Genomic DNA, 144,179 nt, shown 5'->3' on the forward strand with positions numbered 1-144,179 from the left:
TTTCAGGATTGTAAGGATATAATCCGTTCACTAAGGAGTACTCAGAAAGCTAAAGAACAACTTGACTTTTCCCCACGAGGCATCCTGAGATATGTATATTCAATGGGGCTTGAAATTTACTCAAGATTGGCAACCGCTCTTCGAATTTTGATAACTCTCCCGTATTTGTCGCATCGTCTGAAAGCTGATGAAAATGAAGCTGATAAAATCACACTTGAGTTCCACAATGAGTCAAGAAAGATCCTCGAATCTGGCCATTCTTTCTATCGAAAATGAAATAGCATCCACTTTGGATTTTGATAATATAGTTCAGACTTTCGCAGCTACCAAAGCAAGGTAGGTATCATTCTGAATGTTGGTGGAACACAGGCTAATATGGTAAAGGAAGTACTGTTGAAAGTACGAGGGGGAGTCAAATGAAAACCATAATTATTTTTTTTAAATATTATTTATTGGTCACACAGGGTACAGAAGTAAATCACTTTTCAACATAGTCCCCTCCTCCTTCAATGCAAGTCCGCCAGCGCTTCGGAAGAGCCTGAATACCTGCAGAAAAAAAGTCTTTTGGGCGACGGCGCAACCACTCGTGCACCGCGTTGCGTACCTCTTCATCGGAGTGGAACTTCCTGCCGCCCACTCCTTGCTCGTTCGCTTTGTTTCAGGCTGATGGTAATGCACCCATGTTTCGCCACCAGTGACGATTCGTGACAGGAAGGCATTACCGTGACGTTCAGCACGCCACAAAAGGTCTTCGCACGCATCAACACGTCGCTGTTTCAGTTCAGGCGTCAGTTGTCGGGGCACCCATCTTGCAGACACCTTATGAAACTGGAGAATATCATTCACAATATGATGTGCCGATCCATGACTCATGTGTACACATGCTGAAATTTCGTCTATTGTCACACGGCGGTTTTCCAAAACGATGGCTTCAACGGCTGCAATGGTCTTTGGAGTCACTACGCGCCGAGCCTGGCCGGGGCGTGGAGCATCGGCCACAGACGTAACACCATTTGCAAATTTCCGGCACCATTCATAGATTTGTGGCTGTGACGCATCTCCATATCTACTGAACCTTCATTCGCCTAAAAATGTCAATCGGTTTCACACCTTCACTTCGCAAAAACCGAATCACAGAACGCTGCTCCTCGCTGGTGCATGTGGCTAGTGGGGCTGTCATTTAGGAACTGTTGTTACGCCGGTGTTTGTGCATCTGCCGGCTGCTGCTACCTAGGAGACATCCGGCATACTATCGTAAACAGGCATGCCAACTTACAGCTCACTGGCGTCATATGCGGATTTTTATTTCTACTTTTATGGTTTTCAGTTGACACCCTCGTAGTTTCATGTTTCAAGTAAAGGCAATAAAAATACAAAAGTACCAAAAGAGTAATAAAAAGCCAAGATTTGTCAATTGATTGGTGATAGGTGGTAATGAAAAGTAGGATGGTATGACCCGTAGTAGAATTCTGTGCTCACATATTCAATCTATTATATATCCCCAATTATTCAATATATTCAGGATTTTTTGTTATAATATATTCTGACACTAGGTATGTTAGTAAGTGGTAATGGAAATAGTCCTAAGTGACAGAATATAAGCATGACTGAACTATTAAATACAAAATAATATAATCATAAAACAAGTATAAAATCTGGAAACAATAGCAAAAAGGACAAGCAAAAGAGAACTATTCTAGTACTTAACTATTCATTGATACTTCGGCAAAAGCAGTGGGACTAAATTGACCGTACATTATTGGAGAGAAACCTAGTAAAAGATGAATGAAGAAGACGCGCAGGGGAGAAATCTATTTTAACCATTATTTACTGATAGTTCGGTAAAGAAAAAAAAGTATTTAAGTATTGTGTATGATCACTGGAGAGAAACCGAATGTTAAAGTGAATGGGGCTAATTGTAGAAGAAAAATCTAATCAAATAAAACTCATCTGGCGTAAATTCAGACAGAGAGATACTATGAATAAACAACCATATGAGAAATTGCGCAGGAGAAACACCAAAGGCGAGACCCGAACAAAAATATTCTAGAAAACATAGAACTTACATTTAGAAATTGCATCGGTTATATTATTATTTGCAATCTTTGCAATATCAGCTCATTGTTACGTTTCGTACGTAAATTTGTCTCCAAATGTATTGTTAGGAACATTACTTCCACTATTCCATCTAATTATAGTACGCGTTGATACTAGGCTAGTATAGGTGTAGGATTATTGATTGTTACATTTTGTTTGTTCTTAAGATTATGCTGTTTTTCTTTCGTGGGTTGTAGTTTCCGTTACACTTGTATCCCTAATCCTTTTTCTATTGTGTCCTTTGTTTGAAAAGGAATAAAAAAGAAAAAAATATGCAATGATAGCCTGGTCCAGTTTTATTTTAAATACCAGCCTGAAGGCGGTTCTAAGCATTTAAAAAATAGACAGGGATTCTGAATGTCACCCCCATTTGTTTAATATATCCCAGATTAAAATGATCTAAACATACACACCAACGGGAAAGGGGGAGGAGTATACAGAAAGAATGGTATGAATGCCAAACGTACCAGTGTATAAATCACGATTGTTCGAAAAGGGGCCCCGATCTACTTCACTGGCCCCGGGCCCCAGTTTGCCTTACGCCGCCACTGCATCAGCTACACTCTCGGAGGCAGAAAAAATTATTCTCAGTTTGAAAGGGAAGCTTTAGCCATAATTTTTGGGGTGCGGAAATTCCACAAATTTCTTTTCGGAAGGTATTTTAAAATTTTAGCTGATTCACAGCCTGTAAATGGATTTTCGGGTTGAAAACTGCACCTGATGGTGCTTCTCCGAGAATACAAAGATGGTTTCTGTTATTAACAAATTATGATTTTGACATTGTATATAGTAAATCGGTGAAATTAGCAGATTATTTTTCAAGATTCCCTCTAAGAGTGCCGACAGAGGAGGAAAAGGTAGCACCTGAATTTATTAGCGAAATCTCGTCCACTATTTTGGAGAAAGAGGAGATAATGGAAGAATCTAGGAAGGATCCCACGATTTTGAAAGTTAAAGAATGGATGATGAGAGGTTGGCCAAAGAAATTGCCTTCTTGTTTCGGTTTCAAGGAATATCAAGACATGTTTAAAAATAAGTTTTCAGTTAGAGTGGCAGGAAGATTGTGTTTTTTGGAGAGGAAGGGTGTTAATACCTAGAAGGTTAAGAGACCAATACACGAGGAAATTACACCAAGATCATATGGGTGAATATGCTATGCTAAAATTAGCATCTGAAGAAGTTTGGTGGCCTGATATGATGAATGATTTGCGTTGTTTCTTAAGGAATTGAGATTTGTGCGGCATTGGCTAATAATGTTCCTAAGACTAACTACTCTTCTTGGCCTGCATCTAGTAAACCTTTTGCTCGAATGCATATAGATCATTGCCAATTATTGGGTTTTCTATTTCTAGTTATTGTCGACACTTTTCACATTGGATTAAGGTGTGGAGAGTAGATTCTACAAATACAGAAACTACCTTAGAATGTTTGGAGGAACTGTTTGCATTAGTTGGGTTTTCTGAATCTATAGTAACAGATAACGGACCACTTTTCAATGGTCAGAAATTCCAAGAATATTGTAGAAAGCGAAATATTAAGTTATTAAATACACCACCTTATTCCTCGGAGAGCAATGATACTGCTGAAAGAGCAGTGCAGACATTTAAAAGGTTACTAAGGAAACGGTATATTCAAAATGGATACAAAGTTAGCAAACAAGCTGTGGTTCAGTGGTTAAAGGAAATTAACTATGCTTTGTTACTCCTTTGAAAACTATACAATCATCACCTGCTTTGCTGATATTTGCTTTTAAACCAGCTACTTGGTATAATGTTGGCGTAACAGTTCCGAACGAAGTAAAAGCCTGGAGTGTAAGTAAAGATAAAGCCGAACGTATTGCTATGGAAGGTAAAATTATTTGGGTAAGAAACTACAAGACAAACTTTCCTAAATTTATTAAAGGAAATTTCGTTAAATACACTGGTTCTAATACAATGGACGTTCTTGTTAATGGTTCAGTTCGGAGATGTCATATTCATCAAGTTAGAATGACGGACCCATTTTTCAAGCAAAATGAGAGAATGACAAAAGTAAACTTTACAACGCCATTTTTCAGAAGGAGTTACAGTAAGGATAGTCTAGGTCCTTCTGGCGTAGATAGGAGAATTGATAATGCTTTTCTTCAAAAGAACTTGTCAGAGGAAAGGACATTAGAAGATAAAGATAAAACACTGAGTAGAAGACCACAACGATTACGTAGACCTCCGGACAGATGGGGGTATGAATAAATATTTTTTTGAGGGGAGAAGGATGTTAGGGGCACATAAATCAAAGGGCAGAATATGTTATGAAATTATGCACATACCGTTGAAACAAAAAAGAAGAAAAAGAGGAATTAAAAACAGAAGATTCTAGATTGAATAGAAACAACATGTATATAAGTTACTCCTGAAATGTTTTGTAATGATAGTATTTCAGGTATTATAGATTTAAAGGTAATACTTAATAAAAAGTGGGCACTGTGTTTAAACGATATTTTATGTTTTATTATAAGCATTTAAAGAGGATAACAGTCTCCCGACTCACGAAGGACTCCTGATAAAAATACATTGTACTGATCTTTACATACTTGTTAATATAATTGTCAAGAGCCGTTTCACAAGGACAAAAGAAAAAAAAAAGTTGCACAAGTGAAACCATTATACAGAATTACATATGGACAATTTCAAAATACTACAGAGTACAGAACTAATTTAGTCCAAGTTAGTTTACTACAACTTTTTTTAGTCCAAGATTAAGAAATACAACGACTTAATTTGCATATCAGTAAGAAAAGTGAATAAAGATAGGAATTATTTGAATCCACTTTGGTTCTGACCCATTTATATATAAATAGATACCAAAGATACTTCTGATTTAAATAAATGCCTCTGGTGGGGTTTTGTATGACCCCCTTCTTCCCCAAAAGTACGGCACTTCGATGTATTTTACCAACAGTAAACATTATTAAAACGAAACAGTATTTAGAATTTTTCTTTGATCGCAATTGCATAACAATAATAATAAACTATTAAAAAAATCACAAAAGAAACATTCATAAAGTTATAAAAAGAACAAAAGTTGCTTTTGTAACATAATCTCTCTGAGTACTGAAAGGGGAATTTAGGTCAATATAATACGAATAACATATGGGAGTGAAACGTGATAACCCACAAATGTGTGTTCATCAAGATTTTACGAACACTTACACTTTTACGAACATTTTTTTGTTTTTTGGTTTAAACCAGCCAACCCTGATAATAATATAAACAGTGGTGAATAAACCATTTACCTCTTCTTGCATTTGAGTTGGAGTGAAAATCTCGCAAAACGTAGATTCGATTAGAATTAGGTTTGATTAGTCTTAACTAAAGTTCACATGGTAAATATTTTTGCATAAGAACATAGTCCACACATTTTCTAATGCTTGAGCCAAAGTACAGGGAGTGGGGGAAAGTACTCATTCATTTTTTTCTTTGTAGGTAAGTATGGAGCTGCAATACACATAACAATATCGTTTGCGTTATCCATAAAAACTCAACTTCTGCACTACAGCACATAGATTTGATTTTCAATTTAACATCCCTTTCAACAGCGAGGCTATATGAGACGTATGCGTACAGCACGTACGGGAAATCCGAACCACATGAGGTCCGTTGGGAATCAAACTCGGGTCTCCTACGCTGAAGGCATTGCAGCACATAGAAAGCAATGTCCAGGCAGATAATGGATGTTCAACTGAGTGATGCCATTATTTCTGGTTTTCTTGACCATGGTCCTTTACCTTTTAATAGAGGTAACTTCTCAATTGTATCTAGTGGTCAACACCAACAAATTCTCTGAGCTGCCACCGGGAATCAAACCCAGGAACATATGCATCATAAGCGCGCATGCTAACCACGTACCTATGAAAAATACAATTAATTAAGCAGTCTGAAATATTGTATGTGCTTCCCCTCTTCTAGTGGAAAAAATCGCACTTCAATTAGTGATTGAGCCGCGGTGGCTTAGAGATAGGGCTGATCTTTTTTGTGTGGGTCCCTGGTGCGATCCCAGCTCCTGCCAAGTGGGCTTTGTGGTGGTCCGTGTTGAAGAAGTTTTTCGGATTCTCCCGTTTTCTCCCACTTTGTGCAGTTTTATTCAAAGTCATAATCACAGTCTCCCTTAGTATCGAGGCACAATGAGATTTCTGGTTTAACGTCCTACATTAATGTGCCGAGACTTAGGAGACGATGATTATAATAATGAATGGAATGGTTGAATAAAGAAAGTGAAAGGCCCGCACACGGTATTTGTCCACCACAAAGTTCACTCGGCCCGAGCTCGGAGAATAATCGTAAGATGTTAAACTAACATGTTTAGTCACCAGACCATCGTACTGATGTATGTCAATCATATGAATAATACATCATCCAGACGCCGAAGTTGTATATTTCAGTCGCTACAGATCCCATCAATTGAATTAAAAATTGTTTTAAAAAAATAGGAAGGAATTGTTGAAGCAATGTGCATAACTATAGTTTGTTGTTTCCTTTTTCTTTCCGTTAACATAAGAGCATAATCGTAGGTCATTCAACTAAAAGTCCATTTCTTTTTACGTGTTTTCACCTAGAATCGAACCAAAGTACTTCGCACCAAAACAAGAACCCTATTAATTTACATATAAAGCAGGACATTTGTTTCCACTTGCAATCAAAAATATCTCCAACCTCACTGGAACAGGAAGTGAAGACTTACAGGAGCTCATGAGCTGAAATGTGGGATCATGATTGCTTTTTCCCCTTTACAAATCAGAAACAATCTTGATAGGCCTATGTGTTTAGTATTTAGTAATTGGGTATTATTTAGTTTTTCTTCCAAATAACTTGGCAGTGACTCTCGTTCACACTAGTAGTGATTATGGTTCGTCATTTGTAATCGTGGTAAATATAAGTAGTGTGCATGTATAGCATAAAACTACAGTGCATAAAACACGAACCAACTTGTACTAGGTGGCCACTAAAACGCACGAATACTATCTAACCTAGTCAGGGCAGAAGCGCAGCAGGAAATATGAGCGGTAGTGAGGGGTGTATCCGCAGTTAGCAGGCGCGTCAGTGATGGTGGTCATACGCATAAACGATGTTTACAGTACTCACTGTAAGTCACCACCGGCTTCGGAACCGTCGATGGATTTGGGGGAGGTACTAAATGTCATCCACGAAATGTTTCAATTAGAATATCTTCTTCTGCGGCGTTTTCCTACATCAAGCTTATCGCATTGCATGGCGTTTTTTTAATCGCACAATTATGCTCCGAGGTTAAGGGAGACAGTAGCGATTACGAATGGGTTACGAGGTAGATCCACGCACGAAGTGTTTGCGTGGCTTGCATACCACGAAGCTTACTTGCCTAGACCTGGGAAGAAGCAGATACTCCACGCACTACAGATGAGCGCCTTACCACTTGGCTATTGCAAACCAACTATCTACCGTTCTAATGTAAAAGTGTGGAAGCAAATAGCATTGTTTATTGTCAGAAGCTGACAACCGTATATTACATCTTCACCAGTCAGGAAATATGTTTTTAATTAATATTAGAGAGTTTCAGAATGATTCTGTGAAAGACAAGAAAGAAGAAGAAAAAAACAAGAGTACTGACAACATCGAGATATTTGTTACTAGAAGAAACTTTTTTGTTTTATACTTTTTTACCACAGCGATCGATGGCTGGACAGGCTGAGGGATGAAAACTTGAAATACGTAATAATTAGCACATATTTCATATTTTCTTCGCTTGTAGCGCTTTTTTTTATTTTCTCGATGTGTTCTTCAAAAGTGACCACTGTACACAATATTCTATGAGCTGCCTAGTAAATTACATGCTTACAGGAGATTTGTATACAAAAGTTAGTACATATATAAGTTTTATTTCCTTAGATTGTAGCGTCAATATTTAATTTTCTACCGACGTAACTGCCCTGAAGAGCAGCTACTTTAATTATCCTTGCTGATAGTATGCTAAACAATCATCCCATAGTATTATGTCTGTATTTGGGAGTAGTAATGCCTATAGTGATGTTAATGAGAGATTAAAATGCAAAACAAAGTGATAATATAGTACATGGAATATCGCTACAAGCTAAAGGAAGGAAACTTTCAATGTTTACAGTGAAACATTTAACATTTCCATTTATAATTTAGCTAAGATAGCACAGAACCTACAAACTGAGAAGAACTTAACATACAGTCATATTTAAAAAAATCTGTCTACTTTTATTCCAAAATCATATATCATAGCTATCGATGAAGTTGAACATGTGAAATATGTGTCCAACTGAGGTAAATCTTCACATAGAATTATTAAAATTTCCGACAATAAATCGTTTAAAAGAAAGTAAGTGGCCATGTGACTTTTCGAACGGTAAGGAAAAAATGTTTAAAATATAACTGAAGAAAAACAAAAGGTTTGAACAGAAAATATACATTTATTTAGAATTTTACACAGATATACATTTTTTAACGAGCCTCGGTTTTGTTCCGAGGCTGAGAGAGACGCGCAAACTGCTTTTACTTCCTGAAGAAAGAAGAAAAAAAAAAAGGAAAGGAAAAAAGCAACAGCGTAGTACAGCATAATCACTAGCAGTGATCATTAAAATAATAATTTAAAAAATTATACATGTGAAATATATTGCTATTTCTAGATCAATTGGAGCAGTTATGAATGGATTTACCAAACAAGAATAATCTGAATGTTTTATGATATTTTTACTTCTGTGTTTATACTGTGGAAAATCTCAAGTTCTCCTGACTAAGTGGATAGTGTACACGCCTTCAACATGAATTATATTCCTGCTGAAAGTTCTTGTAGTTCCGGTCTCATGCTAAACCGTAGTTCTCCGCCTCATATAGCGTCGGGGATTCAAAAGGAACGTTAAGTCTCAATAACCAACTTAAAAAATGTACAGTTGGAGCCTTATGTATCTAGGTTCTGTAATATTTAAGTGTACGTAATTGTTAATTTTATAAGAATTTGCATTTCGATCTTGGTGGTCGCTTAATATGCTGTAACAGTTTAGAGGAAAACTAAGTTAATATTTTTCGAGTTATTTGTAAGATGACTTATGATTTTTTAAAAAAGTACCTTCATTTAAAATTCGTAAAGTTTTCTAAAGAATATATACACAAATGAATGTTTATAATTTTGAACGTTAAGGTTTTTGTAATTGAAAGCAGAATGGAAATATTGTATTTAGTATATTACGTGATACATCCCTTCGTATTAACTTTTTTCTGAAGTTTAATGTACCACGATTATGCTCCGAGGCTAAGGGAAACGATGATGATGATGATAAACGGATGAGGGCCCACGCATACAATGTTTATTCACCACAAAGCCTTCTTGGCCTGAGCTGAGATTGAACAGGAACCTCACGCATCAGATGCGAGCGCTTCACCGCTGAACCACATTAACCACTCCGTTACATAACTCATTAGTGAACCGGATCTCTCACGTCGATTCTCAGTTCCCGGTGGAAACTCACTTTCTTCGGATCCTACGTTTAGCTTAAGATCCACATCTCGTGTAGTATCAGTGCTGACAGGGATGCTAAACACCTATCCAACAAAAATAATTACTGTGTAAGAATATATACTACCAACACAAAGAAAAACGACTAATTAGTGGTAGAAAGTTTACCTCTAATGCATGGGGTTCGACCCAAGCCCCCGTAAGTTGAAATTTGTGTTGGAGTGATGTCATATGAGTTTTTTCCACTTCCTCGAACTTTATTCATTACGTCGTCTCGTTCATTATCTATCTTAATTTCGGAGCATAATCATAAAACGTCAAATTCAAAAAAGTCTAATCGTTCACAATCGAAGATAAATATAGTATGAAGATTTATAAAATTATTTTCTGCTAGTGTTTAGTAACAAGCAGTATTTAGTGATTAAAACTATAACGTACCTATTACATAAATACCGGTAAACCTTGTGGTCTGTTGTTACAAACTGAGACATTTTGATGGTCAACCTGTGTTTGTTTCTTTTTTTTTCTTTCTTAAAATAGGAAATCTATTTTTAACTTAAAATTTCTTCGTTTTATACTAAAGCATTATATTTGCGCTGTCTGTGCAAATTTCATAAATTTGAGTTATGAAATTGCATTAACTGCTAATTTATTACAACGCCCGTGAAATTGAGTACTTTACGAATGATCTGTTTCTACGCCCAGCAATGTATGATATATATATATATATATATATATATATATATATATATATATATATATATATATATATATATATATATATATATATATATAGATAGATAGATAGATAGATAGATAGATAAAAGTATATACTTACGAAATTCTAGGCGGAAAATTTTCGAACCAAGGTTAGGTTTTAACTAAGGCAGCAACATCTATTCTTCTGAAATTCTTGAAGCTCCCAATCATGTGAGCCATCCGTTGCTGTAGAATATCCCAGTGAGCTCTCGTAAAACTTAATCCACTATCTGTAAATTAAATAGTTGATTAAAAAATTTATTCCACGATTAGAGTTACCGATAATAGTTGCCTAGTTATCATAATACGTAGTAATAAATAGTGAAAAGGAATTTTAAAAGAATAAAAATGAGAAACATGTTAGTGTAACTAGTACTGCTGTTCTAAAGGACAGCGACATGTTAATTGACAGTTTGATTCATTAACAAAACATTTCTGAAAGATGTAAATATTGTTATATGCAAATTAATATTTCATTGCACAAGTGTGGCTAAAAGTTCACTGAAGTTCAGTGAAGAAAAGTTCACGGTCATAGAGGACTGGTAGTTTATTACTCCGCATAGAAAATTGCTCAGAGCAAGTAACTTGACCTTGCTTAATCAGAGCACGAAAAATCCTTCTGGCAGCGTCAATATATCGTCACGTTTAAGCCAAGCTCGAAGGCAGGTAGGTCAAGTAAAGTGAACTGATATATTTGTTGATGGCATATGAAAAACAGCCCCTGCCATCCAGGGTCAATCTCAGGAGACACGGGGCCCAATTGGAAACAATTTGGGTCAGTCCTAGGTTTTTTATCAACTTGCAACATTTCTCCCTCCCCAGCCCCATCTCCAACCGTCAAAGCACGCCAGTCAACAATAACGAATATAAATAAGCTGTCCAGCAGAAAAAAAATATTTGAGAAAATTGATTCATCTTTGTTAGTACAGCCATATATGTTGATATACGATCATATTTAACCTGATGTTTTATAAACGTTGCTATTTATTGTACTGCTGTATACAATAATATTTTAAAATCAGTTTCATATTTAAGCTATAGGGTTTAAACGAGAAGAAGTCAAAAAGTAAAGGGACTTTTGCAATTTCTCGCACTAGGGCTTAGTAACACTATTAGTATCCAGCTCTGAATTAGTGTCGTCTGCAACACTTCTATGCAACGTGTTAGTCTTATTCCCGCGTTAGTCGCTGGAGTGTATCAGATCGTTAAACATGGCAGCACCATTGTCGATCTGCACCAAGGAGGAAATAAGGGCAGTGATTAGCTTTTTGTGCGGAAGGTATTAAACCTGCGGAAATTATTCGTCGAATGCGAGCACAGTATGCTGACAATTGTTTATCGCGAAACAAGATCTACGAATGAATAGATCGTTTTAAACAGGGAAGAACTACTTCATGTGTCGAGGAAGGATCGGGCAGGCCATTGACGTCAACGACTGACGACGACACGACAGGTTAAATTTTCGGAAAGTGTGTGCAATGTGGGTTCCGAAAGAATTGTCAGCGCAGTATAAGGCACAAAGGTTGGACATCTCAAACATTTGGCCCGTTCTCGTCCCGAAGGAGATGGATTTTTACAGCATATCGTTACTATAGATGAAGTTTGGGTACATCATCATGAACCGGAAAGTAAGGGTGCGAGTATGGTTTGGAAACACCCATCATCACCATAAGTTAAGAAATTTAAACGTCAGCCATCAGCTAGTCATTGATGGAGGTACAAAGTTAGTTACAAGTGAAACCGAAAAACTTTTTTTTTTCGACGGAATCATAAAACTTGTGAAACACTGGGAAAAGCGCGTTGAAATATATATAAAATGTATATTTCAATTTTCTGTCATTGGAATAAATGTAACTTTTCTCAAAAGTCCCTTTATTTTTTGACTTCCCCTTGTATCTTGGTCACTATAACTTAGTTCATTTATGGAACCGTGACACAAAATGAATCAACTACTGTAGTTGTAATATCGCTGAACTATACAAGATACAGTCAACTGTGTTTACACTGGGCGAAAAGGAAACTTACAAATACGGCAAGGGATAGAAACAAACATAAGTTTGACAAGAGTACAATTTAGTATTACCTCACATATTTTAGATTACATTATCACCCTCTTTCGATAATTTCTGTTTAGTAACGTTGATATGAAGGACAAAATCTATTTCAAATTAATATAAACCTACTGACATCCTAAGTAGAAACCACGAGAGGTTAAATTTTAATTTATATTTACCTACAGTTTTAATACTAAATTTTATAGCATCAATAATTCTTGTTCGCTTAAGAAACAGTTAGAACCGTTCCTGCAAAATTTGCTTCCTTAAAAAGCATATGGATTTTCTCTACACGATGACGTGAATATTTTTGGTGAGAGGCTTAAGAATCACTATTGCTTCAGCTTACTAAATGCTGAAATTCGAGGTTCACATTGTAATGCCCTCTTGATTTTTTTTTTTTTTTGTTTCCCGGGATCTTTCTATTTGGAAAGCAACTTTCACAGAAACGGTCACTTTAGAAAATAACTTAAAAACATAGTTGTCTAATATTCTAAAAGCACAATAATTTGCATTGTTTATTAATCACTGCTGAAGTTGCAATGTGCTGTTGCTTATACTTGGCAAGTCGAGAGTGAAATGGACTCTAGTGACGTTCAATTGGCAGTAATCTTGTAGCTGGTCTTAGGCGATCGGTCCAACTTGTTATAAGCTATGCATGCGGTGGAACAAACTGTCATGTTTACAGTACTTTCCAAACAATTTTTAATATCTAATGACATATTTACTAATGGATGCTGTGGAATACATATTTATACATTACAATTACTGATTTTGCATCAGTGACGAACCAATTTATTTGTTAGATGATTTCGATTCAGATTCCTTTGTCAGAATTTTGTGAATCATCTCTTTCGTCGTACTTAATTCATCCACTATCCATACCACAGTCGAACTCGAATTGTGGACGATCATTTCACACACTTGTTCTACCAACTCATCGTGATTTTTGTTTCTCGGTCTGCCTGGCTTTGAGTCATCTTCCAAGGACTCACAACCGTCCCGGAATACCACTCGAACACGAGTGTACGAGATAAGCACTCGTCACAATACACTTGTTTCATCATTTCCAATGTTTGCGTAAATGTTTTACCTAGCTTAAAACAAAATTTGCTCTTTGTTTCGTCGTGTTTTTGTGTCGAGTTGACACCAGATATTCTCTCTTTTGCTATAACTTGACACTTTGTTAATCAGTTCTTATGATTGTGGTATCATTTTGTTAAGCAGGTATTTAGCTTTCCAATGATATGTTGCTTCAATAGCTGGAGCTAGTGGTTATCTGTAAAGACAAAAAAAAGATCCGTTACTTTTCCGATATACTGCGTATATTTGTCTGTTCTGTTTTCATATAGAAGATTTTCCCATCAGCCCTCGTGCACGTTAACTCCCTTCTTGTATTTGACTAATATCGCTCTCCGTGGTAGTGGGTATACCACGTCGCAACGATCGCACAACATTGTTTAGATCCTACTTTAGACTGTAGATATCTTATCTTATGCAGTCCCGTTACTGATAAAGAACGTAAATATAAATCAGTTAATGAACTTTAACGCAATACAGTTGAGTGTATATCACATCAATTTCTCGATTTGCATTGTGAAGAGAATAAACACAGTCTATTATCTGTTATTTATCGAAGTTAAATTAGATCTTTAGTTAAGATTCTAGGGATAAGTCAAATGAGAAAACTACAGTCACGTTCTGGTTCACCACAAACTTTTAGAATCATATAAGATCGAACGATGAAGCTACGCATCAAAAGACATTACTCTAATACAAGAGACATATTGCACTTTTTAAATATAAGTTACCTAGTGCAATATACAGGGAGTCATGGAAGAAAGGGAGTGGAGTCAAGTATCATCTCTTTAACTTTGGGTAGTTTCAAATGTAACATACTGACTAGGCAGAAAATGCGCAAATATTATTTTTATTGAGCTGTAGGATTATAGAATAAACAAAGTTGTCACAGATCATATAATAATTGCTTAATATTTATTGTACAATTTAGTGGTCCATGAAAGAAGGCGCAATCATTGAAAAATGGCTGCAGATTACTTCTCTCAAGACAGATTTAAATATGATACTTCAGAGGATCTGATGGCGTATGCGAAACAAGAGCTGAACGAGGATCCAGAGAAAGTGAAAGAGCAACTACAGGAGCTGAGAAGTGCAGTGTTAGGTAAGATTTTGGATCTTTTTAATTCAGTAACTAAGATACACAAAAAAGTTTTCCTTATGTACTGTACCTCGTTTACCGATATGCAGTTCCTATTTTCTTTCTTTCTTTCTTTTTTTTTCTTTCTTTAATACGGTTTATTTCATTCTTAGAAGTGAAGTTATCGTATTTAACAACTCAGATATTTAATTGTTTTCCTTCGTTGCCAGTTGGGTATCATGCGTAGATCCGCGTTCCATTCCCAGTGGGAATCTTTTTCTTGGATACAAACCCAAGTAGTAGCACGGACCTCTCTTTAAACAATGTGCCTATTCTCTTTATGACTTGATGCTTAGAATAAACGTTGACTTTAGTCAATGAACTAATCAAATAGGTATTTCAGTATGTCATTCACGTTGCGGCGAAAATGGAACCTAAGTTGATTCCAAATCTGAAAATGGATGTATTAAGTCTCTAAGATAATAGTGATAATATAATTATAAAAATAAACTGAGTGATACAATAAATACGAATAGATACATAACAATATTTCTTTGTATGTTGAAAGAAAAGATATGTTTAATTGGTGTTAACTCGATCTATAAATAGTCCTTTCTGCACTCCTGTAGCTTATTTCTAAATAATAGAAGAACTACTCGTAATAGGGGTAGATTGCTGTGTATTCAAAATATTAATATGCAAAATTACATTGTGAATATCATTCCGTTAATTTCCCACTTAAGGGGATGTCTACCCATCATCACAGGCTTCAGAATCCCCATTACGTAACATGTAAAATTTAATTCATAAATATCTTACAAAATACTGCACCTAGAAACTTCCAATTTTCTATACGAATGCCAAAGAGCAATACAAAGGAGATGGTTATCTCAATTTTAAACTTAATGACTTAGAATAATTGTAATAATTACTTCCGTAATGACGGAATCACTACTCTTCAGGTAAAGGACAAAAGATCACTTTCATACTTCAAAAATTAATACGGGGGACATTCTTTGAAGAACACATGCTGGGAGGAATGCATTGTGGAAATTTGAGGAGTGAAACTCATGTCTACCACCTCCATTTTCACAATTATTTACACCTGAGCATCCTTCCTTCCCACCCCTACCCCCCACTTCCCTACTGAGTTCCTACAACTTTACGACGGCAACTATAGAACAAAGATAATGATCTTTGAAACCTCAGTATCGAACATATGTTTCCGATTGCTTTTCTACATCTTCTGTTGCTTCAAGTGGACGGATTCTCCGAACGGCTTTTACCTCTGCCACTAACAACTATAGTACTATACAACCAAAGAAAGTCTAAATGTTTCTTATTTGCCTATTTGTTTTGTTGTCTGGATGGGTAGCTTTCTTTTCGTTTTATATTAATCACAGAAAACCACAGTATGATGTTTCTGCGGTTAGAATGAATTAATTGTATGCAGGGGTGTCAAAAAACAAGTTTTCCTTCTTTTTTAAAATAACTAGTTTGGTTTAGCAAAACTTCTTTATATATTTACCACACCCGTGTATGAAAAACAACCTAAAGATCCACTTCCTGGATCATCATCAAATTTGGTCCAAATATAGAGTCAAGAGTCAGGAATTGAGTTTGTTATTAAAACCATGTACTCAAACCGAAAGTGGTTTAAATAAACCATTTCTGGTTTGATCATTGATCACCATAAATCGAAAACGGTAATATGTAGTGAGATCCGGTTTTGTGCTTCGTAAAAACACATTTAATCTCTATTATTAACTCTCTACTAAAACCGAAAATGATTCAAATTAACTATAATTTCTGGTTTCAATAAATATTGATCTCCGTAGAGCAAAAACGGTTAAAAAAAAAAATGAACGGGGTTTCCTGCAATCGAAGTAGCTCTCAATCGTCGCAAGTCTACCTTTCATCTCCTCTTTTGATCTTCAATTGAAACCTGAAGTCGTAGAAATTAATCACTTCCAGTTTCAGTAGTGATCTCTATAGAACAGGAGTGGTGAAAGCGAGAAGCGGTTTTTTACTTCCTATTCAGCAAAATAAAATAACTACTATCTTCAGTCTTAAGCCTCTGTTCAAATCAAAAGAGATGGAAATACACCTCTTCCGGTTTTAACGGTGAAAGCTATAGAATAAAAACTGTAATAGACAACAAAAGGGTTTTCTGCAGTCAATTAGGCGTCAAAAGAATCTATTTCGTCTCTAGTCTAGTCTCTCTACTAAAATCGGAAGTGATAGAAATCTACTACAATTTCCAGTTTCAATATTAATTGTGAAAATATCGTACCACAGAAACTAAACTCCTTTGCGTGGTGTACATGTGGCACTGCTACTTGTTTTTGAACCATTTTCTTTACGTTATGGATAATCATGGCCTCTATTTTTTAAACCATAAAATAAGTCAAACTCGATGTTATACATAAACTAGTTGCCAGTAGAGCACAAATTATTTACTAGTCTGCCCATTCAGCACTGTTCAAGATTGACTGTCAAACCGAGTAGCGCGTCTGAGCAAGGGATTGTGAGTTATGGAAACTAATATATAAAATTATTTGCATGAAGTTAAATCTAATTTAGATTTGTAATAAGGGATAAGAAATTGTAAACATCTGAGAGATTATTTGGTTCATACAGTTACAGTTAAGAAATAGATAAGAGCCTAGGATAGATTGGGTTAGAGCTAAGTTAGGATAAAGCTGGTAGTATAAAACCTCTCATTATATTCTATGACAACCAATTAGGTTACATAATCTTCAATAAAATTATGTAAGCGCTTACACATTTTTGTAATGAAAGTCTTGATTCTGAGCGAAAATAGCTACTTGATCTTTGACCTCGAGTTGGACCGGTTTGCAGTTATTAATAAAATATTTATTTAACAGAGTTGTCTGGGTCATGATTTTTAGAAAATCGAAACTTATTTCCAAGAAGAAACTACTCCGTGGATTCTTTGTAGGACAAATTAGTTACACTGTCAGGTTACAAACAGAATGGCCTGGATCTTTTTTTTCTTTTTTTTTTATTTGTCAGAAAAGAACTCAATCCAAGACTAAAATACGTTTTTTTTTCTAAAAACTTATAACACAGTATAGGGTTGTAAATACAATATTGATGTATGAAACATAAACAAAATCCGTTGGAGACGTTTCCGAGAAAATCTTTTTTCCCCCTTCAGGAAACTACTCTTATTTTTAGAGATACAAGAAAATGCAACCCTTTTCCTGGAGAATCCTGTAAAACTAACACACTTCCTATTATCCACTATAATCTAGGCTGAAAATAATCATTTATCCAACATTTCGCTCTCTAGTTATTTCTTTTTTGTACCATTACAACCAACTTTCTGCGGACTATATCTCTGAAATAACGCATTTGTTCACCAAGATTGGTCTGTAGGCTTTTTCACGTTTACGTGTGAGGATTCACTTCCCAAAGTTATTTCCTAACACCATGTGTATATATTACTTACTTTCGAGTAACAAGAACTAGAAATATTCGAAGCCCTAGTTCTACTTATATTTATGACTAGAGTCCGGATGTTTAGGCATTAAAAACCTGTAAAATAGGCAGGCAAATAGGCACTTAAAATTTAAAAAATAGGCAGTAAAATAGGCACATAAATTTAAACAATGAAGATAAATACTCAATACAATTAAAAAAAATAAATTCAAGTCATAGATTACGTTCAAAGAATACAGAAATATACCTGTTTGTTATCTTCTTTTACTGTACAAATAAAAACTAAGCTTGACATGCATTCGTTGTATATTTGGTAAATATGTTCTATACAACACTTTATCATTACACATAACAATTCAAATTTTATACGCTTTATCACTACACATAACAATCCAAATTTTATACACTTTATCAGTACATATAGCTGTCCAAAGTTGCACAACACTTTATCAGTATTCATAGCAGTCCAATGTTTTACGGAATTTTATCACTACAAACAGCAGTTCGTAATTTACATTTTGTTTGCACACACAGGAGTTCATATCATAACACGCAACAGTCAAAAGATGAAATATTGGCAGATTTTAAATAAAAAGATGAACTGTTCCGCGTATTTTAATTCAATACATTCTTATAGTTTGTCGACATGAGGAATTATTCATTCCGATTGCACATGACAACCAGGTATTTTTTGAGGTTTTCAGCTGATAAATTATGTCTTCGATCGGATAACGCATGTTTCAAAATCGAGAACGATCGCTCTACTTCCACGGATGTAACCGGGGCATATTTGAAGCAAGCAAGAACATGTGGATCAAATTCATTGGGCACATTTTCGCCTTTCAACACTTGTGCAATTGTTTTTAGTTTATTCAAGTCGTTATTGGCTGCAATAACTCTCTCACATTTCTCACGAACTAACTGGCCCTTGGCACCTGGCACACAGCAAATTTTGTCCACTACAGATTGAAAATGTTCCAGGGAGTTGATCAAGGTTTTATTTCTCTCTTCCAGAAACGTTATCGCGCCTGGCGAAATTGAATAGTGGGTAACAATGAAAGCTAAATCGTTTCGCACATCATTGTTTAACAGCTGTTGTGTTATGCAAATTGATGAGGCATCCTCCTCAGACAGACAGCTTACTACTTCTTCTACGGTATGAAAGTTGGTTGCGTAATATAGAGCTGCAGAAATCCAAGTACCCCACCTTGTTATTACTGGGTTTGGAGGTAAAGCAACTTTGGGGGCGGTTTCTTTAAATAGCTGAATTCGAGATGGAGCTTTGAGGAATATTTTCTTGGTATTGGAGATTAAAGCATCTACTTCGGGGAATAAACCACGGATTTCCTCAGCGATTCGATGCAGAGCATGTGCAAGACATGTTATGTGAAGCATAGCTGGGAAAAGAACTGTAAGGGCCATTGCAGCTTTTTTCATGTACGGTGCTGCGTCCGTAATAAACAGAAGAATATCTTGATGTTTTACACCATCCGGCCAAAGTAAATTCAGTGAGGAAGTGAACAACTGAGCAATTGCTGTACTATTTGTTTTTGGCAGTTCCTCACATGCTAGAAGAAATATTTTGGGCTGTTGATCATGTTCCATTGTACCAATTTCAACATTAGCAAAGAACCGTCCCGTGGCATCGGTCGTTTCGTCAATCGAAACCCAAATTATTTTCCCACTAACTTCTTTCCTAATTCTTTCAATAACACCCGTATAACAACCGTCTACGTAATTTTTGCGCAGTGTTGACTCACTCGGTACCTGTTCACTTGTGTACTTCGACAAGAAACGCTTCAAGGAGTCATTAAGTAATTTTCACAGAGGTATAGCTGCTTCTAAGAAAGCCTTACACAAATCTGCAGAAAACTGAGACTGCCGACTAGTGGTAGCGTACGTAGTAATCAGTGAAGGTTTTGCTAATTTTTGCTTTGCATTTGAAGCAGATTTATGTTTGGCATTTTTTTAAATGTTGTGTAACGTGATATTTTTTTCGCACAATTCACTGTCTTTTCACACACTTTACAATAAAGGATGGTTCCGTCAGTTGAAAACACATCACAACCGAAAATCTTCACAAAATTATTCAATTTACTCTTCAAAGATGTGGCTTCCTTAGGCATCTTAAGAATAACTTCTTTTGCTCACAAAACCACGCACACACGATATTAGAAACCACACGGCCGGTCACAAGGCGAACACTATGCTGAAATGAGAACTTAAAGAACGTTAATTCTTTTGTGCATTTGTGGAATGCAACGCTGTTGCAAACAGGAGGAAGTGGGAGGGGAAAATATGGATCATACTGTATCATAGATTTCGGCGACATTCTTTTATTGTAGCGGGGTGAAGTTTGACCTTGACCTGCCCATAAGTTAGTTTCTCTTAATCTTATATTTCTCGGAAGAGACAGAATCCTTTCTTGAAATACGACATTATATATTTTTCCCAATGAAGTCTTATTTTGAAGAAAATGCATAGAATAGGCAAAATTAGGCATTAATGCAATTATTTAGGCAGTAAGGGGCGAAATAGGCAAAATAGGCAAAATAAAGTTGGCTTAAATTGAAACTATTACCCACCATATAAACTTTAAAACGTTATTTTTGTTCATATCTTTAATATTAAAGAATAGGCATTTTGCCTAACATCCGGTCTCTATTTATGACCATAGTCTGAAACATTATAAAATCGCCCACGTAGTCTAAATTATGGTGACATTACTGCGTCCGTCCTACTGTGGCTAGTCGAGAAAGCGTTTTCAATGCGTTACCCCCACAGCAAACGTGACGTAGGTGGCTACTCGGAAATTTTACTTTCACCAGAGTTGTAAATCATACTATGAGCCAGTCAGGGTTTTCAGGTCTTTTCTTTTTATGTCCCGCTCCAGAAGTGTAGAATGAGAATGACCTGCTTCAGTTGGTTTCTTGTGAGAAGACATGAAGGTTATCGAAGAAGTATTGGTCTTAGCTGCAGTTTCTTCTTACATAAAGAAGAAAAGACGCAGAGGCAAACGTCGATTTAAAGTGCACCCAATTAATAGTTACAAAATCGCATTTTATATCGAGGTCTGGAGGGGCCACGAAAAGTTTAGGAGCTGATATATCCGCAATAAAATTGTGACAAACTACACCAAAATCGAGTTGTAGCAAACGACCCGCCATCGTTTGAGTAGCTTTCGAAAATAGACTTTAATGAAAGGAAGCGTGTGTGTGTTTTCTTGGATGTTGAATTTCCACCTTTTTTTTTCTAGCCCATTGATTTATATGAGGAAGTATTTTTCTTTTAAATTGACAGGATTTTGATTGTATGATTTTACTAATTTCTACTTCTGGCCTACTTAAGTGTCACTTGCTTTAAAAATGTTCATATATAATTATAATTCTTATATTAATACTCTAACATTAATGTAATTTTGCGTTAGTTTTTATTCATAAATATTAAAATTACATAATACAGTAGTTAAATTTTGCATAGAATACATTTAAAGATCTCAAAAGAATAAATCAGTACCATAAAATAAACTTGTTAAAATTCTCGTTTATTTCAAAGAATAAATAGAATGTTTCCTCACATAAATTAAAGGGCTGAGAAACCATGATGGTGTCGATATTGAACACTCTCAAGTTCTAATCTTTTTGGGATTTATCAAACCTACAATTAAAATAATACATATTTCGCTCGACTTTTCTATGAACGCACAGTTTCATTAGTTGTTTGTATATAAATTTCCTACCTCGGAAGGACAAGAAGTTTCCTTACTCTATGATCTTAATCTTAAAAAAATAAAAAAAAGACATGGCATTGCTAAAACAACAAAAATAAATGTCAGCCTCAAACACCACTCAAAAAAGAATAATAAAAAAAATATATATATATATTTCCAAAGATGTTTGAACAATGAAATCACAGCATCAAATATCAGACATTCAAGTGGATAAATATAACATTACAAATATTACAGGATACACTTCTTCATCTTCGTTTTGCAAAGCGGTTTGAGTTACGTTGACCCAATTTAGCACGATCATAGTGATCATTATGCGTGTGGTTTCGAAATTAGCTGGATACAAGGCCCATTGTGTGTCAATTTGACACCGAACAATTTGCACCAAATTTACTTAAAGCGGACAATTTGCCACCTCCATTCTGGGCAATTTGCCAAACTTAGGTAATATTGTCACAGTAATTTCTCACTGCTAATTTTGTCACGAAAATATTAGCATGTAGGTAATTTCGTTACCGGAAATTTTTACACAGTAATTTCGTCATCGGTAAATTTATCAGCATAGTATTAACATATAGGAAACTTTGTCATAGTTATTTTTTCCCCCTTTGTTGAACTAAGTACAGACAAAGTAAACGAAAAATAGCTTACTTTATCTTAATCAAACTTGGAAAACAATTCAGTTTGTGTTAGACTGTTGCTTTTTCAGTTTATTCCTACATCCACATTAATCTATGTATCTGTATAAAAAGGATGTGTATGTATGTTAGGAATGGTATAGAGACGAGATGAAACTCAATACACTCTCGATCTCGTCTCGAGTCGAAAAACATCGTATCAGTCTCGGTCTCGTTTCGATCAATATATGGAGCTTTTGCATGACTAAGCGGTAAGCGTACGTGCCTTTGGCGTGGTAGACCTGGATTCAATTCACGTCTGATGTAGCCTCGCTAATATAGTCGAAAGAGACGGAGCAAGAGGCATTTTGTTTAAGATATCCTCTGTATCGAAAACAAATATTAGATCTCAATCAATAAATTCCAACACTTACATTACTTTATACTTTACTAGTTATGCACGTGCCTTTGGAGCATGGGATTCCGGATTCGAATCCTGGTGGGAGATCATTGAAAAGTTTCAACGCATAAAAATAGTTTAGATTCCACCATGAACTGTAGGTTCACATCTTGTGTAGCTTCGGTCTTGAAAGGGCCGCTAAATTCCAAGCCACCAAGTACATCTTGATATTTTAAACCAATTCTCTGGCTTAATCTGATAGTTTTCCTCTTCCCATGATCTTGCCTTATTCTGAAATTCCTACTCTCTTCCAATTTTAGCATCTTATTCTCAGTTTCAGAACAAAGTTGATATAACACAAGAAATTGTAGTTAAAAAATAAATAAATAAACATATCTTTCCCAGGAATATTTCTAAGCTAGATGAAAAGAAATGTCTGGAAACTGAAACATTGTGTTTGTTTTACAAAACTAAGTTTCGAAATCATTTGGCAACGTAGTTTTTCGGTCATTTCAAAGGCTGGAAAGAGAATAAGATATATTGAATCCCAATTCAAAATTATGGTCTTTGCTGTTTAAAACATTTTCGATATACCTAAGTATCAAACTATTAGAGGTGTCATTTTCCGCCTTTCTCCTGTGCACACATCTATGACTAGACCATCTAAGGGCAATTGTTCCACCATCTAACATATCCACCCCCATAAAATGTCGCATAGCCGACCCTGGCCTTTACGGGATGTTGCGCCGTAAGGTTTGGTATATATTAGGTATATTGGAAGTTGGCACATCTTTAACAAAATATTATTATTATTATTATTATTCATGGTGAACATACAATTTGGCTCGACGTAGCTCTACTTAACAGTATTAAATGAAATCATAAAATAAGAATATTCTTTCTTCATTCTGAGAATTCCGTTCCATTCGCTCCCAGTCTGGAACAAATATCTCAGCCACTTCTCTCCACATTTTTATTTTTAAATCACGATTCATGTAGTTCGGATCTCTTAAATCATACAGGCATGGTATATTTTGTATTTCGATTATAAACTCCTCTGTGTTTAACACACTAACCATGATTGGAGATGTACACTTTTTCCAACACAACTGAAAATTTCTCTTTGTGATTACACTTGTGGTTATCTGCTTCGGGGTGGAGTACGAGCTTCAGAGGTAGGAGCCCAAATTCAAGTTATTTCGTTGTTTCATCTTTTGCCTAAAGCCAAATATTTTGCTTATAGATTACCATGGCAACAGTTAACCGTCAATCAAGTGTGTTACGAGAAATAACCCTATAGTGTTACATAGATTTTTCTGTGAGTAGCTAATTTTTTTGTATTTTTGTTATTTAATGGCGTTATGAATAATACAGCTATCTAGCATAGGTTCAAATCCTGTTCACCCCAAACTTATTTTTTTTTTACAAAGTGATTGTGAAGAATCGACTTATACTGTACAAGCAATACGTAAGAATGTGGAAGCAAACACCTGTATCATGATAGCAACGATTTACGAATGTTGGTTGGGAAAGGGCAAAGGAATTACCAGGTCATTTCAGAGATCATTGATCTGCAATATACACTTTTCGTGTTATCGTTCTCAGAAAGAAACACTACACCATTTGTTAAAGTTTGGCTAAACCAATCGGTGGTGTAGTGGTAGCGTGCTAGACTTCCAAATGGGAAATCTTGGTTCGATTTTGCATCAGGTAGTATGATTTTTTTTTGGCAAAAAATAATGGCTGCAAACAGAGATTTATCTTCTGATTGAGAACTTACAAAGCATCACTGGCGATAATTTGAGTAAACAGTGTGTGCGTTCTACATCATATACTGCAATGATAAGTATGTTTCATATTTATATTCGTCCCCTCTCTCTCTTTCTTGACGTTTTCCTATTCTATCTTTGCATCTTTTTCTCCCCCTCTCTCTCCCACGCACACACGCACTTCATATTCCAAAGTTAAAACGAAGCAAAGAGCTCGATATACCTGGTCTGGAGAATCTAATTAACTGGGAATTTCGGCATCGTGTTTTTCGTGCTCTGGGGATAACATCTCCATTCCTGGTCAACTCTGACAGAAATACTGTTTAAACGCAAAGAAATAAGTAAAATCTCTTTTTTATCCTCTGGATTACCGAGTCTCAGTCGAATTACCGGGTCACTACGGATTTGAATACTCGACCCAGCGGTGGTCTACATTATCCGACTGACAAGATGATCCGTTTGAGCTCTTAACGTGTTCATTATATCTGTGCAAATTACGTTATATCCGGAAGAGATTAAATCAATGCTGGATGTTCGGAACAGACAAATCTTTGGAAAAGACTAGAAAATGGAAACCTCTTTGGTTATTTGAAAACAGAATTTTATTTATACTAGTTCGACACAAAATTTGTTTCCATCCTATAATTCAATCCGTTTTATTCACGTTGAAATTTGAAACATACTACATCTAACAGGAACATAAACTTTTGCTTTTAAACATTTGTAACTTTTCATTACGATAAAGTTTGGACTTTTAATATAGGGTATTTCTGATAGAAATTTTGCAGTAAAATAGCATTCTTCAATTTTCTTTCTTCATTTCTTTCTTTCTTCCGTTCTTTCTTTTTCTTTTCGTTTTTTTTTATATTTTTTTTTGTTCAGTTTGCATTAGTAGTCTGAAATGGAGGATATGACCAACTCTCTTTACTGGTCATATTAGAATGTGGTTTTGGATCAGTACGCCCAATGAACACTACCGAATTTGCAATCCAACCACGCAGAAGCAAAGCATGTGTGTTAAACTTTTGACATTATCCTAGATGTGTCTCGGAGTTATACAGCTCCGCTGGAAATTGAGAATACCATCCGTTATGAAAGTGGCATAATGAATGTTTGAATCATCCTCTATATATTCGAATAGTTCTGAAAAATATGAGAACAAACGTTATTTATATATTACTGTTTGATTTCTGGAAACGGAACCTTATAATGTTAGGTTCTTTTCTTACTACATTTGAATTCCACAGTTTTATCTCTTCTTCTTTCCTTTTTCTTCTTTTTATCTCTCTCTGCTTCATTTTTGAATCTCTGTGTAATATATATCCATTGGTTTCAACTTTTCATTGTGTGTGTTTCAGTTTCTCCCTAATCAACTGATGAATCTTGTTTCATCTCGGTTTTGTTATTTCATTTTATCGAAGCTAATAAATGTATAGTTTGAAATTAGAAGTGCGCTCATGTTGTTAGTTCATTTTAGTATGGGAAAGAAGGAAGGAGGAGAGAGAGGGGGTCTCTTTACCTCACACGATTATGGGATAAGAATGTGTATATTGGGTGGCCTAACTGCACGGCGTTAGCTGTCGCAATTTTTTTTTATGCGGAGTATACAATGCGTAGCACTACTACCGTTCCTTAAATATATAAAACTCATTTAGCGTTAAACTGATTAAAGCGGACGATCTGTTTGAAGAGTAGGCTCAGAAGGCAAAGTGCACAGAAATATATTGATTGTTGCATCTGATGGAGCAGATCCTTAATGTGGGGAAAACAATAGGGCTGAGAGGGAGCTTCATTTATCATTCATTTGATTACCCTTCACCTGCATATTCTTTACCTGCCCTTTCAATTGCAAATACCGCTGTCAGGCTCACAAGTGGTTAGTGAGAATCATGGAAGAGACTACGATCAGTATCCGTCTTCTGCCTGAGGCGAACGTACACCGTCCTAACCTGCCTCTATGAATCCAAGTTTTATCTATTTTTGCGCATAAAAAAAAAAGAAACTTCCAAACAAAAAGTAAATTGAAAACAAAATATAATCTCTCTGTATAAAAGAAGTAGTTCTGAATAACTCTGATTAACGCCCAAACCAAATCGCCTAAGCTAGAAATGCTAGAAACTTGAAATTTGAACAATATATAGGATTTGTGACGTATGGTACTACTAAGAAAGAATTTTTGGAAATACGACGAGAAAGAGGGATAATACGCAGAAAATTATTATACTAAAATGTCCACATCTCTGAATGAATCTTAGATACATGAAATATGGTATATGGATTTCTCATTTAAAATGAGTAGACACGTGTTTCAACGTTTTTTAAAATTTTATCTGAAAGCAGTGGAGGTTATAATTACTATAATAAAGTGTCCATATCGCAGAATCTTTTAATGTGTGTGTATCTAAAAATCATAAAGGAAGCCAAAGTACGTCGAGAAGTGTAAAGGCGAGTTAAGAGATATAAAATATTGCCAGTAATGGTGTGTACTTCTTCAGATTTTCATTTAGAGACACGAAATTTTGTATATGAACTTCATTTAAAGTATTTAGATACGTGTTAAAGCGTTTCTTACACTACATAAATATTTGTTGATAAGCTTACTAACTCTGATCTTCACGAAAACAGAAGTATGCTGGTTCATAAAGGGTTCCTTATGCAACTTACTACGATATGTTTCATATACCTCTTACATAGATGTAAGGTTGCTTGATATCTGAACCTCATATTCTTACGACATACTGACTTTTATGAACACCATTACTTCTTTCTGGGCGGAAAGAAGTCTAACTTTACCCACCTCCTTTGGGATTTAGATTTTTCATTTATAATTAAACCATGTTTCCTGTATCTGTGTACAAAACGGTGAAACGCAAATTGGCTCAAATAAACGTGAATATGTCACGAGCTAATCACGCATATCCTTCTCGGTCTTGAATTTTTCAAATTGTCTGTAACTCAAAAATACTAACAAGACCTTTTGGATACATTAACTACAAATGAGTCTTTCCTTCTCGATGACCTTCGATGCTGGCTATTCGTTATGCATGTGTTAAATTTTATCTGTAACTCGAGGCACGAACCAAAATTACAAGTGTTTATAACAATACACTATGTATACAAGGAAAGAAAGATGTAAGAACAGAAAAATGTGGGTTTGCTGTTAAAATGCTTCAGTTTCATTTGTTTTGAGTATAGAGTCTCTACCAGACAATGTACAGCTTAACGTGGGATCCGAACCACATGAGCTCCCACGAGAATTGAAACCGGATCTCTTGTATCAAGTGCGCTACGCTAACCATATAGCCAAGAGCGAGCTCTCTTGAAATGCAAAGTACACTTATGCCTATGTAGGATATTATATACAGGGTGTTTCCGTGACCTGAGGCGAAACTAGGAAGTGATGATGAGCGATAACAAAAGGAGCAATTTGATAATAGGAGCAAGTGCCTGGAAGTAAGTCGTTTCACAGATAGAAGCTACCGAAAATGTGTAGCAACGGGGTAAAAATGGCCATAATCGAGAACGAAATATCGGAATATGGTTCGGTGAAAGGCAATATGAATTACATGGGTTGATTCAGTCATGAGTCGAATTCAATGTATATTTGTACCGCGCATACTCAGTCCATCGCCGTGAGATTGGCACATGGCAAGCAACAGTATTTTGTTTGTCACGTAGTAGAGCAGTGTTGTCGAGCTTAATCTGATGGCGCCGAAACTAAACAGATTCTGAAAATTGAAGGGTTCATTGTGACCCTTTCTGACACTAAGTTTCCGGTTTCACGTATCGTAGTAATGTATAACGTGTAGATGTGCTACTGTGAATCATATTATACGGAAATATTCGTGCACCTAGTCCTGAGCATAGCACACCGACGCGAGAAGTTAGAAAGCGGCATCCCGTGAAGAGGACTCTGTCACTATTGCGATTGTTCGGTGTATCCTCTGAAAATCCTTTCATACAGTGTGCGATGGTCAGCAAATGTCACACATTGCATGCGACAATCAACAGCATTATTCGCAAGGATTTACGTGTCATGATCATTCGCAAGAGCAGTGTGCACCCTGTGAGAACGTGTCACGTGGCTAAACAAAAAAGGAACTGCAGAAAACTGTTTGAATGTCAAATTGCGGGCGATCGATGGAAATTTACGTTACCTTTCATTAGGTGTGGACTTACCTCACAGATTGGTAAAGTTTGTGCCATTGCATACAGACTTTGTTGACCTCAAGGACCAAATCATATTCTTCCGCCTGGTAGTGGCTGGCTTCTCGTAAAAGGTCAGTCTGCGTCTCTGAAAGGTGAAGCAAAATGTCGAAATCAATGCTGCGTGCTACCAAACTCATGTCCCGACTGAAATGTACCAGTACGAAGTCCCAACATTGTACGACAAGACGTGAATCAGGTTAAACTGCACCAATACACGGCATCCAGCCACATGGCGTAAACATCGCTAGAATTCTGTCGTTGTATGGAACAGAAAACTGGAACTGCGGCAATTCCCTTCTCTGACATCCCTGTCAAGAGTCCAGATGCCAGCCTAATGCCCTATGGTGTTTTCAGACTCTTCAGGCGGCGCTTGTTTCATCATCGAGTCTACACCGTTTCCGGCCTGTACAAAGTCTGTAAAGAGGAGAGGAATGCAATATCCATGATCCAACTGCAGCGTAGTCTCCTTCGATGGAAACTTTGATGCCAGGCAATTGTCAGTAGAGATGGCCTGCAGATCAAATACAACTGGTGGTAGTAACAGTGCATTTACTAGGTAAGACGCTCCAAACTCGGCTAAACCTTTGTATCCGTATTGAGATTTCATTATTGTAGGAATGAATTACAAGAAGGGGCGACGCAAGGGTAGCCTCAAAACTGTAAGATTTTTCGTACATCTGGAAAAATATGTGACGAGAAATAATCACTGGTACGCAGTAAAATTGATTTGAGTAGAAATATGTCCAATACCTGAATCAAATGAGGAAAAACCATGGGTCTGAGAAAACATGAGCTGCGTATTGGATGCTGTGGCGGTGGGGAACATTAATAGGAATGATGGAAAATTGAGGTTAGGCGCTACGACCTTGAGATGCGATAGTAAAGCAATTACCGATATGAATGTTTACGAGAGCAGTAACTGGTAGTTGCAGGACGGTGATACATATATCTCGCAAAAGAACAAAAATGGTTATGAAAAGCTGATTCCGTGCAGAAAGACGCACGTGAGATGAGAAAGAAAACTGGTCAATAAAAGCTAGCTGCGTAATTCAGTGGATATCGTAGACAAAGAAGACGAAAATATCTTCGGAAGGCAAAACAGAAGTAGCCGTACATTTGATGAAACGACGACGAATAAACTCTTAACATATGAAACAGTTAGTACATTGAAGTGGTAGGGAATGTACATACAGCATCGTAATAGATGTTCCCTGGAATCGAAGCAAGCATAAGGGCGTCGTAGGAAGCTTTGTCGCCATAGGGCCAAAAATCCCTGATAGCGCTCTGAAATGTCACTGGCGACGAGGATTTGTGCAAGGAGTTCCTCTTCGCTTTCTACGAGCGTTTCCTAGACGGTTTTTTAAGGTAACCTCACAAGAAGAATTTAGGTGGAGCAAGATCCGATGAACGAGCTGTCCAGGGAACAGGGTTCTCTTGTCTGATCCACCTATCTGAGAAAGTTTGAACGAGATATGCACGGAAACATAAATAGAGTGGGCTAAATAGAGAAAGAAGATAGGGACCTATTAACACTAGAACGGCGGCTGGGTCATTTTTGACCCATTTCAAACTTTACGTTTTTACAACTTTTGTATTTTCTTACGAATCGGAGCGAACTTTTGTGACTTTTACTCGTTCCCTTGAAGAAATATTTGTACTAAGTATCACTCTTATCCACACTTTGCCTTTTGAAATAACAAACAATTATACTAGAACGGCGGCGTGGGTCAATTTTGACCCAGCTCTTTTCTTAGTGATATTTCGTTGCATTATAGCAACACTGCTGGCTATTTTGCTACCGTTCTTTCTCCTAATACTCTCCCATTCCACCTCGTGTTCAAGACCAGCTCCTCAGAAATTTTGTCAGTTTAGTTGGAGTTAGTAATACTTTAGAAAGTCTGTTGATTAGGAGAATCTCATTATTTTCGGACTGATGTGCTATTTCAAACACTCATTATGAGCAAGAAACTGATGACACTGGATGAAAAACTTCCAAATTTCAATGACATAAGTGAGGCCGAGTCTGACGTTGAATACCTTGATATATCTTCAGATGAAGAGTACCTGCCGAATAACAACGAATATGATGATTCGGATGAAGTATTGAAAGAGGAAGAGATAAGCACAGAAAACCATACTTCTGCAAGTAAGCGTTGTAAAATAGGTGAGACTATTATTATTATTATTATTATTATTATTATTATTATTATTATTATTATTATTATTATTATTATTATTATTATTATTATTATTATTATTAAACACAAATTATATGTCTTACATCGTAACAAAATATTCATAATTATTTCAATCATTTTAACAAAAAAATTTGCAAACAATTTGCATGCTATTGTGAAAATGTATACCTAGTGTGTTTTTGTGTTGGTATCACTATGTTGAAATGTTTCATGAGAAGACGTTTATAGCATAAATAAATAATAATAAATAAACCACAGCCATATTCGATCCACTATTGGATGAGGCCTCTCCCCGGAGGGAGGACTTGGTCTACTGCTCCCACGCTGACCAGACGGGTTGGGACAAGATTCCTATATACCAGACGGATTCGGAGAAGAAATCCGAAGCTCTCACTGTGATCGCCACTATATGACCGCCCCGCTGGTCTAGTGGTGAACGTGGATGAGTAAGGATTGAGGGATCCCGAGTTCAATTTCCGGCGCTGCCAAGAATTCTTTGACTACTAGCCTGTGGCATAACCAGAAATTTCAAAGCTACTGAAATCAAAAAGTTTAGAGGTCTAAATGGGAGACAACTTACTTTCTCTTATGTTTGTATAAATTATATTTCAACCAAAGAAGTAGAATCTCTAAAGGAGTTATTCGAAACAACAGGTAGTTTACCATTCTTTTCATGTCAGAGCTTTCATGATTAGAACCTAGCAAATCTTATTTATAAAACAATCACTCTATACTGACTTTTTCTGGTTTGAACTACAGCAAGTTTACGACTGTGTATACTATTTTAGGTTATGTCAGGTTATGTGTTTCTACAAATTCTAAATAGGGAGAGGAAAGTTATAGAAATGCATAGATGCGTATTACAATCATATTAGCAAAATACTTTTTGTGTTATACGTCACGTTTTTATTTGTGAACAATGTTTTTGTATTACCTTTCTCCTTGTAGAGGAGTGAATGAACTTTGTTCTGTGTAAGACTGCAAGTTTAGATGTGTGTAGATTAGGTTAGTTTAGTTCAAATAGGTCATGCGCTTGAACAAACTATCTAGAATAATAACTATCTAGGAATTAGAATGATATATAACATTACTATATAATAAACTGAGATTGTACATAATACATTGAATAATATCATTGTAATAATATTATATTCATAAAAAATAGCGTTTCTTAAATTTGTATTATTGGCAAAAAACATATTTATCAATAAATATTAAGCTAGAATTCAAAGAAGTCTTTTGTTTTATTGAATGAAAGTCACGTTTGATTATGCAAAAAAATCATTAGTGGTTTAGAATACAAATATTTAATAAAAATGGAATGGGTCATTTTTGACCCACTCCCGCCGTTCTAGAGAGTATCGAAAACACCGCCGTTCTAGTGTTAAGTTGTCGCCAACGATGCCTGTCTGCCTGTATTACTACAAATGTCTGTTGATGTTTCTTGATAATTGTCGCTGAAGAATGATCATCGGCCCACACGTTACTACCCTGAGTATTAAAAACATTGTTTCTAGTAAAATAGGCTTCATCGGTGAACAGTGCATCGGCACGGAATAGAATCGGTCAAGCAGCACTGTACTAGTTTGAGTTTTGGGTTTCGACGAAAATGTAGTGCAGTACACATTCTTTTAAATCTTGGTACTCTATTTAATCTATGGAAATTAATCTATTTAATCTCTATAACACAAGAATTCCAACTGTCTCTACCACAACACAATTTTTTGGAAGCACATCACAACCCCTAACGACATCACAATTGTAAGATTTTTTGTACAATTTATACGAACTGAAAATTGTTATCAGATGAAAGTGATACGTAGGGATCACATGATAAACACATGTGCAGTGAGAGCAGTCGATTACGCATTATGAAATACATAATATGCTCTTGCAGTGTTGTTAACTGATTGCATGGGGTAAACTCAAAATTAAGTGCAAAAATCATAATTTCAGGTTAAGGCCGTAACTCGGAAACTAGAGCTAATCTTCAAATTTGAATGTCATTTTCAAATTCATCTGTCGCAAATTACTGAAGTCGAGCTAGACCTAGTCTTATTTCGGTAATATTTTTGTGTTGAACAGTGATAATTCAGCAACTAAGATGTTCTGTCACTAAATTTGCCTTTAAAACTTTCATTTAAAATAATTCAGCTGTTAAGAGCCTGTTGTGAGACCAAGTTAATTTTCAAAAGTGCTTGTTTTGCATAGTTCAGTCATGAAAATACTGTTCTAGAAACAAAAGTTGTCATAATTCAAACATGAAAAATTCTGTTGTGAAACTAAATTCAGCTTCCACGATAAGGAAAGTAGGAAAAATATCTTTCATATTGAACATTGAATTCCAGCGATAATTAGATTAAAGTAATTTTGAAACTTCACCATTTTAATAAATCAGGCAGGAAGAATCGTTCTGCGACTAATTTAAATTCATTGACAGGGCAACACCAAAGGTGTTATTCTTCATTAATTGCATTCATATATTTTACTGATATTGATAAGGACAGCGACAAAAACGTTGCTCTTCCTTATTTATTTATTTCACGTATATCTTTATCTTTAAATATGATATATTGCATAAACTTTATCTTCCCCGTGCAAAGAACGGGTATTTCAGCTATTAATATACAGGGTGAGTCAAAATAAGTGTTACAAGCCAATATCTCGCGAACTATACATCATATAAGAAAAATATTAAGAGATAATGTACAATACAGAGGGGTCTAAGAAATAAGTCAAACATTAGGTTTTTCCCGCCCCCCATTTTGGTGGGAGGGGGGTGAACGTGAAATTTTCAAATGGGAACATAGGTCGAGTGATACCTCGTTCGAAAGAGCTTGAAAAATTGAACAATTTTTGTAGGAAACAATTTTTGATATGGAGCACCGTTTTCAAGATAGACCCCAAAATTGGTCCTGTATCAGATAAAATTTCCAGTACTTATAAATCGTAAACGTATGAGTAGGAAACGATTAAACAAAAAATGAAAAACTAAAACTTCATAGGCAATGTGGAATGATGTTGTTGTGGTGTCCCCAGGGCCCTAATCATGGGGCCCCGGGACCAATTTGAAAATTTTAAATGGGAATATATTTTGAGTGATACCTTGTTTGATAGATCGTGGAAAGCCAAACAGCTTCGTACAACATTTGTTTTCATTTTGGGCAAGCCTGTTTCAAAATGGCCACCAAAAATGGTTCCACATTCAGATAAAAAGTGCAGTGTTGAAATTGAGTATTTCACGCCAATATCAAGCGAACTATGCATCAAATAAGAAAAATGTTAAGAGTCAATGTACAATACAGAAAGCCTGAAATTTGTGTTAAAGAAGTTCCCTCGCCCCGCTTTTGTATGGAGGGGTGTACATGGAATTTTCAAATCGCAACATAGGGCGATTGATACCTCTTTGATAGATCGTGAAATACCAAACAGCTTACTACAAAAGTTGTTTTGATTCCAGGCAAGCCTGTCACAACAGCATTACCACAACCTAATATCCTGTAAAGTAGTAGAATAACGTTTAGTAATTCTACGGGTATGTGCGATGTTAAAAATTGTAATTTCTATCACTGTAAAGCAAATAATTTCAACACTTACCATGTTACAAATGATGCTCGATATGTCCTCCATCCTGCTCAACACACCTCCGTAAGCGGCGGCATAGGGATGTTCGTACATTATGTAACATCTCTGGGGTGATAGATGCACACACACCTTGGATACGCGCCTTCATATCATCAGTAGTTGTTGGTACGTTGGACATTACCCGATCCTTAACATAACCCCAGAGGAAAAAATCAAGTGGGGTTAGGTCAGGAGATCGTGGAGGCCAGTGAATAGGACCTCGACGCCCAATCCATTTATTCGTCATACGGTGGTCCAATAAGGCTCTGACCTGGCGTGCGTTGTGTGCTGGAGCACCATCATGTTGATATCACATTCTTATACGTTCAGCGAAAGGAATATTCTCTAACAACTCCGGGTATAGTACATCACTGATAAATGCGGCATAGGTATCACTAGTAAGACGTACATCAAAAAAATATGGCCCAATGATATGGTTACCAAGGATGCCACACCATACATTAAGATACTACCGATGCTGATGAGCAACTTGTCTCTGCCATAGTGGATTTTCCCTAGCCCAATAATGCATATTATGTCGGTTTACGTGTCCTGTGTTTGTAAATGTAGCTTCATCACTAAACAAGATGGTGGATATGAAGTTACGCTGTCTGTTTTCCATACCTTCCAACTATAGACAAAATTGCAATCTGGCATGAAAATCATTGCCAGATAGTTCCTGATGTAAGATGATATGATACGGATGAAACATGTACTCGTGCAAAATACGTACTACAGATCTTTGGCTAACTCTACCGGCCTGAGCGAGGTGTCTCGTGGTAACATGTGGGTCTACATGCACTGCTGCCAATATTCCTGTTGCACGTTCTTCATTGGTTGCAGAGCGGTAACGACACATACCTCGTCCCCGGACAAGACTACCATGTTGCCGCAAACGTCTCTCCAATCGCAGAAATGCCATGTAAGATGTTTGTTGGCGTTGGGGATAGCGCATTGCATACATTCGTGCTGCGTTACGATAGTTTCTTCTACATTCGCCCAACACCAGCAACATATCTACACAATGATTAAACACCGCCATTGCTCTATTCAAACGCTACCCAAACTAATAATATGAATGCGATAGTGTTCGTTTCCTTGTACGGAAAACTTATCACCAAAGTTGATAACCCGTTCTTTCTACACTTTTGAACCGTTCAACACACAACTGCAACCCCTACCTACAATATCCACACTACCACTTCCGTTTAAGTCATTAACATTCTCACTAACAGCTAGGCAATGTAACATCAACGATGGTTTTACGTTGAACATTACTACTCAACAAGAAAAAAATAATACCATACTGTTCACACTGCATGAACAAACACACAGGTACATTCAAATGTTCTCAGTAGAACAATGAAAATCACATTCCCCGTCCCCTGTGTGAATGCAATATACAACGTTATCGTTGTACTATGTTCCGAAGGCTATCGGTTCCATTCCCCAGGCAATGACGTTGACGGGCTTTCCTTACTCTAACTGGGCACATGTTGAGATGTTGCCTACAAGTAGGGCCTAATAGGTACCTTCCTATCCCTTTCTCATAGGATTGTAGTGATTGAGGAACGACGTCTCTTTGCGCATACGTATTAGTATTATTCATTGTCTTATTATGTTCATTCATATTATATTATTCATATTGTATTATTCATTGTCTTCTTCTTCTTCTTATTATTATTATTATTAGGTTAACCCTTATTGGTTGATTTTGCCCCCGAACATTTTACTTCTTATTCACTTACAGTATGATGATGGAACCTCGTGTTCGACATATTTTTAGGCCTGTCTGTATTGTCATTATGGGGCCCTGGGGCACCACAACACCATTCCACGTTGCCTAGGGCGTTTACCTTTTTCATTTTTTCTTTCATGTTTTTCTACTTAGCCGTTTCCGATTTATAAGTACTGGAAATTTTATCTGCTACAGGACCAATTTTGGGGTCTATCTTGAAAACGGTGCCCCATATCAAAAATTGTTCCCTACAAAAATTGTTCAATTTTTCAAGCTCTTTCGAACGAGGTATCACTCGACCTATGTTCTCATTTGAAAATTTCACGTTCACCCCTCTCCCCCCAAAATGGGGGGCGGGGAAACCTAATGTTTGCCTCATTTCTTAGGCCCTTCTGTTTGTACATTATCTCTTAATATTTTTCTTATATGATGTATAGTTCGCGAGATTTTGGCTTGTAACACTTATTTTGACTCACCTTGGATATATATGTATATATATACACAATACACCTTCCAGAAGCATCGCAGAACTAATGCTTTAAGAGTCCACGTTTGGACAAGGATCTGAACGCCTATTCTCTCAATTCCATATGAGGAAACAAGAGAACAAAAAGTTTTTTTTTTTTTTATTTCTGATTTTTAGACGGTAGCTTGTAGGTAGAGCAATGTAATTTTTAAATTTCATAAAACGTAAAATTTAAGTATTGGGCTATACATATCATCAACCTGCAAAGTTCATTCTAATTAAGCGTTAATTATTTACCGAATTTCATTCCTATTAACATAATTCATTGTGACCGTTCCTATTTCAGTTATGTCGTTGCAAAATTGTCAATGCTGACCCCTTGCGCTTTGCTTTGTGTTCTGGAGTCAGTTGCTTCGACACCCACCTGTCACACAACTTCTTGAACAGCGGGCGCTCCGTGACAATGGTGTGCAATAAGAAGCAGGAAATCTGCGGGAATTGCTCGCTCATGACGTTAAGCACATAGGCCTGGCACAACTGACGATGGATTTCAATGAGCACTATGCCCTATGCATTTAAAACTTTATTACTGCTCGCACTTCACACGCGGCTGGAGCTGGAGTAGGGAAAGTCCATCTTAGACTACTGCTACGATGCTACTAAGAGCAGTTCCACAGGGAAGTTCCACTGGCGCATGCGCCATACAAGGACCTTACTGTCTCACTGCACGCAGTCGCTTCTCGAAACATACGGTTTCCTAGCTGTGGACGCGTGGGAAAGTTACTTTCTGGATGCGCATTGTATATTAATACATCACTATAGAGTCCGATTACATTCCTACTTTTATGTCCACAATCGGGCGTTATAATTTGTTGTACACTGCTCACGAAAATATGAAGCCGATAATAATCTACCTAATATTAAAGTCCTTATTTATTAGTTTTAGTTGGTTTGAGTAATAATTTCACTTTTTCTTTTCTTTTTTTTTTTTTTTTTTTTATTTATTTGCTCTATTTTCGTATGGAAGCAAATGAGGGAAAGACAACATAACCATGATATGGTCTGTCGCTTAAATTAGCGAGTTGAGAGAATGAATGCTCGTTTGTATGTTTTGGAAAATATAGTCTTTTACTCGCTCTGGTTTCCAATGCAACAGAACTGGGTTCGGAACATTTGGAAACAGCCATTCTTTCTTAGGATATACCAGAAGACATCGACATTATTTGCATAACAGACTTTTGTTATATAGTGATGGTAACTCGATTCGGTACTTGCTAACAAATCGGAGGAGATTGTATAAATATAACTAATTAAGTGGAAAAACTATCTCACTAGAAATTCAGGACTAAACGTTATGAATTAGTAAAATTTTTGCGCCGATTTCTTTTGGCTAAATCGTATAACCATTTCGAATTGAATATTTATTATCCATAGGTGCTTTCCATTTCAACTCAGGCAAAAAAAAAAAAAAAAAATCACCATCTCAGATATTGTTGAAACTTTTTTTTTATAGCAACCAGACATGTTTTTAATAGACCCATATTTTTTTGTTTTGTCTAAAAAAAATTCCCCGCCAAGTAATGGGCCATCAAAAACGGGGAGTACAATTTATGAATTGTAAAAGACATGGAAAATGGTCAACTTCGGAGCCCCACCATTCAGCTATGGAGACAGGTAGTTATAATTCTTGTTGTGGTATGTACATAGGGATATAAATAAACTATATTTTATTGTAGTTCGGTTTGCGCATGCGTACCTTTTTGTACATAAATTAACAAATGAACGTCAATTTGTCTGAAAATTCGAAGTTTGCGATTTTTTTCGAGCACTTCCGGTTTGAATTTTAAAATTCTGTTTTCACGGTTGGTAAGACCTAGTTACCCGCTTTCCGAAAAAAAAAAAAATTGTATCGCTTCTGTGTGCAACAGTTTTGTCGCAAAAAATTCGAGAAATTGTAAAATTCTCAAAAATCGCCTCTTTGGGCGCCATTTTCTCGAAAACACCATCTTTTAAAATTCTGAAATTTTGTCAGATGGTTTAACTTTACATGAATAATAAACACACCAAATACCATTCTCGACCAATGCTTCATGAATTAACTACAGCCTTTTGAAGTTAACGAAGTTTCGTTAACTTTGATATCACAGTTAGCAACACTGGAAACAATAAAAATGCAATGATTTGATTATGTTTGTGGTTGACATTAATTAAATTAAATTAATTAAATGATGTGGTTCACAAAGTAAGAAATTTTTTCGATTTTTTAAAAAAAACTTTTTGTCCTTTTTCGATCACTGTAATGACATCGCACTTAATTGAGATTTTGTCTGGATCATTCCAAGTCATCACTGAGGTAATAGTTCAGGCTTTTTATATATCATCAGAATTTATTGGATGGCCATTTTAAGTAAACTTAAAATTTGTGTTTCGTAATCGTAATTTCCATTTCAGATTACTTCGGTTTAAGAAAACGGACGAGTAAGGGGAAGGTTCATTTTACTATTCCAGAGAGCTTTTGTGATCAAAATAATAATAAACCAGTCAGGAAAACCTTTTATTCTTCATTTAATTAATGTGAACCACAAACCTCATCAAATCATTGCATTTTTGTTGTTTCCAGTGTTGCTAACTGTGAGATCAAAGTTAACAAAACTTCGCTAACTTCAAAAGGCTGTAGTTAATTCATGAAGCATTGGTCGAGAATGCTATTTGGTGTGTTTATTATTCATGTACAGCTAAACCATCTGACAAAATTTCAGAATTTTAAAAGATGGTGTTTTCGAGAAAACGGCGCCCAAAAATGGCGATTTTTGAGAATTTTACAATTTCTCGAATTTTTTGCGACAAAACTGTTGCACACAGAGGCGATACAATTTTTTTTTTTTCAGAAAGCGGGTGACCAGGTCTTACCAACCGTGAAAACAGAATTTTAAAATTCGAACCGGAAGTGCTTGAAAAAAATTCGCAAACTTCGACTTTTCAGATAAATTAACGTTCATTTGTTAATGTATGTACAAAAAGATACGCATACGCAAACCAAACTATAATAAAATAAAGTTTATTTATATCCCTATGTACATACCACAACAAGAATTATAACTCTACCTGTCTCCATAGCTGAATGGTGGGGCTCCGAAGTTGACCATTTTCCATGTCTTTTACAATTCATAAATTGTACTCCCCGTCTTTGATGGCCCTTTACTTGGCGGGAATTTTTTTTTTCGACAAAACAAAAAGATATAGGTCTCTTAAAATCATGTCTAGTTACTATTTAAAAAAAAGTTTCAACAATATCTGAGATGATGGTACATGCTCTGCCTGAATTGAGATGGAAGGCACCCATAGTTAGGTACTGACTAACTTAAAAATAATGATAATAAAGAAAATAGAATGGCAATAAGGTATATAACAAGTGGTATTTATCACAACCAATAAAATATAACCAGATGAGAAGGGAATCGATGATCGGAAGAGAGTAATATGGTTCAATAAATCATCTATCTCCTTGTTCAACAACAGGTTTGTTTATGTATGACACACGCTTAACTCCTTCAGTGTGGGTGGCGAGTTAACTCGTGTCTTCAAAACACACCTGCTGTGCGGATGGCGTATATATACGCTTTCATTTTGCTTTGGCTATTTTGTATTGCGTATGGGGAATATACTTGCCCATAGTATGAGTAATGTTATCTCGACAATATTTAGCGAGTTTGCGCTCAGCTGGTTTCAATTATTGCTTAATTAAAAGAAGAGGAAGAAGAAAGAAATTAAAATAGAGTTTGTGCTTCGTCAAATACAGTTTTCATTCTTTGTTTTGTTTGAGAGCAGACAGCACAGTAATGGCTTCAAAATGATATTTCAACGATGCTGACATCGAGGAAGAGTTATTAATTAGTGATTCTGATGTAAGTGATTTTGAAACAGATTTAGAATCAACATCCAAAGTTGTCTCTCTCTCTCTCTCTCTCCTCTCTCTCTCTCTCTCTCTCTCTCTCTCTCTCTCTCTATATATATATATATATATATATATATATATATATATATATATATATATATATATTTATTTATTTATTTATTTACAGAAAACCTTTTTACAGCGGTTCGCATCTGAAAATTACGCACTGAAGGAATTAAAGAAGCATATACTGCCTGTTTAAATATTATTTTGCATTCAGTGTTTGAAAACAGTTCTAGAATCTTTATGGCTGATTCACACATAAGATGCCGTGCTCAAACCGTGGGTAGTCAAACCGTGGATGCCGTGGCCCACGAAGTTTCTTTTCAGATTGGAACTTTAAAAATTGTTTGTCTTTTCACATGACGCGCCCGTTCCGTTCCCCTGCCATGCGTCGGTAGTGTGCCTTGAAAACAAACTACCTTAGTCACGGCTCGATGGCAGCGATCTTTCGGGTTTTCTTGGAGTAGTCGAGGTTACACGAACTTGACCAAAACCACTGGACCAATAACAACGTGTTACTCTCTGCAATCAGTCTCTGAAAATGGTTTAGAAAGTAGTTGCGCCACGGCATGGAGACGTTTTGTGTGAATGGTAGCGGCCATGGTACGGATGGAGCACGGCAGGGGAACGACATGGGCATGGTACTCTATGTGTGCATTCGTGTCTTTCTGTTTAGCCTATTCCGTAAGCTACAAAATTATCACACACATTTGATATTGACCATGTTCGGTGAATCAAATTCCTGTTTGTCCAAATACGCTTTCTCTGACTAGTTGAAGGGATTATACTCAGAGATTTTTCTCAGCTAAGTTATGACCTGTTTTGTAGTTCGATTTTTAGTATTACCAATTTTCACAAAGGGTTGTACTAATTATGTAATAAGACACTTCGCTTCACTGTTAAGTAAGGATTTTTTTCTTTTCAAGATATTTCTAAAACATAGACACCGACTTCTAAGTATATCATTATATTAATTTTTGAATTTTATTAACTTTTAAGTATATCATTATATTTTTAACATTTGCATAATTTTCCCATTCAAAAGTACTTGTTTGAGTAATATCGTAATGGGTGATATCAATAAAACGGAGAAGTTACTCATTATTCCCAATTTTGTAGTAGTTACTCGCTTTGGTATCAATAAAAAGAGAACTGAGCAATACTTGTCTCGGCTGACCTCGGAAAAGCCCCGCCCTTTCGAAGTAACCACACCTCTGTTCTCGAGCTGAGTAACTTCTTCGCGTTTGATATCAATAAAAATCAAAGATTCCTCTGCAATGCAAGTAACTTCTCCAAATTTGTGGAGCAAGCTAAATAGGTGACTCCGTGCGAAATATGGCAGAGTATGATTGTTTTACTACGTAGAAAAACTTGTAAACTGCATAGAAATGTTGCAAATGGTGGTAACAAAAAACATTATAAGTTCATGAAAGAAAATGTAGAGTGGTTACCACTTTTTTTTAAAGGAGAATGAACCGAAATTTATGGTGGTGCACTATGTAATGACTAAAAGATGCGGGTTTTCTTGCGTTACGTGATTCGTGATTTCAGGTTGGAATGTCAGGGGACTCTGGTGTGGCTCAAAGTACTGTGTCTATGACTACTACAAGTGTAATGGATGCGATTATTGCGAAATCTGAAAATTAATTGTTTCCGGAAGTGTGCGTAATATGCAAACAGCAAAGGCAGAGTGGCAAGAACAATATACATTTCCGGGTGCTATCAGAGCACTTGACTATACACACGTGGCAATAAAGAAACGTGGAGACGAACATGCTAATAGGAGACGAACATGCTAATAGGAGACGAACATGCTAATAGGAAGATCTCCTTCGTGGCTAAGCGGTTAGCGTACATGCCTTTGGCATGAGAGACCCGCGTTCGATTCCCGGTGGGAGCTCATGTGGTTCGCATTCCACGTTAATCAGTGGGTTCCGTCTCATATAGCCTCGCTACTGAAAAGGACGCTAAACAAAATCAACCCAACTCAACGTTGATAGGAAGGGTATATACATGAGAATGTATTTTTTTTTTAATGCCAAGGCGAAAGGAAACACGTATGGGTGGAAAACGCAATCAGATGGACGTGCTTTATGACATGACTGGCTGGACTTTTTTTAAAAAAAGGAAACAAAGGGGCCAAGTGTCTGATTTCATTCTTAAAGCCAAACAATCTACAAAGACCTTGGACAACACGTGATATGCGCTTGTGTTAATCTTGATATTGTTGGATTCGAATCAACATCCATCAGCTCCAATAAGTTCCTTCTCATGGTTTCCCTTTTCTTGTTTCCCTTTTTTCTTTTTGTTTTATTCTCGCTCGAATATTAAAGATTCTCTTTTGGATTTGTCTCAGTCGTAGATGTATTTAATATTTCCTTGCATTCCACTGTAATTGCCTTCAAAGCTTCGGCTTTCCTTTGTTTACTTTCTGGTAACTGTGACTTTGAAAGTACCACTGGAAACTTTTATAATATCCACAAATGCACTTTGATTGAAACTGTCGTTGCTACTTGCCCGTGGTACTTGCCGAAATGACCGCGCGACGGATGGGAGAAATGAGTAATCACTTCTTTTATTGATAAAAGACTCACTGCTACGCGCAGAGGAAACGCGAGTGAACGTTCATAAATCTGGAGCAGTCTAGACCTGAGTAGTGGCTTGTTTTATTGATACGAAATTTATGGAGGAGATTACTCCAGGTGTAGTTACTCCGATTCTCAAGCAGGACTTCTCAGGAATAGTTACTTATTTTTATTGATATCACCCAATGTTTGAAAGATAAAACTGAGAAACAAAGGTGAAAGGCCTTCATATATAAATTTGCAAGGTGCCACATATGTTTTATGTTTTCTTATATAAGAAGAAAACGATAGCGCCCTTATTATTCGATATAATTCTAACATTATCTTACTAAGATATAAGGATTGTGTGGTAAAGAATTCTTATGATTGCCAGTCACCTCTATTGCCTGTGAAATGAGGCGAAACAGAATTTTCGTGACGAGGTAGTAGTCTCCCAATAGAAACACACACACGTTTCGAAACAAGGTAGCGCTTTCACGACAAGTTTGAGACGAAACATCCTCAAATTTCGTGTCGTAGGCAATATCATCTGCCATGACCTTTGAGCATTCAAGTTTTCGAATAATCCAGTACGCCACACAGGTCAATCTTTATAAGATAACTTGTTAATTCAATCTAATAACTGAGCTTCCTCATGACTATATCGTTACTTGAGTTGATTGTGAGTTTAACGTCCAGTTCGGCAGTTGGGCTATATGAGAAAGGACTTACTGATTAACATGGAATCCGAACCACATGAGCTCCCTCCGGGAATCGAATCTGGGTCTCCTACGCCAAAGACGCGTACGCTAACCGCTTAGCCACGAAGGAGCTCAACTATATCGTTAGCTTACGCGTCTTTCGTGCCGGAGACCCGGGTTCAATTCAAGGCAAGAGTTCATGTGGTTCGATTCCCACATCAAGTTGTTGGTCCACGTCTCATACAGCCTCGTGGCTGAAAGGGACACTACATTCTAGTTAATCAACTAATACATAATAACATAGCACACAATCTCCAAAGCCTCCTCTTTGGATACTCATAAACACAGAGGTTAGGGAAATAAAATCAGTTAGTGGCACGTTCTGAAAAGGAGCCTGGATTATTACACCAGTCGGAAGAGAACGGATTGCTGTCTATGAACATATTATAAGAATGTGTTACGTAATATTTAAATTAGTAAACAAAATCAAATTCAGAGTACGAGAATTGTAATGGGACCGTTGACTCTATTCTCCGTAAAAGGTGTGTGTCAACACAATTTAAAATTTGTGCTTTAGTTGGTGATAATGGGTAATAGCTATAATTAATTTTTGCACGTTCTGCGTTGCGCTAAGCTTAATTTTTGCGAAGGTTGGTACGGAATGACGACCCATGTCAACTAAACGTAAATAAATAAACAAAACTGTGACTACACTATACAGGCATTCGTAACTAACAGTGACTTTTAACTTAAAAAACAAAATGAAACTTACGACATAAAAATGTGCATATATACAGACTAACCTGACAAAAGTAAAATAGACTGTTGACAATCACAGCAAGTCATTCTTCAAGCATATCCAATGTGAAACAAAAAATTAACGTAGTGTCAAGCCAAGTTGACACTAAGAAGCCAATTTTCATGGAACGCTGTTCTGAGTGGCATGTCAAGACAGGCTGCCGACGTTGACTAGCAATCTGTCAGGACTACCGGGCACGGTGCATGAGCCCCATTCTTCCTCACAGTGGTGAAAAGACTGTCATGAACATAAAAACTGAGAGCACATTATATGTAACTAAAAATGATTTTTGAATTATCAAACTTAAAAACGACTAGGTGCGGTGCAGTTTGCAAAAATAAGCGTTGCCCATAACAATAATTGAAAGGCTGAACTTTAAAAATAAAGTTCTATAACTATGAGCACGTTATACAGTATGTAATTATGATTTTAACAAATAAAATAAATTTTTGAGGTGCAAATATGCACGCTAAGTTGAAAAAGGTAAAATGATCTGCGATCACAGTAAATAATTGCTTCATTAATAGGTAGTTTTGTTAATTAATTCGGACACCAGCGTATACCTATACTATCTGGCGATAAATTTGCGGAATTTCATTCCTGCAACTCTCTATTTAGGGAAAACTAAAGTTGTAATTGCATAGAGTTCTAATACAAAATTGTCATTCTTTTTACTACATTTTCAAGCTTGAAGTTAACAGGAACATGACCCACTTCTGAAATGTGTAGAACAAAGTTTCAGCTGGGGAATTTTTAGTCCTTAAAGGTCTCTCTATAACTGTATTGAAGTTCAGCTACTTTTTCCTTTATTGTTGGGAAAAAAAGGAAAGAAAAAAGAAGTCTGTTGATGAAATTTTCAGGGGAAACGAAATCTCTCATAAACACAATGTCATTATAACATTAGTATCACTTCTGAAACTCATCAGAGGGGAAATGTATCTGAAGAACCATATCAGTGACAAATAACAACTTCCTTGTTTCACTAATTCTTTCATTTGGAAGGTTTGAATCAGAAATATGTCCTATTTCCTGGACTTACTAATAAATCCTATAACCAATTCCATACTCACAATTAAACCGTCTGAAGGGAAGTAAAAACATGTAAGGTTGGGCTTCTCATCTCAGCTTCATTTGATTCTCAAATGCATATTTTTAATCACAGAAATTCCCTCAGGATAGGAAGTCAGGGAAATAAAAGTAACCATCTTTTAATTTAATAAAACAACTGTATTCGAAAGTTCGTACTTAAAATACCTGAGTAGGGTTTTATTTATTTATTTGCTCGCCGACAGTAAGGATCCTTCCATGAAAATTGGCAACGCGTCACAAATCAACCGTCAGAAAATGGAGGTTTAGATGAGAACAATCCCTTTCTGAACACAAACTCCCTCTTAACTAGTTTTTCGAACAAACAGGAATTCCTGTTTCGCCGAACATGGTTGAGTGCCTAAGCATGCGATAATATCGTAGCTTAAAGCATTCGGTGAAATGGAAATCGGCGAAACAAGTAGGGACTGTTTCAATTGGCCTTAAGCGTATTTCATTTATTTACATGTGCATAATGTATCTTACAAATATATTCATATAATCTAGAAATTAGTGATATTTGTCTAAATTTTGCAATTAATTGACACTAGTTTTTTAGCACATACTTTCTTCACATTTGTAAAGTAAAATAATTTTACATTATTCGTACGGAATTCGAAATAATACTTTATAACAAATAATGACCATTTTCTCCATGTAAACTGGAAATTCAAAATATTGTATATATCAGTGGAAAAATAGCCAAGAACAAAATGAAAGAAAATTAATCGGAAACCTTGTTCGAGTCCTCTTTACTTGCCTTAGAAGTTGAATTTCGCCAAACATCATCAAAACCACAGCATAAAGTTTGAATTAAATATTTGTGTAAAAGAGAGAGAGAGAGAGAGAGAGAGAGAAAATCAAAATTGTATGCAAAGTGCAACAGTTCCGTGACCGTCGAAACAATTTTTCAAGTTCATAGTTTTCTCTCTTAGAGGTCGATTTTTACTAAAATCTGTCTTATCTGTAACCAAGAGCTTCCAGAAAAGATTTGTACGAAAATTTTAAGTTATTATAATGAACTCTTTCAGCGATCAGATGAGTTAATTAGTGAATTTACCGTTTTATAGTTACAGATAGCTATCTAAATAATGCGAACATCTGTAATTTGCAACACATAATGAGAGAGCCAGTAACACTGAAAATACATGTGTAATGTTTAGCGTAGTTAGTGAAGTGTTCGGTACGTCATTCGAGGTAGAGCTGAAGCATATTTCCTGGTATTTTGTTCCAGTATTATGCTCTCAGGACCCATTGTTGCCAGTAATAATGTGGATATTTTTCGTGTACACATGGAACTTACACGGGAATGAAGCAACTGGAAGGTGGAAATCTAGGACATACTGCGAGGAAAAAGGCAAAAGTGTCTACGGGTGAAAAAAGTATACGAAAGTTGTGTACTGGCTGTGTGTCCGATTGGTAAAGGCATTCTACTCTACAGCTTGGGTTTACGGGTTAAAATCTCACCGTGTTGGTTGAAACAGTTTTGTATCCGAGCTGATAGCCGTTAACCAACGTCGTGAATAACATGTTCGGAAAACTAGTTTGGTACTGTCGTCAAACAGCTACGACAGCTCCCTTATCTTGTTGAAGGGAGTTCTACCGACTGATGATAATGTTGTGTGTAATTTATGCTTTGGCTCCCAACATTTTGTTATTTTCGGCATGTCCATAATTAAACATATTTTTCTCTGGATTTGTTTCTATAGTTTTGCGTCTTTTACAATTCCTGTATAGTTACATTTAACTAAGACATGATATCTTTTATATTCTCATTTCCACGCCGTTGTATATAAACGTGTTTCTAACATTCTCACAATAATTTCAGTATAATGGATATACAGTGTCATATCATCATTGATAATTCTACAAAAAAATGATAGTCGACGATGAGATTTTAATTCAGAACCCCACATTGCGGAGTAGACTGCCTTTACCACTCGACCACACAGCCAATGCAGCAACCGTTCCTCTCGCTTTCGTTTACTTTTTCAGGCCTAGACACTGCCTTTTTTCTCGCAATCCGTATTCATTCTGCACAAGTTACTTTCTATTCCGTATACAGCTCACTGAACCCTCCTTAACTTTATACATTATGTTTTAGATTTCCACCTCCCACTTACTTCATTCCCGACTTAGGATGCATATCTTTCGGGCCAATGACCCAATTTTCGAAGATGACAAATACATGTACGTACTGTATATATGCAATTACAGCAGCTAACTCCAGTTTTTATTTTATACCTTCCTCTATAATGAGGTGTTAATGGTGATTCTGTGTATATAAAAAGCAAAAACAATTCAATGACTAATTAAATAAGCCTAACAATTTGCGTTTGATGTAATTAATTTTAATTTCATTACAAAACAGAACATTATGTTCTTATTTCAGCAATTCAAAATCTTCGTGCTCGAACAGACGACTGTTTCCTCCTCGCTTTTCTTCGAGTAAGAAAATATGATCTACAAAAAGCCTTGGAAACGGTAAGAAGCACATTTTATTTCCTTTTCAAACAATATTTTTATTCTGTAATGTAAAATATTGTACGCAATTGTGCAAATTCATTTTCCACAAATAAATAAACAATTGAATGAAATTATTCTATAAATAGTAAATGAAACTAAATTAGAACTTTTTTTTAAAAAAAAAAAAGAAATATGTAGACAAAATAATTTTCTAATACCAAAATTATGTTCGATTTTTATATTTCTCAGTATTTTGATGAACGAATACTTCAATTTGTGCAATATATTCATGTTCTACAGAATATGCTGAAGAGTATTGGATCTTATTTTTTTATGTGAAAACAGTTGAAGTTATCGGTATAAAAAAACTTACTAGTACTTTATATTACAGAGCACAATATTTTTCATTATCGCCCTACCGATACACACACTTCTACAGTGTGTTACCAATTTCACAATCCCACCATTGTTGAGTTTTATCTTGAAGATGGAACCACAGTTTTATGTCCTAGTTCACTCCATAGTCAGGATCAAAATAAAGTATAGGAAGGCTCTGTCACGTGGGTTTTTTTTTCTTTAAGCACTAACGTCTTACCACACTGATAACTGACCGTAAACAAGTGTTCTTCTCCGATGCATTCGTTCGGAATACCTTCTGCTGTGAGAAATTCGATCACGATAGGCTGCTTCAGTTGCATCGATATAGTATTGTTCATACTGACTTTTTTGCTACTGCTCTTGGAGGCCAGTAATGACCAGTTTGAAGTTTGCAACTTAAGAGAGAAGTGTCATTAATACAATGCAATGATATTATAATCCAACATTTGTTTATATCCTGGAAAACAAACAGGAGGAATTGATTACCTTTCAGCATATTCTGCTTACTACGTAGGAAACAGCATCTATAATTGCTTATATTCAGATGTTACGTTAGGTGCAGAGTCTTACATAAAATAACTGATTGTGACATGAGAATCATTTAACCAATGTTCTGATATATGAATAGGATATAGTAAGTTGCCAATACGGATTCTTCCTTCAAAATGCTACAAATTGTCATTCTTCTGTGTAGCCTAGCGATTAATGTATGTACTATCGGTGTATATGACTTTATTGCTCCAGATACAAAACATTCTACGTTGATTTCGCAACATATTGTCATAAGAATGACGTACCTTTAAATTTAATATCATATTCTTGCTTTTATTCATTTTAATTATTTATACTTTTGGAGTATTATGTTCTAGTTATTATTTAAAGTCCTATCTATCGTTATAAATAGCACTTCATCTTCGACGTCCGCGCATTTATTTGCATTTCGCTATATACGTACTTTTTTCTTCTTTCAAATTAATGTGTAATTTATATGATCCTGATATATAATTTCTTTGTCTTTTGCCTATGCGATATACTTTCACCTTAATTTGTAAACAACACGTATGTTATTTTCTTTACTGTTTCGTCCCTCTTGTTGATATATATTATCTTATGTTGTCTCATTACACAAAACTTATTTTACATTGTTTCTTTATATGATTCGGTTAAATATAATCAATGATATTAGTAATAATATAAATGAGTAATGAGAAGAAATAATATAAATATTGGAAATGCATATGTGACTGTGAATGGTTTCCATACTAATAAATAATGACAATAGACTATTGTAAAATAATATAAAGAGTGTGCCAATGTGTTAAAATAGTAATTCCGATCATGTGCTCGTGGGTTTTCTCGGGGTTCTCCCGTTTCCTCCCACTTTCTTCATTCCACCATTTCACTCATTTCTCATTATCACCGTCTCCTTTAGCCTAACCGGCATAACCGTGGGACGTTAAACTTAAAGATTTCATTTCAATTTTTTAATTCCGATCATGACGTACTTTCTACACGACAATATATCATCCAGCTTTCTTTATATAAATCTACCTCGAGCATCTCCAATACAATTTGCAATTCTCATAATTCAGGAACCATTACACAAAGTACAGCGGTAACAGGTGTATAATTGGGATCTCAAATGTTGTAATCTCGTATTTATGTTAAAAAATTAATTAACTTACTAGTATAAAGAATAATACACAATGAAAATATTGAATACATTTACTACATTGTGACAGCCAAGGATGTCTATATGGATACTTTTTACCATGTTTGTACTGCCACCAATGGAAAATCTGAGAATTTCCGGATTTTTTCCTTGTGTATAATTTCTTTAAAATTTGTACTATATTGTAACTCTTGATGAAGAACAAAGCAAAACAAGTTACTACATTCTGTGAACAATGCGAAGGAAAGTTTCCCTTTTATTCAACTTAATCAGGAATATAACTAACATATAGGCTTAATCAAGGTGTGTAATAAATACCTATTAAAATAAATATCTATTTGTGGTATCAATGCAAGAAAATATGTTATGCTTTGAATTTTAAAATTGGAATTTATGAGAATATTCTTCTCAGCTCAGCAATCTTTCGATTCGCATAGGAAAATCTCCCCTATCCTTAGTGAGAGTATTCATTCATCTATACTTTCCTTCCAACATTTTTTTTTTTTTTTTTAATTTCAATGTGGTTTCCTTCTAGGTGTTTCTTCTTGTGTTACTTCTTTTATAGCTTGGAGCATGATTCTTCCGTTTCTCATAATACAGGGGTGCCCACAAGGGGGGGCTATGACGCAAACTGCGTCATTGAAATATTAGGGGGGGGTTAAAAATCTATATAAATATGTTTGATGGGGGGGGGGGTAAAATTAATCGAAAAGAAGATTTTTTCATGGAAGAACACCTACGGATAGACAATTGGGGGGGGGTGCGTCATGGACATAAGGGGGGGTGGGCACCACTGCATAATATGTCCAATCATCCATTCTTTTTCGAAATATTTTTAACTATACTTTTTACTTTTACCATTTCCAATACTCTTTCATTTGATACCTTACTTATTCACTTAAGTCTCAATATGGTTCAGATCACAACTTTTCCTCTCTAGAATCCATGCTTCACATCCATACAAGGCCATACGTGTGCTCTCATCATCCTTAGGTTCTATATCAATGTTTACGCCTATATTATTTGGCACTTGTTGACCTTCATATTGATCTTTTGCTTAATGCTTGTTTCATTTCAATTAAACCAGCCTCTGATTTTTGTATCACTGTGTGGTAACAACGTGGTGTGTCTTTAAATTTGGAAAATAATATTTAACTTTTCTGCAAAAATACACATTTATAATAATAATAACTACATTTTACACAATGAATTTGCAATTGAATTTAAAAATGCCTAATTACCGTATATTAGAAAAGTTAGTCATAAGAAGTTTACAAAATATTCATATCCATTAGGGAAAAAGTAATGCAATTTTAGGTGTCAAGTGTATATTTCCACAATTGAACATGCTTTCTTCACTACCAAGCAAATGAATAAAAAAATTGTTTGCTGTGTCAGTATTAATAAAGTAATCGTTGAATACAACAAGCTATGTGAATGAGTACCCTTGACATCACTATGTCCTTGAAGGTGTATCGATTTGGATACCCACGGACCTCGGCATATAAATTTGTCCATGTTAAACAGAGTGACAATCAAAATGGTATATAATTTCTGTCTCAAACATCTTTATTTTAATTTATACAATTCTCTTAGTCTGGAAACCATAATACAATGATAACAGTTGCATAATTGTGATTATAAATAGTTTTTTTCTATATAAATGCTGAAGAAGAGTAAGAAAATTATTATATTTATTCGTGTAAATAATAATAAGTCATCGTTAATGTATTCAGGGCTGGATTTAGGAGGGTGCACGTGCATCTCCCCCCTCCCTTCGTTGTAAATATACATTATCTAAAGTAAAAAGATAACAGTGAAAATAGTAACACTTTCCGAAAATTTCTGCTCGCGTGTTTCCGTTTGGGACTTACAAGAAAGCGGAGTTTTGCAAAAGGCAATAGTTATAATCAATTTTCTGAAGGTTCAAGAAAAAGGATTCACCGAGAGCAAACACTTAGCATTTAATTCCTCATTAGCATCGCAGATGCCTACAGGCATTTAAAAAGTTCAAATTTAATTCAAATATACTTCTAGTTAGTGGTGCACTCCTGATCAGAAGATCCTGGAACCGCCCTGAATGTATTTATACTATTAATTATAGTATTTGATACCTTAACTACTGTGGTCTTCATACCATTGCAGAGATATTTTGTAATTTGATGAAGCTAAGGAAATATCTTCATATATTATAATAAAACACGATTTTATTATTATAATTTAAGACGAATTGAATATACAATATAGAAATTGCATTATTTTAACTCTCACCTTTGTACTTGTATATAGTTTGCTTTTATACGTGAACAGTATAACTGTCATTATACAGGTATTACTAGTACTTCTTTCTTGGGACATAATTTTTAAATCTTTATTCAATAATATTGAAATATTTACGCACAATACGATATATATATATATATATATATATATATATATATATATATATATATATATATATATATATATATATATATATATATATAATGTAGTGTTTAATGCATTGATTTCTTAAATCAGTAAACATATTATTCTTCTATATTATTTTAAAATACATAACATATTTTCCTTGTTATTTACGATGAGTAAAATTCTAGCTGAAGCGGTATTATGAATTGAAAAGAAAGTTTCCAAATGTCCTTTGTGCTGGTCTTCTAGAAGAATTACGTCATGTGCATATGGTGAACGCACACATGGTTCTTCCAGATCGAGATCCGAAAGGGAGAGAAATTACAATATATAGAACAGGTAAACTAAAGAAATTATTTTAGTATTATTACGGTATTTCCACTACACACTCTAACATTTCTATACGAAAATGGTAAACCATGGTATGTTACTTTTTGGCTGTTTTATGATTTTTCACTCCAGTAGTTTGTCATACTGAGATCTCAAGCTGTAAGGAGTTGATAATGGCTTAATCAAACATTCTCTAGTTAATAGTACGTATCACACATTCCTTAGTGAACAATACATTAGTTTTCACCAATGAAATGCAGCTATTTTAAATTTAATTCATGAAGTTATGATTTGCTTGGCTGTACAAAAGTAATATATTTTGACATCCTCATATAGATTTGTATTGTTGAAGTGGTAATATAGAAGTATTTTCAAAACTCTTTTCTTTCTTGCTTTGGTATACTGCTGCGAGGTTGTAAAACACTAATCATGACAGTTTCTGACTATAATTGTTCTATTTTTTTTATTTTTTTTAATTTCAGAATCTTACATAAAAGTATGTTAATCTAGTAAAATATGTTAATCTACTAAACAGACAAATATTTGTTTCTAGAGTATGTTCTATTATGATTGTATCATTTCCTTTTAATGCATGAATTTATTGGTTAAATGAGAAAATATGTTGAATTTTTTTATGATCTTCCCCTGAGAAAATTAAAATAAGGACTCTAAAGTCAAATTTTTCGTCTCGGACCCTAATTAAAGTAAGATTTAAGTTGCTAATATTATCACATCATGTAGTATAGAGCGATCTTTCATAGCAGACTATACTTGAATCAGAAGTATCAAAAGCAATGACGTTTCTTTGTGATTTGGTATAAATATCAAAATGACATCTAATCGCCAAGAACATCTTAAAATATAAGCCTTATGGTCACTTTTGAAAAAAGATTTCTGCATTGTATTGGTTTGGGGATATATGAGTTTTATTGGTATAATTCCTTCGACAACTGCTTTACATTATTCCTTAGGTACAAAGTGTAATCATTTAGGATACATCCCCAGCAAAGGCTTAATTTTATACATGTAATTAATTATTTCTGCTCTTTCGTATGGAATAAATACTATATTTTCATTGAAATATAATCATTTTGTATCTTTCTGAAAACTGCTTGTCATTACTTAAATTCAGTTCTGTATATCTAATTCTACAACTCAAATAATATCAAATAACTTATACGAACAGCACCATGCACATGCATTTCTCAAGATTCTCTAGTTACCGAAAATATCATAAACCTTATTACCAGTAAACTACGATGAACTGAAATTTTTATCATCAGCAAATATTGAAATATTCTACTGGAAATTAAAGGTAAGGGTTTCAAATGAAGTGTGTTTAGTTCAAGGGCTTCGTTTCATCTCTTGCTTGTACCAGACTCCTAGTTCAACATATTATATTATTCAAACAAATTGCAGTAGCGGGAATTGTGTCGTAGTCCGTAAATTTACGCATTAATGATACTGGGATATGGGAATTTAGTGAGGAGTCAGTCAGTTATTCCAATCTATTTTGTGGACCGTGAGGTCCAAATTTCATCTGAAGTTGTGAGAAATTAGGAAACAATTTGTACTCTTTAATGCCAGATATTATCAAAAGTGATCTCGCGATTGGATCTCTTGGATGCCAGGTGTCCTAACTCCAAAAAAAAAAAAAAAAAAAAAATAATGCTTTTTATTTAATTTTACGGATGGGTACTTTTTTTAAAACGTTTTTCACAAGTAGTAAATTATGAAACCCTAAATTACATAGTTATTGTTTCTGTTGCAAATATGATTATATGTCCTTTTGGTGTGGTGTGCTGCGGGTCAGTTGACCAACAGTACTACACTTAACCAGCTCAGCTTATCATCAACCGAACTGACCATTTTGATGACTCCACTATTATTTACCCACTAGTTAAAATGGGTTTTTACCGTGGATCTACCGCAGACAGGAAATTAGTAAACACTGGTTACTAGTTTCTCGAGACCAGGCAATCGAATGGTAAGTCATTGTAATCAAACCCTTTAGCGCTATGGTTCATTTCTAGAAGATACGGAGTTTGGTATCACCATCTCTCTGCCGCTAACACAAGCTAATGGGAATGTGGGATAACCACTCTAGAATAATTCACGAAGCCAATGCAGCTTATGTTGGGATTCAAGAGTCCCGTACTACTCTGTCTTAGAGGTCTTCACTATCCTGCTTACTAAGATGTAAGGGAAAGCAAGTTTCTCGCCTTTAATGTCATATACGCTTGGCAGCAGAGACACGAGCTCGTATTATTACTAGGCAACTTTATTTCTCTGTCTAAACAGTGGAACGTGATCTGAAAGTAATTACACTACACTAGAGAAATTATAATCCAATATCTGCCGGAGATCAGGAATTTAAATCCATTAAATATGTATTAGGATATTAAAATATTGAATAAAATACACAAATAGCAACAGATACTTCAGTGGCATTTCTGGCTTTAGTTGACCTCGATTCTACATATACGAACCATTAATGATCATCCGAACATATACGAATTCTAGCATGTTTAAATTATCCACCGTATACCCAAGACATAAAGTCCGTGAGCAAGTTCACAGTTTGTTAAAGGTTGACAAAATTTAATGAAAAGTAACTTTCCCAAAAAAATAAATCAAGGTGAAGTAAAGGGCCAAGAATGATGATTCAGTTGAAGTTAAGGGGGAAAGGAAATGAGTCCCTCCACTTGGTGGTTGACCGCTTCAAGCAGGAGAAACCCTATCGGCTTCCGAGATTGTGGTTGACTTACGAATCCAACCAATGCTGATGAATTTAGCTCTTCAATGGTCCATAGCTTCCTTCGTAAAATAATATAAAGTTCACAATTCACGACGATACTAGCTGTTCTCGATTATTCTAAGTTCCCAAATACATATCCTAACCTATTCTGTCTTAATTACTGCATTATTGCAGAGCGGTGCATAGCTGATGAGTTTAGTTGAAGTGCTTCCAAGAAGGTAGATTGGAGTTGGTCGTTAAAGCGACCCAATTGAAGTCGCACTCAAGATTCAATCAATCTGAGTAAGTAAATAATTTTACATTTTAGACACTTCGGGAAAAGTGGAAAAGGGGGATTTTGATGTGGGACTGAATCACGACTCGCAGCTATCTGTAGAAACAATTTACCCTGAGATACAGGAAACTACTTTTGTCTTATTCATTTATGGTTACATTGTTTTAAAATAAAATATAAAATTTTCCACTACTAAAGCATTCTTGGCCTTTACCACAATCTAAATCTTTATTGGTATTTATGTGCCCAAAGTAAGTCAAGAAAGAGTAATTTCTTAAATATATTTCATCTCGTAATTTCAAGATTCATGCCAGAATACATATTTGATGCATCTTGTATGCCCTGTCACTTATAATTAAACTTTGATGTGAGCTTTTACCTTCAGTCTGCGAAATGAGCCTTTTACATTCAGATGAAATCGCGAACTTGGTCCGGGCATGCTGAGATGAGACGATGTGACGTACCCTCTAAAGATTTCATTGGCTATTTCCATACACGGGTATACTCTCTCCTTAAAGCTTTCTAACTTCTCTTAAGATTATTCCACTCCATAACCACACATGTACTCACTGGTGATGGATTTGATCGCAACATTAGTCACAATGATCCTTAATGCCAATTTATATTTCATATGAAGCCTAGAGTACCAGAATAAGTGAAGAGTATTGTTTGTAACGAATTCATTATCATATTGGTATCGTGTTATATGAGACTAACGAATAAAATTACACTATTGTAGCTCTTTTTGAACCTGTTCAAGTTATTTATATAATAAATTATCCCTTGTATTTATAGTTCCAATTTGTTTCTCTAGGTTTCTTGGATACGAACATGGTTGATTCAGAATTATTAGTTCGCACAGGATACACTCTATTAGAATTCAGTGCTCAGCAACAGAAGACACAAATATCTGGTGTAGTTTTTATTTGTGATTTTATTAACATTGGTTTACGTCACACTAAGTATTTGTCTCGAGTTGTACTTCAGACTTTTGTACCACTCTTAAAGGTAAACTAACTAATTACTTCTTATTAGTTATTCAATATTTTGTACTAAGTTCGATGCATTCAATTTAATTATCAATTTGATAATTATCATTTCATCAGTAAAAATGGGTAAGTTAATCATTGTTTTAACGAAATAGATTAGATTTCGGTAATGAACAAGACTGATAAAAGAGAAAATATTCTTGGTTTCTTTAAAAGCTATATAAGTAATAGTACGCAAAAGTATCGATTGATCATCTATAATAAAAAGAATGTCACTAGCTGAAGAATATTGTCATAAACATACCAAATTAAAAATAAAAATGAATACAATGAAATGCATATACAGTAAAATAAATTAAAACGAATGCGTGTTTCCTGTTTTCCTTAGCTGGGAATTACTTACTGAAGTTTATTTTCAGTGCGGAAAGATTAAATTTTTCAATTAGAAGTCACTTTTTTTTTTTATTTAAATGTTCCAAAGTTGAACTATTATCCTGAAAGTAGAAAAACATAAACATATATTAAGTTTATAGCACATTATGAACTAATGTATTTACTTTAGTTATGCAGCCCGAAATTGCAAACTATTTCTATTACTTAACCTACATGTTTAATTTCAGTAATGCTAAATTAATTGAAGTTTTTTAATTTTACTTACCGCGGTTTTAATCTGTAGAAAGTCACTTACTGTTCTTACTACCACTAATTTCAATTAACCTGATCAAAACAAATGATTTCTCCAGTACGTTCTCCTTTGGGACCTGTTAAACGTACATACAAATGTTCATATTACCATTATAAGATAGTCGTAAACAGTGATTTCGAATGTTTTAACAAGTATAAAGAATCAGTTATAAAGTCCATAATAACGCAGTTTTAAACACTTACATTAATGTATGTTAATGAGTTAAACAAAATATTTAAGTTTAATCATAAATTTAATTAAAGATTTCTTTTTTGTAGTCACAGGCTGAAAAAATGATAATGGAATTCCAAGTAATAACTTTGGAGACCAAGGGAATCATTCCGTACTAGTTTTTGCAAAATTTAGCTTACAGTAACACAATGCCAGAAAAGCAAAAAGTTGTTATAATTCATGCTGATTATTGCAGAATAAATCGCAGATGTTGCTCTACGTTACCGCAAACTATTACGAAATGTACCTGTAAAAGTGGACTGGATATATACTGGTCAAAACAATTGAAGAAGTAACACAGGAAACGAAAAACGACTAAGAGATCAAAATTTCCGATGAATTTAATTGTGGAAGCTATTTCCTTGATGACTATAATGCACCTGTGCGGGGGGTTCTTACGAACAAATACGGATATCACATGATACGGGGCACAAATTGCGATAAGTTGTGAAATCATCATGCCTCTTGGGAAAGCTAGTAGTATCGCTTTGACTGGCACAGTAAAAGTGGGCTGCTATGGTGTAGCGCTGAATAGAATCAATGGCAGCACATCATGATGTAGTGTAATTTGTGGCGTGGAGAGCCAGATGGAAGCTGGATAGACAAGGGTTGTAGCTGAGACGTTAGGTGTGTCTCGAAGTGACTTTTCCAGATTGTATACCCTTTCTAACATACAGAAACAATACAGGAGATAAAGACAAGATCGGCCACGGAGAACATCAGCAAGAGAAGATCATAAATTTGATGTAATCAGCGTGGAGAAACAGGTGGCAAAGTGCAAGTGATGTGCCACTTGTGCTTGTACTGACAGAAGAATGTAGGGTGTCATCCCGAAACATGCGGATTCGGCTGCGGGATGGAAATCTATATGGGCAAATGGCAATGGTGTGTATCCTTTTAGTATAGGGACTGTAGGGAACAGCGTAGGGACCGGAGAAACTGAGTTGCTGAATATTATAAGTGCGGTCTGTTGAGTGGAATACTGTTCTGTTCTTGGACGAGCCACGCCTTAGGTTACGAGCTGACTATCGACGCATTCTAATCTGGAGATAACGTGGATCTTAAAATTATCCATAACATACAGGAAGTATCGCAATATGGAAATGATTGGATAATGGTATGGCAGGAATCAGTACCGGACGAGGCACAGCCTTGCAGACCATGCGGCGCGATACTTCAAAAGATAAGCAGTTCAAAGATGAAATTCCTGGCTTCACATTGTTCTTATAGCTGCAGCAGTAGAGAATTGTTTCGTATTTATAGACAATAGTATGAATTGATAATGCGTTTTTATGGACGATAACGTGACCCGGTAATGCATTTTTATGGACCGAACACGTGTGATAAACATGATGCTGCAGGTAGAAGGTATTGGACGTATGGTATAGTCATACGTATTGCTAGTAGGTGAGCAGCACCTGCATCTCTACAACAGTTGGAAATGGCCCTACTCGGACAATAGGGAAAAGGACCACAGCGTTCACAGCCTAGCATCAACAACCTGATCCTACATATGTGTAACAGATAGGCAACAATTGTAGCCGTTTGGAGTGACCATGCAATTTATTGGAAGCATTTTACGTTATGTAAATGATCACTTCTGTTATGCTGCTGTGATGTTCTTCTGATATCGTGTGTTTTGTTCATTCAATTGCATAAATCACTCTTAGACTTCACTCCTGTCGACCATGCAATACAGTGATCAAGGCAACAATCCCACAACAAAAAATCGGCACTTTTGATTTTCCTCGATCATGTTTGCGTTTACTGGCCTCCTCTTCTGATTGTTTTGACTAGTGTATATATACATAGGGTGATCCATTTATCTTAATATGCCCTTATAACTTTTGAACTAATAAATAATTTAAAAAAAAACAAAAAAAAAAAACGAAATTTTGTACAATTCGCGGCAAAAAACCTGCAACATGAGCATATAAGTTTATTTTGAAATGACGAAGTCTTTTGCTCCAAAATAAGTGTGCACGGGAGGAGGCCGAGGTTTATCCTGGCGTGATTCGTTCCACTTAGACATTATGTTCATTCCCTGTGCTTTTAGGCGTAGTTTAACAAAAAACTTACATCTTCATGTTGCAGGTTTTTTGCCGCGGATTGTACCATGCAAATATTGGCAGGGGACATTTGACATACACTGTGATACCACAAGATTAACAGTATTTCGAACCCAGTGCGTAATTATAGTTTTTCAAATGGCACTACGTTTAGTTATTATACGTTTCAAATCTACATATAAATGGAAAACATATAGTACCAGACTTGTTTTGCAGTGTTGCAGACTAAAAACGCTACAGAATTACAAACATTCAAAACCAACCAAATTATGGAGGGTTCTACAACAGTAATAACGCTAGTGAGACGGACGGGGTAACTCACATCCAAAGTACCTTAATGTCAGATATTACGGTTGTCATATGATATACAGGGGATGGACAAAAAAATCTAAAAACACTTCATACAGGACACGTAAGTTTGGCCCTCCACTGTACAACACATGTTGCGGTTGCCAATCGTTTTTTGTTTTCAATGTGTCATGTGGACCTTCCTCTTCCGTCAGCAGTAACCAGTTCACCTGTGAGTGTCGTGGTGTGAAATTGGTGCGGTAAAATGGGCGACCTGACAGACTTCCAAACGGGCATGATCGTTGGTGCCCGTCTGGTTGGAGCTTCAGTGGCAACAGTGGCGAACATTGTGGGGATATCGAAAGGCACTGTGTCCAATGTCACGAGGGCATACACAATTCATGGGCAAACGACGTCTGCAAAGCACAACAGTGGTTGAAAGACTATCCTGTCAGATAGGGACCGGAGGGCATCAAAATGGATTGTAGCAGCTAAAAAGAAGACCACTGCAATGAAAATTACGTCTAAACTCAATTCCGGCCTACAGAACCCGGTTTCTTCGAAAACCGTGCGATGGGAACTTCATAAAATGAAAATTCATGGTAGGGCCGCTAGTGCCAAACTCCTGGTCAAAGCAGTAAATGCGAAGAGGCGTATCCAGTGGTGCAAGGACCACAATGCGTAGACTCATGAGCAGTGAAAACACGTAATGTGGTCCGATGAATCGACCTTCACCTAGTTTCCAACAACCGGTCTTGTCTACATATGGAGAACACCGTTGCAGGCCTATGATACAGACTGTCTGCTCAAAACTGTAAAGGGTGCGGGTGGTTCTGTTACAGCATGGGCAGTGATATCGTGGTTTTCTGCAGGTTCCATCACAGCCCTGCATGGAATGATTAATGCTAAGGCGTATGAGGCCATTTTGGGGGGCCAGGTTCTACCCATGGCCCAAATATTGATCCCTGATGGTGATGGTATCTACCAAGATGATTTAGCACCCTGTCACGCTGCCAAAACGGTGAAATCATGGTTTGAGGAGCATGACCAGAAGCTGTCACACCTCCCCTGGGTCCCACAATCACCAGATCTGAACATCATTGAGCCATTGTGGTCAGTTAGAAAGGCGTGTTCGGTCTCATTACCCTCCACCAGCATCCCTTAAGGAACTGGAGCATGTTTTGGAGGAACATCTGTACCAGATTCCACAATCACGATTCAGAAGCTGAATACGTTCATTCCACGTCAGATCCAAGCTGTTTTGGACGCAAAAGGAGGCCCCACACCATAGTAGGTATGATTTTCACACTTTTGCAAACATTTTAGATATTTTTGTCCAACCCCTGTATTTCAAACAAGAAACAAAGCTACAATGAAGTAAAAATTTGAGTTTATTTCGGACAAGTGTTTAGATAAACATAACATTCAACTACGTACATGGTTTCCAATTACGTACCATCCCAAATCATTCGAAAGATAGAAAAAATGCAAAATTTGATATATTGATTAAAATGGCAATGTAAAATTTGATATATTGATTAAAATGGCATATTTGTGAAACTTTTTAAAACAATTTTGATTTAATTTGCATCTATAACATGAGAGCAATAAGTTTTGATAGATGTAATTATAATAAATTGGAATTACATAATTTTAAGCAATGTTGCAAACTTTAACATTTTTACCATATCTTCAGCATAGTTTAAAATATCAAATTGTTGTAAACGGCATTGTGATCTCCATATCTATTGGAACCATGTATGAAATCGGATAAGATACTTACCTAAGCAGTTTTTGGAAAAAATTAGCTTTTGAAAAAAGTCAAATACTCAATCCCCTGTAGCTTTGTTGGTATTCATTCGAAACGTGTCATGTTAGCGAATTACTTCCAACTGTTTCAAAAACAAAGATTGGGAGAGTAGGAAAATCAATAAATACTGACTAGGTTTTAATAAGAACGTCCCCGTAACGAAACTGCCAATGGTTAACAAACAAACATACTTCATTTTTTTTAAAAAAAAAGAAGAAGAAAAAAACAAAAACAGTTGTTAAACATGTGACTTCTGCGCAGCGATGAAAATTTTCAGTTTCATGAATAGTGTTTCACTTGTTCCTATTTCGTTGTTGTACTGTAAACTTATTTGTAATAGAAGTCCCTTAAAAAGTAGTTATATAAAGTGAAAAATCACATTGCCCCATTAGAGTTGCAATGTTCAGAGTTTGCAACATTAGACTATGAATTTCGTCAATCCCTATGTTGTGTAGTTGAAGTGAGTTTCCCATCAGACTCTAAAGTGGACATTTCCTTAGTAGAGTCTAATAATCGCTTCAAAGAACGTTATCTAGTTTATTCTCACGTAATAATGCGAGAATATAGTCATCAAAAGATGTATTGCCGTTCAAAACCTAATATTATTAGTCAGTTCTAAATGTCGTGCTAGGTATTAGTATTCCAGAAATGCAGCTAGAATTTTCTGTATACTCAGTAGAGAGGATACATTGTTCATAGTAGAAACAATTGGCGCCACGCACTAACTAGAAATGTGTGAGATTAGAGTGTGATGATCAGAGTGCCTATCATTTGTTTAACGCGTATTGTAGGTAGCTTAAGCAGATGATGATGCTTTGTGAGTGCTTATATGCTGGTTGTTTCAGTTCTTCAAAGTGACTGCTGAAGATGTTAATGTTCCATTGATAATGTATCATCTTGCAAAAGATAAGTACTATTGCTTATGAGCCAATTGTCACCAACAATTTGCTTCCACCATATTTAACTTCTGTTAAATTGAAGGTGGCATGCGAAGTGATGGGGATTTCGATTTCTTGTGAGAGAAAATAGTCATAATTGGGTCGCCGTGTGTGCCGGCATAATTTGATGCTAACAGTGTATGCTAAGTGATAAAAATATGTTGTTTTAAGATCGCTGCTCGAAGAACTTGTATTTTGAAAGATTTATTAGATATAGGAAACACTGATGTTTTCACTCCCGACTCTTTGTTAGAGACAGCTCAATTTGCGTGGGAAGTGTCAGATGTCTGGGTTGTCACAAATTACGGACAAGCATCGAAAACAGAAAAACGGTTAACAGGACGCAATTTCGGAATGCTTTTCAGGTTAGATTTAACATCGGCAGAAGAAATCTTTCCAACAACCATGAGCTCTGATGCGTTTCTCTTTGAAAGGCTGGACAGTTCGCAGACCAAGCAGAATGATCGCTCTTACGGTTAGCAGGAGAGGGCTTGTTTGCTGTTGGGTACTTCGCACCATGTCTTTCTTTACCACAATTCGCAGAAATAGCAACCATCGCTTTACAGAAATACTATCTCAAAGGCTGACACTTAATACAGTGTAGAGGATATGGAATGTAGGTCGAAGTTTCAGATAATAAGTCCATCCTTTACAATTCTGGAGGGTAGCTGTGTAGGGAAACTGAAAGTTAAACTGAGTGACTGGATTAGAAGCAGTTCATCTTCCAACATTTTCTTACTTTAGGGCGAACTGTTTCGAGATCATATTCGAGATCATATTTAGATTTAATATTTTTATCAGTAACGTTCAGGAGATCCCCTTTGGGAAATAATCCGCAACTTATATTCTGTATATGCGAAGTGATCCAATACTATCTAATTTAAATATTTTCTCTGCCTGCTTGACATTGAGTGTTTCTACCATCGTTGTATCATATATTAGTTTATTAATATTTTTCTGTCCGGCAGGGTAAGTAATTATCTTTTAATTAATGCCAGAAAACACGTACTCTTACACTTATAATCGCTACGGGTACTTTCATTTGAACCTTAAGTTGCTAGATAGGAACGACCGGAGCTGCAACATTATCTTTCACACCATATCTCTGTGCAAAAAGCATCTTACTTTTGCCTTTGAGTTAGATCTTCTTTTGTGAGAAGTTCGACTGCAGAACCTGAAAGATTTATCCACTAATTGAGATTTAACATTACGTAATGATTTGAAAAATTGTGTTGTCTCCACATTATCACAACGGAGCGCTCACAGAAACAACTTACGCAACTTCCTCAACAGTTCCGTAAGCATGTCCTTACCGTAAGATGAGTGTTGCTAAAGCGATCAAAAAAAATTAGAGGTGCAATAAACCACCGGCAAAAGCATGTCTTAGGAATAACTTCTTCTGTTTTTCTATATTTTTGTTTCTTAAAGTTTTATACGTACAATATAAATAAAACACTGCACTCATGTCAGAAGCATGTTGGGACGGTGCACGTCCAGCTTAATTTACCTTAGTGCGGTAAGACAGCCACTGATCAACCTCCCGTAAGGCTTCCACCAGCTACGCGCAAGTCCTGCAGTGTCGCAAGTGAGAGAGCAAGCGAAAAACATGGAGATGAAAAGTGACTAAGGTGAAGCCGTCTTCTGAATCCTATCTTCTCACTCATGATGAAAGCCCTCCCCTTGAAGGAGAGTACAGGAGTTTTTCATTGATAAGTTATCAGCTCAGATGGAATTTATGTTGTTTGTACACAATATCGGATTTCTAGAATTATCCTGTCCGTTGTACTTCGTTACATTACGTTGTTTCTATCACTCGTAAAGTGGAGACTGAATAATTAATATTTTAGATTCCTGAACGAATATTTTTAATTCTTTATTCTAGTTTCTTTGGTTTGAGCCACATTTATTTTGTAATGTACTGTGTACTGTATTATTCCATTTTAATTGATAATAGTTACAGAAAAACAAAGATGAGTCATACCTTAGTAATATTGAGTTGTGGACACATTTAGAACTTTAAGTGGTACACTAGACGGTGTGTTTCAACTGCTAATTCCCAACACTGCTCATATGACAACATTAGTGAATTGACTAACAGAAGGTTAAACGTTTCGAGATTATTGATTTTGTAGTTCTTGATGTGATGAATTTGTTTTTGAATCATCAATTCAACTGCCATTATATAAAAGGAAAAATGCAATATTTTTGTTCTTAATACATGCCCGCAATAATAATAATAATAATAATAATAATAATAATAATAATAATAATAATAATAATAATAATAATAATAATAATTATGAAGTCTAGTTTACGAGTGACAAAGATAGAAATGGATCATTTATTTCATGTAATTTGCGATGCAGACACAAAAGTTACCTCACTTCATCTAGCCATGACAAAGTTCACCACACACTATGAATCAGATGAACAAAAGCATAGCAAATGGAAATCAAAAGAACACCGCGGAAATTTAAGAATCATTTAGAGAACAGTAACACAGATAAATGACAATCAACTGTCTGATTGAAGACAACTGGACAATTTTCTGAAACAGTAGGAGTTATGGTGGCTATACAGGACTGAGTTTACCAACCCGAAAGTATCGTAAATATATATTGAAGCAAGAAATACCGGATGAAAAGAGCAAAAAATGCGAAGTCACATCAGAAAAAAATAAACACATCACAGGCTCATGCCGTATAATGGCTCCCACAGACTATCTAAAAAGATACAAGAAAGTTGCGAAAAGTGTTCACCAGTTTTTGGACATAATATGGAACTAATCAGCGATTCCAAGCCATAAGACACATACCAGTCAAGTCCATTACTTTATTATTATTATTATTATTATTATTATTATTATTATTATTATTATTATTATTATTATTATTATTATTATTATTATTATTATTAAGTATTCTGCCTTTCGCCAGGTCCTGGGACTAATGAGGATTTTTTTTTTTTTTCAATTTTAAATTTGGAACTGGTAATGTTTCTTCCACTTTTCTCGATCTTCAGCTTTCTCTTTCCAATACTTTCTCCTATCTTTCAAATCATCGATCAACTGTTCTTCTTCCTATTCCTCGCTTCCCTTCCATCTTTCCTTCTATGGCGGTGTGAAGAAGACAATTTCTTCGCAAGAAGTGTCCAATCCAATTGACCTTTCTACGAAGGATGGTGGCTAAAAGTGTCTTCTCTCCTATTTGTTTTAAAACATCTTCGTTTGTTGCTCTCTCTGTTCATTTTGTCTTCTCCATCTTCCTCCAACACCACATTTCGAAGCTCTCTAAATATTTCTTCTCGAACTTCCGTAATGCCCAAGTCTCAGAACCATACAGTCCAATGCTCCATATGTAGCACTTGACCAACTTCTTCTTAAGTCCAATATTGAGCCTGCTAGTTAAGAGTGATCTTTTCTTGTTGAATGCTTCTTTAGCTATGGCAATTCTTGACCTGATCTCTTTGGTGCAGTAAGCGTCTCTTGTCAAAATACTTCCCAGATACTTGAAATTATCGACTTTAAGTTCTCTTTGTTCTACTCTGATCCGTAAGGGCGTGTTTCCACGGGATATTCTCATGACTTTCGACTTTTCGATGTTAATTTTCATTCCATACAGTTTTCCGGTGTCAACTATTTTGTCAATCATCTCCTGTAGTCCTCCTTTGGTTTTAGCTATTATAACCGTATCATCTGCATACCTGATCTTGTTAATGATCTGCCCTCCAATCTTGAAATCTCCAATTAACACTAATGCTTCCTTCATTAAACATTCATTGTAAATGTTGAATAATTGGGGTGACAAACTACATCCGTGTCTGACTCCTCTTCCAATCTCCAGATTATTGGTTTCTCCTTCATTCAAGCGCAACTTTATTCGTTGTCCTATGTACAGGTTTTGAATGGGTCGTCGATCTCTCCAGTTGACTCAGATTTCTTTAACTATTTTCAGAAGTTTCGTCCAATTGACTCGGTCGAAAACTTTTCGCCAGTCGATGAGGCACAAACAAAACTCTTCCTTTACATCGAGAATTCTTTCTGATATAATTCTCATCAATCCAATAGCATCTCTGGTGCCTTTTCCTTTCCGGAATCCAAATTGATCTTCTTCTAACTCCTCATCTATCTTACTTTCCAGCCGCCTATTCAGTATGCGTGCAATGATCTTTCCAGTGTGAGAAATCAGGCTAATGGTTCTGTGATTGCTGCACTTCTTTGCTTGCTTTTTCTTGGGCAATGCAAGCATTGTAACATGAAAATCCTTTCGCCATTCTCTACTCAGGTAGATCTTGTTAATAAGTGAAGTCAGTACTTTCATTGCGTTGTCTCTTAATCCCTTGAGCAAATCTATTGGTATGTCGTCGTCTCCAGTGGCCTATCTCCTTCGAATGTCTTTGATTGCTTGTACTACTTCACTTTTCAATACACTGGGTCCTTTTACATCATCATCTACCTCTTCCTCTGCTTCAATCGCAATATCTTTAGGGTGGTTATTCTGATCATACAGATCTTTTATGTATTCCTCCCAAATTCTAAGTATTCTTTGATGGTCAGTGACCACATGACCTTGTTGACCTTTGATTCCAAACGTTCGTATACTTTTGTTAGCTTTTCGTCTTAATTCTTGTGCTTTCTGGTACATCAGATCATATCTGCCGCTCCGTGGAAGTTCCATTATTTCTTCACATATTTGCTTCATGTTAAATACTCAAAAAAAAAAGTGGGAATACAATCCCTCGGTACATCAATTTATTGATTTTAGAAAGGCGTACGATTCGGTTAGGAGCGAAACATTATACAACGTTCTTACAGAACTTGGAATACCGAGAAAGCTAAATAGATTAAGATATGTTTAAATGAATCCCAAAGTAAAGTCTGGGTAGGAAAATTTTTTGCTCACGAGCTTTCACGTCGAAAATGGCCTGAAACAAGGAGATGCGTTGTCGCCATTATTATTTAACTTTGTGCTGGAATACGCCATAAGGAAAATCAAAGATAGCAACCAGGGCCTAGAGTTGAACGGTATTCACCAGGTTATGGCATATGCTGATGATGTAAATTTAATAGGGGATGATAGGAAAACAATAGAAAGAAATGCAGAGATCTTATTAAACGCTTGCAGGGACATGGGTTTAGAAGTAAATGCAGAGAAAACTAAATACATGGAAGTGCGTCGGAACCGTAATACAGCAAATTGTGGTTGCGTTAAAATATTAAATAATACTTTTGATAAGGTGGATGCTTTCAAATATTTAGGATCGGTATTAACAGAGGAAAATCATATTCACGAATAAATTAAATGTCGACTAAAAGCAGGGAATTCGTGTTACTATTCGGTTCAAAATCTCTTGTCGTCGCGAATTCTGTCGAAGAATTTAAAGCTTAAAATATATAAAACGATAATCATGCCTGTTCTGTATGGTTGCGAAACATCGTCGCTTACTCTGAGGGAAGAACATAGACTGAAAGTATTAGAGAACAAGATCCTGAGAAGAATATTCGGACCCAAGAGGAACGGGAATGGGGAATGGCGGAAACTTCATAACGAGGAACTACATAATTTATACGGTTTACCCAACATTGTTAGGGTTGTCAAGTCTAGGAGGCTTAGGTGAGCAGGTCATGTAGCTAGAAGAAGAATGCAAGAAAGTAGAATGGAAGAAAGTAGAAACGCTTTCAAAGTCTTGACTGGAAGACCCATCGGAAAACGACCATTAGGAAAACCTAGGCGCAGTTGGGAGGACAATATTAAGATGGATCTCGCAAAGATAGGGATACAATGTAGAAACTGGATCCAATTAGCTAAGGATAGAAGTCAGTGGAGAGCTTTTGTGAACGCAGCATTGAACCTCCGGGTTCCATAGGCATACAGTTAGTTATACATTATTCGTCGTAAGCTCTAAACTGCGATAAACAAAGCCACGCCAAACTAAATCTCGCTGATTTGCTGTTGTCCTACCGACGCTTGTACTCCTCCGCAAAATAGTTCATGTGATTGCATTATTACTTTTACTATGAAGCTTCATATAAAACTGCTATATTATTATAAATGACAAAAATATAATACGGATTATCTAATAATACTGCAATCGAGTGTGGCTAATGAAACAATAGAAATAAACACTAAGCATGCGCAGTAATTATGGCGCCAACTCAACTGTGGACGGGTGTTCTGCTTTTAAAGTCTGAAAGATGACTGGCATGAATCCCGGTTCTGCGAGTGTTGTGGTGAAACACCAACAAGGCAAACCTTTACTCACTAAGCAACAATTGTTTACGAGCGAAATTCAAATACTTGTTTTTTAATCTTTCGAGTTTCTTTTCTTTTCTGCTGCTGTTGTAAGTATCTGGACAACACGAGACAGTATTGTCAAAATGCACGTGTATAATTTGCTCCTCCCCGTGGGAAGTGGGAGTGATACATCACTAGCCAATCGTATTTGTGACAAGCGGAAGGATACAGATATTTTGTTTATCGGAGTTTAGAGCTTACGCTGAACAATATATAGTTATATTTGCTTCATGTACTTTTCTTTGGCTTTTTCCGTTTCTCTTCTCAATTCATTACTCAGCCTTCTGTATTCATTGATGTCCGTGTTTTTTGCCCTTCTGCGTTCCTCCATCTTAAGCATCGCTTTAGTTATCCATGGTTTTCTCGGTGCTCTTTCTATCCTGCCAATGTTATTGTGGAGTGTGTCAAGTAGAATCTGTTTAACTTTTTCCCAACTATTCTCCATATTGTTAACCATATCGCTCATTGCACAGAATTTTTCTTCAATCTCTTGTGTCACATCATCGTCGATATTTCTTAGTCGCTTTAAGTTCCATTTTCGATTTCTCCTCCCATTTTTCTTGATCGACTTTAACCAGGTTTGCACTTCCGCTACCAGGAGATTGTGATCCGAATCAATGTCCGCTCCTGGCAGCGTCTTCACGTGTCGTACACTATTCCTGAAACGTTGCTTCACAAGAATGTAATCGATTTGGTAGCGTTTCTTATCTCCTGGACTTTTCCACGTGTACAGCTAGGTTTTTCTTTTCTTAAACCACGTGTTCATCACCATCAGATCATGTTGCCTACAGAAATCGATAAGCATTTGACCTCGTTCTTTCTTCTACCTAGTCTAAATGGTCCCACTACCTTATTCGCAGCTGCTTCTCCTACCACACTGGTGAAGTCTCCCATTACTATGGTGTTGACCTTACCTCTTCCTTTCTGATGCAGTATGTCACTAATCTGATCATACATTACTTCTACTTCATTATCATCATGGTCGGCTGTTGACATGTACACTTGTATTATCACAATATCCACTGGTTTTGCATGTAGTTTTATAAACATCAAGCGGTCACTGTAGCATTCCACTTTGGTTACACTTCTTGCTACTTACAAGGGAACCTTCCGAAAATGATAGCTGCAGTGAAAGGTGTGGCCTATGCCAATTGAAAGAGCTGTAACAGAGATGAGCATTCCCAAAAAATTAGCTGCCCATAGCAATAGGCTCAAGAAATATAAGGGGTGGAAGTTCGGAAACAGCAAGGCTGGACAAGGGGGAAAAGTGCAAATTCCACAAAAAAAAGGGGGGCACGGCAAAATACAATGCTGACAAGTGATGTATAGAAAGAGACTTGCCACAATAGGGAACAAATGAAGACCACCAGTGGGGTTAACAGTGTTGCCAACTGCAATGAAAAGTACATGTTTTGCAAAGAGCACTATATGAAGTGAGTGCAATATTCACTGTAAACCTGTCATGTAGAACATAAGATATGGCGTGTCTAATCAGTGGTACAATCTAACAAAAGAAAATAGAAAGAACAGAAGTACGAAAAATACGGAAAAAACGGAGTTGACCATAATGCGCCACATTTGATCAGGGGCTGTACATATTAGAATGAACAAAACAAGAAGCACCGAATATGCAGGAAACCGACGTACCTAGAGTCGAAAAGAAAAACGAGTTCCAAAGTTGGCAAGACTGGCCATGGACATCCAGACAAGTCTAATATAGTTAGGCCACTCGCTTCAGAAAAAGAAAATTCCGGCAACAGGCATCACTCGGAATGCATCAATGTCAATGCGGAGTGATTGAGGCAATGTCAAGTCGGGGAACATGAAATGGTTGGGTTGAGCCAACAACCGATAATAGAAGTAGTGAACATTATGTCATGGTTGGGTCGTATGTGGGAATATGCAGGGTGTCCCACCGAACTTTGTGACCTGAAAGATTTGCGAAACGAACAAAAATATGACGGATCCAGTTGTCCAGGAATGTACCAATGTCAGGGGGTGATAAAAGTCTGTGAGAAGCAAGTGCCCCTAGGATCCCCAACATAGGGCCCCAGGAGCCAACTTCAAATTTTCAAATGGAAACAGGGACCGAGTGTTACCTCTCTCGATTGATCATGGAATGTGCAACAACATATATAGGAAACATCTGCTATATGAAGCATGTTTTTCAAAATGGCCGCCACAAATATATGCTGTCTTAACATGGCATCGAACAATGTGATCTCAAATTGGTGCGAAGCGAAAAGAGATGTTGCAAATCCAAGTGCACAGGAATGTACTCATGTCGCGGGCCAAGAGAACTTTGTAAGAAGCAAGTCCCCCAGGGCCCCCATCATAAGGCTCAAGGGGGTCAACCGCAACATTTCAAATGGGAACAGGGGCGGATGATATTTCTTTGGATAGATACAACACCGTCTATAAAAAAACATTTGCTATATGAAGCACGGGTTTCAAAATGGCCGCCAAAAATGCACGTTGTTCTTGTCACCCAGCAGATATTTTTGACGGCCATTTTGAAATCCCATATAGTAAATATTTCTGATATGCGTTGTTGCATATTCCAAGATTTATCGAAAGAAATATAACTCTACCGATGGTGCTATTTTATATTTTTAAGTTGGCCCCTGGGACCTTATGATGGGGGACTTGGGGGCACTTGCGTCTCAGAAAAGTTTGTCGCCCGCTGACATGGGTACATTCCTGCACAACTCGATGTGTCACATTTTTTTCGCTTTGAAACGATTTCAGTCGCAGAGTTAGGGGGGATACTCTGGATATATCATATAGGCGGTGATAGTACTGCAGACAGCAACACACAGCAGATCAAGCCTTTGATTATGTTTGCTTTCTACAGGTGTGGATATGTGATAGAAAGACCACCAAAGGTTCCGACACCTCTAGAGTACTGTTTCGAGACATTCACAGGCGATCATTGTACCATGTGTGACGGATTGACAGTATTCCGCTGTGCTCACTGCAAATTATCTTCTGTTTGGACCATAGTCTCATCGAACAATTGCACGTACAATGTGGACGAGCATGTACAAATGATGCGAAGGCTAATGCCTGTTGCCGGAATTTCCTTTTTGTGAAGCGAGTGGCCTAACTATATTAGAATTGTCTGGATTTTCATGGCCAGTGGTGCCAACTTTGGAACTCGTTTTTCTTTTCGACTCTAGGTACGTCGGTTTCCTGCATAGTTGGTGCTTTCTTGCTTTGTTCATTCTAATATGCACAGCTCGTGATTAAATGTGGCGCATTATGGCCAACTTCGTCTTTTCCATATTTTTCGTACTTCTGTTTTTTTCTATTTTCTTTTGTTAGATTGTACCACTGATTATACACGTCATATCTTATGTTCTACATGACAGATTGACACTGAATATTGCACTCACTTCATATAGTGCTCTTTGCAAAACATGTACTTTTCATTGCAGTTGGCAACACTGTTAACCCCACTGGCGGCCTTCATTTGTTCCATATTGTGGCAAGTCTCTTTCTATACATCACATGTCAGCATTGTATTTTGCCGTGCCCCCTTTTTTTGTGTGGAATTTGCACTTTTGCCCCTTGTCCAGCCTTGCTGTTTCCCGAACTTTCACCTTTTATATTTCTTGAACCTATTTCTATGGGCAGCTAATTTTTTGGGAATGCTCATCTCTGTTACAGCTCTTTCAATTGGCATAGGTCACATCTTTCACTGCAACTATCATTTTCGGAAGGTTCCCTTGTTAGTTTTTCATTGCTATCGCGACACCATTCTCGGCCTTATTGGCACCCGAATAGTATATTCAGTAATTTCCCGATACTATCTCATCTTTCTCTGGCCATCTCACTTCACTGAAACCCACTATGTCCACTTTACATTTGTCCATTTCCACTTTTAAATTTTCAAGTTTTCCCTCCCGTCGTAGAGTTCATACATTGCAAGTTCCCATGCTAAAATGAAAGTTATTTTCTCCTCTGATGATTCTTCCCAGAGTAGTCCCCACTTGGAGATCCGAACGGGAGACTATTTTACCTCCGGAATTTTTATTTTTTTACCTAAGGAAGAACCATCATATTTATTTATTCTCCTCCTTCGTCCCTTGTGAGAAATAGATAATGTGGTAGTATTCTCATTTCCTTTCCACATCTCCATGCCGTTGACCATCTAGTGGTTCATCGGCCTTTTAGGACAGTTTCCCCTCCCAAGATCAAGAAGGTATCCTGATCTCCAACCGCTCATCTGTCCTCCGAGAAGGCTGTTGGCACTTGGTAGAAACTGACTCCTTATCCCGGGAGTCGGTCGGTCCCCACCTACGTTAGCCGCGAAAGACGTTGCCCGCTTTCTCCTGCGAGGAGGTGGAGGTTGGGATTTTCCGTTCTTTTAGAATGAGACCCGAAGGCTTTTCTCAAACCTCTCCAGTCCAGTACTTGGAAATGATAATACAAACTCTACAGGAATCGAGAAATCAGAACAGATGTAACGGTACCTGCAGACCCGACATCACTATTATCAATAAAATGGACCAATGCTCATAGATGTAGCAGTATCATGACTTATAACATTCAGTATGAAAATAAGCAAATATAAAGATCTATCTGACTGACGAAATCAAAAAGTTATGGAAATATCAGAAAGTTACAGTAAGACCAATCATTATCTCAACTACAGCAATTCTTCCTAAAAGTGCTGTGATACAACTTGGACAGATAAACAAGAAACGTCTCCTAATATACCTACAAAAATCAGTAATAGTAGACACCCGTTATATGGTCAGAAAGTTCTTTGGAGGTGAATAACTCTTCAAGTAGTCTGTACTTTCAGAGATGGCCGTCAAATTACTAAGCTGAAACAAGTTTAAACCGAGATACAGAATTATTATTATTATTATTATTATTATTAATGATAATAATATGTTCAACTGTTTTGAACATTATTATACAATATACTGCACTTTAATGATATATATAATGTTTCTGCATATATAAACTCGTAGAATAGGATATTATTATCATTATTATTGGAGATTTGAAAATTCAAAGCCGTATCTGAGATCTCAGACGAAGCCAGAAAAAAACACGTATGACCTAGAGTAAAAAAGGACGAGTTATGGGGAAGTGAAGTATGCAAGTTTTACTAAGTGGGCGCCAAGTAAAAATGATTGGAAACCACTGCATTAGACGAATAAAGTGCATATATTATAATACAAAATTTTAACAGCGGGTTAAACACCAGGCACAAAGTATCATATTTAACGATTATAATTCTGTATATAAGAACGTAAAGCCATGATGTAAAGAGAATATTGAACAGTAATTTCCGTATGACAATAGCTGCAGACAAATATAGAACACACACTTATATATTGCCATTATATGCTTTACTTAATTTGTATTTAATGTTCACATATAATATACCGACGTTCTGTCAACATTCATCACATCTCAGATGTTATATTTTAAACATAATAATTACTTATGTCATGACATGATTGAATACATACAACTGATTTATTCTAATGTAACTATTTTATGTAATTATTTATGTGTTGAGGAATATATCATTAAATACTAAATGAACGAAACGGGAATCGAACTCACGACCTTCCAACTAGAAGTACAGTGCTTTAGCACTGAGGTAACATGAACAATCATTCTGACGTAATATAACTGAATTTTAAAGACAATGAAATTCAAATCCGTTGCAAATGTTATTTCTCCACTGTCTTTTTCATTCTACTATGGATGAATCACCTTATATGTGCGCTGTATTTACTTTGATTAGAAATGTTCTTTTACGTATGAAAATGTAGACTACAAACAAGCATGTGTTCACCTGCATATATACTGTAAATTTCGAAGTTCCATATTATTATGTATTTCAATGAATGTTACTTTTTATCTGCACTTAATACAATTTCAACATGTCTTATTTCATTTAAAAGAATAAAAAAAACATCTGCACAATTTTCCTGGATTATGAAGGTTGGCTTGATACGTATACTAGCTGATATGCCCGTTCTTCTTACAGTGAGAATAACATTATGGTAAATATTTGAATTCCCTTCCTCTTGGAATATTAATTTCAATGCCACTTGAATGAAAAAGATACAGAAGACCCTATATCGCCACAAAATACGTTTTTAATCAAATTAATATAATTAAAAGTCCCAGCTTGAAAAGGGTACAACCTATCTTTTAAAAGTTATTAAAAAACATTTTCCCCACCGCGAAAACCATGAATTCGATGAATATTCCAGTAATTTTTTATATTTTACTTTTCAACTTTCCGATCTTCTCATCCTCTGCCGATGGGAATGAATGTGGTCTTAAACGCTATTGGGAGCGTCATTATTCATTTCAGCGACCCAGGAAACTATGGATAACACTAAGATAAGTCTTTTACATTATTTATACATGTAAACCTTCCAAATTTCTATCCTTTGGGGTATCTTACCACAGTATTTTTTCTTAGATTGAAAGTAGTATGTTTACCATGTTTGGTAAAAGTTGCTACAGACGTTCCGTAGTTACGCTGTAATATAACTGTACACATCCATTAAAATATTTATAGCTGAGCGAGCAATGCCTTCTAGGCTGCCCTTGTAAATTCAAACCCAGCTGGCATGCTTATTCATGCCCAACGTGGCATTAAACGTCATTGCGATTGTAATGTAATAGCTTGACGAATTAAAACTGTGGGTTCGACACTAATCTCAGTCATTTGAGATTTTATTTTTCATCTCTTTTCACCCCACAGTAATATCGTAGTCTTTGATTCCTTGTACATGTCAACTCCTTTCCACCAATCCAGGGTACTAACGCAAGCTAAATGTAGAGATGTAAATGGTATAGGGAGTGTCAACAAAGGCTCCGAAGACCATAGACTCGATACTAATGTCAATCGTTTTGATTGTATTTTCATGTTACCATTTCTTCCAACACCACAGGTACTAATGGGTTGAACTTGTACTTGAACGGCAAGAGGAGTGGTGCTATTTATCTCGGAGATCCTGAAATTATGGACTCTACGCTAATATCAGTCTTGTTGAATCATATGTTACTCCCTCACGCCTAGGTGTGCTATGGGCCTTACCCGTATTGGAGGCTGAACTTAAATTTGAAGGCCATCAGAACTGCTCTCCATGAACATGGGGATCCTGAAAGGTATGGTATCCGACACTAATATCGGTAATTTTCAATTATTCTTACATGTCACAATTTTAGACACCTCTTCAAAGTCCTAATGAGGACTGAACTGTTTTTTGAATGGCATCTGGAAAGTCACTCTTTATCTAAACTATCTCCAAAATTATGGATTCGACATTAATATTGGGCGATTTCAATTTTTTACGTCAGTACGTTACCCCCTGGGTGCAAATAGGAGCTTAAATCAGTGTTAAACAAAATCGAAAGTGACACTATTTATCTAAACAACCCCGAAAACTATGAATTGGACACTAATATCAATTATTTTCTATCATTTTTGTATGTATCCTTAGCTTAATGCTTAGGAGTCCCCATAGCTTACTGCGACACTACTCTTTTGCTGACTGTGAGTAATATGTATAGGAAGTTCGGTTAAAATTACTCCAGGCATATCAGAAGTATGTTGAAACACACACACACATGCACACTCACATACATATTTATATATATAAATATAGATGAGAGATATAAAGAAGGGGAGAGAATGACCAAAGCGTCACCATTCCCACTTACAAAAGCATTGTAGATTTGAACTGAAAACCTATGTAAAGAAGTTCGTTCTGCTTTCCTTGGTAAAGCACAATTTCAGTCTTAGTGAAACCTTTGGGGATAATGAAGGTTTGGGGGGAAGTTTCGTTTTTCTTTTTAATAAACTGTAACCACAATCGGATTTTGGATATTCTCTGATGTTCTCTTTACGCCTGTGACTATATTTCAAGAACGTAATTCACATGCTGTAATGAGAATATTAAGAAGTAACCTCCGTATGAGAAATGGATGCAAATAAATACAGTACACAATTTATTTATTGCTATTATACGAATTTCTTAATTTGTGTTTAACATTCATATATAATATACCGACGTTCTCTCAACATCTACCACATCTAAGATGTTACATTTTAAACATAATTACTTATGTGTTAAAATGATTATATGAATATATATATATATATATATATATATATATATGCAAGTGGTTTATTTTAATGTAATTATTCATGCATTGATTAAAGCAGAATTACGTACCTAAAATTTTGACCCAAACGGGAATCGAACTCATGAGCTTACGATTTGAATTCACATGGTTTATCACTTTTTTCATCACGCTGTTTTTCATTTCAACATAAGATCAGCACAAGTCAGTTAACAAAATGATGAAGGTAAATACAAATCGGTATGTACAGTAAAAGGTACATAAAGTATTTAAAGTATCTATTGCCCTTAAAAATGTACAATAACCTATTGTGCATGGCAAAAGTATTTTGTGTTAGCTGTGCAGATAGAAAACATAGTATATGAAATATGAACAAGTTTCTGAAATTCAACTAATAAATATAAAACAGTGTTGCCAGTCAATCAAGTATCAGCTTGGTATTTTTGTTTCCGGAAAGAAGTCAAGTTAGGAACAAAATAAAAGACTATAGAAATAGCCGTTAAGGTAGTGCGGCACATGTGGGCCATATAGCGACAATAACAGGTCACATCACCATTGATTCACCATATTCAATAAGGCGATGTTGAATAGTGTCCTTTTAAATACAAGACGCGCAAAAATCAGTCACTAAACCCAAGTAAATAACATCGGGCTGCAGTATCAACAATTTGATGTACCACAATGAACTACACAGATCTTTCCTGATAAGTTAAATAAGAAGCATGTAAAACATGCCATATACATTACTAATTACTATACTTAACGACTATTGTAGGAGTACAGTTTTGTCGAAGGGTGTTTAAAGTAGGAGTACAGTTCTTTAAAGCAGGGCACTTCGTCTAAAGCATTATTTAACAATCTGTAACAAACTTCATGGAGAACCGATTTCAGATAAGTATATTGAGATGTGAGATGTCCAATATAGAAGCGTGCTTCTGAAGAAAGACGGTGTAATAAGTGCATGAGGACTTAAATAATAGGATGATCAGGATGCTCGTGGAACAAATTTAAACATCGTTGGAGAAATAGTGTCTTTGTCTGCAATTCAACTTCTTTCAAATTTAAGCCATAATGTTGAAAATCATTGCATAAGATTTTGTAGGAAACACAAAAAATCATAGGTTTCCACATAAATTTATCCACAGTTGTCTAAAGTCTTGCAAGATGATAGGTAGAAAAAGGCAATACCAGGGCAGAATAGCGTAATTGAGATAACCCATATAAACGCACAATGACGTCTCGGATAGCAGCAAGAACATCTTAAGCACGTGTGTGTGGTAGGCCATCATGTTGTATATGGTTAATAAGATGAGCAATGACAGTTTGTAATCGAACACTAATACATCGACTAATAATTTTATAATCGCAGCTGAATGAAGAAAGAGGTCGATAGTCCGCCGCTATACGAGGATGAGGCTTCTTCGTAATCAACACAATGACAGCAGTCCGAAAGAATTCTCCCAAAATGCCGACTTCCAGCACATAATTCATCCATTCAGTTAGCATGGGCCTCATTAAGTGTTGAAAGGTTTTATATAGTTCAACGTATTCCATCTATGTCAGGCGTTTCAGAATTCTTAGCTGTGAGTACGGCTTGCTTCACTTCCTCCTGGGGAAAAGGTTGAGTAAGCTTCTGTCTTTGTTCCTCCGTTAATCTATGTAGCAAGTGACCAAAGTAGTCAAGGGGTAGTATGTCAATAACATCCTACAAATTAAATAATTGTTATGGTCGAAATATAGTAGCTTGTATATCAGAAAACTTAGTAACTGATCCTCCATTTTCATTATTTGATATAAAGACATACACTCATCAGAATCCATGGAAAGGGTCTTACTACGAATAAGAATTCCCGCTTGTTGACTACAATGGATTTGTAATAGTTTCTTTCGCCTCGCCTCGTGATGGATGCTACTCGTTTGTTCCCTTGATGAGCCAAAACATATAAATTATGTAGTACATCGAAAAAAAATTATACATTTGATTGAAACCCTGCACCTTATCTTTACAATAGGATATATATATATAATATACTGCTCCACAAAACTTAAGCAACCCGAGAGAACTTGGTATAAGTGACGTGTAAGGCCCATTCAACACTGGTTAGTGGCATGCACATACACAGAGACACACAGGCAAGGCGGGCACCCACTCTATCGCATAAGCAGCACCGTTGCAAGCGCGGTGAACAACTTTTGCCATGAGGCGTATACCACAGCCCAGTAGTGTCCTGGGCTCCAAGCATTGAGTTAGTGGTTCTTGTGTGGGGTACACACCTTGCAATGGCTGGTAGACGACATTTGAGTGACTAACCGCTGGCGAATAATTGGACAGTTGGAATTGGGCCGATCGCAAGTGGAATTGGCGCAGGAATTCAACGTGAACAAAAGTGTTGTGTCCAGGCTGTGGAGTCGCTTCCAAAATGGAGGTGAAGTCAGTAGACGTCATGGAGGAGGCCGCCCGAAGAAGACGTCGGCCGTCGAGGACCGATTTCTTACAATTTTTGCCAAACGTAACCGTCAAGCTTCATGCTCTCAACTGGCCAACGAGTTGTTTCAGGCTACAGGACAACACGTGAGTCGTGAAACTGTTCGTCGACGGCTCAATAGAGCAGGACTGTATGTAAGAAGGCCTGTGCTGTGTGTGCCATTGAAACTGGAGCACAAACGTGCGCGTTACACATGGTGTCAGGAATATGTTGCATGGGGGGAACACCAGTGGCCTCGTGTCATGTTCTCCGATGAGTCGAGATTCAGCCTGTCGTCTGATTCTGGTCGGACTTTAGTGTGGAGAGAGCCAGGAACATGCTATCATCCGAACTTCATTGCTGAACGGCCGTCCCATGGCGGTGGTTCCATTATTGTGTGGGGTGGAATTATGCTGGATAGGAAAACGGACCTCCATATTGTACAACATGGCACTTTGACAACACATCGGTACCGGGATGAAATTCTCAATACACATGTGCGCAATTTTCGCGGAGCATTTGGCCCAGACTTCCTGTTCATGGATGACAATGCCCGCCCACACCGTGCACATCTTGTGTCCGAGTATCTGGAGAGCGAAGACATTACGCGTATTGCATGGCCTGCATATTCGCCGCACTTGAATCCCATCGAGCATGTGTGGCATGCTCTTGGGCGGCGAATAGTGCAGCGCAGTCCACCAGCACGCACTCTCCCTGACCTGCAAACAGCTCTCCTCGAGGAGTGGCGCCATCTGCCGGAAGACTTGATCAACACTCTGATTTGCAACATGGAGGCCAGATGTCGTGCCTGTATAGCTGTTCGTGGTGGTCACACGCCATATTGACTGCCTATGCCCTCGCACAATCCAGCTTCACCTGTTCAGGTATTGTTGTGCTGAACTTTTTGGTCACTCTGTACATCCTAATTGTATTGTTCGTCTTCATTTGTGTTACATTGTCCATCTGGACTGTCTGATTGTTCATTATACTTGGTGCAGTAATCGTGTCGTTTAATTTTCTGCCACTTTCTTCGAGTTGCTTAAGTTTTGTGGAGCAGTGTGTATATATATATAACGAGTTTAATATTATATTCCCAATAGTCAGTGATACTCTTACGAGCAGAACGCCGCTGAATGAGGCGGTGCCAGGTTTCCATAAATTCTTGTACATATAGTTTTCCATAATAATAGATGTGTTTAGATACTATGTACCTCTACCTCGAAATATTTTGTTAGTATTTAACGTAATACTTAAATGTGGTACAAAGTGAACACACACATATATGGGGGAAATTTGCATATGAAGCAGACCGCAGAGTAAAGGTTGAGAAATAAAAAAATTAAAAAAACCTGTCTTGGGCGAGCTGATATTCGTGAAATAGGTAAACTTCGGGAAGCCGGATGTAGCGTAAGCCAATGATCTTTCAAACCAAGTTCTGTAACTAGCCAGTACAGAAAAGCACTGTAACTGTAACCCGAAATATGCTGTGATCGATATAAACTCTATTTAAGTCTCCCCGATGATAATGAGACGAGCAAAATGTCCCTCACATTCCTGTGCAACTGTTTCGAAAAGATTGTCGGGCAGTCTTTTGATTGGACCCCGAAAGCGAATACAAGTTCAGAATTTTAACGTCACCTAACATACCACTAATTAAGCTACCAGATTAATAGTAAAAAAAAAAATGTCAAACTGTATACGTTGGCAAACTAAAATAGCAGTACCTGTAGCGTTGTAAGTGAAATTACAACCATTATAACCTTGGATATTCACGAAGGAAGCAGTACCGACCTCCTGTAAAAAGCAAACATCAATTGAATGATAACGTAAAAAGTCATGTAAAGCAGTAAATTTGAGAGTACTGGTATATTTGTTAAAATTAATTGATGTAAACTGAAAGGGAAACATAATATATGGAGTAAGAATCACTAAGTGAATGCACCAACCCAATACGTAAACAACACCGTAGTGAATGAGTAACGGGGAAGTCACTTCAATCAAAACGAAAACAATATACCAAAAACGCAAACACAATAGCTGAGGATTAACTGCTGGAGTAGCTATTGTAGGCAGTTCACAGTAACTTGTTGCTTCAGAAGACCGTCTGTAGTAAGTAGACGAGAATCACGTGACACTTTCATGGCGGTTGATACTTTCCGTTTCTTTATTTCGTCTAGCCGTGTCTGCGAGGGAAGGCAGCAGTAACTTATCAGTATAATTTTGACTTATAGATTTGTGTAATGAGAGGTAGTCGTGGTGGAGTAACGTGAAGGGAAGACAAAGGAACAGTCAAGTGACTCTTCGAAACCTCGGGAGTATTCACACAAGTACATATATCAGAACGTGTCATGACAGCTTTAGTAGTAACAGGAGATAACACATTCGGAACTGTCAGGAGTAAGGAGGGGAAATGTTGCACATCTTGTATGTTAGGAACACCAGGCTCAAGTTCTATTGTTCATAGCTTCAGAGGAGGCAATGTTTCTGCGAGACGAATTAGAGCTTGAATACTGAGGGGTTTGAAGTAAAGTTCCAACGAACAGCTCAGTCATGTGTAAGGTATCTGGTCGATGCCGGGTAGGTATATTACTAGGCTGACGTTTAGTACATTGACTATAAATCTGAGTACTACTGCTACAATAAAAACAGGTAGGAGGCTGACCAGGATATATAATTGTAGCACGATTACCTTAAAAAGTCAATTTAGACGTAATATGCTTTTCCAGAGTCATATGCACAACACAAACTCTATTATACACAGGAAAATGTAGTTTATTAGACCATTGCTCATTAAGTACTTTAAAAATAGATCCATAAGGGCTGAGTGTTGTATGAATCACTTCGGTACTGAGTTCAATGGCCAATTCTAAAATCCACACTCGCATGACGTCCTCAGTCACTCATTATATGGACAACACTCAGTCCCATCAGAATGTGTAAAATCATCTCTTCAGATGTTGTACGCAAAATATTATTATATGTACTAGGAGCACTAAACTTAACATAAAGGAAGTAATGTTAATTTTGCAATTTAATGACTTCAACCTGATCCAAGGTCACCTTTAATTTATCTGCAAGCCATGTGTGAATCTCAAGAGGCGTCGGTCTTAAATAGCATGAACTCTTATCAAACTCAAATTTGATTGTGTTTTTACGTATTGTATTCATGATTCACTAATAAACAAAACACCTACAAGAATCTAAACGTCCACAAGCAAACAGCTCACGAAACAAAACACACTCTCAGAGCACTTATCACACGTCTGCACAGCAAGATGGTCAGTACTCTAATCTCCACAAAGCTAACATGGCCACTCTGGGTGAGCCCCTTCTAACTAAATATAACTGAATTTCAAAGACAGGGACATTTATATCCATTGCAAATGCTGTTTTTTCCCTTGTCTTTTTACTTTACTGTAGACGTGAGAACTATTCACTGTCTTTCCGTTCATTGGAAATGTTCTTTTACGTATGGAAACCTAAATGATAAAGCGAGCATGTGCTGACATGAATACACTGTTTCGAAATATTGTATCATTAAGTATTTCACTCAATGTGACTTTTTCTACAATTAATAACATTTCAACATGTCCTATACTTAAAAGAAGAAAAAAACATACATGCACAATTTTTCCAAATTGCAAAAGTTGACTTGGAGGTTCGAACCTGGCATCTATGGTTTGCGTCAAAACAGCCGTAATCAATGCGCTCAACCTTTTTGGAATAAAGTGTACCTCTCAAAATTTAGGATTGAAAGATGGTTGTGAACTGTTCCAAAATACCTGTCTCAATATTTAGGATTGAAAGGTAGGTGCAAACTGGTTCAAGATATCTCTCCTAATCAAATTAGTAAATATGACTTTGAAATCATCTCAGATATTATCATAAGACTAAATCTCGCAAGGGTATACTACGTAGAACCATGCTAATGTACACCTCAAAATCGTAATACTCGCTTTCAATAAGTTTACGTGTATGTATAAACAGCCTCTTTGCATTGTGTACAAGTAACATGTTTCATGATATTTTGTTAAATGTGAATATATAGGCTTATGAATGTATTTGAAATTTCGTTTTCCAAATGTAAATGGTTCAGGCACAGCTCTCAAAATTTGGTGAATATAATTTCAGTAGGTATTTTTATTTTTTTCTGATTGATTCAGTCTTATGAATTAACCTTGTGAAGTAATCTTGGTCTTGTTTAAAATACCCGATCTCAAAATTTTGGGAATCTTACTTGAAACATATGACGTCACACACATTAATAAGAGAAGTGTTGTAAGTTCTGTTAGCGATTTAAGTTGAGCAATAAAATATTAAGTTCGTGAATACTCAAGCGTTAAATATAGAATCTCAAATTGTTCATCAATTTCAAGAACAAAATAATTTCGAACTTAAATACTATGAATAAAACACTACATACTAAGTAATACATACTAAACAATGAAACGGAATGATACATAAAATTCTGTATAATAAACAGTACCTTTTAATTGCCAATAGTAAGATACGGACTTTGTAGCCAAGCTTGCACTGCAAAATATAGGTTTTAATCTTAGTTAAGGTTTAGTCTCTTTCGGTCCTTGCGTACAAACAGATACACATGGATAAACAGAAAATCTAAGGGTACGCAGAGCACTGTGTGATATAACTTTGGAGTCTCTCCCTAGTCTTTATTTTATTTTTCAAGAAATCATTTTTTTTCACATTTCTTCGTGTGTAATATAGTTTCTATTAAGTGTTACTTATTGTATTTTCTCATATACAGGATAGTTTTCCGTTGCGAGTTAAAGGACTTCATGTGGTCAGAGAAACCGCCCTTGCACACTTCTTGTTCAAAACATTTGTAGTCCTTTTGCCAAAGAAGTTACAGAAAAGAGTAAGTTGTCTTTCAAATACAATGGTGGAATTGTATTTAAGAATCCCCGTACACACAATGATTCGAATGAAACCCCACCATAGATTGTGTGTCTATAAACATCATACTGGTCTTAGTTTAAAGGTTTGGTATCTCTGCCACCGTAAACGGTAGCTAATCGTAGTGTCTCTAGAGAACATGGCTCTAATGGTTTAAAGTTTCCCTGACAAGAGAACGAGTATAATTTGTGTGGATCACAGTCTACTTATATATTTATTTCGTCTTTTTTTGTGCCTATTCTAAATACTTGCATCATGCTTTTACCGTTGGGAAGGAGGAGGTTGGATTGCAGCGTTACCGTACAAGAACATTACCTCAATTATCCTACAATAAGTATTGCACAAGTGGTTATAATGTTGTTATTAGCTTTAAGATGATAATGAAGTTTTAGGAGAACCTACTTTGATCCTTTGGCAACAAGACCATGACACTCAAATGCAGCCTCCATCTGCTGTAATATATATCTTTTTTAATGTTCTTTTCATACCTTCAATGCACTTTGGTAAACTTAAAGTTGCAGGTTTTTACACCACTGTTTCACACAAGAAACCTTGGCCTTGTCAATATCGAATTTTTATTTTTTTTTTATTTTTTTTTCTCGCAGATGGGTCTTCAGAAGACCAAACAGGAAAAAATCTGAAAGAGCCGAGTTCGGACTATAGGAAGGCTGAGGGATGAATTTCTATCCCATTCTCATGATTTTCTAGTGTCACTATTTCTGCCGTGTAACATGGGTTCCTGTCACCACGGCATGGCGCGTCCGCAGGTTGCGGATCGAGGAGAAGGCCTCTAGATATAGAGGTTAGCTGCGAATATACTGAATAAGCAGTCGCGGACAGCCGACTAGGAGTTGTCCTCAAGCTTGGGGGTTTGGGTAAGTCTAACAACCTCATCCTGTAAGAAAAAGCATTTGTTCAGAAATATTCACAAAAGCCTCGGACAAGGACTGATAACTTGGCACGACCTCAGCAAAAGAAAAGGACATGAGATTTGGAACATGGAATATTAGGAGTCTTTATAGGGCAGGCGCGTTAAAATCCGTAACGAGTGAGTTAGAGAAATACAGGATGGACGTAGTAGGAGTTCAGAAAGTTAGGTAGAAAAGAAATGGATCTGTGAATTTCGGAAATTTTACGTTCTTTTACGGGGAAGGAAATAAAAATCACCAGTTAGGAATAGGGTTTTTCGTTCATAAACGTATATTACCAGCAATTAAACGGGTTGAATTTGTTACTGACACTTTCTTTTATTACTCTTAAGGGTCGGTGGTGTGATATTGTTTTAAATGTACATGCCCCAACTGAAGATAAGGATGATGATATAAAATACAGTTTTTACGAAGAAGTGGAAGGGATATTTGACCAACTCTCGCGATACCATACGAAAATTCTATTAGGGGATTTCAATGCGAAGGTAGGACGAGAGGATATTTTCAAACCGATTATAGGGAACGAAAGTCTGCATAAGGAAAGTAATGACAACGGTGTTAGACTCGTGAACTTTCCAACATCCAAAAACCTAATCGTGAAGAGTACAAAATTCCCACATCGCCACGTTCATAAATACACTTGGATATCACCAGACGGAAAAACACATAACCAAATTGATCATGTTTTAGTAGATAGAAGGCAATCTAGCATAATTGATGTCCGGTCGTTTAGAGGGGCTGATTGTGACTGATCACTACCTTTTAGCAGCGATAATACGAGAGAGGTTATCGCTGAATAAAGGTAATATTCATTGTCCGAAAACGGAGAGATTCAATTTAAAGAAATTAGAAGAAAGCCAGGTAAGAGAGAAATACCAGATTGAAGTTTCGAATAGATTCTCGGCTTTAGAAGATTCGGAGTGCACTAGTGTTGAGGACACCTGGATTGAAATTAGAGATAGCATTAAAATTTCAGCAAAAGAAAAATTGGGTCACGCGGAAATACGTTGGAACAAACCATGGTTCTACAAGGAATGCATAAAACTAGCAGAGAAGAGAAAACAAGCAAAATTACGCTCGCTACAAAATCCGAATGAAATAACTACACAAAATTTCGCAGATATCAGGCGGGAAACATCCAAAACTTTCAGAACAAAGAAACGCGATTTTTTGAAACCTAAAATTAAGAAACTTGAAGATAATAGCAAAAATAAAAACAGCCGAGACATGTATAAGGGAATCAACAAATTTAAGAAAGGCTATCAACCTCGTGCTTATATATTGAAGAAATCTGATGTTACAGTTCTCACTGATACGGTTAGCATCTTAAATAGACGGGAAGATTTCTTTGACGATTTGCTTAACACGCAACCAAACACTAGTGTGCGTGGAGAAAAGAAGATACACACCGCAGAACCGTATATTCCAGAACCTAACAGAATAGAGGTAGAAACCGATATAAAAAAAATTAAAGAAACACAATTATCCGGGGGTAGATGAAATTCCGGCTGAGTTAATTTCAGCTGGAGGCGAAAAAATTGTAGAACAAGATACACAAACTCATTCTCCTTATCTGGAACAAGGAAGAATTGCCACAAGAGTGGAAAGAATCAATCATTGTCCCAATCCACAAGAAAGGCGACAAAACTGACTGTAATAATTATCGAAGCATTTCTCTTCTGTCAACATTCTATAAAATACTTTCAAATTACGCAGATGAAATTATTCGAGATTATCAGTGCGGATTTAGACAAAATCGATCAACCATCGACCAAATATTTACCATTCCACAAATACTCGAAAAGAAGTGGGAATACAATACCCCGGTACATCAACTATTTATCGATTTTAGAAAGGCGTACGACTCGGTTAGGAGCGAAACATTATACAACGTTCTTACGGAACTTGGAATACCGAGAAAGCTAATTAGATTCAGATATGTTTAAATGAATCCCAAAGTAAAGTCTGGGTAGGAAAATTTTTGTACACGAGCTTTCACGTCAAAAAATGGCCTGAAACAAGGAGATGCAATGTCGCGATTATTATTTACCTTCGTTTCGGGGTACGCTATAAATAAAATCAAAGATAGCACAGGGTGTCTATCGGTCACGAAAGGGACGAATGTCACGGAAAAGTCACGAAATTTAGCTTTTGGGTCACGATTTTTTTTAACTATACAAATGTAAGTACAGATTGAAAAATTTTATTCTATAAAATATCAAATTTCAATATCAAAAATGTCTATCGTCGGCTTTAGACGCTACGAAATCGCAAGCAAAGTACGTTTTTATCGCATGGAGGAAAATTCGGCCTAATTCGCACCCAAATTTGCTCTTGAAAATACTAAGAAATTTTGATTTGGTAAAAAAAAAGAAAAAAAAAAGGCCACGAAATTTCATTTTGGAATTTTAGTAGACACCCTGTAGCAACTATGGCCTACAGTTGAACGGTATTTACCAGGTTATGGCATATACTGATGATGTAAATGTAATAGGGGATGATAGGACAACAATAGAAAGAAATGCAGAGATCTTATTAAACGCTTGCAGGGACATGGGCTTAGAAGTAAAGTCAGAGTAAACTAAATACATGGAAGTGCGTCGGGACCGTAATACAGCAAATTATGGATGCGTTAAAATATTAAATAATACTTTTGATAAAGTTGATAGTTTCAAATATGTAGGGTCAATATTAACAGAGGAAAATCATATTAACGAAGAAATTAAATGTCGACTAAAAGCAGGGAATTCGTGCTATTATTCGGTTCAAAATCTCTTGTCCCGAATTCTGTCGAAGAATTTAAAGCTTAAAATATACAAAACGATAATCATGCCTGTTGTTCTCTGTGGTTGCGAAACATGGTCACTTACTCTGAGGGAAAAACATAGACTGAAAGTATTTGAAAACAAGATCCTGAGACTAATATTCGGACCCAATAGAAACGGAAATGGAGAATGGCGGAAGCTTCATAACGAGGAACTATATAATTTATATGGTTTACCCAACATTGTTAGGGTCGTCAAATCTAGGAGGCTTGGGTGGACAGGTCATGTAGCTAGAATGGAAGAAAGTAGAAACGCTTTCAAAGTCTTGACTGGAAGACCAATCGAAAAACGACCATTAGGAAGACCCAGACGCAAATGGGAGGACAACATTAAGATAGATCTCACAGAGATTGGAATATAAAGTAGAAACTAGATGCAGTTAGCTAAGGATAGAAGTCAGTGGAGAGGTTTTGTGAACGCGGCATTGTACCTCCGGGTTCCATAGGCCATAGACTTAGTTAGTCATTATTTCTGTGTGAAGCTTGGCATAGTCATTATGAATTTGATGACCTTACCTTGCAGCTCCGAACTCTTGGTCTGGAGAGCACATCGTATCTTATTCAGTGACCAAGAATAACGTTCATTGTTAATTGAGGAACCATGTTCTAAGGAGTCTATGAAAATGACACCATAATGAAACCATATAAAGAAGGCCATAATTTTCTAGCCTGGTCAGGAAAGTGTGTTTTTATTAAACCGCTGCAACCGAAGTTGGATACTGGCGCGGTTCAATGTGTTATCCCCATAAAAGAGAAGCAACTTTCTGTGAATTGATATGGCTGATTCATCACAGATTTTGAACAAAAATTAATGTCTACTTCAGTGTCGATGTGGTTTACCTGTGAATAATGTTAATTATTACCATTTTGAAGCCAAAGAATAATAAAAAATATATATATATTTACCTAAAATTTCATATTGCAACTAATAACAATACTATACTCATCTGTGCTGAATATTATGCTCATGAGCGTAATATTATGTTCATCTGTGTCCTTTGTAGAAGAATGTAAAAAAAATACAATTTCAGACGACATTTTAACATTGTTGACCTCCGTTGACATGATCTCGGTTCCGTCACGCTGATCTGCCTGGAATCATAGAGACACATCACACAATATTCTTCCAGTCTTTTCCTTCAAACTACTTTCTTTATTTCACTGTGTTGTATTTAAGGGATTAACAGCATATGTGTATCAGACTACAAAAAGCCGGGATGTCATTCAACAGAATTTACGTAAGCATGAATCGAGATGTTTCAGTCGTCAAGCAAAGATATACATGATAAAAGGCAGAGGCTAGCAGATGCTAACTCCTGTGCTCCCGCGACACACCGACGAGTACTTGGATAGAAGGATCATTCGGATTGTTCAAACTGACAGGACAATAACAACCAGTGTAATCAGTCAACGTGGCATTTCACATGAGTTCACGAGCACTACATAATGAACTGTTTGAAACAGTTCTATATTCTTGCATTCCTTCCTGTATTTTACTTTGTGTAACCCTATATTCTGCCAGCTACATACCTAAGGGCGATTCAGCTACTCGGTATATGGCTTTTATCTTAGCCTTCTAGGTCTCTGGCCGTAACTCATATCGAGAGTGTGGGGTATGTTGGAACGTGTCAGCACTAGCCAGACGGGTTCCATGTATGGACACCGTGTGGCAACTCAGCGTAGTTACAAGTATTATTGAAGTAAGTGCTACATGTTTGTGATCCTGTGGACTATTTTCGGAATATCGTACGGATAACATATTGGAGTCAAATCACCTAATTTTAAAACATGACCGTGCTTCAATGTCTCAGATTCTCTTAATTTTTTTTCATGCATTAATACGAATCAAATTATGCTAAATTTTTTTTCCGATTTTTTGGATGAGAAATGGACCGGGCAGAAATTTTTGAAAAATGTGAATTTTGCTTCAATTTCACTTTCCGGCACTCATCATGAACTAAATTACCATAACTTCCTTATTTTTGAAGTTATTGGACTCATCTAGGTGTCAAATGAAAGCTTAATATTTGCTCTTTCAACAGATCCTAAGTAACCTTGCAAAATATTACACTGTCAAACATTAATGAGCATACAAAGCAAATTTTAGGGTTTTTTACAAATTGTGCCGTTGCTAAAAACTTACAATTGGGAAACTTTCGAAACTTTTTTTGTACATTCATCTTAACACGTACATGGCATGGTTAAAAAAATAAAGAAAGTGTTTTTTTATATTTTTGTAATTATTATTTTTTATGTACGGAAATATACAGTTTTAAGTTTTGTTATAAATTGTCATTGCTCGTAAGTTACAACTATGAAACTTTTGAATAGAATCATCTTAGCACATACATGATATGGTTAGAAAATAAAAAGGATGCTTTTGGTATTTTGATATATATATATATATATATATATATATATATATATATATATATATATATATATATATATATATATATATATATATATATATATTTCGTATTTTACATGTATGGAAATATATAGTTTTGTTACAAATTGTGTCATTGCTCGTAAGTTACAACTATAAAACTTTTGGAACTTTTTAATAGAATTATCTTAGCACATAAATGATATGGTTAAAAAAATAAAAAGTGTGCTTTTGGTATTTTTGTAATTTTTTATTTTTATTTTGCGTGTACGGAAATATAGTTTTAAATTTGTTACAAATTGTCATTGTTCAAAAGCTACACCTATGACACACTTGAAGCTTCATCTTGTAGAATCATTTTATCACATATATGATATGGTTAAAAAATAAAAATTGTGCTTTTGGTATTTTTGCTATTATTATTCCGGAATTTTTATTTTCCAGATTCCGGAAAGTAAAATCGGAAGAATTTCGGAATTCGGAAAAATCCGCAAAGTGAAATTTCCGATTTCGGAAAATTTTGGCCATCCCTACTCTGAAGTGACAACTGTCACACTTTGAAACTTTTTCAAATAATCATCTTAGTAAATATATGGTATGCTTAAAAATAGGACTGGCGTAATGTGTAGTTTTGGTATTACCATAATATTATATTTTTGTACTTTAACTATGACTCAACTTTTTTCCCAATTGTGCCATCGCTTACAACTTATCAAACTTTTGTAACTTTTTATAGGATTAGTTTGCATTTACTAGGTATGATTAAATAGAAAGGGATACCCTTTTTGTAATAATCTTGCGGTTTTGTGAATGGAAAATATAGGCTTAGGAATGTAAGGGGTTGAGTGATTATTACAAACCTTATCAACAGAAATAAGATATAATAGCCTAATGTACATAGATGAAAATAATAAACATACAAACCAGTAATACTTCTTAGAATTACATAGATTTACATACAAAATGTTGTCCTATATTTCACTGCTCATTCTTTTCCTTGATGATATGATGATGTCTTTTAATTTTGCTTTCAGTTGCGTTAAGTCCGGGCTGATTGGCTTGTAAAAGATGGAACAGGAACTTCCCAGATGATATCTTCAAAACGTATCCAACAGAACTCATCATTTTCTGGCCAGTAGAATATAGAAGGCGATTCATGATAGCGATTCATGAATTACAGTCTGATGTACAAAAAAGCACACTTTTTATTTATTTTTAACCATATCATGTATGTGCTAAAATGATCGTATAAAAAAGGTTTTAAGAGTTTCACAGTTGTAACTTACGATCAATGTCACAATTTGTAACAACATTTAATATTGTATATTTCCATACAAGTAAAATACTAAAAAAATAATAATTACAAAAATACCAAGAGCACCCTTTTTATTTTTTAACCATATCATGTATGTGCTGAGATGATTCTATTAAAAAAGTTTCAAAAGTTTCATAGTTGTAACTTACGAGCAATGACACAATTTATAACAAAACTTAAAACTGTATATTTCCGTACATAAAAAATAATAATTACAAAAATACAAAAAAAACACCCTCTTTATTTTTTAATCATACCATGTACTTGTTAAGATGAATGTACAAAAATGTTTCGAAAGTTTCATAGTTGTAACTTTTTAGCAATGGCACAATTTGTAAAAATCCTAAAATTTGCTTTGTATGCCCATTAATGTTTGAAAGTGTAACCTTTTGCAAGATTACTTAGGATCTATTGAAAGAGCAAAGATTAAGCTTTCATTTGACACCTGGATGTGCCAAACAACTTCAAAAATAAGGAAGTTATGGTAATTTAGTTCTGTGATGCTGAGTGCCAAAAAGTGAAATTGAAGCAAAATTCACATTTTTCAAAAATTTCTGCCCGGCCCGTTTCTCATCCAAAAAATCGGAAAAAATTAATTTAACATAAGTTCATTGGTATTTATGTATGAAAAAATTTTGAAGAGAATCTAAGACTTTGAAGCACAGTGCCCTAGGTGATTTGACATGGAATGACCCACTGGTTTCTAAGCCCACTAATAGCATCCTTTTGTATATCAGCTTTGGGCCACAGTTACTACTGGACATTCTTAAATGCCTTTCCACCAGTGATCAATCCTATCATAAGCACTATTATTAGATTGAAAAGCAAGAAAGCAAATTATCGAATATTTCATGTGGATGAGTTCTATAGAAGTAGAGACTTTTACTCTCGAAAAGGTCTTGAATTAACCAGTTATTTCAATGTCGAATTATAGCAAGATTATTCTCTTCAATTTTCCTAATAAATTTACATTTTAGGGGCCTAAGCTTAGAAGTACTCTTTTAGTTAAATTCAAGAAACGTAGAGACGGGTTTCTGACGATAATTGCTAGAGACGAGTAAGTACTTCTTTACAAGGACGTTTATGTATCACATTGTTTTTGGCTATCTAGGCTGGAATCGTTTTCGATGGTCTATCTTCAGAAATAAAAGAGGGCTGGGCTTTAAGATTCAAACAATCCCTCAGGGGATCGTGCTCAATAAACTTTTGCACAAGCTTTTACACCATCCACCGTTGAAACAATCCTCGATTAGCTACGTGTCACTATGTATGTGTGACTGTGTTCCTAAAATTCCGGAAAGTTCTTTGTGACAATATGAATTAATTCGTATTATTTATCTTTATTTTTAGTTCCTTGTATTCATCAATTACATCGGAAAGAAATATTTTTTTTACATTTTGATGACTTTCTCAAAATTAAAACCACTTTCGAAGACAGATATACACCAAGTTCTGTAGCGACACAATTACTTCTGTATGAGGTTAAATATCTGGACAGTCTGTTCTGACTACTGTTCACTAATAAGCTAAAACATATGCCTGAAAATTCCATATTGGATAGTAATCATTTTTGTCTTTACGTATGACAGTCCTAAGTTTTGTAACTGAAAGTACAGCACACACAACAGTGCTGGCTACAGTTTTATACAGTGTTCACAACACATACTATTAATTTTGCTTTCTTTATGACTTTGATTTTTGGTAAATAGATACTTCAGGAGCAAAATATATTCTTAACAACTCGCCAAATTGAATTTTATGTTAAAAGAACCAATTAATTCTGACTCAGCAAAAGGGAAGCTTAGAAGCCACAGTTGTGTGTGTTTACTTGACGTTAGTGTACTCTGATGGTTGAAGGAAGGGGACAGAAATATTAACTTCATCTATGTTCAGTGGCCTCGAGTTTACTTATAATTGCGTTTACATTATGTCTTTCATTCCTAATTGATTACTTTAACATTCGTCCGGTATTGTATGTCATGTAGAAAAATACGATTTCCACTTACAAGGGTGCTTACGGAAGTGTGACTCACCGATTTGAATGAAACTTTGCACACTTGTAGAACATCGAAAATTAATCGACACACATTTTTTTTTTTCAATGGTGAGGGTTTAAGGGTAGAAACCACTCTTTGAACGTTAGGGGTGGTATCGAAGCATGGACAGAAAACAACCATTTAATGTAGAAGAAAACATACTACCATGGGGATTTTAGGACAGCTGATTGAGAATCTGACGTCAAAATTACAAAATTCAAAATGGTGGATCCAATATGGCGATTACAATTACAAAAAGTCTTCTAGTTTGAAGTGCTGTACATTTAACCAAGAATAATCATAGTTGGTAGGGATTACTGCGAGGAGGTTGCAGACCGATTTGAAACCCCTTTCTGTACTTATTTTAACGAGATGCTTGATTAAAGTGCGTCTCTGCACCTTCACTATTCGGGGTGCGTATTTAAAGTGTGTCTCCTTGCCTACCACTATTCGAGGTGCTTATTGAAAGTGACTCGCTTCCCCTCTCACTACTCGAGATGGATATTTAAAGTGATCACCTCTCCTCACACTATTCGGGGTGCTTATTTAAAGTTAGTCTCCTCTCATCTTACTATTCCGGGTTCTCATTCCAGCGTCTCATGCAAAGTCAGTCGATTTTATTATTAGATTCGTGAAGTGGTCACAATTCATCAACTTTTGAATCTATTTTAAGAACAAAAGAGTACTTCAAAATAGAAACCATTCCATAACTAAGATCCAATCACTGATTGATAATTAGTATTCTTCTCTCAGATTTGCAAATCGTATTAGGTATGCGTGGTACAAAAGCGGTTATTTGGAAGAGAAAACACCTGCATTTGAAAATCACATAACATTTTATTTCAAAGATCGTGCAGCATTTTGCGATTTGGGTACAGTTATTACCGTAATAAGGTGTGTGTGTGTGTATGTGTGGTGTAAACAATATTTATGCTTTTTGTTACTCTTTTTGTTACAGAATATCATTACTGCAAAACGTTTTCTCAATAAATTCATAACTATAACAATTGAGGATAGACTATGAAGTTCTGACATGGTGGGAGGTGAGGGGACTGACTATATATAAGCACCCCGAATAGTGAAGGTGCAAAGACGCACTTTAATCAAGCATCTCGTTAAAATAAGTACAGAAAGGGGTTTCAAATCGGTCTGCAACCTCCTCACAGTAATCCCTGCCAACTATGATTATTCTTGGTTAAATGTACAGCACTTCAAACTAGAAGACTTTTTGTAATTGTAATCGCCATATTGGATCCACCATTTTGAATTTTGTAATTTTGACGTCAGATTCTGAATCAACTGTTCTAAAATCCCCATGGTAGTATATTTTCTTCTACATTAAATGGTTGTTTTCTGTCCATGCTTCGATACCACCCCTAACGTTCAAAGGGTGGTTTCTACCCTTAAACCGCGCCATTACCGAAATAAAAAAAATGTGTGTCGATTAATTTTCGATGTTCTACAAGTGTGCAAAGTTTCATTTAAGTCAGTGAATGACACTTCCGTAAGTCTCCTTGTTAGAAAACTTGTTAACAAGGATTAAATAATTCATAAGAATTATTGCTTCACGATATTTCCCAAGAGGTATTAGTTCAATGAACGTAAAATGTTACCTTATACAGGAGTTCCATCGAATTATAACAGACCGCTCGCTCATACCATCAGCGATTGTGGTTCTTGGGTACATCAGCTTTATGGAGTAACGGCCAACATTGCAATTTGCACTACAAAACTATGTTGAAACACATGCAGAGCAATTTAATATCCTTTCCCTGAAATCTTTTCATAAGTAAACAAGGATGCTGTAAACAATGCTTTAAAAAGTACAAATGAGCAGAAATCCATTGAACTGGAGTCAGGGCTATTGACAGGAATGTTATGAAAGGAAAATCGCGGCTGCTGTTTCTTGCTTCAAATAATGATAAAACCGGATGGTATGAGTGGTCACTTTGTTCTGTTCACCGCATTTGGTTCATGTTCGCGCTGTACAAATGAGAGATGTCTTTCCAATAGATTTGGGTCATGATGGATCCCTGAAAGTAAGGTAGCATTCTTTTTTTTTTTTTTTTTTTTTTTCGCCAAACGTATCTCCAGCTTCCTCTCATAAACCTATATGACAATAATCACAATTCTATCTAGCCTGTGAAAAAATCAGTATGTTCCCTTCGAAAGGTGCCATGAATTGCTAGAGTGTTAGCATTCGCGTGAGATAATTGTATGCCTGATTCAGTGTCTTCCATTTTGACCTTACTCCAAGTGTCTTTCGTACAGTTGTATTACCTTCAGCAATGTGGCGCTGAAGGGGATTGTGAACCCGTGAATGTTGTGGCTGACAGTACTACACCAAATTTAATCTTCGGCGACAGATTCTCCTGGTCTGCGAGTCGACAAAATCCACGAAGGACCTCAGTCGATAATTTGCGCTGATAGTTTCTGATAGCCACTTTTGATTGGTAACTGCTTCTGAATGGGCATTATTTACGAGTATGTTTTCCTGGCCACACTATCTTTAGATGAAGTCATTCCGATGATTAAACTTTTTCCTGATATTGTTTCACTATTCGATTCTACAGAAAAATGTGTAAGTCAAAGAGCCACAATGTACTTGCTCTTAATGTGACTGTTCGGACTCACCAAAAGGTGTTGGGATGACAACTGGGGAGCTACTTAAAGGAAAACAAGTAGAAAAATCCGCTCCACTCTAGGTAGCATCATTAACGGTGAGAGAAGCCGATATGTTCACCAAACATCATTCGAAAAGGAATAAGTGTCACAAGTCGGCTGCTTCACCCTGGCCCTAAGGGCTATTGAAAAGCATTTTTTTTTCCTTTTTAGGAAGCAAAAGATAGTTCTCGCCTGAACAAGACCAAGGAAAACTGAATTGCTACAGAATACGTTATGTTGAAAATGAAAATGAGACGTGCAGCTAATATCCATACAATTGCAAACTTTTTAGATATTTATCGGTATAATTTTGTGTTACTATGCTATTGTTCCTATTTCATTTTTTTTTTTTTTTTAATGACAAATACTAGATAGCAATAGTGAAGACAATTTCACCTTATGGATAAACCGTGATAAATGAAAACTCAAGCTAATATGAGTTAAATACACCATCGTACGAGTGATTATCTCAACATATGAACATGAAACATGCCAAGAAATATGCGATGTATTTAAAATCTGCAGATCAGTATAAGTAAGGTTTGTGAGATTGTTATTTCCTCTTTATTCAGAATATTTTAACTACATATAATGATTTGAGTTTTCCTTCACATCTTCATACCAGGAATGCTACATAACTGTAAAATGAGTTTTAATAATCTGAAAACATTTATTTTGCTCTCTTGCATCTCTTGCAACACTTGACTTCTTATTTCTTTAGAACACAATGGCGTATTATATGTTGTAGTTATACATGTGTTTGGAATTACTATTCTTCTGTATAAACGTAGAAACTGACTTACTTCAATTTTTTGTTTATCTAGATTCACTTCCATGGGTACAACTTTGATTCCCTTCATGCTCATGTTCCTCGTGAAATTCTTCCTGAGGAGTATGGTGGGACCAAACCAAAATTTGATAATTCTCCTTTTATTGAAACTATAGCAGAATACGACCCTTTATTTAGAGGTAAGCAAACATCGGCAATAATTCTAAACTATAAGATTACAGTGGGGGAAGAACTAACCGTTCTTCTCTTGCTCTTTTAGATTCCCGACTACGTCTAGCTGTGCTACGTAATAGACTCGAGTAAGTCTTTTGAGAAGTGCACTCAGCAAAGACAAAACAAACCAAATTTACGTAAATATATTAATTACTATATTTGCCGGCGTATAAGACGCACTCCCCTTTTTGGGAACGATTTTCGAGAAAAATATAATATGTTAAAATTTTATTAATTTCCATTATTTTTTGTTCAAGCATTAGTTATATTTTATTTACTTTAATGTAGGTATTTTACTTTAATCATAAAATGTAAACAGATATGCTGTAAAAAGAGAACAAAAAATACATGCGTTCATGACAAAAATACAAGAACATGTTCTATGTAATTTACATTCACTTAAATGGCTTGGACAGAAAGAAAAAAGAACAAAAATAAATAAATAAATAAATACATGCGTACATGACAAAAATACAAGAACATATTCCATGTACGTTACATTCACCTAAAAGACTTGGACAGAAAGATCACAAACTTGTTTTGTCACATTGGAAGACTTCAGTCATCACTGTTACTGCTATCAGCAGAACTTGAAACTTCATCACTTGCCGTTTCACCAGAAGCAGAGCTACCACTGTCTTCATACAGTAAGTCGTCCTCAGAACCATCCATATCGTTACTCATTCCACATTTTTTAAATGCATTTATGACAGTTTCCTGTTTCACTTCATCCCATGAGGCTTTCACCCATTGGCATATGTGAGATACTGGGTTTCTTCCTTCTTCCTGTGGGAGTGACTTCGAAGTCAGCAGACCTCATCCACGTATTCCATTTCTCTCTCATGAATCCCTTGAAAGGTTTGTTGATAGAAACATCTAAAGGTTGAAGCTGGCTTGTCAATCCTCCCGGTATTACGGCTATGTGCGTTTTCATATCATGCAGTTTCTTCTTGATAGCCTCTGTTTTGTGCGTACGATATTCATCCCAAACAAGTAAGGACGGTTTCCTTAGTCCTCCAGGGCACCTGGACCACACCTTCTATATCCACATCTTAATTCCGTTTTCATCCATGCAACCCCTTTCATGAACGTGAATCACTACACCATTTGGTATTTGTTCTTTTGGTAATGTTTTTCTTTTAAATACCAAGAATGGCCTCAATTTCGTTCCATCTGCACAACATGACAACACAACAGTGTAACGAGTTTTTTCATGACCAGTGGTTTTCACAGTAACATTTTTGCCCTTTGAGTTCACTGTTTTATTTGAAGGTACATAGAATGTGAGAGGTACCTCATCCATATTGGCTATTTGCGAAAGTTGAAATTGTTTACGTTTTCTGATTTTTAAGACATAACTGTGAAACTGTACAGTTTTGTCCTCATATTCAGCTGGCATCCTCTGTGCTATTTTAGTTTTTACACGCATAGAAAGGCGATTTCTTTTCATGAATCCGGAATACCATGAAGTTGAACTAGTGAAATCAGTGATACCTGTACGCTCTGCCATAGATTTTGCTTTCTGGATTATCATCTTTGTAGACACTGCAATCCCGTCCTTCCTTTGGTCCTCAACCAATTTTCTTACATCATCTTCGAGTTGTGGCCATTTGACGACTCCTCTGCGAAGATTATGCTTAAGTCGCTTTGCTGCTGAAAGTTCATTTTCTTGTTTTCGCCAGGTGCGAATCATCTTTTCTGTAGGGGAAGGGCCAAAATGACGTTCTGCGGCTCTATTCCCATTAGCTTTTGCATATTCTATAACCTGCAGCTTAAAAGCTATGTTGTAGCTGTGCCTCCGCGACATTTTAACAACTTGCCACGATAACGAAGATTAAAGAACTGAAGCAGAACACGATGCGAATCTTTCTTAGCTTTTGTTAGTCATCTATTCATAAACAATGCAAAACATAAAAACTGTGGTTACAAGTACTACATAAAAGAACACCGTCATCCTTTCAAAAACAATGTGGTGAAACAACAATCGGCGGTTACAAAAGAACACAGACTGTTTGGTCTTTATTCAGCGGTTTATAAGAACCATGCCGACAAGTTCTTAGGCATATTCCTTTCGGAAAAACAATGTTATCGGTATCTTTGAAATAGTCAACCTGATGTCAGCACCTTCTTGGACCCTGATTTCAACAACACAAAGGAGAAGCAGAGGCAGTGAAATATGTCTTCGAATTACCGTTAGTTGCATAAGACGCACTGCAATTTTACCGACAATTTCCAGGGAAAAAAGTGCGTCTTATACGCCGGCAAATACGGTATGCAAACAATAGTTGAAAATTATTAAGAATGGTTTAGGTGAAGATTAATATTATTTACTAGTTGTCAATATACTAATTGCATATATTTCTCAATATACAATGAACTATTGACTCAATTTCTATTGAACTATTGACACGATTTGTATATTCCACATGTAATATGTTAGTATTAACGAAGTGTATAGGTCAGTGTTTTGCTAATGCAGTTGATGCAGGATTAGAAAGATAAATAAATGAACGATAATAATCTATTAAATGTGAAATCTTTCTCTATTCCTTCCGTCAAACGCACTTTAAAAATGTGACTTTTTGTGAACTGTTACTTCTGAAGGATGACAGATTCGAGATTCTAGTTAATTTGTACATATATATACGAGGATGGTTCAGAAAGTAATGCCTCCAAGGTGATATCTTTATTTGTATTTGACAGATAGCACCGATACAGGTATCAGTAGAAAACTTGCAATGTCAGCTACAAATGGTTGTATGATTTTTCAACATAGTCTCCATTACGTACATTACACTTGCACCAACGCGAAATAAGGTTTTTCATACCGTCGGCGAAGAATTGGGGCGACACCATTGCCGAACTGCTGTTCCACCTTCGCGTCACAACTGTAGCGTTGGCTCTTAAGGTGATCCTTAAGTTTGAGGTGGAACCAAAAGTCGTAGGGTGCAAGATCCGGACTACAGGCAGGATGAGGCACAATGTCAACAACACTTTGCCAGCAGATGGGGCAACTTTGAATTTTTTGGCGGAGGAGAGAACGTGTGGCGGCACTTCATCGACTGCGCTCCGTTTCCGAGTCATAATGGTGTATCAATGACTAGTCGCCAGCAATGAATGTTCGTGGGCGCACAACCTTCCGCAGTCAGAAATTCAATGACAGCCCGCTGCTCCAACCGGACGTCACCACTGGATGCCATGGAACGAGAAGAGATAGGAAGATGAAACAAGTGACATTCTATAGCTTAAACATCAGCACATTAATGATAAACAGTTCAGAATGTTTGCAGTAATAGTGGCCAAGTAGTGGGCCTAGAGGCATTACTTTCTAGATCATCCTCGTATAACCTACTAAAGAAAAATATTTGCAATATAGTATTATTTAATAAAACGCTTTTCTTAAAACACCTTCAACCATATGTACAGTTAAAGTGAGACTGTCTCATTAATGAAATCGATCTTATTTGATACATTTCAGATAAGAACATGAAAATTCTCATGGATGAAAGCATGATAATTTGAGGTTATACGTAGCCTATTGGTAATTCTTTTTCTTTGAAACTAGTTTCGAGGATGGTGAAATTGAGCGGTTTAACTAAATCAGTCTGAAGTTTTATGGGTAAATCTGTGTATCCATAAAGTTACAAGTTAGTTTATAATTTTCATGTACTTTTAATATTTAGTTCCATGTAATTATTTCGTAAATGCAAAGAAGAATCCTCATTTTACCAGACTTAAAAAAAAGGTTCTGAGTTTAACCTGTATGTGTGTGTAGTTCTACGCGATTATCTCAAAAACTGTTGGCTATATTGCGATGTGTTTTCGCTAACCGAATAAGCTATTCCCAGAAGAGGTCAGTACATATATAAAAGATGAAAAAAAGTATTAATTAATTAATTAAAAAAAACAATTAGTGCAACCCCTAATTAGAAAAAAATTATCCTAAGGGACACGGCAACCAGAAGTTCAACAAATTAAGGCGGGTTGCAAACAACTAAAAGGTAATAACACTTTTCAGCCAGCTTTCCTCGAACGATTTAGCACTGTTGAAGGATATTTCGGGCATTGACGATGTCGTGCTTGTTTACATGCCGGTTTTGTTAACTTTCGTCAGAATACCATGCACTTTTCTTATAATTAGTAGTCCACTGCGAGAAGCATCTTGGCGATCGAAATTTCCAGAACAGCAGCAACTGTTTTACTGACTTTTTTATCCATGTTTCCCGTTTGAAATGCATAAATATCCGTAGCCTACTGAAAAACAAACCTATAGGGAATCATGATGGTCCATTGATAGAGGCTTACATGTGGTTTCAAGAGTTAGACGTTTGATTCCAGGCCATGTGAGTTCGTGACGAACGACATTGAAAGAGAGGGAGAGGAGGGAGAAAGATTCAAATATGAGGACAGACAGGGATACATTCACGTATATAAGCTTAGAATTTGAGAAATAAATTAACGAACAATATCTATATGCTGACGAGAGTTGCAAATTTCTGAAGCATAATAATAATCATAGATTCTCTGTAAAACTTGTGAGCATCACACCCGCAGTTGTCGAATTAAGGTGGGGAAACTCTTTTTTGAAGCATCAGATGATTGCATAATGAGAGAATGAAGAATTCAAAAATTCACAGCTTTTGGAGGCGGGCTTCGAATCAAGAACCTTTAGTTTGTGAAACCACGAAATTAACCACTCGCCGACGGAAACTGCTATTTGATAAACCAAGTTCTCCCACATCTCGAGAATGCTCACACTTTCGATGCATGAAAATTCGCAATACTCCTATTGTGTCTGTTTCCCATTTGAAATGCCTAAATATCCTCAACTTACTAACAGCAAAGTTATAAAGAATAACAGTGATCCATTGCTGTTGCGCTTAAATCTGGTTTCAAGAGTGGAAGCTTTGATCCCAGTTCATGTGAGTTCGTGAAGAACGACATCGAAAGTGAGAGATTCAAATATGGAGACAGAAAGGGATACATTCACATATGCGAGATAAGAATTTGAAAAATAAATGACAGGACAGCATATTCTGAGAAAAATTTTATTTTTTAAAGCATAAGAATCAAAGTTTCTTAGTAGAACATCACACTCGCAGTTGTCGAATTAGGATGGATAACTGTTTTTGAAGCATCGGATGATTGTGCAGGGAGAGAAAGATCTTAACATTAAGAGGATAAGGAATTCATAGCTTTCGGAGATAGATTCCCAAGTTCTTGTCTATGAAGCCACGACGTTAACCACCTACCTACGGGGAATGCCACTTGATGTACCAAGTTCTCACATATTTCAAGAATGCTAATACTTTCGAGGCATGAAAATTGTAAATATACTCTAATTTCTATTAGAAATAGTTATTTATTATAAACACTCAAACAGTCGTTACACTGTGTCGAAAAAGTGTGTCTGAGGTGCATTGTAGACGAGAAAGTTCAGCGTTTGACAGATCTCGTAATTAGACGTTCTCACCTAACAATCAGGATCTAGATATAGTGTGTATATATATATATTCGTAAACTATTAACCTAGATTATATAAAATACGAAATCTGATAAAAGAGTACAGGAGATAAAAGTATTTAAAGCTAACATTGTAATCTACGAAAAATCTCATTCACACATTAGTCTCAATTTTCTACAAGCTCTCCTTGCTAACCTAGTAGCTAGAAGTCCCGGGTTCAACCTTGACTTCTTCGACTCTTGGAACTGGATGTAAGCGTTCCAGCAGTGGGCAATCATGACACTGAACACGTTGTTTAGGAAATTCGAACAGGAAATATGGACAAAAAAAATTTGTAAAACAAGCGTTAAAATTAACTAACTCTATGGCCTATGGAACCCGGAGATTCAGTGCCACATTCACAAAAGGTCTCCATTGACTTCTATCTTTAGCCAACTGGATCCAGTTTCTACCTTGTATTCCTATTTCTGCGAGATCCTTCTTAATATTGTCTTCCCATCTCCGCCTAGGTCTTTCTAATGGTAGTTTTCCGATTAGTCTTCCAGTTAAGACTTTGAAAGCGTGCTTACTTTCTTCCATCCTGGCTACATGACCTGCCTACCTAAGCCTCCTAGACTTGATAGCCCTAATAATGTTTGGTAAACCGTATAAATTATGTAGTTTCTCGTAATGAAGTTTCCACCATTCCCGTTCCTCTTAGGTCTGAATATTCGTCTCAGGATCTTATTCTCAAATACTTTCAGTCTACGTTCTTCCCTCAGGGTAAGCGACCATGTTTCGCAGTCATACAGAACAGCAGGCATGATTATCGTTTTATATATTTTAAGCTTCAAATTCCTCGACAGAGTTCACGACAACAAGAGATTTTGAACTGAATAATAGCACGAATTCCCTGCTTTTAGTCGACATGACTTCGTGAATATGATTTTCTTCTGTTAATATTGATCCTAGATTTTTGAAAGTATGCACTTTATCAAAAGTATTTTTTGGTAATTTAACACATCCATAATTTGCCGTATTAAGATCCCAACGAACTTCCATGTATTTAGTTTTATGTGCATTTACTTCTCAACCCATGTCCCTGCAAGCGTTTCATAAGACCTCAGCATTTCTTTCTATTGTTCTTCTATCATCCCTTATTAAATTTACATCATCAGCATACACCATAACCTGGTAAATAATGTTCAACTCTAGGCCCTGGGTACTATATTTGATTTTTCTTATAGCGTATTCCAGGACAAAGTTGAATAATAATGGCGACAACACATCTCCTTATTTCAGGCCATTCTGGACGTGAAAGCTCGTGTACAGAAATTTTCCTACCCGGACTTTACTTTGGGATTCATTTAAACATATCTTAATTAATCTAATTAAATTCTTCAGTATTTCAAATTCTGTAAGAATGTTGTATAATGTTTCGCTCCTAACCGAGTCGTAAGCCTTTCTAAAATAAATAAACAATTGATGTACCGGGGTATTGTATTTCCACTTCTTTTCGAGTATTTGGCGAATGATAAATACCTGGTCGATAGTTGATCGATTTCGTCTATATCCGCACTGATACTCTCCAATAATTTAATCTGTGTATGGAGTCAATCTTGCTAATAGAATGTTTGAAAGGATTTTGTAGGATGTTGGCAGAAGAGAGATACCTCAATAATTATTACGATCAGTTTTGTCGCCTTTCTTGTGAATTGCAACAATGGTTGATTCTTTCCAGTCTTGTGGCATTTTTTTCTTGTTTCATATGAGGAGAATGAGTTTGTGTATCTTGTTCCACAATTATTCGCCTCCAGCTAAAATTAACTCAGCCGGAATTTCGTCTACAACCGAAAATTTGTGTTCCTTTAATTTCTTTCTAGCGATTTACTTCTATTCGGTTAGATTCTGAAATATACGGTTCTGTGATGTATTTCCCTTTCTCCACGCACATTATTTTTTGGCTGTTTTGGGTGCGTGTTAGGGAAATCGTCAAAGAAACCTTTCATCTTTTTAAGATGCTATCTGTATCAGTGAGAACTGTTCCGTCAGCTTTCTTTAGTATATATATATATATATATATATATATATATATATATATATATATATATATATATATATATATATATATAATCTCGGTAATATATGATAGCCTTTCTTAAATTCGTTGATCCCTTTATACATACCCCAAATGTTTTTATTTTTACTATTATCTTCAAGTTTCTTAAGTTTAGGTTTCAAAAAATCGCGTTTCTTTGTTCTGAAAGTTTTGGAAGTTTCCCGCCTGGTGTCTGCGAAATTTTGTGTAGTTATTTCATTCGAATTTTGTAGCCAACGTAATTTTGCCTGTTTTCTGTTCTCTGCTAGTTTAATGCATTCCTGGTCGAACCCTGGTTTGTTCCTACGTACTTCCGCGTGTCCCAATTTTTCTTTTGCTGAAATTTTTATGTTCCATCTAATTTCAATCCAAGCATCCTTAACACTGGTGCACTCCGAATCTTCTAAAACCGAGAATCTATTCGAAATGTTAATCTGGTGTTCCGCTCTTACCTGGCATTCTTCTAAATTCTTTAAATTAAATCTCTCCATTTTCAGACATTGAATATTTCCTTTATTCAACGAGAATCTCTCTCTTATTATCGCATCGGATCGGTAGTGATCAGTGTCGCAATCAGCCCCTCTAAACGACCGAAAATCAATTATGCTAGATTGTCTTCTTCTATCTACTAAAACTTGATCAATTTGATTATGTGTTTTTCCGTCCGGTGAGGTCCAGGTGTCTTTATAAACGTCAGAATGTGGGAATTTTGTACTCTTCACAGTAGGTTTTTCAAATGTTGCAAAGTTCACGAGTTTAAACCATTACGAGCCTTATGGAGATTTTCGTTCCCTATAATCGGTTTGAAAATATCCTCTCGTCCTACCTTCGCATTGAAATCCCCTAATAGAATTTTTATATGGTATCGCGGGAGTTGGTCAAATATCTGTTCCACTTCTTCGTAAAAACCTGACTTTCGTATCATCATCCTTATCTTTTGTTTGGGCATGTATATTTAAATCAATAATATCACACCACCGACCCTTAAGAGTAATAAAAGAAAGTCTTCTCAGTAACAAATTCAATGCGCTTAATTGCTGACATTCTTCGTTTCTGAACGAAAAACCCTGTTCAAACTGGTGATTTTTATTTCCCTCCCTGTAAAAGAATGTAAAATTTTCGGAATTCGCTTTTCCATTTCCTTCCCACCTTACTTTCTGAACTCTTACTAGGTTCATCCTGTATTTCTCTAACTCACTTGTTATAGATTTTAACGCACCCGCCCTATTCCATGTTCCAAATATCATCACCATTTTCTTTTGCTAAGGTCGTGCCAAGTTATCAGTCATAGTCCGAGGCTTCTGTGAATGTTTCTGAACAAGTGCCTTTTTGTTACAGGATGAGGTTGTTAGCCTCACCCAAACTCCGAACCTGGAGGACTACTGCTTGTCGTCTATCCGCGACTACTTATTCAGTATATTCGCAGGGGGCGGGGTGGCTCAGTGATAGAGCGTTCACCTCCGATGCTTGGAATCCCTGGTTCGATCCCAGCTCGTGCCGTGTGGACTTTTTGATGCACAAACCCCGTGCTCGTGGGTTTTCTCGGGGTTCTCCCGTTTCCTCCCACTTTCCTCATTCCATCATTTCATTCATTTCTCATCTTCACAGTTTCCTTTAGCCTAACCAGCATAATCGTAGGACGTAAAACTTTAAGATTTCATTACATTTCAGTATATTCGCAGCTAACCGTTATATCTATGGGCCTTCTCGATCCACAACCCGAGGACGCGCCATGCCGTAGTGACAGGAACCCACATTACATGGCCAAGCGTTAAAATAGACATATAAAATAGGCAAAATATACATAACATACAACGCAATTACTCAAGAACTCTTATGAACATTATTTGCATGTAGTTACTGAGAAAGAAAGGAAATTAATCATTGAATAACACTAATTTCTTTTAGTATTTTGTAAGTAAATGAGTCCACGCCAATTTATCTTTGAGTGAAAGAAGTATATTGCGTTACAGCAACGAATTGACGATTGCACTTTCAGACAATTTGCATCTTTACCAAAATAAAATTGTAAAATATATCGCAGTTGTGGACAGGTCACTCATTTTCACGCAGTAATATCTTACATTTGGTTCTAGAATTCCAACACTGTACTACCATGAGCAAAATAAATGACGCGTCTCTTTATTTTGAAGTTTTTTGAAAATATCTCCGTTTTCTTTATATGTTCGAAATTTCGGAAGGTTTCCCCAGCAGGACAGGTTAATAACAAACCCGCTTTTAATATTTGTGTTAGATATTAGCTTAAAATAAAGAAATTAGAAGCAAAAAACATTAAATCGAGAGAAATCTCGAGAATTACCAACTCTGCTAAAGTGGGAAATTTTCAAGAACGCGAGGGAATTCTGCAGTTCAACACGAAGCAGCGACATCTATGTCATTGAGAGAAGCGTGGATTAGATCTACAAACGAAAATTTTAACGAAATATTTCTAGTATGTCTTATTATATGCATTATCAGCGAACTCCAAATATATGAATCTATGCTAAGTATTAACGTATAGATAGTGCAAATAGTGGAAATTACCTATGGAAAAAGACGAATTGTTAGCCCAATCGTAATGAAAAATCGTCTTTACTGTAGAACAGGTTCAGCTTACGTAAGAGAGCAAATAGCTCAGTTAGGTAAAGCAACGAGTTTGTATACCGAAGGTAGACGGTTCGAATCCCGTGGAAGTACTATTGCCATTTTTATCACTAAGGTTATTTTATTTATTTTTTATTTGGGAAAGAATCAAATTGTAACATATGTGTAAAACTCATGACGATACCAAAAAAAAAAAAAAAAAAAAAAAAAAGAAAGAAAGAAAATATCGTCGCATTTGCATTAGTGTCTCTAATTTTTGTTTGCAAACAGATTCGTAATTATTTCCCCTGTGCTCACTGATGCATAACGAATGTTTTCCAGTAAATGTTAATTCTAATTTGGAGAATTTTAGAGTTTCACAATGTTTCTCACTACATAGTCTTCTATCTACGTGTTTGGATATTTTGATAACAGATTTCCCTATTAAATGTTTAATTTTCTCTATAAATATTTGTCTTAAATTGAAATTGTTTTGAATTTACTACATAAGCAAAGTTGCCCGAAGGAGGGGAGCTCAAGTAATAGATATTCTACGTAAAAGCAACCTATTGTAGAATGATTATGCTTCTTACCTTCAGCACATAATCTTAACGTTAGAGAGTCAGAGAGAGAAAAATCCTGGTTTTTCCTCCTCTATGACCACCCATCTTAAACCTCTACATATCATTGTTCGTCTCACATAATTTCGGCTCTCCAAAGACATTCATATTTATTATTATTATTATTATTATTATTATTATTATTATTATTATTATTATTATTATTATTATTATTATTATTATTATTATTATTATTATTATTATTATTATTTAACACTCTTTATTCTACGTGCCATCTCTCCATTTTTCGATACAGCCCCCTTAGTACTATGAAACTCTCTTCTTCCATAGTGAAATGGAAAAAGATCATATAATTGCCACTACTTTACAAGAATATAAACCAAAAACGTCAGTAGAAAGCACATTATAAAATTTACTTTTTGAGGCTCGTTTTGGTGCCCCTCTTTCTCTGGCGCCCCGGGCAGTCGCCCGGCCCTTAGTCCGCCCGTGAAAGTACGGACGCATAACTAAGGACTGCGGAGGTGAGGTTAACCTTCATGTTATGCCACTGGTTTGACGTGTTTGAAATGTTCAGTAAGTGATCAGTTGGTGAAATAATTTCGACGGTTACTAATGTTTAAAATTTAGCTAAGACAAAGCTACCTAATCAAATACATTTGATATCGCGATGTCACAATTTGATTTTTCCTCACATAAAAAAGATAAAAACAATAGTAATAAAAACCCTTACTCGTACTGGGCTCCTAACTAACTAACAACCTAATTCTTACAGACTAGTTGCTCTGACCAACTGAGTTTCGATTTCTTACGCGAAAGAAGTCTGTTATATTAAGAGGCATGCTTTTCATTATCAAAAGCTGTTCGAAGTAATACGAACATGGCTTAAGAACAGAGACGGAACTGAATTACCACTCGATTGACCTTGAGGGCAAATCACCAAAGCGTAGCTATAACGTAAGTTCAGCATGCATTTCTCTGGAGTTGTGTTCAGTATTCCTAACTGCCAGTCATGCTTGTTCGTAGGAGTAATATGTTACAAACCTAACCTTTCGATAGAGCACAATGACAGAGAATCAAAATTAATGAATTCTTGCCCTTGTGAACTTGGGATACCACCATGTGCAATAAAACTGTCGCGTCTTCTGAAGTGATATTTTATCGAAAATAACTCGTTTTCCTTTATATATCCAAAGTTTTTGAGGGTTTCAAAATGAGGAAACGTTACTGACAAACAAGGACGCATTTAGGGGTGGGTCCAGGTGGTCCGGACTCCCCTCTGAAATCCCAACTTCTCTGTAAATTTAGCCTAAATTTAAGGATTATCTTTTAAATTTTATTATAATTTATCCTAATATTGAAGTCGGACTTCTCCCGAAATAAATTACTGCATACGTGCCTGCTGACAATTTTCAATATATTCCTTAAATAAGTAAAATAACTAAATTAGGAGCAAAAAAGCTTCAACACGGGCTAACTTTTGTCCACTGCCAATATTGTTAGAAGGGATATTAATAGCAAAAACTGCTAGGCAATGCTGAACCTTGGAACTTCACTCCGAACAGCAAGCTTATTATTGAGAACTACATATGAAACATTTTATCAAAACTTATCTAGCTTTTACCTGGCATGAAATTATTATATACACCAAAATTCACTCTCCTAAAATGTGTATCTAAATATTGCTCTACGTATCTACGAAGCAATGAAAATTATTTATCGAAATATGTGAGCAGGGAATTCTAACAGCCAGCCATTTTATTTAAATCGTAGTAAACCCTGTAACCGGGCGTTAACGTGAAGACAAAGCTTGGTCCATTGGTAAAGTGTTGGAAGAATATAAACTCAATGTTCGTAGGTTCGAATCTATCCACTCACCATAACATTTTGTTCTTATGTGTAACGATGAAATAAGAAAGAAAAAATGTATAACCGTTAAGACAAAACTTCAACCAAGTCTGAAGAGAACAATACTAAAATAGTAATACAATGACGTCAACCAAAAATTATTTCATGTAGCGTTTGGACGAAATTACAGCTGTTAACAATTGCAGAAATAAAAACAGACTGATAGCTGTAATGCAGTCTAGACTTCTGAATGCATTTACTTCCTGAAAACTTCCGTCTCGTCATTGGTATGCCGTTAATCATTGTAAAACCTTTCAATTGGAAGTGAAATGACACAAACTAAAACAGTTTTAAATCAATAAACGTCTATGTGTAAAAGTAGGTGTCTTTTATCTGTAGTTCTGAGTTCCTTTTACTTTGAAGTGACAAATGAGAGAAGAAAGTATGGTGTTCGAAAAAAAAAATCAAATTTGAGATTTCAACGAATTTACACGTATTATAGCCCCTAACACCGAAAAAGTTATTTTTCGATACATGTCCATCAGTTCGTCCGTCCGTTCGCTACACTTTTCTGTGCACTCGCCTAGAAGCCATACCGTTCAACTTAACTGCACCAAATTTTAGTTTAAGATTTTCATAGTATTTCCTATAGTTTTTTTATTTCCCTCCTACTCCCAAAACAAGGGTAGTTTCCTGTACGATGAAAATAAAAAAAAGATATTTTCTCATAACTGGCTCTAACGATCTTCTTTTCTTTCTTTTTTTATAAATCAATACTTAATTAGCAACCCTATTTTGTGGTATAAGGCATTTATCTGAGAAAAATCTACAAGGGGTAGTTTATGCTAAGGGGGTGAGTTTTTCTCAGTGATTTTCTCAAAATGAACTCAAATGTTTTCGTTCATATTTCATAAATAAAGATTTCATTAATAACTTATCAATATGGCATAACTCGTTTGTCCTAAAAAATGCGAGGGGTAGTTTATTCTTGGTGGAGTGTTGTCTGGGCGATTTTCTCAAAAACGACTCAAAAGAGTTTATTCATATTTCAAAAATAAATATTTCGTTAATAACCGAACAATATGGCAAAACTCGTTTGTCCTGAAAAAATATGCGAGGGGTAGTTTACTCTTGTGGGTGTTTTTCCTCCACGGTTTTCTCAAAAATGAGTCAAGCAATTTTGTTCGTACTCAGAAATAAATATTTCATTAACAACCTAGTAATATGGAATAACTCGCTTACCCTGAAAGAATCCTCAAGAGATAGTTTATTCGGGGAGTTATTTTTCCCTCACGATTTTCTCAAAAATTACTCGGACAATTTTATTGATAATTCATAAATAAGTATTTCATTAATAACCCTGTATTTTAGTATAAGTCATTTCTATGAAAAACAATTACAACGGATAGTTTATTTTTGGGGTCAAGGTTTTTTCCCCGACAATTTTCTCGAACGACAGGCGATTTTGTTCAAATTTCGCAAATAAATATTTCATTAATAACCAAAAGTATATCTTAACTCATTGTTCGAAACAATTCACAAGAGGTAGGTTACTCCTGACGTGTTCTTTTTGAACGACTTTCCCAAAGTGACTCATTTGATTTTTTTTCATATTTCATAAACAATGATTGCATTAATTGGTCTATTATATGTCTAATGAAAATGTGCTCAAAGTGTGAGTTAGTTTTGTAGTATGGATTTTCTTCAATCGAAGTTTTTTATTCGACAATCTGACATTCGATGTATTTGAATAATACGATAATTTTATTCGTATTATCCAAATACACACTTCAGTAACAACTGCGGCCTAACACAGTTAAGAAATTGAATTGAAAAAGTTTAGTGCGGTGACCCTGTAATTGAATATTTTTTGAGAAACTCCCTAGCTTTTTGTGGTAAACTCAGGCTTTTCTTTTTCGAGCGACAAAAGAGAGAAGAAAATATAGTGATTGTGAAAATAATATCAAATTCAGATTTCAACGGATTTACATGTTTCATGGCGTCTACATACCGAAAATGTGACTTTTCGACACCCGTCCGTTCGGCACACTTTTATATGCACTCGCCTAGAGGCCATGCCGTTCAACTTATCTACACCAAATTTTAAACTTAGGGTTTACTTAGTATTCTTACAGGAGCTTTTCCATTTTTTCCTACCACCTAAAATAAGTGTGGTTTACAAACAGCCGAAAATCGAAACGCTATTTTCTCAAAAATGGTTTTAACAATTTTGTTTATTTTTCATTAATCAATATTTAATTAACAACCCTATATTGCAGTATCAGATATTTCTCTTAGAAAAATTTACGAGGGGTAGTTTATTCTTGGAGGTGACTTTTTCTCGACGATTTTCTCAGAAAAGACCCTGGCGAATTTTGTACACACTTCATAAATAAATATTTGACCTTACAACATGGTATAAGTCAATTGACATGAAAAATATATGAGTAGTAGTTTATTCTTGGACTTGAATTTATTCCCAGTGAGTTTCTCAAACACGACCAGTTGGCAACCCTGTATCTCGACAACGAAGCTGAATTCGAAAACTGCAAGAGGACCATTTGTCTCATTTTGATGTCACGAATCACCTCCCGAAGTTTGTGGACATCTTTCAGGTTCACCCTTAATGAAGCTTCTTTTCGAAAAGTTAACTAATAACTTTAGGCATTGTTTATCTTTTTTTAAATCACAAATGTCGTTATTAATTTTAAGGCAGAGAACTACTTCTGAGAGAATAGATCTTGAAAAATAATTTTAAAACTTAGACTTTTGTTTTCGAGACATTCCAGACAAGACGAGACATTTTACAAGCTATCTCGTGTCCAAAACATTTGCCTCGTATTATCTTGGGTGTCACAAAGCGCGTCTTGTCTCTTTCTCGAGACATGTCTTATCTCGTGCGCATTCGTTAACACTTGGGAAGGATTATCTTTCTACTCAAAGCATTGTTTTTATAATGGTTGCATATTTATGATAATTGCTGTCCACATAAATTACAGTCCTTTCAGTTGAATTAATTATTATTATTATTATTATTATTGAAATTGCAATATCTAGTTTAACGTTGGACGATTATGCACCTACGCTAAGGGAGAATGATGATGAATGAAATGGTGAAATGAAGAAAGTGGGAGGAAAATGGAAAATCTCAAGAAAACACATACCCATGCACACGGTATTTGTCCACCTGAAATTTCACTTGGCACGAAGTGGAATCGAGCCACGGACCCCCTGCACCAAAGGTCCCTGCAATGCTTTATTATTATTATTATTATTATTATTATTATTATTAATAATAATAATAATAATAATAATAATAATAATAATAATAATAATAATAATAATAATAATAATTGAAGCGAGCTTAACGAGTTTCAACCGTACGACTCAACCAACGTTTGGGTGCCTGTTCGTTCGTCTGCTCCTCTCATAAAAGACATTTCATTTTAATGAAACTAGTAAGTGCCTTCTTTTAGCTCTGCGAAGTAACTATTGCTTGGAATATGAATCTGCAAAACATAAGAGGTAAAATTAACCAAATGGTGCAAGTTTCCACTTTTATATACAAAACAATTTTGCAATATCAACTACGTGAATCTTGTCCCATAAAGAAGCCGAAACCCCTACACCGAAGAGCCCTCCGAGATTTGATCATTGTCCACACGGACTGAAATTGTCATTTGAAGCCAAGACTTTAATATGAAGCCAATAATTTCTTTAAAATAGACGGAAAATTCGGAAGTTATAAGCATTTTCATATTTTTGCCTTTTCCCATAAGGGAGCCGTAGCCCCCTATACTGAAGACCCCCCCCCCCGGAGATTTGATCATTGTCCACTCGGACTGAATTTGTCATTTGGAACCAACACTTTAATACGAAGCAAAATATTTCTTTAAAATAGACGAAAAATTCGAAAGTTATAAACATGTTAATAATTTTGCCTTTTCTCATAAGGGGGCCGTATTAGCCTACACTGAAGAGCTCCACGAGATTTGATCATTGACCACTTGGACTGAAATTCTCACTTGAAAAAAAAAACTTTAATATGAAGCCAAAAATTAACTTTTACATCAATTTAAACTGACTGGGTTCCGGTTCCCCCCACTATTGTTTAGTTTAGTTAAGTGGTAATTTGTGACAGCTTCACATCATCAAAAGAATGTTTCACTTCCCCTCCCCTCCCCCAGGAGTTAGTGCTGGATCCATCACTGGAATCAATAGACACTCTTCCTATTCTTTTTGTCACCCTTGATTGTGTAGGGGCTCCCTCGTACAAATAAAGAAGCGGTAATATTACAATCAAGGGGCGCTATATATTAGGTATTTTTTTAGTTACCTACCCCTAACCGCACAGCGCCATCTTTCGTAGAATAAAAAATATTACGTGATATCCCAATCATGAAAGGGGAGAGGATGCTGTAAATATATTTCTTATTCATTTTGTCTGTCCTGCTTATCAAAAATTACTTTCTGTTGGAAGGCTACTGAAATGAGAGGGGCAAAATAAAAAGTCGTACCTCCTACATGGTTGCTCAAATAAGTACTAAAGAAAGCATTTTAAACTAAGATATTTTAAGATTTTAACTAGGAAACTAAGATATCCTACATTATGTAAGGATGGCATATTCAGGATTATTATTATTATTATTATTATTATTATTATTATTATTATTATTATTATTATTATTATTATTATTATTATTATTTGAATGTTTTTGGAGCACCGAAATTTTGTGAGACGAACAATGATATGTAGAGGTTTAAGATGGGTGGTCATAGAGGAGGAAAAACCAGGATTTTTCTCTGTCTGACTCTCTAACGTAAAGATTATGTGCTAAAGGTAAGAAGCATCATCATTCTACAATAGGTTGCTTTTACGTAGAATATCAATTACTTGAGTTCTCCTCCTTCGGTCTACTTACCTTATGTAGTAAATTCAAAACAATTTCAATTCAATACAAATACATTGTAAAACTTTTCCGTAATTAAACATCTAGAGAAAATTAAACATTTAATAGGGAAATCTGTTATCAAAATATCCAAACACGTAGATAGAAGACTATCTAGTGAGAAATATTGTGAAACTTTATAAAATTCTCCAAATTAGAATTAACATTTACTGGGAAACATTCGTTATGAGCCAGCGAGCATATGGTGAGCAGTGAGCACAGGGGAAATAATTACGAAACTGTTTGCAAACAAAATTAGGGACGCTAATACAAGTGCGACAACAGCATTTTTTCTTTTTTTGGTATCGTCATGAGTTTTACACATACGTTACAATTTGATTCTTTCCCAAATAAAAAAATAAAAAAAATAACCGTAGTGTAGTGATAGAAATGATAACGGCACTTCCACGGGATCGAACCCGCTACCTTCAGCATACAGACTCGTTGCTTTAACTAACTGAGCTATTTGTTTTTTACGTGAACTGAGCCTGTTCCGGTAGAGACGATATTTCATTACGATCGTCCTATCAATTCGTCCTTTTCCATAGAGATAATTTCCACTATTTGCTCTATCTTTATGTTAATACTTAGCATATATTCATATATTTGGAGTTTGCAGTTAATGCATATAATAAGACATACTAGAAATATTCGTTAAAAGTTTAGTTTGTAGATTTAATCCACATTTCTCTCAATGACATAGATGTCGCTGCTTCGTGTTGAAATGCAGAATTCCCTCGTGTTCTTGAAAATTTCCCACTTTAGCAGAGTTGGTAATTCTCGAGATTTCTGTCGATTTAATGTTTTTTGCTTCTAATTTCTTTATTTTAAGCTAATATCTAACACAAATATTAAAAGCGGGTTTGTTATTAACCTGTCCTGCTGGGGAAACCTTCCGAAATTTCGAACATATAAAGAAAACGGAGATATTTTCAAAAAACTTCAAAATAAAGAGACGCGTCATTTATTTTGCTCATGGTAGTACATCTACTAGCCCTAACTATCAGGTGTTAAATGATGTTAGGCTGGCCGCGCTGCAACTGATATACCTTGAGAATTGGAACACTAACACCATCTCATGTGCAAAAGGCTAATTACATTTTAGTTTACAGGGTTGCGCGTTTCACCAATATAATCAGGTATTCTCAAGGAAGGCTGTTATTGATAATTAATTTATGCATTTCTTTACATATGTTAAGTAAAGAAACCCATTATATAGGGAGTTCGTCTTACCTTTAGTTTAGGTATCTAACTAGACTACTGCGTAACGGAAAAATGAAAAACTAAAAACCAACACATATTAGAAAGAAAATAACTGATTTCAAAAATACAGTAAAAAGCAAAAAATAAAATAAAACTATTTAAGAAAAAAACAATCAACTTCAAAAACACACTAAAAAGTAAAAAATACAAATCTTAAAAATATGAACCAATTTATAAAATAAGCCACTAAAAGGCAAGAAAATAATAAATGCTCTAAAAATCAGACGTTAATATAATAATAAAGCGCTTGAAAGCAGAAAATAATTTATTATCATTATCTACTTGTTTTTTAAATAATCGTACCAAGCCAAACATATTAATGACTCAAAATTTTCATCGAAATAATTTTATATTAGGCAATTTGTTCGGCTTGGCACGACTTCATTTATTAGTCAAAATTTAAAATAATAGTAAAATTATTTTTTGCTTTCAATCGCATTATTATTATTATTATTATTATTATTATTATTATTATTATTATTATTATTATTATTATTATTATTATTATTGTCTACTTTTTAGTGCTTTTATAATATTTTTTGCCTTTTAGTATCTTTTTTTAAGTCGGTTCATTTTTTTTTAAAGTTTTGAACTTAGCTAATCCTATTTTATGTCCATTGTATATTCGTCCTATCAACGAATTACAAGTATTGACAAAATTATGAAGAAAAGATAATGATTGAGGGTTAAGGGGAAGTATTACAAACTTTTGCGCTATAGTTTCTTTTTGAGTGAGTATAAGCTGTACTTTCTATAGTTATCGAGCACATACGTAACAAAAAGTATAACATTACATTACTGCAATCTTCTAATGGTGTATTAATTTTTACTGTTGCAGAAATGAATAACTATGGATATGCAGAAATCAAATAAATCTTACTACGGCAAAAAGATATAAGAAGGCTACCGAAACGATTTCAGCTGATGGTAACTCAACGAATACAGCAGAAAATGAGGAATAGAAGAACAAGAAGGCATTTTGAGAAATCAATTCCTGAGTTGAAATCGAAGAACGCATTGAGCGGAAATATTTTATTAAACATAAGTAAGATGTATTTCTACAAAGCTGCCTCGTTAAACTGAGGGTCAAGTCTTAATCAACTGAACTTGGGATTTCATGCACCAACTTTACAATCATTCGACCACCAGAAGCACCTCTGTAGTATCTTTCTGAGAATGACTCCCAGTTCTTCTGTCATATTGCACATAATATTCTCTGAAACGACAAACTAAGTATAACATTAGGGAAAAACGCTTTGTTTTAATCCACACCTGGGTTGTATTCGGCATTGGAGACTGAATGCTATTATTTAGTCGATGGATCGTACCAGTGTAGCAACGACCGGTTTCAAAATTTGTTGTGCAACATCGACTCGGAGTTCACACCTTTGCTATGAACTCTAGCGGTCACAGTCTTTAATGTTGTTGATATTATGCACACCTTAAGTCTCCCTTAATGTTAAATGTATAGTAGAATCTTGGCAAATATTAATGTGTCATCAATTTCCGTTATGGTCAAATCAATATTTTCGTTTTATCATTGACTCTATTTCCACATCATTTGCGCATTGAAACTTGTCAGCTTTCCAGTCATTGTTCTTGGCATTAATGCTCATCCATTTTTGAATCTATTATACTGTTAAGTTTGAGAGATCAAATTATCTCACGAGCCCTTTTAGTTATGAGAATTGTGCACAGGATATGGACTTCTAATTAAAAATAAGCGAACGTACTTTCAGTATTTTCGAACATTATGCTGCTTATGAAAGTGGTAAGAACCAGTCCCTATAATATTCTAATTTTCGATTTTACATTCATGGAGATTGTGCCAAAAATTTATAGAAGTTAGGAATTAAGTTTGATGTGAGGGGAAAACAATCTTACTTATTTTTAGCGTTATGAAAAGTTTTTAGAGATAATTTGTAAGGGTTTACGTAATACCAATAATCAAACTTCGATCATCAGGTACATTTTAAACCAGAGAAAAATCATATATACATATCATATTTTCCGTTATTTTTATTCCTTACGTACGAGCAACAAATCTTATACTAGTATTCAATATAATCGACAAAAATTGTCCTTGGACGTAACAGACGCAATAATTAATTTCAGCTTAGTAAAGAAAAAAATAAACATTAAAATGTATTTCGAAAAATGTTTTTCTCTTATAAGTATATGAAAACCGAATTTTTGAAAAGGAATATTAAAGTATGAAACTTGTTTAAATGTTTTTATTTCACCCTACCCTAAATCCAACCTTATTGTGGCGTGGTGCTTCAGTATAAATGCTCTATGAAGAACCTCCTCGAAAGTTTTCATTACAATATTTATTGTAGCAAAAACTGTTAATGAGTTACACACTATGCTGGATAAATGTAGCAGATATTTTCTATTTTGAATACTACTATATGTGTTGTATATGAACTCATACTCGTTAAGAGTTTTCGTGTGGCTGATTTCTTTATTATGCTCATTTCATTTTGGAAACTCTACATCAAACAATGGAATTCACGTCTAAAGACAAACTTTCCCAATCAACTGATAGAATGTTAAGAACTCCAAGTAACATTCCAATAGTAGTCTTAAAAGTGTGCATGTAGGAGGTATTTTACATAAAGCACAAATTATAATAATCAAACTTGAACGTTTGGGAAAACAAAGTCTATATGTTTACTTAGTTCCAATTCATATTACACAGCAAGACAGAGATAAAGCAACAAAAGCCTTAGTCAAATAAGTCACATTAGTTTACAATATTCCGCAAATTTTACTTTCAAATCAGAGTGAAAATGTTATTAAAAATGTTACGGTTAAACACATAAATTACTACAAATAGAGAAATTAGTAACCAGTCTTTTCTATCAGCAGATCAATTACTTAAAAAGATTCGATCAATTTAACAGAGCATGCACACCATTTTGTTTCTAAAAGTCAAACAAATTGGAAAAAATGCTACATTTAAAATTAGCTCGTATTTCTTTACACTCTATACACCACGCAAGCTAATATTAAAAGTTTAACATATATTAAATTTATGCAGGGTGTCCATATGAAACCTCATCAATTGCATGGAAACTATTAGTGCCAGAGAATAACGGTTTGCGGCTGGTGTATATATGCACTTCTATATAGGCCCCATTAGTAACTCTTAGAATGTCAAGTCGGTATTCAGTTTCTCATCTCTGACATATTCACGAACAACGTATGAGGGTTTCGAACCCCAAATGCGCACATTGTGACGATTCACCTTGCCTGATGTGTGGAAGATTCCCTCATCACTGAAAATTACCTTACCAAAGTAATCAGGATCATCCTCGATCCGTTCCAGAATCTCCATTGCAAACCTGGTTGGTTTTGCAGGTCATCGGCCTGTAGCGCCTGAACGATTTGCATCTTATATGCATGCAGTCTTTTGTGGAGCATTTTATGTTCCATTGAACGTCGGATGTTCAGCAGGCGTGACGCTCTGCGAACTGACTGTTGGGCTCCTAGTGAAGGCCTCCTTGACCTCATCCACAGTTACCTAAGACGTTTGTGCTTTGCCCGACCCAGGCTGTCGGTTGACACTTCCCGCGGCTAAAAACTTCTCAAACCATGTTTTAATGGTCTTGACGCTTGGTGAATTCCGTTAATACTTTCGTGTGAAGTTCCTTTGCACGGTAACTGGTGATTTAGTCTCAGCCAACCACACCATATACTCTTGTGCTGTTGTCATCTTGGTTCATGAACACCTGCAACAAATAACAAAAATTGATATAAACTTCGTTACTAAACATCTGCAACAAATAACAAAAATTCATATAAATTTTGTTACTGAACATCTGTAACAAATAACAATAATTAACAATCAACAACAAAAGACTGAGTTGCTCTTCAAGATGCCGCAAACCGTTCTTTTCTGGCACTAACAGTTTCTTTGCAATTAATATTTGTAATCAGGGAGGTTTCATGTGGACATCCTGTATTGCAAAAATATTTCAGATAGAAAAATTACTCTTTCATCAGATAGTTCAAAAAATTAAATGCAAAATCTCTAATTTAGCTAAGAACAAATTACAAAAAATAAAACAAAGTATATTATAAAATGATAAGTGATAAAATTGAATTACATAAAACAATAATCAAGGTTTACTTGACTGTAAAAATATGAAAGAAAGTATTCTTAGCAGTTAAATCCACAATTCATTAGTCGGTTTAATATGTTAATTAGTTGCACCACAGAAACACGTAGTGTGTAATACTTAGTGCTTTTATTGTGCAAGTAAATTATACCACTATTACTAATGATACATTAAAAGACATTTGGACGTGTGTAATTCCGTCACAACGAACACAAATTTAAATCCTATATCCCACTTCTGCCTTATATGAAGATATTCACCCGAATTCTGTACCAGAAAATGCATGAAATAGAAAGTTTTTAAAATGTTCCTAGCCTACTGTCTAACTTCACGGATCGAGTAGATTTACACAACAAGTAAAGATTGATCACTTTCCTAAATTTCTGAAAAACAAATAACACATAAATGAATGAATCCCATAAGAACGAAATCATCAAGTTATACAGAGTGGCCCAAGAATAGGTATACAGTCCCGTACTGATCAGCTCATTGTATTTTATATCCTTATTGTTATCAATCAGGTAGACGTAGTTTCTTTATTATTTGTTCTTAACGTCTTTTTACTTATAACTTAAGCCCGGAGCAGTCGAAGAAAATAATTCCATAAATCTTAACTGATTGCATAATCCACATAAAAATATATCTCCCCAAATTATTGCCTCTAAAAACAATGACATATTTAAAGTTAGTTCAGGAATTCAACATGATATACTTTATTAAATACTAGTTGAATATACCCATGCTTCGTAGGGAGACTCTTTTTAAGTCATCGCTAATGGAAATGTCACCATTGATTTCAGCGACCGCGAAAACTATGAATTCGACACTAATATCGGTCATATTCTACTACTTTTACATGTCCCGGTAAACGCCCCTCTGGTTCGAATTTTGAAAAAAACGTTTAATTCTGGTCTGGAGCCTGGACCAAGGTATTCGTAACTAAAATTTGGTAACTTTCGGTCAATTTTTCTGGTTCCCAAGCCGGTTCCGGTAAACGCCCCTCTGAGACCCCCGTGGTTCGAAATTTGAAAAAAAAAAACGCTTCATCTTGATCTGGGGGCTGGACCAGGGAACCCCTGAACAAAATTTGGTAACTCTCGGTCCACTCGTGTGGTCCCCAGGCCGCACACAAACAGACAAATACACAAACTCTTTATTTTATTTATATTAGATTATAAAATTTAAATGTGTTCATTAATAATAAAAACTTAGTATATAATTGATTTGCTTTTAATATAAATTGTTTTCAATGTAATCATAAAATTAATTCCCATTCCTATTATATTATGAAAAGAAATATTTGCTTAATTAAATCTAAAACAAATCTGTTTACTATTTAAGACTGTCAAACAGTATTATGCTAAAATTAATAAATTTATGTTTAAAAAGTAAGCTCATCACACTCTACGTTTTCTAATCCAGCTCAATTAAAAATTTGAAAATACGATAGTTAAATATCATTCGTAAATTTCTATCAAATTGTAATAAAAAGATAATATAATTAACACAGATAGACGTTAAAGATACGTAAGTAATAAAGTTGATTTTGAGTTTAACGTCCCGTTCAGCAGCGAGGCTATATGAGACGTGGACCTACTGATTAACGTGGAATCCGAACCACATGAACTCCCGCCGGGAATCGAACCCGGACCTCCCACGCCAAAGGCGCATACGCTAACCGCTTAGCCACGGAAGAGCTCGTAAGTAATAAATGACTCATTACATAATGTCATTTCAAACGACTTACAATAGTATGAATAATTAAGTTTTCGAGACCCCTACTATTAATAAGCTAAATAAAGTTTGTTCAACCATGATGTGCACTCTTTCATTAGGTCCCAGAAAAAAATGAAACGAATATTTCAAGCAAAAACTATTGCGTAAAGCAAGTAATAAAATAAACTGTATTAATTTTACTCACAAGGAAATCAAATGAAATAAATTAAAATTACCACTCACTGATACAGCAAAAACCAAAAAACCGAAACAAGTACCAAAATTTCTTAATTCATTCATTTCCAAGATTAATTATAACCTCTTCAGGTAACAGCATGCGACGGCTTGTGAACAACTTGCAGAACTTTTAAGCTGTGTACTCCTTTCGCTTGTGCGCGGTGGCTCAGTGGTAGAGCGTTCACCTCTGGTGCTAGGGGTCTCGGGTTCAAACCGTGCTCCCGCCAAGTGAACTTTGTGGTGGACAAACACCGTGAGCGTGGGTTTTCTCGGGGTTCTCCCGTTTCCTCCCACTTTCTTCATTCCACCATTTCATTCATTACTCATTATCACCTCTCCTTTAGCCTAACCGGCATAAGCCTGGGACGTAAAACTCAAAATTTCATTTCATTTCATTTTTCCTTTCGCTTGTATGTTTTCCTTCATGTCAATGGTTGCAGATAGGTAATTAAGAACATATGATTAAACTCAAAATTAAAATGTACTACAGAAAGAATAAATATTGTAGGGCGTCACAAGGGAGCTTGAGGGGAACAAGCTCTTTGTGGCCTACTGGTAGGAAAACCAGTGATTCGTAGCTTTAAAGAACACTGCTCCTACCACTTGCATTCGGAATATGGAATAGTTTGTTCACTCTTCCAAGTAGGTCTTCGATCAGGGAACAGTAATATCTATAAAGGTGTCAATTTGACACGAGCGCTTAACAATAATAATTTTTGGCGTACTAACAAGGTGCTTAAGACACCAGTGAAAGTAACAACACTGAAAACAATAACTTGTATTTAGACCACCAGATAGAAGATATCTCATATATCACAACTAAATTCTCCCAATCTATCACATCTAGCTAAGCTAAAGCTTTTACAGGGCCCATCGGGCATGACGCAATAAAAGAGCAGTTAGTCTTGAAAAAGAATTTATAACAAGAACTTTAAATAGGTCCGTATTCAAAGAAAGCAGAGAAGCTCTACGGTGGTAGATGATTTAATATCGCGACTTAGATAATAAATTGACCAAAGCGCAATGCATTTAAATACAGTTAAGTGTCTCAAACGACTGTTAACGAGGAGACAGGAATCAGGTCCCGATTTAATACAAGCAGACTAATATAGGACGGTTCCTTCAGAATAATAATATGAGTTAGTACGCAAATATAGACAACAGTTCCGTAATGTTATGGGGGATTGATTTCCTCAGAGGTCGCTAGATTTTGTAGGGGGACAGATAAGTATTCTCACCGCAGCTACCAGATTTATGTGGCGGTGCGTGTCTCACTTGCTAACACTAAATTTTGTAAACGCTTGTTAACAAATTTTGTAGTTGAAGCACAGGATAGCGATTAGGAAGTGAGTAATTAAGACAAAGTATAAATGATAACCAAATCGATTAAGAGGAGCATTCTTACATACCTCTATAAATTGAGTGCATCCGAGACACGTGCAGTAATGAGTTTTCAAAGCAAATTGTAGAATATTTGAGAAGGTAATCCCCTTGAGTTAAGAGACTAGATAACTAATGAATGCAAGAAGTAGGTACACTCATGTCCAAAATTGTCGCATGTCTATAAATGTGTTGTGGGACTATGATTTGATAACGAATTCGCCTGTTATTTCTTATAATGTTAGTGTGTGTATAATCGGCAAAGACATGTATGTGGCAAATTTCGTGTTAAAAGAGTTGTAAATAAGAACAATAAAACGGAAATAAAACTTTCTTGTCCATTTAGCAACATTTTGTTTTACTCATTGTAATTTTCGTATTTATAATTCTTTTCCTATGAAATTGACCATAAATATACATTTTCCGATTATACACATAGTATCAATATTAAAAGTACATTGCAAAGTCATCAAATTATATTCTTACAAGAAGACAGTTATAGATATGCGACAATCATTTTGGACATGAGTGTACATAGATATACAGAATGAAAAAAACATAAGATAAATTGTTGTAACTCACCTAAGAACGCACTTCCTACCTCGGCGTTTCTATGAGTTTCAGATGAACTCCTGGGTTACCATCGACGTCACTGAAGCCGTTTCACAAATACCATGGAGCACAGACGCACTTAAGTCATTTATAACATAGGTGACGATTGATGGCTCTCATTTTGTGATTCGAGCGGCAGATGTTATTGGGATATCTTTACAAGGACTTCGTTCAGTTTGAAATTCTGGTCTCAGCGCCAGAAAGAGGTGATGTCAGCAAATGGTGGAAACGCAGCATCCAGCTGGACGAAGAACGGTTGGTCTTGCTCAAAAGGGTGTTCCGCTTCCCAGAAGACCTGCAGTATCAACACGACGATGACTGAGACACATACTATTGATATTAGTCTTAAAACGAAAGGGTTTGGTGACGTGTACTCGTAAAGATTGAAATAACGTAGGCGACGCAGGAAGTTCGGTGTTAGGGGATTTTATACCTCTTCGCTTAGGTTTCTAACTCTCCATTTGATAACACGTAAATTTTGATATGGTAATTTCTAACAACGTATTGCAGGTAATGATTTGAAATTTTTAATAGAAATACAGAAGACCCATATAAATCCAACCACGGTCTCCAATTTACGTTACATGCGTTAAATTAATTGCATATATTCTTCATTAAGTTTGGCAACAGAGAATAAAAAGTAACCATAGGTTGGTGGAAAACATGGAAACTTGACAACTTTTCTCTCCCTTGGGAGAACTGTTTTATCACTTAATAAGGTCTCTTCTTCGTAATTACTTTTAGATGTTCTATCCTTGGTCGGGCCGCGGTGGCTCGGTGGTAGAATGTTCATCTCTAGTTCATGGGGTCCTTGGTTCGATCTCAGCTCGCGCCAAGTGAACTTTGTGATGGACAAACACTGTGTGCGTGGGTTTTCTCGGAGTTCTCCCGTTTTCTCCCACTTTTTAAATTCCACCATTTCCTTCATTTCTGATCACCACCTCCTTTAGCCTAGCCGGCATAACCGTGGGACGTAAAACAGAGATTTTTCTATTCTTGGTCCTCCTCTTCCTGGTTTTCCAGCCTTTCCCTGCAAGTGTAGAAAACTTTTTCAGGCGAGCCATCTTGAATAAGGTTTACCTGGGTTTTCTTCATTCACACCAGCTAAATGCCGGAGTGGTACCTGATATATAGGTCCCAGGCTGCTTCCTTCCTTACCCAATTCTTTCTTTGGTATCATTGTGTCCTTGGTATCATTACGTTTTGCTTTTTCGCTGCTAATTCAAAATACTTACCCAAACAAGTTTTCTTCTTGTGACCGTAGGGAGTGAAAGAAACAAACAAACCGTGAAAAAGAAAGAAGTGGTTTTGGGTTCTTCCAGTCCAGGCCATTCTAACCACTGAGAAGTGAGAATTACACCATGATTTATCTGGTAAGATCGTCCTTTTAAAAGCCGCTAACAAGCAAACATATGGTCAGCAAACGCCCCTCTACAGCGTGCTTTTTATTCTCTGTTGCCAAACTTAATGAAGAATATATTGCAATTGAATCTGTGAGTTGAAAAAGGTACACATTCCAAAAATATGAACTTTCGGAAAACGAAGAAAAACTATTTTGTGAGAAAACTAACTGTTCTACCAGAACATTTACTATTGTCAATTTGTGTCGTTTAGTGTAGCAAACGTATTGCACATGGTACCTGTACATATTTTTTTATATATATATACTATATAATTGTGTAAAGATGTTTAAGAATATGTTCCTTTTTGAACTCAATATTTTTAAATGCACAATACTTTATCCCAATTAGTGGATTATGTTAAACAGGTTTCAGAAATAAGTGAGTAATATTATTCAGTCTTTGTATAAAGGCTAACAAATGTATTTCAAAACTGTTAGCTACACATATTGACAAAAATAACAATGTTTTCCGATAAAACAATGGTCATTGTTGAATTTTTCAGAGTAGACTATCGTCAATCATCTTGATCTAGCCGATTTGCAGTTGAAAAACAGAAGTCTTGATCGAAAAACATTATAAAAACATGTTCTCTTTCAGTTTGACCATCATTAGTAATTTTTTTATGTGATTAAAACACACCGAGCTGCGAAAAAGTGCTGAGATAATAATATTAAAACGATTTATTTTACTTTGACATTACAAATCAGTCCTTTTTTTTTTTTTTTTTTGTTACATACAGGATCCAATGTCATAACCTACCATAAAACATGTCTGTAATAAAGATAGCCATACTTAGGTTAGGTTAGATTGTATTATGAAGTTTCGTGTTATATTCAGACTGTAGTTAAAATAGAAAATACTGAATATAAAATTTACATGTGTTTCATTGTCATTAAGCGTTTGAGATTCAAGTGTGATCTTCAGGTCTTCACAGGTACTGCAGACACCGACCTGAGGTCTGCCAAATCGGTAACAAAAGTTTTTCATGAAATATTCCAAATAAAACTCATACTTAATTACGTTCTTCAAGTCAGGAAATTTTTCTATGAAAATTTCATGCATTTTCGCCACATTCGGCTGAGCATCGAGATATATGACTGATGTAGACGTATAATGTGCAACATATTTATGAAGTTAATCAATACGTTCATGTATTTTAACTAGATGCGAGGCTGGAATACCATTAGAACGGTGTTCGTGTTTACCTCTCATGTCAATAGGGAATTTCCAAGAAGCCAAAATCTTTGTCAACCTAATAACAACTTTGTGTGACACCGCATGAAGGCTTATGTACGCATTACGACATACTTCAACTCTGCTCGTCCCTTTCATGGCAAATTACTTGAAAGAGGACTCGTATTGCTTTGGGTTTTGATTTGATGGTCTGAGCTTTGCAACCTCATGCCTCTCAATTAGGCTCACTAATAGTGTCCTGCTCGTTCTTAAGTCTGCCACTACATAGGGTTTTAATAATGCTCTTCTCATCAATAGAGAAACTATCCATGCATTTTCTCATAGCTTGGACCGGTTGTTTTGGTTAGAACAAGAACGCCTGTTGAAGTTACATACTCCTCACCTTGACGCCCTGCTAACATTTCCATCTTCCGTACACGTTTTTCTTTGTTAAGTCTACCCTTTTTACGGCTAGGTTCACCACTGTCACTGTCTGTTTCGGACATTGTTACTAGGTTAAAGCAAAGAAACACCAATTAACTTCACTACACTACTTTTCGCAATGATCTTCACTTTCCACTTTGAACATAACCAACATGACCTTAAACAACAGCTCACCTGTTAAGTCATAACACATAACTGAGCACTAGCACTGTAGTGGATGCCGCCGGCACTAGCGCGGCCGTGAGTTGAAGAAGGGACATATTCCTGGAATATGTTCTTCTTCAACTCAATCGCATCTAGATACTTGTGGCAAGCTCATTTGCAATAGTGAAATATGTTTCTTTTTCTGCTCTATGGATGTAGATACGTCCAAAGAAAAAATTGGCTATCTCAGTTTAATTTGTGATATTTTACCTTTTTCAACTCACCCATTCAATTAATCTAACGCATATAACGTAAATTGGAGACCGTGGTTGGATTTATATGGGTCTTCTGTATTTCTGTTAAAAATTTCAAATCATTAGCTGGAATACTTTATTAGAAATTCCATATCAAAAATTACGTGTTATCAAATGGAGAGTTAGAAACCTGAGCGAAGAGGTATAAGATCCCCATAAAAGAATTTTATTGATTTGCTATTTAAGTTCGTAGGTCAGGATACAAATCTAGACATCTGTGAGGTCTAAGGAAAGGTTATTGGATGATTGAAGACAACATTAACTAGCTGCAAGTTGATTAAGAAGTAGCTCTTAGAAGTGCCATGTGATACGAAGTATTGAGGAGGATCGTGATATACCCAGGAACAACAATTAAAGTAGCAGACTGACAGAATCGTCTACTGCACAAAATATAACTTTCTAAATGGAATTCACTAGCACAACACTGTTTGTTAAGTGAACAATATGATGTAGTACTTAGCTCACTAGCGGCCTTGACAAGAGCATGATTCGCTTTATAGTCCAGGTACCTCAAGATTTAAAACTTGCAAAAATATTGTAAGTCCATACTGACGTAGAAAGTTGTTCACCAAGTCAGTGGACGGTGCCGGATTCTCGGATGTCGGGCGGCAAGCCCGCGTTGGATGCTCGACGAGCTTTTATCCTAGATGAGGAGCAGCTCGTCGGTAAGTAGGTGGACTTTTCTCCTTTCTAAAGAAACCTTATGTACAAACTACACTACTAGTTCCATGTGCAGAGGGGTTAACGTTCTAGAATAACATACCGCAAGTGAATGAAGTTACTGTCTTTTACGCTAACGTGTCGATGGCCAGCCCCCATTTCAAACAGTAACTTCATTTACTTATGTTGTGGGTCAGGTAAATGGCAACGTTGTATTTTCATTTAACATTGGACGCATATAGAGTGTACAGTCCAAACGGCTCGTCCGATTAAAAAAAAAATCCTTCACTTAGATTGAAAACATCATATTTGGAGACTGTTTCCCCCTTACATTTTTTTGAAACTCTGATAATAAGAAACCCTATGTCAGAACGCTTTTGAGACACCCTGTGTATATATATAATATCGTAGGCAGTAGATTAGAAGGTTCAGCTTCTGTAACTTTTGAATAAGCTCATAGTGCTATATTTTGTCAAAATCCTTCTCAAGATCCATTAATACAAGTCAAAATGGAAAGGCTTTGTTATATTGGTTGGTGACAGCGTGAAGGGTCGAAGTAAGTGATCATTAATGGAAAAGGCTGGTTGGTATATTGATAATAAATCATGCTTAGAAACGTAAATATAATCACTGGACAAGGAGTTTCTAAAATAGATTCCTGAAGTTTGTTGTCAGCTGTATTGGGCAATAAGAAATCAGCTTGTGCTGGTTTATTAGACTTAAGAAACAATCTGATTTTGGATACCTTTGAATCTATAGAGTAAATGCCGATACGGAGAAAGAAGTTGTAGAGTGTAATAACCAATATAAGTAAATACAATGGAGCTTCCTTTACTAGCTGCTAGGGAATATGGTCGAACCTGGTGCAATATTGTGCTTTTCATTAATCCACGTTGAAGTTCATGAGTAGTAATTGGTGTTTTAAGAGGATTATTGGTATCAATGACATGTGAGAGTGATTACTATAAAGCTAGAATATAAAACAAATATATGCCTTTGTGAGGATTAGATGATATTGCAGATGTGAAAACCGTTTGTAATTATGTTTCAAAAACGTTAGGCTTATTTTGATCCAGAAATAGAGGGATATCATTGTCCAACAGAGGGTTCGATTTTAGTGCTTCTGTGTGTGAGCAGGTTTCCCAATAGAAAAGAACGTGTGAAAGCATTCCTTTCACAAGCGCTCGAAATCAGAAATAATGGGCTCTACAGTTCTGGAGAAGTATGGCCTGTCAGATATTGATGGCACAGAGCCTTTACTCGCTGTTGCGGCTAATGCAGAAGTTAAATAAAGTAGAATGAAAACAAAAAAGATGAGCTGAACAGAAAATGGACCAATGTCAGCCCACACTCCCACCAGACGAATACCGGGATACTAAATCTATCAATTGCCCTTGCCAGAAGAACATCTGGAAGAGCATACTTGTGCACAGTTTATAATGTCAGAATTTACAGTTCAGAGAACAGTATTGGGGTTTAAGAGGATAGGTGTATGCAAGGCCTCAATGTGCGACACCGGGTTACATCAACTGCTGTAAGAGATAAAGACGGGAACGTAGATGTTTGGGACGTCGACGACCATGAGTCAATCGTACAGTCACCAGCAAAAGTATCTCTCCCCTGACTGCTCTAATTCAATTACTTGAGGTCCAGATAATTTGCAGTTGTGAGAACGCGTGGACGGGTGCAACCCAACTTACACGAAACTTTTCTCGGCACTGACAGGAGTTGGTAGCACTGAGTCAGGTAAAATCTTTATACAGGTAAAATTCTAAAGTAGGTTATTAACGAAACAGTTCTCCATTTTAAGATGAATATCTATTGTTGTGTATGTTATGTATTATTTCTTTGTATGTTTAGAGAAATAAAAATACTGACGACGCATGAATCAGAAAATAATTGAAAGTAGGTGAAAATATCAAATCTAGAACAACTGCTGGAAATAAGTTTGTAGATTATTGTTTCCATAGTAGTCGTATTGGGATATGTAACCTTCGTGTGAGGTCTTTGTTCATTGAATTGCCGACAAACACCCTTTTGTAAGCGTATGAGAAGCTCTTTTGGAGGTGTCTCGTAATTCCATCATTGTGTCAATTAAGGAAGTAACAAAGTGTCAATTTATTGTGAGATATGGATGTTGCACAATACTTTAACTGTTGGAAGGCAGAGAGACATGTGAAACATGAAAGAAAAGGATACAATTTGAAATTGACAGGCTTTTTTTGTAACACTGTTACAATTTGAACATTGTGTCATTAAAAGAAAGAAGAAAACTGTCACTGAAACGTGACATATGGATGTCTGAAAATAGTGTAACAGCAGGACGTGAGAAAGTCATGTAACCTAAGAATGGCGTAGGAGAAAGAGAATTCTTTGATGTGTACTAAAGAAAGAAAGAAAGAAACATATACACAGGTGTACTGTAATTTTGGGTGGTCCAGTTTTTTGGAGGTGGAGGGCGAACTGTGCTCTGGACATTGCTTAATGAGGGGACTGTGATTTCGACTGCATGGAAACTGAAAAATATGTGAAAAAAGAAAGAAATAGGAGACACCTGCTTGTATGTGTGTGTTCTAGTTTTTGGAGGTGGAGGGGGTGTACTGTACTTTTGGAGAAATAGCAATGAGTATACTGAATGAGAGAGAATGTAAGAAAGAGATAGTTACGTGTTAGATTGCCCCATACTGAGAGACGGGGCATACAAGATTGCATAGGGAAAGTGTAGTGTCCTTTTGACCAAAGGACCAGTTTAAATTAACGTGGGAATAGTTAAAATTACTACAATAGAAAGCGAAACTTTTTTTTGTGTGTGTGGATGAGAAAACGTCATGTTGGTTGCGACACACGTGTATGTCTAACTCTTTTTAGAAAAGAAAGAAAAAAAGATCTTTTAAGTTGTTAGGATGTAGAAAGTTATTTGAGAAAATGTATGTGACATTTATTGTTGACGGATGGGACCCCCTGTAATTTCGAGTTGAACGTAACTCTTTTTAGAAAAGAAAAAAAAAAGATTTTTCTGACTTAGACAGAAAAATGTTCCATTTAGCATGCCCTGATAGAATGAAAAAAGAAAGAAAGAAAGTCCTTTTTCTGGAAAAGATTCTTGTTAACTTTAAAGAATAGCTATTGTACTTGTTTTTGTGAAAAAACGGAAGTGTGTGTGTGTGTGTGTGTGTGAACGCTGGAACCACCCAGGTTAACGAATATATATAACGAAGTTTGAAATGAGAGCAGATTATATAGTGTGCTTTTGGCGTTGTGGAAACTTGCCTTGTGTATTTTTTCTGTGAGTGTGTTGTTTGGAGAATAATTTTGGAATTACCGGAAGGAAAAAAGTAAGTTAAAATTTACCATTTATATAAATAAATATTGAACTTTGATTTTAAATGTATTTACATGCATTAAAATGACTTGTGTTTGCTTTTATTTATTGGACAAATGTGAGATAGAACCGTTGTTACGGGAAATTTAAGATTGAAATACGCAAACCAGAAATGCGGCGCATTTCCTGAATGGTTTTTATGAGGCGATTTAAAACACCAAGAAGCCCAACGTGGACAGATTGCTTACCTAGCGTAAGAGAGCAAGAGAGAGAGAGAGAAATAATATTGGAAGCATGCATAAACGCTCAGTGCAGGGTAGTGACCCGTGTGGTGGTATGGCGGGGCGGTAGGATTTTGGTGTTTGTAGTTTGACGAAAAGAGTGCGTGCGACAAAGAGAGAGAGAGAGAGAGAATGTTTGCAAGGATGCGTAAACACGTTGGGTGCGTGAGAGGAGAGGAGAGGTGCGGGGGAAATTTTGTTTGTTGTTTGACTTGAAGAGTAAGAGCAATATAGACACGAGCAAAAAGATAGGGAGAGAGAGAGAGGTAGAGCGAAGCATGCATACGTGCGCTGCTGAGCGGAAGACAGGGGGAAGGCGCGGGGTTAACCTGCTTCAGGGCATTTTTTTTATTCCTAGTTGAATGCAATGGAATTTACGGTCTTTTAAAAGGAGGGGAAAAAGCGTGATTTTGAACACAGAAACTGCAAGTTTGTGTAAACCAAGAGAAAACAAATACATGAACGAAAACGAATAATTTATCTGTTGATATCAGTGGCGTATATGCGCGCTGTTTATTAAGATTCTAAGTGACTATTTTTTAAAAAAAAAATATGTGTGTCATTTGAAAGAATAGATATACCTATGTAAAGTTGCATTATACTGTATGGGAAACCACATGTAAAGTATAGAAATGTTAAAATGTTAATACTTACCTAGGATAAACTGTTTTGTTTGATGTTTGAAGCACATACGAAGCACTAATATATGCCGGGAAAAAAAAAGACGGGAAACGACAAAATGATTTCGTCGGTAAACGTATGAGGGAATGCCTGTTGTACAAATAACACGAGACCGATACGATTTGATGCTAACCGCACAAAAGCATGAATGGCACTGACACGTGTTGGTATATAGGTGGCGTTGATGCATAAAAACTAAGATTTTTTTCCGTATAATAACTTTAAATGGGCATAGCTCCTAAACGATTGATTGTACGATAAAATGGACTACAGAAATCGATTTGTCAGGTCGAAATCTATATAGAAAGACACCTTACATGATAAAATTGAACAATTTTTTGTGGGGGCCAACAGTGGTGGCTGGGTATGTAGGGCTCTAACATTACATTTTTCGCTTTTGACGGCCAACTATTGGTTGTAGAAACAAAAGAAAGGTATTTTCTTGAATGTTAGGACCTAACGAACACTAGTATACAGATTAGAACAATGTAACTTGAAAATAATTTTAAATGGTCATAAATCCTAAACGGTTCATCGTAGGTGAAAATGGACAACAGAAATCGATTTATCAGGTCAAAATCTATATAGAAAGACACCCTACATGATACATTTGAACAATTTTTATTTTTTTGAAATTTATATACAGGGTGTTTCAAAAGTACAGTTTTTTATTTTTCGCTTTTTTGGCCAAACTATTGGTCGTAGAAACAAAAGAAAAGTATTTTCTTAATTGTTAGGACCTAAGGAACACTACTATACAGATTAGAACATTGTAACTTGAAAATAATTTTAAATGGTCATAAATCCTAAACGGTTCATCGTAGGTGAAAATGGATTACAGAAATCGATTTATCAGGTCAAAATCTATATAGAAAGACACCCTACATGATACATTTGAACACTTTTTATTTTTTTTGAAATTTATATACAGGGTGTTCCAAAAGTACAGTTTTTTATTTTTTCGCTTTTTTGGCCAAACTATTGGTCGTAGAAACAAAAGAAAAGTATTTTCTTAATTGTTAGGACCTAAGGAACACGACTATACAGATTAGAACATTGTAACTTGAAAATAATTTTAAATGGTCATAAATCCTAAACGGTTCATCGTAGGTGAAAATGGACAACAGAAATCGATTTATCAGGTCAAAATCTATATAGAAAGACACCCTACATGATACATTTGAACAATTTTTATTTTTTTGAAATTTATATACAGGGTGTTTCAAAAGTACAGTTTTTTATTTTTTCGCTTTTTTGGCCAGACTATTGGTCGTAGAAAGAAAAGAAAGATATTTTCTTAATCGTTAGGACCTAAGGAACACGACTATACAGATTAGAACAATGTAACTTGAAAATAAAAATTTAATGAATTTGCATAAACAATATGGCGTCGATTTTTTTCAAACTTTGGAAATATGTTTATTAAAGGGTATATTTTTATATGAATAGGTAAAATGAATAATATTACTAAAATAAATACCATTTTTGCGCGTTTTTTACCGCAACCGGTACGCCCCGCGCGTTTTTTACCGCGACCGGTACGCGCCGCGCGTTTTTTACCGCGACCGGTACGCGCCGCGCGGTATATGCGGCCGAAAAAAGTTTTTGCGACGCGGGACGCGTAAAATATTGCCGCCCGGAAACTGCGCGGGGTATTGCCGGTTATAAAAACAAACAACATTCGGTAACTTGCTATGGCACATGTACACACACGCACAGTCTTATACACACTAATGTGAATGTTATGATACAGGTGTCGTTCTTTCAAGAAACAAACATGGCGGATGGATTTTAATGTGCATTAATCTAGTATACATTATTTTTAAAAACAGTAATAATTAAAAATTTAAACAAATTAACACGAACTTAACCGAAGTTTTCCGAACATTGCCGAACATAATCCTAAGAGTTTATTTACATTTTGTGTACATGTATTACACAATCGGTTCCGAACATAAACATAAAAATGTATTATCATTTGCCGTACATATTTAGTATACGTATACTTTACATCAAATATAATTTAATTACCGTCCAAAATAATAATTATAATATTAACATGGAGTATAACACTATTACCTGTATAAGCTACAACACAGTTTGTAGTCTCGTACGCAAACACACTTAGTTTTTGTAGTCTTGTACCCAAAAGCATTTGGTTTTGTAATCTCGTACCCATACGCATTTCGTTTTGTAGTCTCGTACACAGGTGCTTTAACATATTTTAAATTTAGTAACAGTGATATTACACAATATGATGTAATTTGTACCTTATGTTAGTGGGTTTAAAAAATTTCTTTGTTAGTAATGCTAGGAATTTCTTTTGTTTGCTTTGCTACAGGTGTTTAAACTGGTTTAAACTGGTTTTTTTTGTTAGGCATTGTGTATATATACCCCCGTTGCTAAGGAAATATTATCATATGTATGCTGGTAACCGTACCTTCAACACAATATTTACTTAGTCAATAAATTTATACAAACATATAATAAAAGAAAAATTAAAATATTATATTTAGAAAAGAGTAGTAATATTAACTGTATTGTTACAGTTGTTGATATTCAAAACAAGAAAAGAAGAAAAAAAACAAAAGAAGAAAGGAAGTAAGGAAGAAATCCTGATTTTATCTCAAGTTTAGAATACATACCAGATTTACTTAGAAGATCATCGTAAGTATATTTATATATTATACATATTTGAATGATTATGTTTTTATACTTTGATTAAATATTTGTATATAAAGTATTATTTTTAAAAATTGTAATGTGATAAATATTTATAATAATATTTTATTTAAAACAAACGAAATTTGTTTTACCATTGTGCAAAACATGTTTCTTAATAGATTTACACTTTATTTTAATAACAAAGTTGTTGCAGAATTTAAATACGATTACATTGTATTTTATCAGCAAAGTTTTTGCAGAATTTTAATGATGATCACACTCTATTTTAAGAATGAACTTCTTGCAGAATTTTAATGATGATAACACTCTATTTTAACAACGAAGTTCTTGCAGAATTTTAATAATGATCACACTCTATTTTAACAACGAAGTTCTTGCAGAACTGAAGAAATAAAAAAAATTAACAGAAAAAAAATAAGTAGAGCTTCTTAGAAGGAAACTAAATAATATTGTTAACTGAATAACACTATATTTTTATATATTGTTGTATTTATTTTAATGTAAACTAATTTTTGTTTTTATATTTTACAGATGGAATTTCTCGGTGCATCATACGTAAACGAGTTTAACGAAATTGATGAAATTTACCTGGCTGGTGTCATAGAAGGCCTGAACACGAAGGAGCGCGTGTTGGAGACCTGGTGGCGTATTATGGATAAACAACGTCAAGGATTTCGTGGCAGTGAAAGGTATGATACCTTGTTATCAGCTCTTTTTAATTTTTATCATGATAATCAAGCACTTATATTGCAATATGCAATGTCTAGTGCAGACATTGTTGAGTTATTTACACACGGATTTTTCCGTGAGCAAATCATGTACCAGTGGGCATATGATAAATTCATTCATTTTAATTATTTTAATTGCTCACAAGGTGATAGGATGAATGCAGCAGAGGTAGCCGAATTTTGTAATTATGGATCGCGTTTTATTTTGGTTCATAATAATGTGTCGCCATCTGTTGAAAATTCCGTAACCTCGGTCCACCAAGAAAGTCAACCCTTGGAAAACATACTTCAAGAAGAAGATTTTAATTTAATTGATGAAATTATTAATGAACAAATAGAAAATGAAGCAGCAGATGGTACACAAACAAATCAAAATTCCGCAGTTTTAGTAAATTCCGATGAGTTTGGAACATCTGATTATGTGGAGGCTTTATTAAACGAGTTATGTGAAAACGGACAAAATCCTGTGGATGTTGTAAATAATGAAGTACAGGTATCAAGTGTACAATGTTCACGGTATACTCGTGGTTACGGAATGGGCTCTCCACAACCAAGTACTTCCGGTTACGTTCCTCCAAGTGAACGTAGCGGACATACAGATGTTCAAAATACAGGGGAAGGTAATTTCGAAGTAGTACATGAAAGCAGAAAAAGTTTCACTAAGTTTAACTTGGTGGGACATGAAATTGCGGTAAGGCCAATGGGAAATGAAGAAATTAGAAATCCTGCGGCCTATATTGAAAACCTAATGAACTTCGCATTGGATAATGTACTAAACAATGCGAGACCTAATGATTTTGTTGGAATGTACATTGATTCCTCCAATAGTAAGGATAAGAAAGCAGTGTATGTTCCATGGAGACGCCGCAAAGACATTTCTGCTAAGTCCGTTTTAGCTTCTATTACTAGAGTGTTAAATAGTAATGAAGACTTCCTTTTAGGTAATCATGTCCTCTTTCGATTTCATATAGTAAATTCCATTTTTGGTGCTGGAAGAACACGAGATAATAATTCCACACTAAACAAATATTTGCCGTTAAATGAATTTTTAGTACAACATTTGGTTGAGCTTCCGGGAACCGATAATGACAAACTTTGTTTACCTAAAAGTATTGCTTGGGGTATAGCAAAGCATACCGAAACACGTGGAAATTTGACTCATTTAACAGATCCAACTCGAGATACATTAAAAGGTAGAGCTAATAAGCTTTGTACTGAGGCAGGTGTTAGCGTTAAAGATGGTTGCGATTTGAATGACGTAGAATTGTTTCAGAAACATTTAACTCCAAACTATCAAATTATTATTTATGAAAAAGTACCCGAAAGCAAACGTGAATTTAGAGTACGTTATCCGAAAACAGAAGTACAAAGACCAGAGTTACAAGATGCAAAACCCATTTATATTTATTACAATGAAAGGGGAAGTATTGGACATTTTCGTCCTATTCGTACTATAACGTCATTTTTAAGAAAAGAAAAGTACTGCTTGCATTGTTTAAAGGGTTTTAATGGTTTGAATCGTTTTCATAAGTGTGAGTTAATGTGTTCATCTTGCGAACATATGCATAAACTTGATGTTACGATGTATAAAATGAAATGCAATGCATGCAATAGATATTTTACTAGGGGTGAATGTTTCGACAATCACTTAAAAGGTAATAAAATTGGCAAGAATGTGTGTGAATATGTGAAAGTTTGCATCAACTGTAATGCACTCTATGATTTAAGAAGACGTAAATCTGATCATACATGTGGTGAATACTTTTGCAGTACGTGTCGTGAACATGTACAGGAAGGTCACTCATGTTATGTGAAGAAAGTAAAACCTACTCATATTAAGAGGTTTCTTTATATTGTCTTTGACGTAGAAACCATGCTCAAACCGGAAAATGAGCGTGGGGAGCGGGAACACGTTGTTTGCTTGGTATGCGTTAGACATGTATGTTATAAATGTATGAATAACGGCATTGATGAAGCCTGCAGTACATGTGGTGATGAAAACGGTAACCGCTCGTTTTCTTTTAAAACCATTGATGAATTTATTACACATATTTTATTAGATAGACCCCTATCTAGTAAAGTATGCGTCATAAGTCATAATGGTAGTCGTTTTGATAGCATTTTCTGTTTGAGATCTCTCATTGAGTCCCAGCATATTATTCCAAAAACTTTAATTCAGGGTCAAAAGATTTTTAGTATTTCTATTCATAATAAAATTATTTTTAGAGATAGTTATTTGTTTGTTGGTGTAAAATTATCAAAATTACCTAAAACGTTAGGCCTTTCAGAAAATTTAAAGAAGGGAGATTTCCCATACTTGTTTAATACAGTAGAGAACCAAAATTATGTAGGACCATATCCCGGAATAGAGTACTATGATCCTGAATCGCGAACTGGTGAAGAAAGAAAGCGGTTGGAGGGATGGCACCAAGAACGGGTGCAATTGGGAGAGCAATTTAATTTGCAAAAGGAAATGCTGGAGTATTGTGAAAATGATGTGAGAATTCTCACAGAAGCTGTTATTAAATTTAGTAATATTATAGAAGAGAAAACGGGTGGATTACAATGTTTTCTAGTATCGTCTACGATTGCAAGTTTAGCCATGCAAACATATCGTACATCATATCTTCCAGAAGAAAGTATTTCTGTTATACCACCTTTGGGGTACCATTATAAAACAAAAACCAGTGAAAAAGCAATGAAATGGCTAAAGTATATGGAACACCAAATGGGTATAGAAATCCAGCATGCTGGACGAAACGGAGAACAATCTTTTGGAAGGTATAATGTTGACGGATACAATGCAGAGCTTAATGCCGTGTTCGAATTTATGGGATGCTACTGGCATGCCTGTAAAACGTGTTTTCCAAATAACCGTAATGCCATAATAGATAATGCACATGGTCCGTACAACACATTTGAAAAAAGGTACGAACATACGGAAATCCGGCGAAAATATTTCACAGAAATTCTAAAAATGAATTTGTATGAAATATGGGAGTGCTCTTGGGATAATAAAGTACGCACAGATGTAGATTTACAAAAGTTCCTTAAAGAACATTGTGATACTACTGCCGACTTTCTTATTCCTAAGAGTTGCTACAACGGAGGCCGTACTGAAGTATTTCGTTCTTATGTGAATTGTGCGGACGATGAATCCATTCTTTATTATGATATTACATCGTTATACCCCTACGTCATGGCAAGGAAACCTCTTCCGGTGGGGGCACCTAAGATGCATAAGGGGCCGGTTTTCCCAGATATGGGAAAAATTCATGGGATTGTAAAATGTACTGTATTGGCTCCTAAACAACTCTTTTTTCCCATCTTGCCGTATGTAGCACAAAGCCGATTAATATTTGGACTTTGTAGGCTATGTATGGAAGGAGAAACTATTGATAATTGCACACATAGTGATACTGAACGCGCATTAACTGGAACTTTTTGTACACCAGAGCTTCACCGTGCTCTTGAAAACGGATATAAAATCGTCAAAATTTATGAAATATGGGAATTTGAACTCATGGGTTCTGAAGATCGGAATTCACCTAGTTTATTCCGGGACTATGTGAATACGTTTCTTCAGATGAAGCAGGAAGCATCAGGCTATCCTGCTTGGTGTAAAACTGAAGAAGACAAAGATAAATATATTGACGATTACTATGCTCACGAAGGCATAAAATTAAATAAAAATAATATTAGGACGAACCCTGGACTTAGACAATGCGCGAAGTTGTACCTCAATTCCTTATACGGAAAATGGGGACAGCGCACAGATATGACACAGTGTGTAATTATTGATAGTGGGGCAGAGTTCCATAGGTACCTTGCTACACCGAGATATGAGGTTCATAGTGTTATTCCAGTTGGTGATGAACATCTTATTCTAACATATAAAGACTTGGAAACCGAAAATGTACCTCTGCAATTTTCCAATGTTGTCCTTGCCGGTTTTATTACTTCATGGGCCAGGCTACAATTATATGATTTACTTGTGACTGTAGGACCTGAAGACATAATTTATTGTGACACAGACAGTATTATGTTTACGTGTAAAAAAGATAGGGAACCTCCGCTGAAGCTTGGAAGCTATTTGGGTGATCTTACTGATGAAATTGAAGAAGGGTGGGAGTTTGTAACGTTTATAGGATTAGGGCCAAAAAATTATAGTATGCGGCTTAAAAATGCCGCAGGGGAATTTCGGAATATTTTCAAAATTCGGGGAATTACACTAAATGATAGGACCTCTCAAAGAATAAACTTTGAGAGTTTCTATGGATTAGTGACAGGAAATATTAATTGTACAATTATAGAAAATCCAAATAGCATTGTGCGAAAACAGGGCTTCACTATCTTTTCACGTAAAGAGACAAAAACACACCAAGAGGTAAACAAAAAACGTAAACGTATTGACGATACACAAAGTGACGAACCAATACCAAAGACAAAAAGTTTACCTCATGGATATGTACAATAATAATTTTAGCTTGGCTTATAAGTGATTGTTTTTATTTATTTATTTATTTATTTATTTATTTTTTAACATTAGAGTATCACTATTTTATTTATTTATTTATTCCATCGTTTGCTGTGCAAACTTATAAATTGTAAACCAAAGTATACATTTCATTCTAGTCATTCATTTATTCTAGTCATTCATTCATATTCTAGTCATTTCAAGCTTTAATATTTATTTTTTAACTTATTCTTAATTTATTTTTAATTTATGATGTTAATTGTGTAAGTGAGTGTGTGAATCAGTGTATATAAAGTAAAGTATCTATTGTATGCATTCAGTTTAATACAAGATGTTAAAGTTTCAACATCCATCAACCATTTTAATTGCTGGTCCTTCACGTGCCGGTAAAACATGTTTTGTAAATCGATTATTAAATGAACGTGATCAAATGTTTACTATGAAATTTAATGAAATTGTTTGGTGTTATGGTGCAGTCATACCAAATTTAGATGCAAGTTCAGAAATTCGATTTATAGAAGGAATTCCAGATATGAATAATTTTGAAATACAAGAAAATTCATTATTAATATTAGATGACTTAATGTCTGAAACCAATGGTGATGTTGCAAACTTATTTACAAAATATGCACATCATAAAAAATTAACAGTAATATTTATTGTTCAAAATTTATTTCCAAAAGGAAAACATGCTCGTGATATAAGTTTAAATGCACATTATATTATAGTATTTAAAAATCCTCGTGATAAATTACAAATACAATATTTAGCAAGACAAATTATGCCACGATATAGTAAACAAGTTGTGAATGTGTTTGAAGATGTAACACGTGAACCTCACACTTATTTGTTATTTGACTTAACTCAAAAAACAAATGATGCATTACGATTACGTACAAATATTTTTCCTAATGAAACACTGCATGTATATGCAAATGTAAAAGACAGTAATTCAATCATTTACGTTTAGTTTAGTTCAAGATGTTGAAGGTGAAACAACACTTTGATACTCTCCGTGCTTTGTGCAAATGCAAAAGCGCAAAGCGAAAACAAATTATACGACATGCATCTGGTGATTTAATACGTACTATTTCACAAGTTGCTAAAAACACAATAAAAGGAAACATTCCGTTGAATTCGCGTCAGAAGCAACGTTTACGTAGACATAAAAAGATCTTGCGTGCTTTATCTGCACAGCGTACAGCACTTAATAAGAAAAAGAAAATTTTATTGCAGAAAGGTGGGGCATTTTTACCATTAATTTTAGGACCATTACTTGGTGCAGTAGCAAGTAGTTTGTTTGGAAGATAAGTATGTCGGAATTTCGTAAAATGATATTAGTGCCTGAAAATGCAATGCAACAAATGCATGCAAATATAAAATTAATAGATTCACATCAATCGCGTTTAGACGAAGAAATGAATAGTATTTTACAACGTCGTAATCTTAGTATTGAAGAAAAATGGAAATTGTATCAGCAAGCATTACAACAATATTTAAATTATACTTCATCAGTTTCACAAAATCCAATTACATTACCTATTATTGAAAAAGATGTTCCTCAAACATCATCATCATCATTATCTCAAGAAGAAGAAAAAAATAATTCTATTTTACCCTTTGTATCAGACATTTTACAATCAGTACCAAAAACACAACGAAGGAAAACAGATCTATTATTAAAACAGTTAACAAGTTCTGATAAAATTCATTGGGATCAATCAGGAACAGTACGTATTCAGGGAAAAATAATACCAGGTTCTAATATTATTGATTTAATAAATGATGTTGTTCGTACACGAAAATATTCAAGAAATCCTATAGGCATTCACGAGTTTAAAAATTTATTGGATGATCTTAATGTACCACGTGAATTTATTTCTACTCCTATAGTAAAATCACATTGCAAAGTTAAAAAATCACAAAGTCCAACACTAGTAACAAATATTTTTAAAAACTGGAAAGAATATAAAATGTAAATAAAAATGGGAAAATTGTCAAAATTATATTATGATTATACAAATCCTGCTTCTTTATCAAGTATTAAAACATTGCAAACAAAAACAAAATTATCAAAAAAGAAAATTAAAAATTGGTTAGCATCTCAAGATGCATATACATTACATGCACCAGCACGTAAAGTGTTTGAACGTAAACAATATTATGTTAGTGCACCAAATGAAACATTACAAATGGATTTAGCAGATATGCAAAATATTGCCAAGTATAACAAAAATTATAAGTATATATTATGTTGTATCGATATTTTTTCACGGTATGCGTATTGTGTTCCCTTAAAAACAAAAACAGGTCCTGAAATGGCAAAAGCAATCAAAAAAATTTTAAAAAATTTTAAACTACCCGTGTTTAATGTACAAACGGATTTAGGTACAGAATTTTATAATCGGCATGTAAAACGTTTATTTAAAGAATACGAAATTAATCATTATAGTGTACATTCAGAAATTAAATGTGCATTAGCTGAACGGTTTATAAGAACATTAAAAGAAAAATTGTATCGTTATTTTACGGCTAAAAATACATACCGTTATATAGATGTGTTAGATCAATTTGTAAAAAATTATAATCATTCGTATCATAGTAGTATTAAAATGGCACCGGCAAATGTAAATTACTCTAATGTTGATCAAGTTTTGAATACGTTGTACGGTGATAAAACGAATAAAAACAAATTAACATGTAAATTTCAGCCTGGTGATTATGTGCGTGTTAGTAAATATAAACATAAATTAGAAAAGGGATATTTACCAAAATGGTCACAAGAAATTTTTATTGTTGATAAATGTATTCCGACAAATCCTATTACATATAAATTAAAAGATTGGAATGATGAGGAAATTAAAGGAATATTTTACACAGAAGAATTACAAAAA

General features: G+C 35.6%; 1 protein-coding gene across 4 annotated transcripts; it reads left to right on the forward strand.

The window, feature by feature from the left end:
- Window positions 1-14,148: 14,148 nt before the first annotated feature.
- Window positions 14,149-119,127, forward strand: LOC145693292 (alpha-tocopherol transfer protein-like). Of its 4 annotated transcripts, XM_081769144.1 has the most exons (7): window positions 14,160-14,580; window positions 48,273-48,364; window positions 52,994-53,144; window positions 56,982-57,175; window positions 84,834-84,944; window positions 97,964-98,108; window positions 117,743-119,127. In XM_081769144.1, exons 1-7 carry the CDS (start codon window positions 14,442-14,444, stop codon window positions 117,775-117,777), a joined length of 867 nt encoding a protein of 288 aa, XP_081625270.1. In that variant the 5' UTR covers window positions 14,160-14,441; the 3' UTR covers window positions 117,778-119,127. The 4 variants fall into 4 exon arrangements, with proteins under 4 accessions (XP_081625273.1, XP_081625272.1, XP_081625270.1 ...); XM_081769147.1 differs by lacking the exon at window positions 97,964-98,108 and having other exon boundaries at window positions 14,149-14,580; XM_081769146.1 differs by lacking the exons at window positions 97,964-98,108; window positions 117,743-119,127 and adding an exon at window positions 92,159-92,619 and having other exon boundaries at window positions 14,149-14,580.
- The last annotated feature ends 25,052 nt before the right edge of the window (window positions 119,128-144,179 follow it).

Source organism: Thermobia domestica, chromosome 8 (genome assembly GCF_964235325.1).
Source record: "Thermobia domestica chromosome 8, izTheDome1.hap1.1, whole genome shotgun sequence".
NCBI classification, from domain to species: domain Eukaryota; kingdom Metazoa; phylum Arthropoda; class Insecta; order Zygentoma; family Lepismatidae; genus Thermobia; species Thermobia domestica.

Bases quoted from the DNA above. Each gene is read 5' to 3' on its own strand.
- LOC145693292 (XM_081769144.1), top strand. From the start codon at position 14,442: ATGGCTGCAGATTACTTCTCTCAAGACAGATTTAAATATGATACTTCA. The intron at 48,365-52,993 runs GTAAGAAGCACA...GTAAAATTCTAG, and splicing joins TACAAAAAGCCTTGGAAACG to CTGAAGCGGTATTATGAATT. The intron at 53,145-56,981 runs GTAAACTAAAGA...TTGTTTCTCTAG, and splicing joins AATTACAATATATAGAACAG to GTTTCTTGGATACGAACATG.